Source organism: Anthonomus grandis, chromosome 9, assembly GCF_022605725.1.
Source record: "Anthonomus grandis grandis chromosome 9, icAntGran1.3, whole genome shotgun sequence".
Taxonomy (NCBI): domain Eukaryota; kingdom Metazoa; phylum Arthropoda; class Insecta; order Coleoptera; family Curculionidae; genus Anthonomus; species Anthonomus grandis.
This window is the reverse complement of record NC_065554.1, coordinates 13170265-13314443: the sequence shown is the minus strand read 5'-3', so window position 1 is coordinate 13314443 and position 144179 is coordinate 13170265. Positions and strand designations below refer to the sequence as shown.

General features: G+C 31.5%; 2 protein-coding genes across 3 annotated transcripts; one reads left to right on the top strand and one right to left on the bottom strand.

The window, feature by feature from the left end:
• The first annotated feature begins 7345 nt into the window (after window positions 1-7345).
• On the top strand, window positions 7346-8138 carry LOC126740699 (piggyBac transposable element-derived protein 3-like). The gene is made up of 2 exons (XM_050446825.1): window positions 7346-7656; window positions 7754-8138. Exons 1-2 carry the CDS (start codon window positions 7346-7348, stop codon window positions 8136-8138), a joined length of 696 nt encoding a protein of 231 aa, XP_050302782.1.
• Window positions 8139-49711: 41573 nt separating this feature from the next.
• On the bottom strand, window positions 49712-110017 carry LOC126740230 (growth/differentiation factor 11). 2 transcript variants are annotated; one of them, XM_050446163.1, is made up of 3 exons: window positions 109270-110017; window positions 60041-60417; window positions 49712-52060 (listed from the first exon to the last, which is right to left on the bottom strand). In XM_050446163.1, exons 1-3 carry the CDS (start codon window positions 109739-109741, stop codon window positions 51683-51685), a joined length of 1227 nt encoding a protein of 408 aa, XP_050302120.1. In that variant the 5' UTR covers window positions 109742-110017; the 3' UTR covers window positions 49712-51682. The 2 variants fall into 2 exon arrangements, with proteins under 2 accessions (XP_050302120.1, XP_050302121.1); XM_050446164.1 differs by lacking the exon at window positions 109270-110017 and adding an exon at window positions 75396-75504.
• Between the last annotated feature and the right edge of the window lie 34162 nt (window positions 110018-144179).

Here is a 144179-nt window from a genome sequence, read left to right as displayed (position 1 = left end):
AAAACATGTTGTGGGATATCATGGCAGCTGTCGATAATGCGTTGACGAAGTTCATCCAAACTAGCAGGCCATTATATAGGCCCCCTTCGCCCTATCTATTTATCTGGAAACTCGTCGTCTAGCCATTGCCGAATGGGAAGAACAAAGTGAGGAGGAGCGCCGTCTTACTTGAAATATATTTCAGCCTTATCAAGTATAGGGTTTTCATCATCATCGATTTGGTTTTCAATGGATTCAGTGATAAGCGGATTGACGGTATTTTCCAACATATCCAAATAATTGTCTCCATTTTAATTTCCGTTAATAAATAATGACCCAATCACTTTATTTCCTAGAATGCCTGCCCATAGATTAATTTTTTGAAGCTACTGGGTATGCCCTTCTACAAATGCATAAGATTTTCATTGCTCCAATATCTACAATTATGCTTATTAACAAATCCATTTAGATAAAATGTGAATTCATCGCTGAAGCAGATATTCTTTACATGAATAGTATTATCATTAATCGCTTCAGTCATTTTTTCACAAAACTTAACTTGCCTATCGAAATCATCTTCGGTTAACTCTTGCAATATTTTCATTTTTTTGAATGGATGAAATTTATGAAATTTCGTACCTGTGTGAACAGAGTCTAATGAAATACCAGTGGCAGCAACAATTTTGCGTAATAAAGTATTAGGATTTATTCCAAAATGACCCAAAACTTCAACTTGAGCGGCTTCATCCAAAATTCACCGATGATCACGTTTTTTATTTGCAGCAGATCCAGTTTCAGTAAACTTAGTAACAAGGTCCAAAACATACCTATGCGAGGTTATTTTCTCCAGATGTCTGGCGTTAAACGTGACAGCAGTTTGCCGAGCACATTGATTTTGGGCACCATAAATTAGAATAATTTCCACTCTTTCGGCTAGTGTGTAAACCATTTTGGAAGTAAAATCTTCAATTCAACAAATAAATTTTTACTATTCCAAGACTGTCACAAATGCAACTGACGGCAAAATAAATTCTTTATTTTCCTTAGCAACTATAAATAACTAAGCAGGTATAACAATAAATACAGTTCGCCCAGGAAATCTGTGTTGATGAAAAGAATACGGAAAAAAATTCAGGTTGTTATTTAGTTTTTTCCACGTCTAATCTTCGGAATTGCTGTTTATGTTGGTAGTTTCCGTTTTAAATTATAAACGAATTGTAGATTTGGCAAACCCTAACGGGCAACATTTTGAACACTTATTGAAATAAAAACTGATATTTTCATGTTTTTGTTTTCTATCTGAACAAACTAAGATAAACAAAGACCTTTTGACGTTTTTCGGCGTTAATTCGTAAAGTTTAAAAGAACAAAAGAAGAAATAAACTCATTAAGACTTTCTAACTAATTTTCTAAATCTACCTATTTAATTGGCGGGCAAGAACGACAAAGTAGTTTAAATAAAAATAAATCCCCGGAAAACCAGCAGACACTATTTAATTTGCCCGAAGAGTTAGCCTACTGCAGTCATAAAATGAGATTTTCTTTAAAAATCCCCGATTTAATGCTAGACTCTATAAAGTTTAATGACCGACACGTGGAAAACATTACATGGCATTTTAAGGATACAAGGTCTAACCAATAGAATAAAAAAGTAAGCGTACCTTCCTTGTTAACTTCCTTACTTTGCCAGATTTCGCTGTAAACTTATAAAATTTTACTATTTATTTATTTATAAAAGTGACAATAAAATCAACTTTGGAAACAAGAATCTAGGGCAACCAAGTTATCAAATCATTGAGCAATTTAAGAACAAAACATAAATCAAATCGCATAGGTACATCGTATTTCTAGGGTATTCAGTTTCAATGCATCAAGCATACCAGATCTATAGTAGCTTTCAAAATTAATATTAAGATTGTACCTCATGAAATAAAGAAACTTATTTTAAATATGTTTCAGACAATCAATGTGAATGCAATACTGTGTTGACCAAATGATGGAATATTCCAGATTAGTTTTTATGTGAAATATCTAGTAGCTTAATAGCCTCCCAAGATAGTTGCGGAAAACAAATCCCAGAACATTTGTACTCTTTATGCAAATTTCTCATCAAACCAGATTCCAAAATCCTTGACTATAGGAATGTCAGTATTGATTTTATATTAAGTATTATATTTCTTTGCCCCCTTAAAAAAACTGAGCGAAAGATACTGAGCACATCTATATAGCACTCAAATCAGTTTAAAGCTTTAATGAGTAATTCCAGTACACAATATTCTTGTAAAGTCTTAGATCGTTAAAAATATTAACACTCATCAAATCATTGACGAGTGTTGTCTTCTGTGGAACCCCTCAATGAACCTCAAACTGAGATGAGATACATTTATTTATTTTAACTCTCTCTATTCTTCCTTTAAAAAAAAATCTCAACCCAAGCATGAACTGAACGGTGAAATCCCATGAGCCCCAATTTCTAAAGTAGTAACTTGGTATTTACTCTATCAAAGGCCTTCGAGAAATCAATATACATATATGTAACCTACTTAAATATTATTCTCGAAAGCCTCCAATAAGTCGGTCTTATATAATACAAGATTATATGAAGTTGATCTTCCCTAACAGAAGCTAAACTGGGTTTTACTAATCAGTCCCCTACATTTCCATGATAACTGATCATAAATCATGCTGTCAGATAACTTAAAAATAGCACATTGATTACAGACACCTTGACAATTATTGACGTCATTATGGCTTTTATACTTCAAAATTGGGGCTATGAAACTCTGCCTCCCAGAGCTAGAATATGAGGAAGTTGACAATGACAAATTAAACATCATATGGAAAGGTTTAGTCAAGGTAACTATATAATTTTTTTTAAATAATGTTTGAAATACAATTAGGACCAGGCACGAATTTAGCGGAAAGTTTACTTATTTTGGTAAATATTTGCGAAATAGAAGTTTCCTGAAGTGATATAGAGTTTAATGTTTTAAAATCAAAGCATGGAGAAGAAGATCTGTCATACACACCAGCAAACAATTTAGCAAACAAGTTTTCAATATCTTGCCCAGTTCCACTAGTAATAAAATCTAAATATATACTATTAAGATATGCACTGGTTTTACGAGTAATCCTCAAGTAATTCCAGAATTGTCAAGGATTTTGTAAAAGTGAGTTAGTGACAGCTTGCATTATGTCCGGCATAACATCTATCATATTCTTCTTTACCCAATTTTTCTTGGTTAAAAAATATTTGGTAATTACGAGTAGACCTACAGGACATGTAACACTTGTGTGCTTCTTTTTTACAAATGAAATATGTCAAATTAGGACTAAACCATATGGAAAACTATGATGTTCTGAGATGCTTTTTTGGTACAAAAAAAATGAGATAATCATTAAGTATTGAGTAAAATATTTTGTAGCTTTATCAATATTTACATTGTCAAAACACGTAACCCAATCAACACTAGCTAAATAATTATTCACATCAAAATAGTAAACAGTGTACTTACCCTAAGTGATGGTGTATCAATTCAATAGGCTATGCAGTAGGATGCACACTGCTTGTCAAGATGTTGAATTGAATTGATGAAACAGTAAGCTGCCAAGGCAGTTGTGCATATAGGTCTCCTGATGGACCCGTCATGCCCCACCGGGGGTTACCGGAGCCCAACGGCTTTAGAGAAACCGATAAGGCTCTCTGGTCTGAAGGACTTAAAGTCGCTCGGTACACTGAAAGTGTTACCCAAGTATTTGAACCTGGCGCGCGTGAGTGCTGGGCACTCCCCGACTACATGGTCAACGGTTTCATCCTCCTCACAGCACCATCGGCATTCCGGGTTGTCCGCAATACCGATAGTCTGGAGATGGCTTCTTAAGTGCCAGTGACCGGTTAAAAGACCTGTCACTAGCCGAATTTCGCGTCTTTTTAGGCGTAGTACATTTTTGGTGAGACAGGCAGAGGGCCCACCTACGTTTGCTTTGGCCTGTCTCATACCAGGGGACTCAGTCCATCTTCGGTGGGTCCACTTGTCCAGCAGACCCTTTATTGACGCGACCGCAACGCATTTGGCGATACTAACTATGGGTTCCAGCCCCATCGGCACATTCGCGGATCCTAGTCTGGCAAGAGAGTCCGCTTCCTCATTACCTGCATGGTCTGCGTGGCCAGGTATCCAGACGAGCTGAACCCTGCATCCAACCTGTACCAGTTTTTTCAGGACTTTTATGCACTCTAGTACAAGCTTGGAGCTTACCTTTGCGGCCGTGATAGCCTTAATGGCAGCTCTGCTGTCCGAGCATATTGATTCAACTGTATTGCTGTGTCCGCTGCTTAGGATTTTCTGTTCGCATTTTAATACAGCGAATACTTCGGCCTGGAAAATAGTGGCGTGCTCCCCCAGCTAGTATGCCCTACTGGTATGTGGGATCCCACCAATAAGCCCTGATCCAGCTCTGTTATTCATTCTGGAGCCATCTGTGTACCAGATGGACCCCCTATTTAGCAATGCAGGTCTGTTGGAATGCTGCCACTCCTCTCTGCCTGCAACGTGCGTCACGAATCCCTCGCAGTCCACAGTCACTGGAGCCATGCAGTCACTGCCTATCAAAAGAAGAGGACATTCCTGTATGGCCCCTGACCAAATTTTTGCGTGACCGGTCTCGCCAGCACGTAGCTCGCTGAGGACGTATAGCCTGTACGCAGTCCTCATTGCCTCGAATTGCACAACGAGGTCCAGAGGCGGAAGGCTCAGCAGAGTCTCAAGCGCTCTAGTTGGCGCCGTCCGCATGGAACCCGTTATGCTGAGACATGCAAGACGTTGGACTCTGTCCAGTTGAGCACGCATTTTCGCATTTCTCAATGCAGCTGCACGCCACCTAGAGATATAACAGGGGGCGTGCCAAAGTTACGTCTCCTCGTGAATAGTAGGAGCTCTGCTTTTTTGGGGTTAATCCTGAGACCCCCCGAGAGGCACCATATGTTCACCATACGCAGGGCTCTCATCATTGGCAAAGGATTACCAGATCATCAGCGTAGGCCTGTGTGTATAGGCCAGCATTGTTTAAAAGATTTATCAGGCTGTCGACCACAAGGCACCACAAGGTAGGGGATAATACTCCTCCCTGCGGGCAGCCCCTAGCCGCTAACATTTCGACAATCTCGTTGTTGAGCTGGGCAGATACATGACGTTTCGAGAGCATGGCCTCTATCCAGCTAACCAAACAGGGTTCTGAGCCGCGGCTCTCGTGTGCTTGGCAGATTAATGCAAAAGAGGTGTTGTCAAGATGTTATCTACAGATATTTTTTGAATTTTGGAAAACACAAAATATATCGAATGACATGTGGATTCTTCCGAATGAATATCATTTACTTGTACCATATTGAGATATGAATATGTTTCTGCCAGAGAGCGTCAGAACACACTTTAGGAAACGCAGCATACTTCACCATCCTTAACAGACCATTTAGCTATAGAAAGGTTTTTTATTACATACAATATGTCCGTTAGAATTTGAAAAATATATTGTATTGCTAAATGATTATCTTTAATGACTTTAACAGAAGAAATTGCCATCAAAATTTCAGTTTCCTAAGTATTTTAGAATAAGCTCCTAATAATTATCCTTTTAATTTTAAATAAATCCCTTTAATTTTGTATGCAAAATCGTGATGAAAAAAGTCAAAAAACCAAATTTGTTCAAACACGAAAGGAATATCAACAATTAAAATTTTTGTTTTAAGAAAAGATGGATTATATAATATTTTTGCAAAAAAATCTAAACCACATTCTAAATATGATGCCAATGATTAAAGCCTTAAATATTTTTTACAACAAAAATTATGTTAAAGCTTAAAAAGCATGTGTTACTTTTTTTTATGAGTTTATCACTCATAGAATTATTTAAAATATGCCTAGAAGCACCTACAAGTCAACAAAAGTATACTGGTCTCTAATATGTGCAGACTGAAAAAGTCACTGTGCAAGACATAGGTAATGGAATGGAATGAAAATAAGAATATCCATTGCAAATACAATGTGATTCTTGTATTTAGATCTGGCTTTTCTAACCGTCTAAATATCCTGACTGACAATATATAGGGTGTTTGGCGGAGGGTTAGCCAAACTTGGTGGGCATATAGATAGGCTCAGATAGAAGATATTTTCTTAATAAACTTGTGTTCTAAAAGTTTCGGGTTTTTATCATTGATTTTGTGTTATTTTCAAGATTTTCAAAAAATTAAATTTGCTTTTTGACATCTTTAAATTTTTTCAGCATATTATTTACGTTTTTTTACATTTGTGTTTAGTCTGTAATGTATCCTGAATCTAAAAAAATCAATGTCAAGTACAAATAATACCGAAATAATTCGTTTTGCGCTTAAAAAGTTAATACAAGTAGCGAAAAAAGTTATGAAAGGTAACTTTAACTTGATGCAAAAAAAAAACTAAAATCTATCAAGATCTTCAGGTAGTTTTAAAAACATCTCCAGTTAATACTCTTTTCAATGATATACGATGTGTAATACAAAGCCGACTAACTTGCCACAATTCGTGACTTTAAAGGACAATAAAGTAAAAAAAAATATTTTTTAATTTTATGCATTTATTTTAAAATTACAAATTTTATTAAAACTGCGCTCTCCTGGCTCTAATACATGCCCTACGTCGCCGTCGCATTTCCACTGTCGTAAGACGAAGCCGCATCTCTTTTCTGATAGTTTGAAAAGCGGCATCGATTCTTTGAATGGTCAAATGAGGAGATCGTGGAACATGCTATGGGATTGTTGTTGTGATAACAACAATATGTGCTACATATTGTTTTTGTCATTTTGTCGTGGTGTAACTTTTTAGCTTTCTTACGTACCCAAGTCGTTAATTTAGTATTGTATCGTTTCTGTAGTTGTTATTGTTACTGTTGCGGTTAATTGAGTTTTTATATTGTTTGTGTGACTTTCCTTATTTTCGTATCATTATCGCCACAATGGCTGCATACACTACCGAAGAATACGCCGATATTGTCTTTGCTTATCCTCCTGGGACCTAGCGTCCATTTAAATGGACATAGCAGTTTTATATTTCCAGTTTCGTTAATTTATTATTTTAGCAGCTTAGACCTCGCCAATTAAGTATTAGTAATCTGTGGACCTCGCATCCACTACGTTGGACACTGCCCAGTGCGATTGGGTCGACTTTAATTGTGCATATGTGCTGGGAATCAGTTGTTTGTTTTCGGAATTTTTGGCAATCAAAGAGTGCTTCGGCCAGGGGAAGATGACGAAAAATTGGAGCAAATACTAAAAATCATTGGAAATGATGACTCTGACATTGAAATGTCTGATGATGAAGAAGAAATTTAAACTATGGATAATTTATTAGGGAAAGAAGAAGAAATAATTAATGAAAAACTAGTAAGCAGCAGTAAGGAGGAAGAAGAAGAAGATAGAATTCCTCTTAGTGTCCTAAGAGAAAACTTAAAAATGGTCAAGCAATCTGTGAATCCTTTAAAGCGAAAGTCTTGGAGAAGAGATGATACTTTTGCACCTCCAAATTTTGAAGGCTCCTCTAGTGAATGCAGCGCAGAGCTCCGGTACGATTGGCTTACAAAATCGTATTTAGCCATGTACTTTAAAGATGAGTTATTCCAAAAAGTGTGTGATTGCACAAATGCAAGGTACGTTGAACTTCAAGGAGTGTCTTTTAAATTGACTCCTAATGAGATTAAACATTTTTTTGAAATAGTTTGTTTGTCTAAAATATCTCAAAATCAGAATGTACTGGGCAAAAACCACTAAAGTTTCAGCTATTGCAGATATAATGATTCGAGATAGATTTTTTGCTATAAGAAGTAACCTTAAAATCGTCATTGATGGCAGCATCGCTGAAGAGGTACGCAGGTCTGACAAATTTTGGAAAGTACGTCTTATTATAAAAGCAGTATGGCAGGGTTGTTTGCAGCTACCTAGAGAGAAAGTGGTTGCTGTAGATGAACAGATAATTCCATTTACAGAGACTTGTAAAATGAAGGAGTTCGTTAGAGGAAAGCCAAATCCAGAGGGCTTAAAAAATTTTGTTGTTGCTGCCCCTGATGGTCTTGTCATAGACTTTGAATTATATCAAGGAAAAGATACTTTTCCAGATGATTCTGTAAAATGACTTGGTGTTGGACCTTCTGCTGTTGTTCGTCTTGGAAGGACATTATTTCCTGGAAGTCATGTGTACTGCGATAGATATTTCACGACAATACCACTTCTCGAATATCTTCATCAACAAGAGAAATATTGTACTGGAACCATTATGAAATCTCGTGTACCAGCGGCAGCAAATTTAACTTCGGAACAAATGATGGCCAAGATAGGTAGAGGCAGCTCGGAACAAATTGTAAGACAAGATGGCGAAGTAGTAGTTGTACAATGGTATGATCTGAAATATGTACTTTTGGCATCTACTGCTCTAGGAATTCAACATAGCGATGAGTTTAAAAGGTGGTCTAAGAAAAGATCCCTCCACGCAAAATACAACAATATTTAGATTTTAAAATCGAAATTGCCACTCAACTTTTGACAAATACACCTAACCCACAAAGTGAATCCCGAGAAAACATCCGAGGTGTAGGTACTAGAGGAAATCCTGAGGCAAATATCTTTGTTGATTCACCGTCATCGTCATTAGGCACTGAAAGAAAACGGAAACAACACTTTCCAGAGATTGTCACAGGCTCAAAAATTTCGGTTAGATGTAAAAATGACTCTTGTGCCAAAAAAACCAAGTTTTTTTATAATACATGCAACACATTTTTGTGCATTACTGGCAACAGAAACTGTTTCATGGAATTCCATAGCAAATAAATTTAGGTTTACATTTATTTTCTGCGTTTTCATAGGTTTAGACTGAAATGTTATTGAAAAAAAAAATTATATATTAGGAATTTTTGCTTAGGTTAAGACCCAATGTCCATTTTAATGGACGTCATGTATCTGTCAAAGTAAGAAAAAAATAAAAAAAGTTATTAGTAAACAATGTTTATTTATGCATTTTTTATTATATTTAAAAGCCTCACAACCCTAACTTAACAAAAACATGTCCGGGTCCCAGGAGGGTATGGAAGAGCCAATGGTAATACGCGAGAAGCACAAAGAATTTATGAGGAGCAATTCCCCAATAGGCGTGTGCCCCACCACAACATTTTTGCTTTTCGTCGATTAAGGGAAACAGGCAATCTAAATTTTTAAGAACCGAGGATCAATCAAAGGCAGTATGATGTTGCTGTAGATGAAAACGTAATTCGCGCATTCGATGAGGATCCCACCACTAGTACAAGGAAAATAGCTCCGTTGAAAATAGACACTTTTTAAAAAGCATCTTATGGACAGATGAATCAACATTTACACGCGTGAAGATATTTAGCCAACATAATTTACATTATTGGGATAACAAAAACATAAATCAGCATTTGACCAGAGCCAAGTCTTTTCAAACAAGATTCAGTGTTAATGTTTGGGCAGGTGTGATTGGAAGACACCTCATCGGTCCACACTACTTGCTGAGAAACCTCAACGGGGACAATTACTTACATTTTTTACAAAATGATCTCCCACAATTATTGGCTGATATACCCATATTTAATGAAGACGGGCCAATCGTCTTCCAGAATGACGGGTGTCCTGCACACTATCGGGTCGCCGTTAGAGAATTTCTGAATAATACTTTTCCCAATTCGTTGATCGGAAGAGCAGGTCCCATCGCATGGCCTCCACGGTCCCCTGATTTAACCCCTCTCGATTTTTACGTATGTACGGGACGTGCGAAAGAACTCGTGTACGAGGTGGAAATTGACAATCTAGACCACTTAATTTAAAGGATCAATGCCGCTTTTCAAACCGTCAGAGAAGAGATGCGACTTTGCCTTACGGCAGTAGAAATGCGACGGCGATGTAGGGCATGTATAAGAGCCAGGGGAGCGCAGTTTCAATAAAATTTAAAATAAATACATAAAATTTAAAAAAAAAAATTTATAAATTTATTTTCCTTTAAAGTCATGAACTGTGGCAAGTTAGTCGGCTTTGTGTTACACATCATATATCATTGGAAAGAGTATTAACTGGAGATGTTTTTAAAACTACCTGAACATCTTGATAGATTTTAGTTTTTTTTTTGCGTTAAGTTAAAGTTACCTTTCATAACTTTTTTTGCTACTTGTATTAACTTTCCGAGCTCAAAACGAATTATTTTGGTATAATTTGTACTTGATTTTAATTTTTTTTAGATTCAGGATACAAGATGTCAAAAGGCATAATTTTTTGAAAATCCTGAAAATAACTTAAAATCAATGATATAAAAAAACCCGAGACTTTTAGAACACAAGTTTATTAAGAAAATATCTTCTATCTGAGCCTATCTATATGCCCACCAAGTTTGGCTAACCCTCCGCCAAACACCCTGTACAAAATGGAAGGTTTTAAAAATTTTAACAAGTATTCGTTTATTCTAAAAATTCAAATTATTAACTTTTTATTTTTACTTAAGTTTTCTCTTATACGGTGATTTTTTTTGTGCTGCAATATTTTATAAACGATCTAATACTACGATAAGTCAATGCTCTGAACACGACCAATGAACACTCATATTATTGGGATTCTTTACATTTAAAACTGTGCTATTGCGCAACTGATTCAAAGAGACTAAGACCTGTGAGGGTGCACCATCGTCCTATTCTAATACAGCTTTTTTTATTATAGGTGCCTAAACTAAGCATATATTTAAACTACAAGTTTATAATAATTTAACTTTACTTACATCAGCTAACTAATCTTAACGTCTAAAACTCTGAAATGGTACCATCTTATAATAATTTTCCTTAAATTCTATTACTCGAGTCATTCTGCATAAGCACATCATAAGTACATAAATGATTTTGGTTTACAGAAAATTAAAATATATGCATTTTTTATACATACAGTCAATATTTTATAAGTTTGTTAAAACGTTGATTTATAAACATATTTATTAGACTAAATTAACCTCAATTATAATTTACACATATATTCGGCACTTTTAACAATTAGTTCTAACCGAAATAACGCTCTATGAATATTTTTACAAACATTCTAGAGATAATTACATAAAGTATAATGTCATATTTGTTTAATTTCGTCTGGCTATTAACAGGGTGGTGCACCGACTCACTGCGAGGTTTATTACATAAATCGTCATCACAAACAGAACATTTTAGTTCTTGTTCTTCAGCTTGTCTTTGGGTTATGTTTACCATTAACTCTTTACAGGTAGTTTTTGGGGTGCATCCACTATACTCTACTAGTACGCCGGATTGTCCCCTTGCGGTTGTTAAAAAACATGCGGTCGCATCATATCGAAATCCTAATATCGCTAATACTACATCAAGTACATATTCTATAACTAATCCTAGTAGTCTTCCTTTGCGTGGCTTGAATTGAGTTTTCATTAAATCGGCTGTGCATTTAATTTTTGAAGGAGTTTCTGAACATCTTTCATCACATAGGTAGCATTGATTAGCAGCACTTAGAGGATCTATTAGGCTTATAATATAACAAGCCATAAAAATATAGGAAAAAATCATGTTTTTTTATTTATTTCAGTTAACAGTGTTGACAATTATTTTTTAATGTCAGCTTTATATTTTAGTTCAGGTAGATGCAAGAACAACAATGAATACAGGGTTTAGAGTTATAGTAACATGATCATGTAATAATAGCTATTACTCACGAGGATGAAGTTTGCGATACAAGTCATAGGAGAGTGTTATAATCATAGGAGTGAGTAATGGCTTATTACATGCTAGTAAAATACTATACTGTTTCTTTGAGCTCTATGCTGGATGTTACAAAAGGAAAACAGAGAAGTGCAGACAATCCCAATCACTGAGTTATTAATAAGAGTAATACCAAAGAGTCTGATCAAAAAAACTAAACTGCTCAACCTTAAGGAGAGCAAGTAAAATCTGTATTGTTGTGACGAATTCATAATGAGTTACTTCTTATATTGGGTATTACGTCATTTATAGCAAAAATCAAATACAATCGAATCTATCCATAGAATAGACTAGAATGCTTCCTCAATTCTAGCAAAGGAACTAATTTCAAAATTACGTAAACTAAAAGAAAGTGCATTTATAATGTTAAATGAAGATGAATGCTTAGCTACTTGTTCGGTTGATTTTCATAATACATGGAATCCTTTGCTAAAAAGAGAGGTAGATCAGGTATTCTCAAAATTGATTAATGATTTAAAATATTTGATATTCATATATTTACTATCATTAATTTACATTAAGATCACACCCCGTTAATTTGAAAGAAGAAACCTTTGAAATTTTTGTTATCTTTCAAATTAGTTTGTCAAACTATTAATAAACCGTCAAATCATATAAAAAAAGTATTTAAAGGATTTTCGAATTAGGAAGAAATTTTGATGATACTACATAGCTGAAAATTTACAAGATAAGTATATATTTTATTTTTTATTTAATTCAATTTCACTTCAATTACCTTGATAACAGTAGTAGATTCAACTACCGAAACGTTGGTTCAAATTAGGTATTTTTTAAAAAGAAGGTCTTCTTGTTGTTTTTATCGTTTTTTAATTTTAATATTTATAACAAAGTTAGGTAGGATATTGAAAAGAAGAAACGAGCTCAGAGATTAATAGATTGAACCTCAGCTCCTAGGTATATAAAAAATCTATTATACCTCAAGTAAATAAAATTATTGTATTTAAAACTTATTGAACTTAAATTAACTTTAGTATATCGAACGGCATCATTACAGATTTGAGTTAATATTTCTTTTAAATACGTGAATAAGTCTATTTTCTTCTTCTTTTCAATTTTTGAGCGTGTGAGATAAAAATTTCTAAATCGATTTTTGCTATAAGTGACGTAATACTCAATATAATATAATAAGTAACTTCTGAAGGAAAGCATCTTTAAGCTGATACAGAAGTCGACGCTATTCTCCATATCTCGAATCATGAGAAACTTCATTGGAAAGGCAGATAACGTCAACTAGTTTAAGAAACATATGATGTAATTTTAGTCGAGGTGTATTACTTGTTAATAAAGGGAAGAAACAAAGTCCGATAACATGGAAAGGACTTCATCAAAGCTTTATTCTTCTAATATCTGACATATCTGGGATAGATAAATGATCCCCCCCTTCCCTAAGAGAGAGTGTGAACTGCCATTATTAAGGATATCAAGCTCCACGTATAAGAATAAACCGGCTGCCACGTCCTGAAAAGAGCTTGGTAGTACCGGGAGAAATATGCAGCCGTGAATGTAAGATAGTGGTGGATACAGGATCCAGTCGTAGCATCATGAAGCCGAGTATCGTATCTCACTGTAGAATTTCACCAACACGAAATTTAATCTTTGAGTCAGCGAATGGAAAAAGGATCTAGATTATTGGACTACATGAAGTTAAAGTCACCATTGGCTTAACAACATTCCAACAGCAAGCATAAGTAGCAGATATTATGGATGACATTATATTAGGATGAGTTGATGTTATGAATGCTCAGCAGTTTAATATGGATCTTTATGCACCATCTATATATGAAGATATTGGAAATACTCAAGTCGTTAGGTTATTTTATGATATTACCCTACCAGCTAACTCAGCTGATGGTGGTTAATGCCACGACTGAAGAAAAAGACAGAGCAATTTGCTGGCAGCGAAAAGATCCTGGCTGAGCACGGTGCAGTTTATTTAAGAACCTATCCTAGCTCCTGATATTAATCTTCGGTCCTCGCTAGTATTTGTCGAACCTAATCTGCCCTCCCTAAATCGGGAAATTACACTTTGAGGGTCAATAAGCCGATTAGCCACATCAATATGTCGCGCACCTCCAACAAATAACCCAATTGCTTGATTTGCTTCCTTTACCATTAAATGACATCTATTTATATTGTTCATGACAGAAATATCGCAAACTGTTTTAGCAACACACAAATATAACTAGTTCTTACAAAAATAAAATCTGTACTGAGTGCTTTCAGTATTTATTTCATTGATTTTGATGCTTCTTTAATTATTAAGAAACAAGCAGTTTTAGTTATTAGCTTATTAGTATGTTCCAATATAATAATTTTCTTTTTTTAATTTTAGTTTTAATGTATGCAATAAATTTGACAACACTTAATATTTCCGCAACAGATTTCAAAACTTAGATATATACAGGGTGTTACTTAAAGGTATGTCATAATTTAAAAGGGACATTCCTGGACCGATTTTAGATCGAAAAGTTCATATAAACATGGGTCCTAAAATGCTTAGTTTTTAAGATACAGAGTGTTAAAGTTTTATTTTTTTTCGTTTTTAATAAATTTTTATGGATGATAATATGGCATAAAAACACATTTTTTAGATGTTCACCTACTTTTTTTTAGCAACCAGTGGCGTAGCTATGATGAATTTTTAATACAATTTTACAAAAAAAATACTAGGACTTAATATCATAAAATACTATCATTTTAGGACCCATGTTTATATGAACTTTTTGACTTAAAATCGGTCCAGAAATGTCCCTTTTAAATTATGACATACCTTTAAGTAACACCCTGTATATGCAGGGCGTCCCATTAGTGCGATAACGGACAATAGCTCCTTATACAGTGATACCAAAAAAAAAAATTTTTTATACAAAGTTACTTTACTGTCTAAGGTGCATAACATAAAAATATTTTTGGATATACAGGGTGATTCACAAATGTGATATGATACACAACTTTTTTAATTTAAATAGAACACCCTATATTTTATTGCATTTTTGGATTGCTTTAAAAATTCTGCATACCTTTTATTAAGCACCGTCTATACCAAAACTTACCCGTTTGTGAGATATTTATCATTTTATCAAAAAATCGACGTTTGCACGTCTCTACAAAAACAAAAATAATTCACTCATTTGGGATCCTACAAGCCAAATCTTTTATAGATTGTTAGTGCATACTTACACTTACTTTATGGTCCTATGAGAATTTGATAATATTCTACAGGGTGTTCGCAATACTCTATCCAAAACCAAAAAATGTAAACAACCATATCTTATTTTTTTCAAATGGAATGACACATATTTTTTTATCTTAAAATGTTTACAATGTGATAAGCTTTCTTTTTTGTTAAGCATGTCTTATACCTATCTCTAATAGTTATCGAGTTTTTTACACTTTTTCCTAATTTCGCCCTTAAAATCCACAATAGTCGCGTTTTAATTTAAAAGAAGTTTGCTTAGTTGGCCATGGAAATAACAATAGTACGTACTAATAAATAATAATAGTACGTAGTAAAATCAAGCAATTACTTTGACAGAAGATTTAGTGTTGTCAGTTTATCACTAAAGCGAAACATTTTTGCATTAAAAATGAATTTTTCGAAAGAGGATATGGTGAAAATGATTTACTGTTTGAGTGTAAGTGAGAAAAATTGTTTACTGGCAAGCAGAGTTGATGCACAGAGATATCCGGATGCGGAATGACATCCAAATCGATTGGCATTTGAAAGACTAAAGGAGAGATTTGAAAGAACTGGTAATTTCAATTATGAAATGTCACAAAGACAAAAAACAGGGGCAAATCCACAAAATGAAATGCTTGTTATACAAGCCCTAGTAGAACATCCGCATGTCTCTTGTAGGCAAATTGAAAGGCAGTTGGACATTAAAACATCGCCGAAACTTTTGCCGCTGGGCTTTGAATCAAATCCAACTGCAACAGGACTTTTTTGACTTTGTGTCGTTCACTGATGAAGCGACATTCCATAAAAATGAATTTGTAAACCGACACAACTTCCATTATTACAACGATGTAAATCCAAGGCATGTGATACCACTGGATCATCAACATAGATGGTCACTTAATGTATGTGCTGGTATCATTGGGACAAAGCTTCTTAGACCATATTTCTTTGATGTGGCAGTGAACGGTCAGAACTTTCTACATTTTTTGCAAAATGAATTCGAAGAAGAGCTGGATGATTTACCGTTACAAACAGTAAGACGAATGTGGCTACAATTAGATGGAGCGCCTCTTCATTTTAGCCGTGTTGTGAGGGCCCATCTAAATGACCATTTTCGCAATAAATGGATTGGCAGGAGAGGACCAGTTGCTTGGCCGGCCAGATCTCCTGACCTCACAAAACTCGATTTTTTCTTGTGGGGGTTTGTGAAAAATCGGGTTTATCAAAGGCCTGTTACCACCAAAAACGACATGAGGCAAAGAATTCGGAATGTTTTTCAAGAAGTAACTAGAGAAATGTTACAGAAAGTAAGCAGTTCTTTTGTTAAACGAATTCGTTTGTGTGATCAACACCAGGTTAGACATGTAGAACATTATTTATAGTTTAATGTACATACCTTTTTGGTTTAGTCATTTGTTGTTATTGTTCACAATTTTAATTTTTTTTATTTAAGGAATATTTTTTTGTTGATTTTTCTATTAGTTTTTAGATTTTATTATTTGGTAAATTTTAAACAAAATTTCTTTTCTGTACATTTTGGTATTATTAAATTTGTTGTAATTTAATAAAATGCCAAATTTAAAAATGCTTTTCAATCAGTTCCGTTTACTATTTTTAAAGTTTAAGGTTTAATAAATTGTTTTTTTTAACGTCTTTAAACATTTAGCAAAATCTTTATCAGCATAATCTGTAGGTACCTACATAAAAACATGTGATTCTGTTAACAGTGGATTTTTGAATTATCTAACTGTGCTTGCCAATAAACAGTTAAGTTACCTCAATTGCATCCAAACAGTTGAAACAGTAAATCATTTTCACCATATCCTCTTTCGAAAAATTCATTTTTATTGCAAAAATGTTTCGCTTTAGTGATAACTGACAACAATAAATCTTCTGTCAAAGTAATTGCTTGATTTTTGTGCAATTGTTATTTCCATGGCCAACTAAGCAAACTTCTTTTAAATTAAAACGCGACTATTGTGGATTTTAAGGGCGAAATTAGGAAAAATGTGTAAAAAACTCGATAACTATTATATTTTAGTAAATATTTTAAGATAAAAAAATATGCGTCATTCCATTTGAAAAAAATAAGATATGGTTGTTTACATTTTTTGGTTTTGGATAGAGTATTGCGAACACCCTGTAGAATATTATCAAATTCTCATAAGACCATAAAGTAAGTGTAAGCATGCACTAACAACCTACAAAAGATTTGGCTTGTAGGATCCCAAATGAGTGAATTATTTTTGTTTTTGTGGAGACGTGCAAACGTCGATTTTTTGATAAAATATTAAATATCTCACAAACAGGTAAGTTTTGGTATAGACGATGCTTAATAAAAGGTATGCAGAATTTTTAAAGCAATCCAAAAATGCAATTAAATATAGGGTGTTCCATTTAAATTAAAAAAGTTGTGTATCATATCACATTTATGAATCACCCTGTATATCCAAAACTATTTTTATGTTATGCACCTTAGACAATATAGTAACTTTGTATAAAAAAAATTGTTTTTTGTATCACTGTATAAGGAGCTATCGTCCGTTATCGCACTAATGGGACACCCTGTGTATAGGATATTTTATTAAAAAAAGAATATTGGTATTGACCTCTATTCTACCGCAAACCCTGTAAAAAGGGCTTTTATTTAAAACATTGTTCGTACTTATTTAGCTGTTACACATTCTATAATTTCGTTGCGTTAGTGATTGAAGAAGGTATGAAGTTACATCGAGAATATTTTATACTACCATGAATATACTAATTCCAATATAAATACAAAAAAATCTAAAAATAAAAAGCTTTATAATTTGATTTAAAAAATCACCATATTTAAAAACAAAAATTCAAATTAAATAATTTTTTTAGATCAGCGATTTACCAATTAACAAATTTGACACAGATTTTTTTTATGTTCCTACAGATATTTTCGATGTATAATACAATATAGAATGTTTGTACATTTGGTAGTATATTAATATATATGGTTTTAAGTTCATAGAATATATTTTTATAATAGAGTAGTGTAATAAGATAAAATATTTTAGAGAAATATATAAACTAATCATATAGAAATTTGGAATTTTTTTTAAAAGAAGTAAAATTTTGTTATATAAAAAAGTGCATTAGTAAAGCATCTATAATAAAATAAAATTATTTTACTTCTTAAATAAAATAAATTTATAATAAAAATTACTCCAACGGTGACATCTATTAATAAACAGGCAAAGTTCATGAGGTGAATCGAATCTAAAAGCTCGGAGCTTGTTCGATATTAATTTGTCGATTTCTATAATGTTTAAAGCTTTTTAATGTAGTATGGGTTGCCTATGAATAAAACCTATTTAATTTTGAATATATCATTTGGTATTAGTTAGATTCTTTACATTATGTTTCTGTATATCTATCAAAAATTGGAAAAAATGTGAGATGTTTTTTTGTATTAAGCCTATGAAGCGTAAAAAAGCTTATATAAAAATCTAGAACATAAAATCAGTATTATTTGTTTTTTGTTAATATCAAAGCTGAAAGCAGTATGTTATTATAAAATGTTGTTTATAAAAACATAATAAAAATATTTTTTAAGTAGTAGTTTTACTACATGAAAATACTTTTAGTAAAAAATATATTTTTTGTATTTTAGTTTAATAAATTTCTAAAAAAAAACCACAATACAATATTATTATTATATTTTTAAAAAATCGATACATTTTAGACAAGTAAACAAATTATGAACTAATATAATTTTGGTATAGGGTCTTGGTAACAAATATAGTGTACCTAGGTAACAAACTAAATAGGTACAAACAAATTAGTTTAAGCAATTACGAAAAACTTTATTGACAAACACCAAATTGAAACTAGACTAATTTCACAATTGAGGAGCAACTTTTCAAATCGCATGTTGTCCAAAAAATACTTTTTTGGGTATTGACGAAAAACGATTTTCTTTTAAACCCTGCTATATATTTTTACAACATGGAGTTGTTTTGATAGAAATTTACATAAAAATCCATTAAGTTATCTCAGTTAAATCAATATTTATTAGAAAATCTGGAAAAATCTTAATGCGTGTTGATTCGTAACAATGTATAAAATTCGTTTTGTTTCGTTCAAAATTAGACATAATGCTGTTTGTTCCAATTTATTCGTTTTACAAAAAACTGGTGTTGGTAGTGAAATTATTCGACTTTAAGGATAAAATGTCAACTAAGTACCAGGAATACCTATGTCTTTTTTTGTTTTTGTTTAATTTCTTCGAAAAATGCAAACTTACAAAATAATACTAATGTTAATAACATACAAAGTCCACTAGAAAAAAAAATCAAATTTGTTCCTGGTTAGGGTCTTCTTCGAGGCAGTCGCACATGGGATTTTCTTCACCTACATCATCTGCAGGATCTGGAATTTCAGCTTCTGGTTCCGTCATGGTGTTTAAGACATTATCAAAAAACAAGAGCGAAGAAAGTGGGACTTTAAATTCACAGTCTTGTCCAAATCTTGCACAAAGCAGCTTTCGCACATCAGTTTCTTTTCTTCTTTGATGTTATTTACCAGTGGTATGTTACAGCTATCCTGCATATCCCTTATCAAAGTTTGGCCTCGTTTTGTTATGGCCATTGGGTGCTTCGAATCGTCGTCAAACATATAGGTGGGCTCAAGTTTTATCTTAATATCAACGTAGCTGTTTTTTATAATTTTTTGTAAAAATAATCTTTTCATGTCACTAATTCCATCAATTTTTTTCAGTATTTCTCTGAGATCTTCTTAGTTTTTAAGAAACCAGTCTTGGCCTGAAACCCTGACAATTCCGTATTGTTGGTAATATTTGATATAAGCTATGGGGCTCAACACCTCTGCAGTTTTTCGTAGATGTTTCTCAACTCGACCGAATACCCTGTCAGCAGGTAAATAAGAATGACCGCGAACTGGGAAATATATTACTATCTGTTTTATGTTTCTTGGGAACTTTTTATGTAGCCAGTATGTTAAGGCATGGATGACGTGTTGGATTTTGTTTTGGCCTGCGCAGCCGTCCGCAAAAAGCCTAATTTGCGTTACCGAATCTTCAATATGTACTTTTTCTAAAAAGTCTATCAAAGCTGAAGAAATTTCTTAAGCACCTCTTGCAGCTTGTGTCTCGTTCCAGACATAAAAATATGGGTCTTTAGTTGCAACATCAGTCACACAAAAAGAGTAAAATGAAATTTGTCTGGATTAGAAAGCCTCACCAATACTGACTTTGGGAATTGCTTGCACTTGTTGCAAGTCAAACACGTACGTTATGCTCGCTTCTGGGATTTGCTTCATCAAAGTATGGAAAGCTTAAGCTCTCTTTTTGTGAATTACGATGTTTGAAATTAAACCTTCTTTGATAACACCATTTTCACAAGACTGAATTTCACTTTAAGGTCTAGCGCAATAGCTACAGGTATCGGAAGCGGGAGAGCCAAACCCTAGATTAAACTTTATCTCAAAAATTTTTGCAAAAAACATTTTTTTTTTACTTTCAACTTGTCTTCAACGGTAGTATTATAAAGGTGAAAAAGTCGATTTATGTTCAAAGATGAATGCAAGTAAAGTCGACGGCTTTTATTTCGTGCATAATGACTTTCGCAACCTCGCAAATTTGAAATAAACTCGTATACTTGCTTTCTTTTTGCAGAAAATTTCCGAAGTTTATGATCTCCTCTTCGTTTCTCTACAATCCCGCTTCCAGATAAAATTCCGTCAGCAATTGTGTTTAGTCTTCGCTGACCGACCCCAAACAACTTAGCAAAAACTTGGAGCATACAGGTAGTCTTTGTTTTTCTGTAGATATCAAGAAATATTTAACTGCAACGCGATGTGGCTTATTTTTTCTCACCTCACCACGAACTCGGCTGCGTTTTGGTTGAGCAGCATCTATTGAAAAGGACAGTCTTTTAGCCCTTTTTATCTTGCTCTTTTCTGAAAAACTTTTCTCTTTGCTTTTGCTAGGATGCTTCTTGAAATACTGAGACAGTTAAATTTTCCTTCTCTGTGGAGGCAGGGTGGTTGGAAATTAAGCAACAAAGGGTCAGGGTCTTGATATCTATAAAAAATAAGTGTAGGTGTGAATATTTTTTATTGTAACAAACGAGCAATACTTACCTCTTCTCATAATCCATTTCCCTTTTTGTCTTTTGTCGTTGCCTTTTCCTTGACCCTTTATTATAGTTGCCCACAATAACATTGTTATTGAGGTTTTTTATTATAACGCACTTTAGCACCTACACTTTCTAGTTCGTAAATATTTTATTTAAAGAATGTAACTGGACAATATACACCTGTTTCACTGCAGAAACTTACTGAATTGCAGGTTATAACAAACAAAACTAGCACAACACTAGCTTTATATATCAGCTTTTTTGTTCGAGACAGCGCCTTCTAGTGGCAAAATAACATAATGTGTTTTAATTCGACTACATCTGTGGACAAAATGCATTTTAATGTGAACCCTATACTTTGCACGTCGATTACACAGTGACATAATGCCGTTTGAAACGTTTCATTTTTACAGGATTGTAGAATACAATCATTAATTTGCACATCCGCTTCAAGCTCAATTTTGTCCAATTTGGACAAAATGCGTTTTGAAAAGTTGCTCCTCAATTCAAGAAAACATTGACCCAGCAAAAATATTTTTAAATCGGTTTTAATTTTCTTGTATCTAATTTCTAATTTCAGTACTTAATTTATATAATTTTTTCGGTGGCAGGAGGCGCAACAAAAAAAACAAATTGTCTCTTAAATAAAATTATATTTTGAGTTAAACAGGCCACCAGCATATCCTTTGCACCAGCATAATTTTGGAAAATGTATTTATAATGCTATCTGTACAATAATTATTTAAATTGGTCTAAAGGTCGCAAACTCGAGCCCTGTGGAACTCCACATAAAATATTTAGCTTTTCAGAACTATTACCTTTATATGATATATTTTGAGTTCTTTGAGATAGATAAGATGTAAGAAATTCCAGAGCAGGTAAATCAAAGCCATAAAATTTAACTTTAGAAATTAGTAACTGATAATCGTGTCGAATGCTTTTGAGTAGTCGAGCAAAATATGAACAACGATAGAAGTATAAAAAACTTACCCTTGTTAGCCAACAAATGTTTTCATGCAAACCTGATCATGTGTATCGTGTTTCTATCAATTCTAGTTGTAATAGCTCTAACTTGTTTTCTTCTATAAATAGAAAAGTTGTAAATTATTGTATCTTAAATTTAAGCTTTTATTCAAATATTGTTAGATTATTTAACTTACAGGATAAGTTCCAACTAAATTGCTTCTTTAAAAATAATTTAGTAATTTAAGGAGCAAGCGGTTACTGAAAAGCTTAATTCAAAAATCTTAGCACTAATAAATCTTTAGAAAAAAAAATTAAACGCGTCAATTTATTTATATATTTAAAAACGCCAATACTCATGGGGGCGTTTTATTTTATATTTTCAATTTAAAATTTCAATTTTCTGTTTGTTTTTTTTTGTTTTTATCATATAAAACATACATATTAATCATAAAAAACATACAAAAAATAATATAAGAGATCACAATACAGAAAACATAAAATATAAATACTCTTTTACTACAAATACTCTTAAAAAGTTAGCCATATTATTATTAAATTTAGAGTTATTATGGAATTTATTATTATTTTTTATAATATTATGCGTCATTTTTAATTTTATATAATGTTTTAATGTTACTACCACTATTCTGAATTCAAGGGAATAAAATTTAAAATAAAATAATTCCTTATTGATTATTTTATTTAAAAAAAATATTTAATAGGTCCTCTAACTTCTAAGCATTACGTTCCAAATCTAGACGTAAAAGCATATATTAAAGATAAAACAATTTGCAATTTTTCCTGATCCACCTCCGTTAATCGTCTAGACTTCAATATTTGATTTTACACAAGGCCGTCGCGTCGCAAAGTTCAGATGCAGCGGTGGTACTGACCTATCATTACACAAAAAAATATTATGAAGTAATTTTTTGTTATTTATTAAAGACATTTACAGGATTTACATTAAACATTTAATTTGTCAAAAGTGACTTTACTTTTAGGTTTATACATTTTTCTATGTCTTGATCCTAATTTATAGAAATGCTTATTAATATGGGCCAAAAGGTGCTGAAATCTCGATAAGTCTGGTCATAACAATTAAATTATTTGCTTAATGGTCGATAAACTAGGGTAATGAACTAATCATTTATTTAATTTGTCGGATTGGCTTGTTAAAATGTGCATGTGGAATGCAGTAACATTGACTTCAATTAAAGCTTAAATTGTTAAAAAAAGTATTTTTGTAATAACGTTAGATATTTACAATACCTAAAAAGAAAAATTTGGAATTTATTTAGAAAATATAATATAGGCGCACAACTGATGAATCTGATTATTAAAAAATACACGTATACAAAGCTAACTAATAAAATTCTTTTAGCAATAATGCCAAGTTATAAAGGAGTCAGGAGGAATGCACGAAATTTCAGGTGGGTATTATACACCTAAAAATAATTTAAAAAACCCATATACTCTTATGCGATTATCATTTATCTTCAAAATATAGTGTAATAAGAAATAAACTATTTTTTTTACACTAACATGGTTTTAATTATAGCACTGGTTAAACAAATGTTTAAAAATACCGCCATTAACTTCTAAACACTTTCTACTTTATCTGAGAAGTGCCCTTGTTGCTTTCCTAAGTAATTCGTGTCTTTCTTTGACAAACACTACCTTTATCATATTAATTATTTTGATATAAGATGTTTTCAATGTTTGTTTGTTATAGATATACAGTGCTTTTCTTTGAAGTCCCCCCCCCCATTTATTTTTTGAACGGGTCAAAAAAAATTTTTGAAACTTGGCATAAGTAAATTGGCCTATAGATACTATTTTTCACTGTAAACTAGGTAGTTGTAAATTCCAAGATGGCGGCTGGGCGACATCTTGAGAAAAAATTTTAAATAGAAAGGGGGGTCGTGTGGTACCTCATTTTAAAGGTCTCAATGACCTGTCTAAAAGTAACAGCCAAAAAAATACACTGTTGCGATTTTATTAACGTTTTTAATAGAATACAATGAAATACTAAATTACAATTAGCAAATAAACAATTTATCAAAAGAAAAACAATATTTAATTTAAAAGATGCTGGAAATGATTTCCTTGTACCTCTTGACACATAAATAACCTATCTGAAAATTCACGTCGAACATTTTCAAATACATCTGCCTCAATATTTTGACAAATGTTAGTGATTCTTTGTCGTAGCTCAAAATTTGAGGCAGGTTCTGTTTCGTATACCTTTTGCTTTAGGTATCCCCACAAAAAAAAGTCTAGCGGCGTTAAATCTGGTGACCGAGCTGGCTATTCAATAGGACCCCGACGACCTATCCAACGACCAAAATAATTATCATTTAAATAATTTCTCACATTCCTGGCAAAATACGGAGGAGCACCATCTTGTTGAAATGTAATTTCCATGTCAAATTCATGTACATTAGCCTCAACAATTTCTGTTATGAGAGGATCGATAGCATTTTCCAGCATATTTAAGTACAATTCACCTGTTAAATTTTCTTCTAAAAACAGCGGCCCTACGATATGATTCCCTAATATTCCTGCCCATACATTGATTTTTTGCGGATACTGAGATCGGGTTTCACGAAAAATGTGTGGATTGGTATCACTCCAATATCGACAATTTTGTCTGTGGACATCACTATTTAAAAAAAAAGTACATTCGTCGCTAAAACAAATGTTGCGCACGTACGTAGGTTGCCTTTCTACTCTCTCTGCCACAATTTCACAGAATTGCACTCTTCGGTCAAGATCATCTTCAGTCAGTTGATGAACCATTTGGATCTTTTATGGGTGAAACTTATTTTTTTTTTAAACTCTCCATGCCGTCGAAGTTGAAACTTCACAGATATCAGCAACAGTTGAAGTAGAATGTTGGGGATTTTCTATTATTTCGCCAATTATTTGGACTTGCTTTTCTTCTGAAATAGACATATGGCCTGGGCGTTTTTTATCCTGGATAGTACCAGTAGTTGTAAATTTATTTACAAGTTCCCTTAAATATTTACGGCAAATAGGACGATTAGGAAAACGTTCGTTGAAAACCCTTTCAGTCTCATGAAAATTACGCGTTGCTCCATAAATAAAAATTGCTTCTACTTTTTCCTCCAATGGACGAGAATTAACCATTTTGAAAAAAACAATAAATTCAAACTGCCAAACACACTAAACAATATCTAACAATGACCGATACAAGAGTAATTTACCGGTTAAGGAAAAATATCTTAAAATTTTTTTTCGAGTTTTTTTAATAGCTATTTGGTTTTTGGAATGTCTAAATAATGTTCAATAACCTTTAACGTGAAATGTGACATACGAGGGCGGTTCAGTAAGTCTTTAGAAACCAAAAAGTTAATCTTTAAATCCAAAATTCAAAAATTATAAATTATTTGTATATTATTATTAAAAACGTTAATAAAATCGCAACAGTGTATTTTTTTGGCTGTTACTTTTAGACAGGTCAAAACGGAGTCCACCGAGTCCATGTAATAAATAATTAAAGTATTCAATAAAACCTTTTAAATGAGGTAACACAAGATTTCTATTTAATGCATTTATTCAAGATGGCGCTTATGTGTTATTTTGACATTTAGAACTGTTGTTTTTATGTCAAAATAAAATATTGACGCATTTATTTTCGTACACTGATTTTTACCTATTCAAAAATTATAAAAATGTAAAACGTTAAAATAAAAAAAAATACTTTTTTATTAGGCCGCCATTTTGAAACGAGTTAAGATATGGGTCTAATATTTCAGGGTTATAAAGTACTCATTGAGACCTTTAAAATGAGGTACCACACGACCCCCCTTTCTATTTAAAATTTTTTCTCAAGATGTCGCCCAGCCGCCATCTTGGAATTTACAAATAGTATCTATAGACCAATTTACTTATGCCAAGTTTCAAAAATTTTTTTTGACCCGTTCAAAAAATAAATGGGGGGGGGACTTCAAAGAAAAGCATGGTATAGCTTTGTTCTTTCAATGTTTTCAAATTTCTTTTTTCAAGTAAGAAAGTTGGGATGAAATTGTTATAGATACTAAAGAAGTTTGTAGATTCTGCTACTCTTAAAGAATAGAATGTGAATCTTTTTAACTATAGATGATTATCAAAGTAAACATAACAAATAACTTAATACAAAAATTAAATATTCTTTTTTTTCTAAATAAACTTTTGGAATTTTTACTAGTAATTTTCTGTTTACTTCATAATTTAAAAGCTGAATGCGTAAAAGCCTTTAAAAGCATAAAAACTCAGTGACTTGTTGCCATGACGAATCTCAGTAAGAAATTACATATTTAATCAAAAATGAAAAAAATGAAAGAAATATTTTGAAACTATTTCTGTGCTATCATTTCTCCTAAGATTGTAATGGATATAAGGCTTTTGTATTAAAGAAATTTAGGAGCATTAATGTTTATGCAGTATTATGAAAAATATTTATTGTACCACTCATCAAAAATATGCAGATAATTAATTCATAGTCCTTTTAACATTAAAATTTTAAATTCAGGAATATACTAGCATAAGCTAAGTATTACAAGGGGTATGTCAGCGATCAAACGTATCAGATGAATGCTAATATACTGTACCTGTCTTTCTAATTACCCCTTGTTTACAAGGATATTTATTACTGCCATAATTATTTAACGTTTCCCTAGTTTGTGTGACCGAAAAGATGCCCTCAAAGTGCATTTCGTGCAAAAAGTACAGGGTTACACCCCTGGTTGTTTGACGGAAATGAATCATACATTACTTCTTCTATGGTGAATTTTTGCATCATACTGTTTTGCACGAGAGTTGCAGAGTTTTATACGATTTTAAGAAGAAAACAAAATCTTTTAACCAAAGCTTTTCTTTGCAAATGATCGTGTTTATTATTTTATTTAAATTATAATAAAAGGATGGGTTAGTCGGGAATTCCGTTAGTTAGAAAGCAGAAAAAATAAGGTACTTGTCGATACGTTGTTCTGATTACTACTGACCTCTTTAGGAAATATAAGCAGAAAACCAAATGAAAAAAATACTTAAGGGTTTACTTACCAGCGTGAACCACTGATTTTTGTGATCAGCTTTAATGCCTTCGGCTTTAAAGGAATCAGACAGCATCTACACTAAGGAACGATAAGCTACAAATACGATTCGGCCTTACGAGTTCCCAAGTTCTATATAGACTTTTAATAGGCCGTTAATATATATATTTTTTTAAATACACTGGCACAAAAGGGCAAATTCTATGGTAATCGAGTATCACGAGTAGCGCCAAAGCTACGAATGCTATGAAGATGTATGTAGATATTTTTCTTAAAGTTCCTCAAGTTGTAATGTTCAGAAAAGATGTGCTTTGGGAGACTTGCACTATTCTATAAAAAGAAGTTAAAGCAATGTTCTAGGTGTTTGCAGATGCACTCGATATTCATTTGCATTCAGATGCGATGAGACGAATCTGAGCCTTGTAATACATTAAAAGTTGTTAGGGTGTATACAGCCTTTTCATTTTAAAGAGAGCTTTAAGTTTTTGAGAAGCCGTTTTAGCTATTCAGACATAATAAGGCTTGTAGCATTGTTTGTACATGCACTACCCTAAGTCATCCCTGAGGCAAACCATCATCAAATTAAAATCTCTGGGAGCTATGTCCATCAACGAAAACCTAGATGGATCGAGATGATCGGTATATTTTCGAGAAAGCTTACAAGGCAAGCAATGAGAGTTGGTGGCAAACTATAAAAATGCAATTTGTTTAAGAGGTGTACATGCCAAACCCTACCGAATACATTTGAAATATCCAGAGCTATTGCACGAAATTCAACATATTTCTTAATAGCCCCGGTCCAAATATGTGTAACTTTAGGCCAACAGATCACCAGTTGACCTGTGTTTTCGAAAACCATACTGGTGGCACAGTTTTTTAATACTATTGTCGGCATTTTATCAGGGTCGGTAGCCTTGTTGTGGCTTAAGCTTTTGAAAACTTTCTAAAAATCTCTGTGACAGAAGACGGCATCGAAGAAGCGTTTTTTGATAAAATCGGTGAAGTTTTGCCTTGTGTGTCTACGGTAGAGTTTGATGCGAATATATATGGCCAATAAGTCTGCCTTTTCCAGTTTGGTCATTGTAATAGAGCCCTGTTTCCTAGTCAATGAAGGAATTTTTGACCAGAGGTATCTTGACGAACTGCTTTTGCTTCAGACCAAAAGGATGTTAATTAATTCGGGAAATTGAGAAGTTTGCTTTTAACTCTCTTATTATATTTTTATTTGCAGGTATTGATCGTCTGCTTAAATGCATTTTTCAAGATAACAAAGTTGACATGATTTGCAGGGCTTAAGTCTATAATTTTCATTGTTGACTGCCTTAGTGCAACTTTTGTCGAAGAACGGTTTGCTCTCTGAAGAGCTTTTCAAGGTGTTACATACCTGCCAAAATCACCTTAAATCTTGCTCGCATATGCTGAAATATCATTGGTCCTGAAACAGACATCATTCCAAGCAAACGAAGAGATGAGCTGTTTAAATATCTCCATACGCGGCATGAGTGGATCCTGTTCTATTTCTAGTTAACATATTATTGTAATTATTAATTTGTGATCTGATGTTCTTTAAAATACATGTACGGTTATATTATATAAGTCAGGATCCATCGCGAGAAACAGATCTAGGGAGCTTTTATACTTCATTATTACTGATCTAGTTCCTAATATGGTTAAAGAAAAAATAGAAAAGGTGACCTTTCTGCCATCTGTAATACATTTCTATTGACAAAGAAGAGGAGATACCCTCAACTAGTCATTTAGTCCAACCAATTAACGAGGACGACGACGTCGTTAAGGGCAGATCAAATATATCAGATACATCACAGGACAATGCCCAAGTAACAACTTGCAGTCACCTAAGTTGAGATTACTCTTATTTTCAGTAGTTACAACGTTGTTTTCAGTGCAAAATTTAGTTGGTTTTGCAACGACGTTTATTTTCGACCAAACTTCGACGTACTGCACCTGTATCGCAACTGTTGTAAAACTCTGCCATTTTTACAACGTATTTTTTTCCTATAGATATTTGCAGTACTAATTTACACTTGAAACAACGACGTGCAGACGTGTACAATTTTTCGAATCAAAAACCCAGTAAGAATAACGTTACCTCATCGTTAGTGAATGGGTATTACATTGCCTGATCGTCTGTGTTAAGAATTTTAGAAAGAAAATGAAAAACAAAGGTAGAGAGAATAAGAAGAAAAATTATTTAATTCAACATAACCTACTTAATCTATATTTTTTTTATATATAATGTAATGTTAAAATTACATTCTAGTTTATATTTTTCTAAGAGCTTATGAATTTTTTTGTAAAAGTTAAAGTTTTTGTTTATTAAAGCATGCAAAAGTTGCTGCATACACGCAACAAACTGCAAACAATAATTGAAATTATTGCTTGCAGTTTGAAAATTAAAATTTTAGGTTAGGTCCATCTGTTCTTCCTCTTGGTTCAGGCGAACCAGGGACAACGACAGCGGGTTTCTTATGTAACCAATAAAAAAAATTACTTATTTTTTTTTCGAAATCCGCTATAAATTCAGGGCGCGCGTGTTATTTAAGGCTAAAATAACTTCTTTTCACAGTAAACTATGTTTCGTTTATAAACTAAGTGCTAGTAAATATTTTAAAACGGGTATTTTACCCATATAAATCACTATAATAAATTACATACAAAACGAATATTAATAAGAACTGTTCAAAAGATGGATTAAAAATGGTATATTTTTGGACTAGCTGCCTACTGGAGTTATCTATTAGTATACTGTTAAACAAGGAATTAATTTTTCTGTCGTTATGGCGTCCATCCGCCCAAAAATCAGTACCTCTAAAAACGTTGCAAAAGCGTTCAGAAAGTTAACAAGTTGTCACTGCGTAACGTTGAGACAACCAAAAAAATCTGTTTCAAATTGGTGTAAAACGAAGTCATCTCTACGGTTAAGACAACGTTGCGTTGCAATTTGCAACGTTGTCGCGTCGAAAAATTGCTAATTGGGTGGTAAAATACGTTCCTTATAGTCTTATCTGTCTTCATAGTCGTGGTTGCAAGCGTGTTTTTTTCTAGACAGAATTACCTCCGATCTTTTCTGAAAGTACACAGAACTCTGAATCTTTCCGTGTTAAAACTAACCTAGCCTAGCCTGAAAGTGTACAAAATTCTGAGTCTTTCCAAGCTTAGACCTATCTGGCCCAGCCCGAAAGTAAACAGAATTCTGGGCAGTTGGGAAGCTTCTTAGATAAATTGCACTCATGCGTATTTTCGCACCGCTTTTTAAAAAGTGTATGAGAGTTATTATTTTGACTAGCTATCAAAAGTTTACCATAGATAGACCCACGAAATGCTCTAGCCCAAATGGTTTAAGTGCGGCGGCACTTTATGTTAGGCAATCGGAAGCCCAATCAGTTATGCTATAAATCACTTAAATTTTACCCTGCTGATGCAAGCTTTCACAAAAGCCATGTTGCACTATAATATAGTTGTGTTGTATAACCGTGATTAAAAGAGTGCCATGTAAGAGCAGAGACAATGGGTACTGCAATAAATAGTTTTAAAGTATACCTAATGTATAGCCTGTGGGTATGGCGGTTTTTTCTGATGCAGATTTTCGGACATTTGCTACAACCAACAGAAATTGATCCCAATAAGGCAGAAAGTTAAGAGAAACCTATTCGAAGAAATAGGAACAGTAATATTGTACAGTCCATTAAGGAAATGACCTCCGAGCCTCAACCAGAGTCATTCACTAGAGAGGGAACGCTTGAGCCTCAGCCAAGGCTATTTACTAGAGAGGATATACCCGAGCCTCAACCAGAGTCGGTTACTACAGAGAAGACACCTGAAACTCATCCAGGATCATCCAACGACAGTAACACTACTTTTATGTTTGAGTGCCCTAGCAATTTTACCAGTGCCTAATAAGTAAGTCAATCCAAAAAAACGTTAGAGTGTAAAAACTGCTGTTAAACGTCTTCACCCAATAAACTGCAGCTGGAATTGTCTCAAGAAAAAAACAGGCTATTGAGGCGAAATCGGTGAACAAAAAAAAATAGGCGATAATAAGACCAAACCGCAGAAAAATAATAAATTTAAAAAAAAATAAAAAGATAAAGTCGTATTTAGAAGGCAAAGATAGTGACTAGCTGTTCTAGTTGGCATAAATGGGCTTAGAGTTAATGCACAGACGTAGAAGATGAAGATAATTAATTTTCTTTAATGAAAATTTACTTCCCCATTTTGGCCTCTATGACGGACAAAACGACATATTTTGCGATATTTTATGTTTTTTTTTTGTAAATTAAAAAAAAAATTCCGTTCTTGAACTTTAAGTACTGTTAATAAAGAGTTACCATTATAACAATGATGTATGCTTTATTTTAAGATTTTAAAAGTTACAGATTTAGTGGTAATTCCCATTCATACCTTAAGTACCCTATTTTGCCCACATTGGCAAGAACTAGATAAATGCAATATCTTATAGACCGTTTTTTCATTTAAATTACTGCTGCTTAATTGTTCTGCTTCTAGGGTTATAACATATATTTCCAATTGACGATCATTAGGCATAGTATCTAATGCTTGAATTTTGTTAAGTTGGAGGTCTCTGAAGTGTAAAAAAATATCTCGATAAGGAATTTTTTGCAGATTTATGTTCTGACATTTTTGACTCGAATTTGGCCAAAGAGCGACAATAGCAGGCTATCTCAAAAAAAGAGAAGTGTACAGGTTGTACTCCAATAGTGTCTTCGACCCCCTATGACAATTATAAACAATCTAAAGATATAGGATTATTTATTTATAATATGTTTTATACATGTATTCAGAATATTTAGCCGGATAAGCCATGTGAATCCGTGAATGATGCAATGGAAAATCATCATCAGATTCCCGCGTGAGTTACTGTATTAGCAAATATCTCGGCTCAAAATATTGCTGAAAACGGCTTCCAATAACGACTACCAATGAACTTCCCATTATATCGGTAGATTTTTTATAGAATTAATAGGCTTCCGGCTAAACCGGAAGTGGCAGTACGGGGCCTAGTGTAAATTTGTTCCTTACCTCGCAGAATTCCCTGCATATAAAATGCTATATACACTTTATGCATCATGTTCTAAATATTTTGCTGTAACATTTAGTTAGGTATTTTAGATTTTATGTATAAAATAACGTTTGCGAGCTTATACATAACCACTAGTAAATGTTTGCTATACAAGCTTTTAATATAAACTGAAACCGGATTTTACTAATTTTATTAGAATAAATTAAAAAATTAGTGAAAAAAACATACCCTGTATACTCATACCTGTATATAAATAAATATTATTTAAAATGAAATTTCATAACATGACAAGTTAATCAGTACTATAACTATATAATGTCAGAGCCGCAATTAGTCTAAGTGTAAAAACTGAATGGTGAAACATTATTTTATATCATGGCAAAGAGAATAGTGCGTTTTGTGGGGACTTGTATCGCCCTCTCACTCACTCCGAGAGGGGAGTGGAGGCTGTCAATTGTCAGGATGTATTCGATCCATTATGGCGGGTTAGGTTGCACCTGAGTCGTGACAGAGACTGGTTGTAAAAGTCGTTGACCACGTGTCTAAGCTATGTAGCTGTTTTCTTGTACGATTGGTACAATAAAGTATTGATAACCGTTAACAAGTGTATTATTTTGGTGTTTAAGAGTATAGGATCTCTCGTCTGGTGACTACAAAACCTACAGTGGTGACCCCGACGTTCATATAGTAACGGTTGTGCGTGTGCTGTAAGTTAGCAGTGAACTAGTACGCTATTTGCTAATTTTACCCTGGAACGGTGATGTGATCGCTCAGTAGTGTTGTTAATGAATTTTATTGAAAAATTGTGCCGTCTTCAGTATCCTTACTGCCAATTTTTCCCATCTGCCATCGTGTGCGTCCGGCTTTGTGATTGTTCGTATCGCTAGGCAGAATTCTGGCACGCAGTTGCTGCCGGTTGAAATTGTGCTGTGTGCAGCCGGCTTTTTCAGTTCGACTGTTGGCCGCACTTGTTGGTAGCGTTTGTACGGTTGCTGTTTGCCGGTTGCCGGATGTTTGGCTGGTTGCTGTACTTTGGGGCGCGACGTTTCGCCACTTGACTCTCGCATCTCGCCGTCTGACAGCAGGATCAGCTGATTTCAAACTTCAAACTTGTGATTGAGGGATCAGCTGATTTGATACTTCAGTGCAGTGCGTAAAGGTACAAAAGTTTAAATTTATTTAGTTTTTTATTATGGGTGTGTGATAATCATCCCTTTTGATTAATTATCGTCACTGTTTTTACTGTATTAAATATTGTGTTGGAAAACTATTTTTAATTTAAAATTAGATCATACTTTTTATTTTATTCATTTATTTCACATATATTATTCATTTTGTTCCATTATGTCGTCTGAAGAGCTACAAGTGCAATTAGATCAAACTAATGCTCAACTACGTGATGTCAGGGACGCCCTGGCTAACGTTATTGCCGGTAATGGCCGTAATGAAGGCCGCATCGACGCTGTTTCGCCTAAAATTCCCAAAATTATAACTTCTGATATTCAGTGCTGGCTTTTTCAGGTCGATGCCGCTTTCCGCCGTGCCAATATAACTGTAGATTCTACAAAATTCGATTATTTAGTTATGGCTATTGACGATGAGGAAGCCTTCAAATGTATCAGCTCAATAATTAAATCGAGTCCGCTTCCGGGTGATGCGTTTGAACAAGCAAAAGCCAAGCTTGTTTCACGTTTTTCCTTATCTAAGGAGGACAGCTTAAAAAAGTTATTAAAGGGTCGTGTCGATGTTAATTGCAAACCTTCTATAGTATTGAGTCAACTTCGTGATTTAAATGAAAGTAACCTCTCGGATCAAGTTCTTAAAACAATCTTTCTCGAGTGTCTTTCGCAACAACAGCGCGACATTCTAACGATTGTATCAGACAAGGACCTTGAAACTTTAGCCACTATCGCCGACAAAATTTCGTGTCAACCGGGTTCGAACGCTGAATTTCCCCAAGCTTTCGGGGTGTTTAAAAAACCCGTACCATCATTGCCAGTAGACCGCTCTGAATTTCAAAAGCTCGAGGCAAAATTTGACACCATGATGGAATCATTTAAGCAAATGCAAATGGAATTTAAACGCTTACGCAGTCGCGGTCGGTCACGGTCTGGGTCCAATCAGGGTCGCAGGAGTAATTCTGCGAAATCCGAGTTATGTTATGCGCATCAGAAATACCCGAATAACGCTCTTTCGTGCAAAGAGTGGTGTAAAATGTTCGCGGAATTTTCAGCTAAGCCAAAAAACTAAGTTCTACACCTTCCTGTTTGGAGGCGGCAGGTAAAGGTGTGATTGGACCTTCTCGACGTCTTCATATCCGTGACAGGACCACAGGTCAAATTTATCTTGTCGATACCGGTGCGGACATTTCGCTAGTGCCAGTCGATCCTAGGTTTCGCGACAGACCGGCTCGGCTAAAACTTTATGCCGCTAATAATAGCTTCATAAATACTTATGGTGAGGCGCTTCGTACTCTGAATTTGGGGCTGCGGCGCGATATATCCTGGAACTTTTGTATCGCGGAGGTTCCATATGCCATTATTGGCGCCGATTTACTTTTTCAGTATAATTTGGCGGTTGATCTACGCAGGAAATGTTTACTGGACACTTCAACTGAGCTATGCTCTAAAGGAATTGTCAAAGAGGCTCCTGTACACTCCATACATTGTGTGCTGATAGATAGTGAGTGCAAAAAAATTCTTTCAGAATTCCCAGAAATTACAGGCAGCTCCTGCAATATTCCTCCAAAAATTCCTAGAGTTTTCCATCATATAGTTACCTCAGGACCTCCCTTGTCAGCTCGGGCTCGTCGGCTACCGCCTGATAAGCTAAAGTATGCAAAAATGGAGTTCCAGCATTGGATAAACACTGGTAGGTGTAGACCCTCTTCTAGCTCTTGGGCAAGTCCCATTCATATGGTCAAAAAGGGTGACACCGAGTGACGGGTGTGTGGTGACTATAGACCGTTAAATGCTGTCACCAAACCGGATAAATATCCCATTCCCCATTTATATGACTGCTCCAGTGAATTACATGGTAAAAAAATCTTCAGCAAGCTTGATCTTATTCGTGCTTATCAGCAGATTCCAGTTCATCCTGAGGACATCGAAAAGACTGCTGTAATAACTCCCTTCGGTTTGTTCGAATTCATGTTCATGACTTTCGGCTTGCGTAATGCTAGCCAGACCTTTCAGAGATATCTCAACCAAGCCTTGAGCAATCTTGATTTTACCTTTGCTTATCAGGACGATATTTTGGTATTCTCCAAAACCATTGAAGACCATCACACTCATTTACGAGCAGTCTTCGAAAGACTTAGAGAATTTGGTCTTCGCTTAAATCCCGCCAAATGTGTTCTTGCCGTTAATGAAATTGATTTTCTGGGTTATCGCATTAACCATCGTGGTATATCTCCTATTCCTACTAAGGTTGAAGCCATTTTAAGTTTCCCCAAGCCTTCTACGGTCTCTCAGCTTCGCCGCTTCTTAGGCATGGTAAATTTTTACCATCGCAATATTCCTACCGCGGCCTCCTCTCAAGCTCCTTTAAATGCATATTTCAAGGACTCGCGTAAAAATGATCAAAGTCCTATCATCTGGACGGATCAGTCTGAACGAGCTTTTGAAAAAGTTAAACAGGAGCTGGCTAGTGCGGTCTTACTAGTCCATCCCCGCGCTGGTGCGGAACTCCGTGTGGTATCCGACGCCTCTGACATTGCGATTGGTGCGTCCCTCGAACAACTGTCTGAACCGATTGATGGAACGAAGCAGTCCTGGGAGCCTTTGGCATTCTATTCTCAGAAATTGTCCCCTCGGCAGACTCGATACAGTCCTTACGATAGAGAATTGCTAGCCATTTACGAGGCAATTAAATACTTTGAGCATTATCTTGAAGGTCAGGAGTTCAAGGTTGTGACCGACCATAAGCCCTTGATCTACGCTTTTCTTCAGCGTCCAGACAAAGCTTCTCCCCGGCAATCTCGCCAACTTTCATACATTTCCCAATTTACTACGTGCATTGAATACATTAAAGGTTCAGATAATGTGGTGGCTGACTGTTTGTCACGTATTGAGTCTCCCTCTCTACCCATAGACATCTCTCTAAAACAAATTTCTGATTTGCAGAGCAAAGATGAAGAACTGGCAGAGCTTATTAAGACACCCCATAAAGACTTCTGTTTTAAAACCTTCGACTTTGGTCCTGACAAGACATCTTTATATTGTGATGTCTCTGGCGACTCCATTCGCCCCTTTATCCCTTTGCCATTACGGCGCGTGATCTTTGATCGTATACATAACGCTGCCCATTGTGGAACCAAATCAACTGACAGGCAAATTCGCATGAAGTACATTTGGCCCGGTCTGCACCGTGATGTTGCACTATGGTGCAAAACCTGCTTAGATTGCCAGCATGCCAAGGTTTCTAGGCATGTCAAATTTATTCCTGAACATTTTGTAACCCCTGATGGTCGTTTCGACCACGTACATATCGATCTGGTGGGCCCCTTGCCTCCAAGCAACGGCTTCCATTATATTTTGACAATGATTGATCGGTTCTCCCGTTGGGTAGAGGCCATTCCAATCCCGGATAAATCTGCCCAAACTGTTTCGCGGGCCTTTTATGATACATGGGTCTCTCGTTATGGGTCTCCCAAAGTTATTACCTCTGACCAGGGTCTTGAGTTTGAAGCCACCTTATTTAAAGCCTTACTTAGCCTTATTGGCACTCAACACATCCATACGACTGCTTACCACCCCGCGGCAAACGGAATGATCGAGCGTTGGCATCGTTGCCTTAAAGCCGCTTTGAAGTGTCACAATGACAAGAATTGGACGCGGACCTTATCCACGGTTCTTTTAGGGTTGCGCTCTCATGTTCGTGCTGACACCGAGGCATCGCCTGCCGAATTCTTGTTTGGCACGACACTTCGCATGCCTGGCGAATTCTTTCTTGAAGGGGATTTTACTCCTGATCCTCGCACATTCATTGAGGAGTTTCGTGAGTTTATGCGACTCGTCAGGCCTGTTCCAGTCACACATAACCACAAGAGGCGCGCGTTTGTTTTTAAAAATTTATATGAATGCTCCCATATTTTCTTACGCAATGTTGTTGCGAAGGCACTCGAACGAACTTATTCCGGACCTTACAAGGTTGTTAAAAGACTGTCCGATAGGGTGTTTGATATCAATATCAACGGGAAAACGAAAAGCGTCTCGGTTGAGCTACTTAAGCCGGCATATCTCATGTCTGAAGACTTGTTAGCTGATACACTTGATAGCGACCCTCCTTTAACCACCCCTTCGAGTCTAGCTGGAACCCAGGACTCGAATGGTGCTGGCAATTCGCCAGTCACCTCATCCAGTTTGGCTGGAACCCACGACTTGGACGGTCCTGGCGATTTGCCAGTACCAATGGTTGAAAAGGTTTTAAAAACTTACGCTCGTAAAAAGCAAGTGAGATTTTCAAATATATAATTTTATTAATCTTTGCATATTATAGTGTTTGTAACTTTGTGTTATTCTAATGTAGCTAATGCATAATTTTATTAATCTTTCCATATTATATAATGTTTGTGACTTTGTTGAATTGTAACGTTCACACTAGGAGGGGAGTGTGTGGGGACTTGTATCGCCCTCTCACTCACTCCGAGAGTGGAGTGGAGGCTGTCAATTGTCAGGATGTATTCGATCCATTATGGCGGGTTAGGTTGCACCTGAGTCGTGACAGAGACTGGTTGTAAAAGTCGTTGACTTCCACGTGTCTAAGCTATGTAGCTGTTTTCTTGTACGATTGGTACAATAAAGTATCGATAACCGTTAACAAGTGTATTATTTTGGTGTTTAAGAGTATAGGATCTCTCGTCTGGTGACTACAAAACCTACAGTTTCAATACTAGTGCTGCTCTCTATGAACTGTTGAGAAAATCAACAGATTCAGTCGCCCGTATTGTTAATTGGCATAGGGAACTAAGTGCGCTTGAACCCTTTTGCCACTCGAGCATCAGTCATTTAGTAGATTACGCGCGAAGTGGAAGAGGTTAAGTTTTGCAAGTTTTTACAGTTTTTAAGTTGTTTTGAATTTTTTTTTTAATCAAAATGGTAACTTCTGATGAAGACCAAAATGGTAAGTTCTCAAATTGCTATATAATTTGTCAAAATATGTTTTTCTTGACGTTATTTTTTTTTTTTATTTTAGATCCGTTTAATGATAATTCCGATGTTGATATAGACTAAGTCCCAAATCAAAATAGTTCACAGTCTTCTTCAGATTCAGAGCTTAGCATAGCAGAAAGAGAACCTCAAGATGGATGTACTTGACATCCAAGAAACGAACACAAAAAATATCACAGTGGCCAAAGGTACGTTGGACGGCGGGGTGAAGTTCATGAAGCAAATTCAATTAAACCGTACAATCACATTTGTAGATACAAATGTAATGAACATTTTAACTACGAAGTGCGCATGTCTATTTTTTCAGATTTCTGGGATCACAGAAAGAAATGGTTGGGACTTGCAAACTTCATTCATTGTTTCATATATTTCTAAGCATATTCCTAAACGACCCAATCGACTTGCAGTTTTTCAAAAAAACGTCAGCACAATCATAACATTGAAAAATTATTGCGTTTGTAATCAGTTTTTTTTTGTGTACGTCGGATATTTCTCAGAAGAGGTTCTATAACGCTGTCAGTAAACATAAAAAAACAGAAATCGCCCATAGAGATCAAAGAGGTCGTCATACTCCTGGAAATAAACTAAGCGAGGACACTATCAATTTAGTGAAAGAGCATATAAATTCCTTTCCTAACTTTATTAGCCATTATACAAGAAAGGATAACCCAAACCGTAAATATCTATCTTCAGAATTAAATATTTCAAAAATGTATAGTTTGTATAAAGACCTTTGTTCACAACGACAAACAGATCCTGTAAAAATCAGCAAATACCGTGATATTTTTAACACTGAGTTCAACCTTAGTTTTTACAGGCCCTACATCGACACTTGCTCAACCTGTGATATTTTAAAAATCAAAATGGATGCCCTAGATCCAGGTTCTGAAGAAAAGAGAGCCTTACTCCGCGACCACGAGATTCATTAGGGATTTATTCAAGGAAAAAGTCTTCTGTTAAATCCTTGAAGAACCACTATACATTAGCTAAAGACTTCCCCCAAACTCATCGTGCCATATGTTTTGACCTGCAAAAAACTCTACCCACTCCATTTGTTACATGCAGCAAAGTATACTATTTACGTCAACTTTGGACATACCTTGGAATACATGATATAGTTACTAGTACTGGCAACATGTATATGTGGCATGAGGGAATGGCAGCGAAAGGGTCTCAGGAGGTTTTATCATGTCTAATCAAATATATTGAATGTCTGCCACCAACTATTACCTATATAGACGCTTTCAGTGACAACTGCGGCGGACAAAATAAAAATAAAAATATAGTGAAATTCTGGATCTATATTGTGCAACATACCCACATCAAAAGCGTAGATCATCAATTTCTTGTCTCGGGCTATTCGTTCATGGAGTGCGACCGGGATTTTGCGCTTATAGAAAAATCAAAAAGGAAGCTTACAAACATATTTACTCCTGATGATTGGATCCATTTTGTGGGAGCCGTTAGTCGCAAATTTATTGTGGTTAAAATGCAGCCTCAAGACTTTAAGTCAATATCTTCAATGGATAGCTACATAAAACCAATCATTGTAGGCCTTAGTAAGATGCAATGGTTGCATTTTGAAAAAGCCGAACCTTAAAAGATGTTTTATAAAGAAATCTACAACCAAGAAATCGCATTTAATAAAATGGTCCTAAAACAAAAAAATACTACTGGACGCCCAAGGAATCAGCCAACCACTGTGGCATTGCCAAATTTGCATGTTATCCCACCAAAAATCAAACTGGCCAAGTATCAGAATCTCTTTCAGCTGCTACCTTTTGTTCCGATCGTTCATCATAAATTTTACAAGGATCTGTTATATGAAGGAAAAACCTCAAGGCTTCAACAACAACAAATTAATGTCACCCAAGAAGAGGATATAGACACTTACAGAAATTTTGAATCCGATGATGAATAATATGTTTTTCTTTATATTGAGTTCATGTTAATTTCTCTATTAGAATAAAGATTTCTTTATTTTGGTAAATTGTTATGTATTTTATTTTTAAGGCAAAGGGGTTTAAGTGACTGGCCTACGAGTTTTAACTCTCAAAAAAGCCTTATATAAACCAAAAAATGATGTCCAGAATTTATGAAATGCATTTTAAAACAATAAAATTACAATATTTAATAAAAACAGAAATATAAAATATTACCGAATATTTTTTAATGACCTAAAACTTTAAATCAAACATTCTCAAAACTTTTAATTTGTTACTTGGACCCCTTGGCTTCTGACCCCCTCAATTATAGTATAATATTATAGGAAAAATGATTTTGTTTTGTGCATAAATATATAGTGCGGTTAATTTATAGCCCCGGATATAGAAAATAGCTTTTGCAAAAACTCTTTTATTTCCCCAACCCAACCCAACCAAACCCTTACACAAAACTATAACGTTACGCATCTAACGTTGCATTTTCCAGAAATTAGGGCCTCGCTAAATGGGGCTGTAATAGTATATTTACATGTGCTTTTGTCGGTTTTGAGTTTCTTGAGATAATTGTTTCTTTACCTTCGTGCTCGTATAGACCTAATTTTTTAAACTAATAAAATTGATTCAAAATAATCTGTAATATTTTCTCCATTATGTCTAAGCTTTTAGCGTATTCTCTACGTCTAAAAACTATTACCATATAACCTTGGACGGCCCAGCGCTTTTCTGCCTATATTAGTTATTAAGACGTATTGTAGGCTTACTTTTAAATATTTCTGGCTAGTCCAGACGGCGCCATACCGTCATCATCATTTTGTAGTTACTGAAAAAAAATAATAGACATATGCTATAAAAAGTCTCACTGGGATTTTAAGGATTGGGAAGCAGCTAATATAAAAATCGTATCATGAAAGAAAAATTAAGAGAGATATAAAGGATACTAGCTTATGTATAAACTAAAATTACCGTTCGATCTTTATTCTTTAAGTAACGTTTAATAAAAATGAAAATGATAGTGTACCATCGTACCGAAAAAAAAACTGGGACATTAAAATTTAGGTAGAGAATTGTCTCCTAGTGAACGAATATTATAGTAAATCGCATTCCTTGGAAATGGTATGCATATTTACGCATTATGAATTTTTGGAGTCTTAATAATTACATATTTAAATAATAATATAGATACAAAACATTTTATAAATAAACCAAAACTAACTAATATATTTTTTGATAATATGGAATAAAAAATTATTAGTCGTGGCATACTTAAAATTAAGTTTCTGGTATATTCTTCGGTTATTTGGTCCAATACGTCATCTATCTTTAGGCGTAATTCATTCTGATTTCTAGGCCTAAAGTTCTCTTTATACATATATTTTGCCATTTTACCCCAAACGTTTCCAATTGGGTTGATATGAGAGCTTTTCGAGGGCCATGGTAAAAATTGAATTCGTCTTTTGTCTAGATAGTTTTGAACTATACGGGCTGTATGTATAGAAGCATTATGATGTTAGAAGATAAAATCTTGTCCATAGACTGCACCAACCGATGGCATCATAACATTGTTCAGGATATTGCAATATCCTAAGACAATAAGCCTTCCCTGCACTATTTGACAAACGCCTGGTCCTCAAAAACTAATCCAGGCCCAAACACTTATACTAAAACGTCCACTTTGATTAGTCTTATGTGTATATCTTTTATCACATCTGGTATTAGAAGACCTGTAAATGCGGAACGTAAAGGTTTTTTCATTTGAAAATATTACCGTTTTCCATAGGTTAGTTTGGTGTGCATTTTGATGGGCAAATTCTTCAAAATCTTCTCTGTTTGTTTGCTTCAGTCAAAAATATTTTATTTGTTGCACAGTAACTTTTAATTTCCGAATTTCTTATCCTACTACGAGCTGTATTAGCAGAACCAGGAAAATGCGTGTCTTCTTTCGCCTTTATTGCTGTTTCAAATGGATTATTTCTTAGAAAGCCAACTAACTCTCTATCTTAAATGTCGTTTGAAATTTTTGATCGACCAGAACCTTTCTTACAATACCTCCATATTCTGTAATTTTTGCCTTAGCTAAGGAAACGGTATTTTTACTAATGCCCAACTCTTCTGCGATTCTTCTTATAGAAACTCCATCCAGATAATGCAGGCATTTTGTAAGAACGATTTTGTTGACGCGGCTGTCACAAAATTAAATTAACTTTGACTACATCAAAATATATTATTCTAATAGACCAAGAGATTTAGGAGATTTTGCTGTCCCAATTTTTTTTGGGCACTATAATAGTACATTAAGCTGTAATAGTAATAATTACAAGGTACATATTTACGAACTTTCATTATAAATAAAGTGCTACTACCTCCATCAATATTGAGCTTTAAGCGGTATCCTATAGGATGTAGATTACGTCACTACGAAATTTGAAAGCAAATTTGATCAGATAGCGACCGAACAGTACAGCGACAACTTTCACATGAAGTACGCCCTGTTCTTCGTGGAAAATGTTTTATCGCGAGCAGAATTGGAACAGCTCAAAATAGAGATACATGGTGAATAACAGTCTATAAATAAATAGATATAAAAAAAATAGATAATATAACTTAGATATCGAAACTTCATGTAAAATACAGCATCCACACTAAGGAATCATAAGCTACCTGTGATACAACCTTAACCCGCGTCGATATAGTTTCAAAAAGATAGCACGGAGAGTTAAATAGCGAACGAATAGGTTTATCGGGATACTCCATAAGGCGGCAGCAGAACAAGTAAGGATGGTATATACGTGCCGACACGTATTTCTGCTTTTTGGGTTCTTCAGGGCAGGACAACCAGAGAACCAAAGGAAAAAGTAAAGGAAATAAAACATAAGGAATCACGAACAGGATCAAACAAAAAGGAACTTTTGATAAATTTTAATGTTGGACAAGACTCCCTACAGCCAATGAAAATTAACAGGGAAATATTTCAAGGAGACTCGTTAAGTCTAATTGAACTCTTTACTGTACTTGATAACACGCCTCTTGAGCATAGGTTAGACAAATGCAGCGTGATAGGAATGCCATATGTCATTTATACATGGATGATATTAAATGATAATAACAAAAAAGGCAGCGGATACCTTTGCTGGATACCACTTAGACATTAACTGACTCTATAGGCATGTTATTCGGCTTAGAGGAATGTTTATATCATATGACAGGAAAAATTGAGCCAATCAATGAACAAGTTAACAAATTTATTGTTCTGCCTTTAAAACAGATATTCAAATATCTTGGAATAGAATTACACAGAGATATAAATCATACAAACATAACAACGCAGTTCAAACAGAAATACATTGACAAAATTAATAGCAAATCAGATACTAAAAATCTTATATTAGCAAATAATACCTGAGCTATGCTGGCACTCTCAAAAATACAATTATTGACATTTGTCGAATATGCAACTCGGTGAAACCATAACGCATATAACTGCATCGTATCCAAGCCTTTCAGGAGAATTTTCTTTAGGAAGACATAACAGCGTAGCTCTTATATTACATCAAGAATGACACATAACATCAAACTTTTAGCAATACTCATGCAAAATTATAAATATAACCCATGCTTAGAGAAGAGGCTCTTTAGAATATTAGACCACAAGAGATAGAAGACGAGGCGATAATAAACACAACCCAGCAACAATCTCAAAATGAACTTACTGAATAGAGGATGTTCAGTAAGTTCCACGTCCAGAAACTAATGAAACAATGATAGCCATAATGGTATGCTGATCGAGAAGCTTAATGCCTCCTTTAAGAGGGCAATAATACAATTCAAATAGATTGATCCCACACTACGCTTCCAGATACCTAAACAAAAGAACTCTAAGAAACTCGCTACTATAATGAGCATATACAAAAATCTTTTCTGATTACTTACCAGATGACAACGTCATACTGCAGTATGTGCAGTAGCTGTAGCTGCTATTAGATGTAATCTATGAGATCAGGATAGTTCCGAAACGGAATGGAAGCAATAAGAAGAAGAAATAAGGCCAAGGAGGACAGCTAACAGTTTTTAAAAGTGAGGAAAATATCAGAAAATTACATCGGCAAGTAAACAACATCCTTTAGAGAAATCGAATAATACACTCTAATTATAACCCACATAACGAAAGCACTGAACACTTAAACAAAAACTGGAATACTCTTAAAAAAAAAGTTGACAGCTCTATCAAAGAGACTTCGCCGATATTGACTAAACTAATGACTAAACTATTGACTAAACTAGTGACAAAACTAAACTAAAATATTGCCTAACCTCAGAAAGACAAGCATTACACTGTTAACTATAAATGAAAAATAATTCTACCGCAACCTGCAACAAAACTTTGGCATGAACAACAATATTTGGTTATCTGAGGACAAAACCTAAGACTTGTGGTAGATATCTGGTCAATTTTAGTACAAACGCTTAAGATGTACCCACCCGCTTGTCACTCACCATATTAACAGAATTTTTCAAGGCACTACTTTAGTTCCAAGATTCCTTACAGGTTTAACATACTTCTTTTCAAAAGATACACAAAACCCAGCTAAATATAAGCCTATAACTTACCTACCGACTATATGCAAAATACTTACATAATATATAGCTAATAAGATCTACCAATATTATGAAAATAATAATATAATTGCCATTAAGCAAAAAGGCTGCGTGAGAAATTCCCAAGGATGTAAAGAGCAACTATTAATCGATTCTATTATTACTGAATCAGTAATCCATAAGCAGCCAAATATATACACTGTAAATATAGATTACAGGAAAGGATTTGACTCAGTACCCCATACATGGTTACTAATTTATAAAGTACATCCTACCATTATCCATTTACTAAGAAATCTTATAATCAATTGAAGGAAAGTCTTACACACACCGTAGGTATATTGCAGATATCATTAATCGATATAAAAAAGGATATTTTCTAAGGAGAGCGTTTAAGCCCGCTTTGGTTCTGTTTGGCTTTTATCTTTTGGCTAATCCTTTACCACTATGCTGAACCATAGTCAAATCAGTTTCTCTTTAAAGATAATTCGAGAAGTACACTGAACTGTTTAACTTTATTTTTTAAACCTTATAGGTTCAGTTTGCTCTTCAACATTTAACAAAAACCTAAATACTGTCGATTTACCCTATTTTTTCTAGAGAGAATTTAAAATTAAATTTTTTATCATTAAGTTTATCCTCGTTTAAAGCCACCAAGATTTTGAGCTGCTCGGCAGCCTGCTATAAGGAATTCTCGATGTTATTTAAACCCTTGTTATTCACACGTATCGAAATTGGTCAGTTTTCTGGATTTTTGTTGGGTATTGAGAACTTCCTTTAAGGCTTTTTCTACCCCTTTTTTCAGTGTCTTAAATTCTTTTAATTCTTCAGCCTTCAGATGATAAAGTGGAGCTCTTTCGTAAGTAGCAAGTCCGTCAAGTACACAATAACAACATCCCGATACATCACATTCAGTACAATAAAATTCCACCTGCATATCTGGATGAGTGTCACAGCTTTCCAATATTAAAGAGAATTTTTGTTTCTGCGTCCGTTTTGGCACAGGCTCATGGCTCATAAATTTGTTGGTGCTTTTGTGCATCACTGTACAGCAATCTTTATAACAAAGACCTTTGCAACTTGGACAATACACTATCGACTTTTTTACTTGAAGTCCTTTAAATTCAGTTCTAATCATCCACATACAATCTTTCTTGTTGTTTATTTTTAACTGTCCTCCGGATAAAAAGTTGAGTACTTTTAGATCTGGGGAGCGAGGTGGTCGTTGTTATCGTTTTGCTTTTGTTGTGGTCGTGTCGCTGTTTGAGGTAATAGGTCAGAGGCACAAAGGGTACTTGTATTTTAAAAAAGATTTATAAGTTTGGTTTTTGGTTTGAAATATAATGAGACCTGCCGTGAAACTTTTTAAGAACGTCTAGAATTTATAGGTTTAAAGTATTGTTGTACGTATGTAAGAATTAAAAAATTTCTTCAGAGTAAGTGAATTTAATAAATATAATGATGACGGGTTAGATGTAAGAGTGCTCTTTATCTACCAAAGTTTACCTTTACTAAAAAAAAACGATTTTATGAAAAAATAAACTCATTTAATCAACTACCTATAAGCTTTGTGATCTACGATATCAACGAATTTAGAAACATGTTCAAAGTCACTCCTGTCTAATCAGCATCTGTACTTTGTTTGTTCTGTTTGTACTTATGTAGTTATGATAGTTTCTGAGTTATATATATGTGTAAATAAATTTTTCAAAAGTATATTTTCCTGTATTAAATAAGTTGATAAAGATTATTACTTACTTATGATGTATCAGTTTTTTCCCAACTTATCTTATTCAATTGTATATGTAGTAACAAATAACCAAATAACATAGTTGCTGTAACAGCTGTTGGCTATCTATTGGTCGTAAAACATACTTTGCAGCTGATGATTGTCCAATTTGCCATTATGTAAAGGCGCCCCATTGTGTTGGTTCAAAATTGTGCAAGAGGTTATAGTAACGACATGTTTTATTACTAGAAGAATTCAAAACCGTCTTTACTTACCATTTAAGTTGTCTTCATAAAATTCTGAGGCCCCGACGTATTTCTTATAGCAAAATAAACATTAAATTACCAGGACCCTTGAACATTTTGTTCTCTAAATGCATGCACATTCATGGCGTTTCAATATTGGAAATTTCGTCGATTAAAAATTTAATTTTTTGTAAACTTTATTTTATCTGTTTAAATATTATTATCCATAAAAAACATTTAATGCTATTTGCATTCTGACCGATTTCTATTTCTGCACTTTTGCTGGTAAGAATTCAAAATTCTTGAAATTTTGTATAATTTTCTTGACAGTAGTTTGTGCTGGATTTCTGTTTTCTGGAAATCGGCTCGCAAATGTATTACATGTCCTTAAATTAACTTTAAGACATTCTCCGTAAATAATAAATAAATGTAAATAAACTTCTTACCCTGTACAGTATAATTCCTTTTAACCGGCTTCGCATTAACCGGTCGACGGATTAACCGGCCTGTTTACAACAGCCGAACGCAACGCAATATTTTCCAAGAAATTCACCGGCGAGGCGATTCGGCTGGGATTTCCCCGTTATTACGAGGAGATCCCTGTGAACTGAACTATAAACGATGTTGGATAGGATTATTTTGTCGTTTTGATCAGTTTGGTTTGTTCTTGCTGTGGGTACGTACAAAACATAACTATTTCCTTAACAATGAGTGCAAAGCACAAAAGAATTGTGGTTTCGATGGATACACGTTTAAAAGTGTAAAGCGGATTGATAATGGTGAATCTGTGGCGAAAATCTGTGCAGAATTTAATGTTGGAAAAAGCACTGTAAATGACTAGCGAAGAGATAGGCATTCGATTGAGGAGTTTTGTTCAAAAATGGAATCTGATAAGAATCTGGGCAGCCGTTGTACGAGAAAAAAACCGATTTGCGAGGTCGTCGATAAAGCTTTGTGGATCTGGTTTCTTCAGGAACGTCGAAGAGGTACACCGATTGGCGGCCCAATTTTGAAAGAAAAAGCTCTGGCTATCCACCAGAAGATTAATAATGGAGGCGAATTTGTGGCAAGTGATGGTTGGCTTAATCGAGCGAAAAAGCGACATGGAATTCATTTCGCACATGTAAGTGGAGAAAAACTGTCTGCTGAGATACTTCAGGTGCGACAGAATTAAAGACTAAGTTTGGTGAAATGGTTAAAACAGAGGAATTATCTCCAGAACAAGTTTATAGTATGGACGAGTCCGGGCTAAACATTAAAATGTTACCAGAAAAAACTTTTCTAGGCAGTCATGAACAGTCTGCCTGTGGCTTTAAAAAGAACAAAGAACGTATTACAGTGGCTGTTTGCTCGAATGCAGCGGGAACTCATAAAATTCCTCTTTTCGTTATTGGCAAGTCTGCTAAACCATGGGCATTCAAAAACTTGAATCCATCATCCCTTCCAGTCTATTATAAGTCACAAATATCAGCGTGGATGAATTCAGACCTGTTTAAAGAGTGGTTTAATTTAGAGTTTGTTCCAAGAGTTAAAAAACATTTAAAAAGTGTTAACTTGCCTATCAAAGCAGTTCTAGTGTTAGATAATGCTCCAACCCATCCTCATGACTGCGATGTAGATGACATAAAATTAGTTTATCTTTCTCCTAATGTGACAAGCTTAGTGCAACAAATAGACCAAGGAGTGATCGAAAGCTTAAAAAGACGATATAGGCGTGTTTCTGAAATTCTGCAACACTCGGAGAGTGAAGACAAAGGTCTTTTAGAAGTCATCAAAAAGATCAATATCAAGGACGTTATTTATATGTTGGCTACGTTTATTAAACGTAGTTCAACGTTTATTAAATCTTGGAGAAAACTTTGGCCAGATGTTGAGAATCTAGTTGCGATCTCGAATATTGCAGGAACTGAACAAGAAGAAGAAAACAAATCCACTCTACAAGACCTTCAAAAGTTAACGGGTAATGAAGCATTGCAACCAGAAGATGTGGAAAATTGGATGATATGTTGTGACGATCACCTTGAAAATGAATTTTTGAATGATGAAGAAATTTTAGATTTAGCAACCAAAGAACCAGAGGAATATGATGAGAGTAGTGACATTGAAGAGGAAAAAACGATTTCTCATGAAGAAGCCAAAAATGTAATGGAACTTGCATTAAAATACATTGAGCAGCAACATGAGTCAACAGCATTAGATGTTTTGGTGATTAGAAAATGGAGGGATATCGCATTCAGAAATTCACTAAAGGTTAAAAAACAGAAGAAAATCACAGACTTTTTCAAAAAACAATTACATATTAAACTTACATACATATGTATATTTGTTGATGTAGCACCTTCATGTATGTAAATATGAAATATATAACTATATATAGAATATTTCTCCATTATTTTATATTTATTATGTTCATATATATGTGTAATACTCTCTTCAATACATATACATATGTACATAACATAGATAATGAACATAATATAATATGTATTATGTACACATATATAAGTACACTTCGGATTAACCGGCCAGGTATACAGTCACGAGGTGACCGGTTAAGAGGAATTCTACTGTATATACTTTATAAATATTTACTTATATGGTGATTAATTCTTTAATGATTGATTTTTCAGTAAATATATTTTATTACCTCTAAGGGTGAATAAATAGTCTTTTAAATTTTTATACTTTATTTAGCAAAAAAATCTGTCATTATACACTGTAATAATAGAATGTACAAGAATTACTAAGCGAAAAAAACACAGGCTTTCTACACCAGGCAAAATTCAAAATTTGCATGAGAACAAAAAAAATTGCTAAAAACTAAATATTAGTTACTAAAAATTCCGAAGTTTGCCCTCTGCTACAAAAATAAACAAATTAAACCTAAAATTTACAAAAAAAAATGGTAATATCCTAGTTTTAGAGATCTATTTATGAACTATACATACGAATACAGGGAGAGCCAAAGGTAAAGATCAAGAAATTATTTTTTAATAATTACCTATAGCAAACCTCTATAAGAGAAAGACACAATTTTTACAGTCTTATTTACTATACAATTTACAATAATTACATCTCATGATATTGTATTTCTTTTAAATCTTTAGTATAAATTTTGAATTTTTTTTATCACATTCCCGCTCCCCCTTAAAAATAATATCTAAGGCAGCATATCACAAAATTTTTGTAAACAATTTTTTGTCGGTTACTTTAAGCTACTTTTGTACGTATTTCTTTGACAAAAATTAGAGTTTAAAAAGATTTTACAAATTTATCAAAAAATATAATGTTCCCCTTTCCTTTTCCATCTCGTTTTCACCACAAAGAAAATTGGTGCGAACTAATTTTTTTCATCGTTTTTCTTATTTATCTTAGTACAAAAATAAATAATAAATATTATTTAATAGAATAATATGCCTTTAAACAAGGTTTACCATGTCGTATAATTATGTTATAGAGTTTTTTAAAAGAAATATACAAATCTGATTTTCTAAGGTATTTTTTAGATAAAATCTGCTCATTTATAGGCCCTTATGTCTAAATATATCACATTTTTACAAAGTACCTAATTATTATCTAAAACTTAAGATTACAATAAAAAATTAAGTAAAAAAGGGTATACCTGTTTTTTGAATACTTTTTCGCGGTCCTACGAGCCAAACACACTCCCTTCCCTCTCTTTCTTCTGATGCTTCAAAATACATTCTTAGTTTCATGATTTTTTTTACAATATTACATACACTTCAGAAATTCCAGGTTATGTTTTAGGATTCAAGAAACAATTTATAGGTGAAGAATTCCAAAGAGTATAAAAATGGCACATAGATTAACGGAAAACATAAATATACAATAAAATAAATAATGCCAATAATGAATAACTTATAAAATCAAATGGCCCACAAATATCACACCAGTTCAAGCTCACTCACTCATTAGCCTAATACATTTAGGCTTCTGTCCAAATATAAATAGATGGGGCTAAATGTGTAACATCATAATTAAAAAAATTGCAATTTTATTGTTTTTAGAAAACTTATCAGATTTACAGTATTATTTAAAGGGAACTATGCTTCTGATAGTGTGAGGATATTGTTCCATACCACTGGATTAAACATGCCTATGTAGCATCTGCTTTGCGATTTTGTTTTGATAAGTTTAGTGCGATGTTGCCAAGCTATCTAACATTTTCAAAGTTTCGATTACTTTTTATGTTATTAATCTATATGTATTTATAATTTTTTAGTTTTTATGGCTTAAATCTTGATTTTAGTGACTTGCTTAATATGAATTTAATATACCATGTATATGATTAGGCCTGTTTAAGGCCGTTACAAGGTGTTTGCAATTAAAATAATTCATTAAGGCAACATTTACTTTTACACAGAAATACATGAATATTAAGTTAATAATAAAGCTATTTTAACTGTGCTATTCAGCTAAAATAATAAAATTTCTACCATAAATATCATGCAATGAGAGGAAAACTCCTAAGATGGAAACAAATTTTCACAATAAGTTTCGAATTTAACTTCTGACCTAAAAAGCATTTAGATTTTCTAGTATTTCATATTCATTAAGCACAACCATTAAAGAATTGGTGCTTTTAAGCATTATATTCTCTTAGATCCACCAGAAATATTTTATAGTATGCTTATCATTTTTATGATACTCAAAGACTTAGGCCACCACAATAGTTCTATTTTTGTACGATATCATCTTTGGCCCCATCTATTAATACTACAGCCGCCAAATTCTAAAACTTAGCGACTAAAAAAAACAATTTCATAAAAATTCTTGCCTACAGCTGGTGTCATTCTATTATGAACACCCACATCTATCAACTACCATTCCAGGTAAACTACCAACTACCACATTCATTGCCGCATCAAAATATAACATTGATATAGAAGACATTTTTCTAGGGGCACAACAAGGCGCCGCCGTATTGGGCTGTGACATTTTCAGTAAGTGGGTGTGGGGGTACTTTTGTAAAGTCACGTATGGACATTCTCCCGAGCACATGTGCGCGTCATACCGCTTGGGGGCTATGATGAAATCCAGTCCGATTTCAACAAAATCCACGATAAAACTGTATCTGCAACATAGAGGTTCGTTGGCTTTCTCATCACAGTTTAGGCCGGAGTTTCTTCGTTTTCGTTTTTTTGGTTCTGTTACTGAGGTTTCGACGAAAGGTGCCTGGAAGGAAAAGAAAATTGTTAAATACTTTTATACAGAAAGTTAATTTATTATTATTAACTGTGAAGATTTGTTAATAGTAAAAATAATATTTAGTTAGACTGACGTGTTATATGTATAAGGTGTCCTATATAGATATTTTAATGTTATGATCGACAAGATAACTACATGATTTTAAATAGAATTGAGCTTTTTTGCCCCAAAAAAATATCAAATAAAATAATAGTTGTATACAGGTAGACCTGTTGGTTTGCTTAGATCTTGTCACAATTTTCAAATAGGTTTTAAAAGTCCTATAAAATCTTTTAACTATTCCATCAGGCTGCGCGGATCTTATTGATTCCTAGCAACTGGTATACTTGTTAGAATACTTGTGACTTAAAATTCTCTTCTTGGTCTGAATGTATCTTCTTAGAGACACCAAATTGGTTTATCCAGTTCTTGAACAACACTTTAGCCACTGTAGTCTGACCACTCCTTGGTTTGGAATGGGATAAACCTTGAGGCACTACTGCTATACACAAGTAGTCTATAGCATTATGTCAATACAAGGGCTTCTGGATAAAGCATCGACTTTTTGGTGATATTCGCCTTTCCTCTGTTCTATTGCAAAGTGATCCTCTTGTAATTGTCGAAGCGACCTTGCTATTTATCCTTCGGGGTTTTTCAACCAAAAGAGCTATTTCAAAGAAGCGTGGTCAGTCTTAAGGATGAATCATTAACCATACAAATATTTATGGATATAATAGCTTTTACTGCTGCCAATAGCTCTCGTCTGGTCACACAATAGTTTCTTTCTGGCTTTGATAACGTTTTACTGAAAACTAGCTTTCCAATTTCATATTTTTGTAAAAGAACGGCTGCAATTCCAACATTGCTTGCATCTGGATCCAAAATTTCTCCAGGAATCGAATACGCTAAAATTAGAGATTTGCACAGTGCTGTTTTTAGCCCTTGAACTGCTTTTTTACAGTCTGCTGACCAAATAAATATTATTTTGTCCTCCGTGATTTATGTAGATTTTGCAAGTTTTGCGAAATTTCTCACAAATCTTCTGCAGTATATACAAAGGCCCAGAAAGATTCTTAACTAGTGTTTGTCAGTGGGTTGTGGTCAATTTTTGAATACTGCTACTTTGTCTGCATTAGTCTTGACATCATTTTCTCATATTACATGAACATATTACATCGAACTTCTTTTTGAAATAAGCAAAAATTTTATGACTTAGTTTACTCTTAAATACCTCTTAAATATTTATTAAATGATCTTCAAGTGTTTTTCATAATATAATGACGTTATCCAGATAAACCAACCTTTATTCCCAAGTCACTCTATAAGTCTTTCAAAGATGGCTGGCACATTACAGAGTCTAAAGGGCAGGATTGTAAGCTATCTAAGTCTTATTTCAGTTGAGAATATGGTATTTTTTGATCTTATAAAAGCCTTTTGACCTTCCAGTATTCACTCTTTAGATCGAGCGTTAAAAATCACTATGAATCTGATAGCGAGTCGACGGTGTCGTTAATTCTTGGTAGGAAATAACTATTTTTCTTGGTAATATATAGTCGCGGATAATGTACACAAGATCTGGTAGATCCGTCCTTTTTCTTTAGTAGTACTGAAGATGTTAAAGAACTTACTCCTTAAAATCACCTGGTAGTATTTCGGTTAAAAATTAAAATATATTGGCTAAGCGCTTTCGTTTTTACAAATAAACCATCATCAGAGTAGCCTTGTCAAAAGGTATACAGGGTGTCATTGAAATGGTGTAAAAAAATTCGGGGGGTGATAGTACTCCTAAAAATTTAAAAAAAAGTTCCTATAACTATAGGGCGGAAAATGCATATTAAGGGAGTTAGGGGCACTGAAAGGGTAAATTTAAAAAACGGTTTTTTGAAATTTTAGGCTTAAAAAACGAGATAAAAATTCGAAAAAAAATCTTCTCAAAAAAAAATTGAAGGCAAAAAGTTTTACTCGCGGTGTAAACTAGGCTAATGAATCAAATAAGTATGCATTTAATAAGGAATTTTGGTAATTGGTTTATTTCGTTTTTTTAAAGCAATACGATGTTTTAAAAATCATGAAATTTAGATTTTTCAATTAATTATTTAATAACTACTTGTTTACTTTTGAAACCCCATAACTTTCATAAGTTTATGTTGTTTAACCAGTTAGCAGCCCATCAGAGCAAACTTTTTGCCTTCAATTTTCTCGAAAACCATCGTTCTGGGCGATGTGCAACAAGAGTACCTTTTTTGTAGGAAAAAGTATGTAGTTTTTAAAAAATGAACCCACGTTGCGAAGAAAATAACCTAAAAAAAGTTATTCGCGAATTAACCCCCTACCCTTGCAAAAACTACCCTTTCCGATTTTCCAAATTATTTTTCAGTATCACCATTTGATTTTGGGTCAAAATTTATGGCAGAGGATTTTTTTTCGAAATTTTATCTCGTTTTTTAAGCCTACAATTTCAAAAAACCGTTTTTTAAATTTACCCTTTCAGTGCCCCTAACTCCCTTAATATGCATTTTCCGCCCTATAGTTATAGGAACTTTTTTTAAAATTTTTAGGAGTACTATCACCCCCCGAATTTTTTTACACCATTTCAATGACACCCTGTAGAAAGCAAAGCGAAAACGGACGGGAGATTCACAATATTAACTTGGAAATAGATACAATTACAATAAAATGTTTTGACTCCGAAATAATCCCAGTTGGTTTTATTTTGTCTTCATAACATCCTGGTTTTCAAGCTATTGCTCCCTGTTTCCTCATTTTCTGAAGCATTGAAGAAACTTCACCTGGTTTAGCTATCGGAATCTTTTGAGGTGCTTGTTTACAAATTAGAACATCTACGTCGTAATTTACTACTCTGGTCCAAGTCAAATTGGAAAATGATTTTAAGTTCTTCTTGAATGAATTCTATTAATATTTTTCATAACTCTGCATTTTCTAATGTGCTCTCCTTGTTTCAGGTTTTGATCATATCTTTTCAAACTTCCAATTCGAACCAATACAGTAGATATCTTCTGCGTAGATAATGTATTTGCTAAAAAAAATCCTTGACCTTATACTTTACAGCTTTCCATTGGCTCAATAATAACCCCTTCTTTCTCTTTTACTTCAGTTGTGGCATTAACTGCCATTTCCGAATTTGTTGGAGTTTTACTCCAGGAATATTCTTGTATATCAGGAACACACTTTTTATTGATACCGTCAAAAACTTAAACCTGACTCGCTTTAACTGTCGTTTATTTATTTCAAAGATAAGCAAGAAAACTAATTAAATTGTTACAAAACACAGACCTTTTAAAGACCCATGGAACTATTTAGAAACACTTTTTCAATTTTATTTATTTTATTTTATTTTTTTTTAATTCTAAACAACTTTTTTTGAACAATTTCCTATACCATTCTTGTTTTTGCCTATGGAGACCAATAATTTCAGCAGAATACAAACAATCAAAACAAGCAAGTATGCAAATTCCAAATGCAAAACTTAAATTGGGGCCTCAAACATGATGATTTACTAATAACTAGATACTATATGTAACAAATTATAAATAAATCGTAAGTAAAAACCTTAAATAAACATAACTAATCTTAAAATTCGAACAAAACAATACAAAAATTATGAAAATATTTAACGTATTTACATTTTCATAACAATATTTTATAAATTAATAAGGTAATTTTGCCGATTCTGTACTTTTTACATTAAGGGATTATTTGTAATTCTTTTCTATAATAATTATTGATTAATTTAAATATATGTAGATCTTTTTCATTCAATTGATTAAAAAGAAGAGCTATTTATATGGTCAACAAAGACTTCCTTTTGGATATTTCGACCACCAATTGCCACTCTTCTTATGAAAAGCTTTTAAAAAAAGACACAAATAAATGAGTTAGGTTGGAGATAGAAAGAGAGAGAGTTACCGTTCGAGCAAGAGAGAGCCGTGCGCGCGCACATTTTCTCTTTCGCTTCCTCTTATAGTCAGTGTATGAATTAAGGAATTTTTACATCAGTCGGGTAGTCTCAAGCGCACTAATTTTATTTAGTTTACACACTAATCCCTAAGGTATATCGAAAACCTACCTATACGAACCAAAATCATTACGCACTTATATCCTATTATCAGTTGGAGCAGAAAAGAAGTGACGAAAATAGGAAGTAGTAGAACTAACAGAACATTAGCAGAACAAGCAGGCAAAATGTGTACCCTTCAAGCCCTAAACAATATTTAAAATGACCTTTTAGTCAGTAACGTCAGTTATCTAAACGACCGTTTAGAAGAGTTGAGTAATCAAACAATGATTCGAAAAGCAAATATACAAGAAGAGGATGCGATTACCCTTATGGAAGGCCGGCTTAAGCTGATTTACTTGATAGGTACGGTGTTAAGAATAAGACGCGACTATGTGCATATAGGAATATTAAGGATCGCAAAGAGCGGAAAGACCAGGTCATGGTGCTAGACCTTATGAAAAGTCCTTTTCATGTCTTAAAGTAGATAGAGGTGTTCATTTTTTTATTACAGCCATCAAAAATGCTACCAAACTACTTCGTTGAAAATATCTTTTTAGCTTCAATCTCAGAGCCAATTCTGTCCAGAAGAATCTTTTTAGTAATTTTGCCGATGGCGTCTTAAAGGGAAATGGAGCGATAAGAGCTGGGCAGTGATAAACTTTTTTCAGAGTTAGAAAAGGGTATAACTATAGCCCTTCTCCACTCAGTGGGATAGTGTTGCAGTCTAAATATTAAACTCATGATATACCCTAGTTATGCAAATTATATTCGGAGTAGAGACTTGAGAGGGCAATAGAGAGTGCCATCAGGACCTGGTGCTTTTTTATTGAGTAATCAGCAAAGAAACTTGCGTAGTTCACCATTAGGAGAGTATGTGTGGGCTTAGAATTTTCTATTTACCAAAAGTAGCGTCTGTGTTGGTAATTTGTTTTTGTTCGTCGTTTGTGTTAGTGATCCCACTAGTGTCCTACACGTGTTTCAGTGAATAGCAATTGTTTGGGTTATCGTGTTAAATAGGTCAGTTATTCTCTGCCTATTTGTAGTATTGCCAAATCTTCTTTACTCAATTTTTTATCTTAATAATGTCCAGAATTTCGTCTAGCAGATTTTCTAGTTTTGGTCTTTCTGAAACTTTCTAAGCAAGTTTGATACACTGTATAAATCAAGCACCTTGTATATAGTTTCGCTTCCCTTTATTAATTGAAACCCAAGCTATAATAGTTGCTACAAATGGTTTTCCATATGCTTGCTTTGGTAGCATATTCCAACAGAACACGTTCTAGTTAACTTATTGTATGTATAGTGACAATGCACTAGTACGAGTATAATAGCTAAATTTACAATATATTATAATTTAGCCTTACTCCAGTCTGTTATGTTTGTATATTTGCGGTGATATTTATCGCTCTAGCTAAGCAATTTTGTGGACACATATATTGCGGTACTTATATATTCGTCAAGTTGTTAAGATGTTGCCTAAGAGTTTAATAGTTATCATAGTTGAAGTTTTTGTAGCCGCAAATTATGCATTGGGCATTTAGTGACCTACGACTAACATTGCAGTCAGTGATGGCTGATAGGTGGTCTGAGTTAAGTTCATTAATGGTAACGGGGTCTGTAATTTCTTTGTTTATAAGTAAATCAATGAAAGTAGGTAGTGTTTAAAGGATGTGCTTAGGCACAACAGTTGGTTCTTAAAAACAAAAAATTCATAGAGAACAATCCGTTGTTCGTTTTTTCCTCTTTTGCTTGGCCTTGCACTGAGCCTATGAAATTAACACAAAATCGATAAAATCCAAAAACTACCCAGTCAAAAAATAAAATGTCCTAAAACATAGAAAACGGAGTCAAACACTTTACGCCATAGTGAGGTATCTAGGCGACCTAATCTTATAAAGGACAATTGACTAATATTAAAGTATATACATATACGAATAATAAGAATAACTCATAACTCTACCATTACAACCAGACCTGGCGCCTTTTCTAAATCCCACTTTTTTGACACTCTTAAGATTACCATGTCTAGTTATCTTTCAAAAAACAGTTATATAACAATTTCCGTCCCTGCAAATAGATAGCCGGTTTGGAATTAAGTTTGAGAAAAGTACGAGTGTGCTCATTAATATTTTGGATTGTATAATTACAATAAGAAATGTTCCAAAAATAAGACACATTTCTCTTAATACTTGGATGTATCGTAAAATTGTAAACTAGTTACCATGTTATAACAATCACCTGCATTTTTAGCGCTTTTATCTACCTGTTCATTACCATAAATGTCCTTTAGTTCAGAAAAATTTGATTTCAATGCTATTGTCTTGAAGAATGAGTCTTCTTCATTCTTTGAAGAAATAGCCAAATTGGAAAAATCCTACATAGGCACATATAACAATTATCTTTAAATTCATGCATCGAATATTATATTCATTGAAAGCACGGGTACCATCAAGGGAAATACAAGTATTAGGATTAAGAAACACTAGCAAAAATAGAAACTCTAAGGACATTGAAACAAAAAAAAATCCATAAACATAAGAATAATTTCAATATGAAAGAAGAAAATATGTAGCTTATTCCTATATGGATCCTCTTTCATAATAAGACAATGATTGCGCCACAGCACCTAACTCCTTTCAATAAAATTAGAGTCCACTGCGTTGATGTAATACCCTCCCATCACCTTAATATATGGTGTGATAAAATGTCTATCTATATTCTTCTAAAAGGATGCAAAAGTTTTACAAAACTTACATTTACAATACTATACATTTGAAGCGCCTTAATGCTGTTGAAAATGGTATAGAAAAATATTTCGATCGCATTCTTGCTCGTTTGAAATACCACTCTATATAGAGACTTAAACAATAATTTTGAAAACGCTACCAAATTAAATGCAAACACACATATGACCAACTGAAAACGAACATACTGATCGATTAGCGCTAACTAACTGAAAACCCCACTTACAACCTTTGAGTAAGTCGTGACCTGCTTGAGATAAATAGGATACGGCTCTAAGAATAGGAGTAAATAACGTGATACTGATTTATTCGATATTAGTACCACTTAATATGATATTAATAATTTGGTCATCACTTTTAATCCTAAAGAACTTTTTCGTAGAAGACTGATCGTAAAGATTTGACTATTTTCGTATTAACGAATAAGCTTGAAATTCGCCATTAACACCATTAAATTAAAGAATGCTCAGATATAAAAATTTTGCCAGATAAACTAGCCCACGCGCCAATATCAACAAATAAAAAAAATTAAATTACCTAATTACAATCATTCTAAAACTGCGTACGTGAGCAGTTGGTCACGTTAGTTAAACTTATATTCAAATGACGTGATTCTACTGATTTTTACAAACCAATTAATAAGCCGAGGCGCCATCAATTAATTTTTTTATTATTAATTTCGAAAATTAGGTACGTTTTTTTAGTAATAGAAATAAAAATAACAGAGTTATTATGTTAAATTTAGCAAGAATTAAAATAAATATGATTTTAAAATTAACGACAGTTTACATTAATAATTAATACTAAAAATAATCATATAATTAATAAGAAAATATCATATGTTTTATCATCTATTAAAAAGGTTAACATGGGACTAGCTTATCAAATAATTTGAATTGTAAAGTGTTTATCCTGCATATAATGGACTTAAGAAAATTAGGTTATCAGTAAAATCCACGCAATCTTATATATAAAGGATCTTTAAGATAAAGAATTATCAGTTTTATTTATCAAGTTTCCGTCACTAAGGCAAAACCGAGTTTTTATTACATCCCAGACATGTCAGTAATATATTGAAATATAATTTAAAATGAATCCTTCAAATGTTTACTGAATATAACTTAAAACTATTTAAGATAAATTAATGTAAAGGTTAATAGAGTTTTTTTTTAGAGAGTAATTCCAATATTTCTATAATAAAATTACCTTAGATTTTTCTGCACTAACATCCGTAACCGCCACTTTCTTTCCATTTACCGTAGCATTAATAACAAATCCATAATTATCTTTCGGGTTCTTAAACCATTCTCCAACAGTTTCCGTAAAATCAGTCTGGATCCACTTCCCTCTACTTCCTGGCTGAGGCTCTTTCCAACTATGCAATTTAACCATCACCGGTGGTTCTGAATGATCACCGATTTTGTAGACTTTGTAAATTTCTATGATGACGTCGTTTTGAGGCCTGGAAACACCTCGAATGAAAAAATTTAATGTAGCGTTGGCCACATGAAATTTTGTGATGCTTTCCGTGAACGGAAAGTGAAGAATGTCGTTCACTCTCCAACTGTGCCGTAGTCTTGGATCTGAAATAAAAATATGAAATGTGAAAAGTATTGTAAATTGTTTTTCTTTTTAATAAATATAATAGAATGGGGTAAACCATTTGTAAACTCTATACTAGAAAATTATTAACATAATGAAGTTATCAATCTCAATCTAATAGAGAGCTGCAATTCTCTGAATAGTTTTTTAGAATTTCTAAGCACAAATAAATATAAAATTATCAAATAAGAAGATAAATAAATTAAAATTAATACAGGTAAGTCAGCCAATTATAGAAAATACAAAAACAAATAAGTCTTGATAAAGTTCATAAAAAAATAACAAAAAAAAAACAAAGAGAAAAAAAAAACCAAAAGCATTTTAACAAGTATACTTAATACATCTTAACCCTAACCTAAACTATATAATATAATAATTTAATTATATATATATAATAAGTTAACAATAGAAGATAGTAATAGATCAATTAACCTTGCTAAATATTGCTTTCAAAAAATTATAGAAAATATCATAATGTGTACAATAAGTATTACACAAATAACAGATATAATTTATTGGCGCTCTAGTTAGCATATTAATTCTAGGACGTTGAAAATAAAAAGTTAAGGAACATTTTGCGTTTAACCTAGGAATTAGGTACCTAATTTGACTTAGTAACTCGGTACAATCAATTTTATTATTTAAGGGTTTGTATAAAAAGGTAATTCCTAATCAATGCCTTCTGGTTTGCAAGGATACCATTGCAAACCTATCCAATAAAAAATTATTATCTAGTCCTCCAGCAGGATAAACAACATCCTCATTAAAAGCTAAATATTTCAAAAATTTGCATTGCAAAGACGTAAGCTTCATATTATCGACCCGGTAAATTGGGTGTTAAATGAGACAACCATACTCTAATTTGGATCTAACAAAACTACAGAATTTTTAGTGTGTTAGGGTTTTGAAAATTCTTGCTATTGCAAATATTAAATCCTAAAGATTTAGAGGCAGATGAAACGACATTATTTAGATAAGTCTTGAAGCCAAAGTTATGATCAAAAGATATTCCTAAGTCTCTCACTAAATCTTGATAAAATATTATTATTCATTGCGTAATCAAATATTATTTGATTCTGTTTTTAAGAATAGGTTTAAATGCAGCATTTAGACTTATTTAAGTACAACTTGTTTGTTTTACACCATATATTAATTTTATTGATTTGATCTTGCAAATCAGTACAGTCGTGAATAGTAATAATATTTAGAAAAAGTTTAAGGTCGTCCGCAAACTTGAGTTTCGGGCATTTAATAAGTTTAGTAAGGTCACCAATAAATGCCAGAAAAAAGGGAACCTTAATTAGATCCCTATGGGACACCCGAGGAAACCTCATAACTATAAGAACGGAAACCCTTAATTTCGAGGAATTGATGGGGGCTAGTTAAATAAGATTGTACAAGAGCAACCAACTTATCCGAATGTCCCAAAGCATTAATTTTTAAAAGAAAAGTTTATGGTCTAATTACTCAAATGCCTTCTGCAGGTCCATATAGGCTTCATCAACCTGGCCAAACTGATCCAGCGTAGTACAGATACTCTGATAAAAATAAGTCAAGTTTGTATCACAAGACTTTCTCTGCATAAATTTATGCTGACCTGATGATATAAGGCTTTTAGTTTGTGAGTAGATTTGATGGAAAATGCACGATTTAGAAAGCTTAGAAAATTTGTACAAAATCAAAATAGGACTTTAATTACGCAGCTTCGTTAGATCGTCCTTTTTCAGTACGATTCTGGCGGTTTTTCAACAACTTGGAAAAAAACCAGTATTAATAGATTTGTTAAACATAAAAAGAAGTTGTTTTCAAAAAACATGTATGCAATTCTTTACAACAAACCTTAGAATGGAGTCAATACCTGCACTTAATTTGTTTTTTGCAGCTAAAAAAATATCAGACTTTACCAACACATTTAATTTAATACAAATTTTTTTCTGAGAAACAGGATCAATATTGATTAGGTTTCTAGGTTTTGCATAAACACTTTAAAAATGTTGAAAATGCCTCAACAATAGCTTTAGATGATGAAAATTCTCTATCCCCTTCTTTTAAAGTACAGATATTCGGGATTTACCTTTTTCATTCGTACGAGTATAAATGATTAAAACTGTGAGCTGTCACTATGGATATTATTTTCGATGTTTTGGATAAATCCTTAATATGCAGCGTTTATTTTATTATTAGGTATTGTTCTATAGGCTTTAAAATTATTGTAGTCATAATTTGAGCCATACTTTTTACATCTTTTAAAAGCTGCTTCCTTTTTTCTAATTAATGCAGTAATATCCGATGTATCATTCAGGATACCTATTTTTTCCTGTCAATTTTAAATAAAACTGTGCTCAGAAAAATACTGTTTAAAATATCGTAAAGGATATCGCAAGCTTAATCAACTGATAGTGCATCGTACATTGATGAAAAGTTTGAAGAATGGAAAGTCTAATAATCTACCATTTGAATTAGGTATTGTATTGTATTGGGTTAAGCTTAAAATATCAATAAAATCAACAAGAGCAGCACTTCTGGAGTTCCGCACATCCTGATCGTTCGCGAAAAAAGGAGCGTTAAAGTCTCTTATGTTGACAACTTTTCTGTAAAACTAGAGATTCTAAAAATTGTTCATAATAATCATTATATACAGAGGGCGATAAATAAATGACTATAACAGCTACATTAGCACCCAACTACGAGTATATCAATTAAAAAGTATTATTGAGAAATATCAGAAAAATTAAGAGGTACAGACTGGCCCCTATTTTTGGTTTAACTGCACGGAATAAATTTTTATCAAACCGAAAAACCAAATAAGAGTCAGAAAAAAGCTTAGAAATGGACACATCATTATCTGTTTAGGGGCCTTATCAAAAGAAATCGATATGTTCTTAAGGCTGTTATTACTTTCTATTTTTTTGTATTCCTAATTATGTTATAAACATCAGATTCTTTTGAAAAGGTAACTTGGTAATTGGCCTGGGGCGTTAAATATTTGAGAAATAGGCACCTAATCTATAGGACATATAAATTTTAATATATGACTAACTACAGCCTCCTCTCTACTAATTCTTTGATCCCTATCTAAGTCTACGGGTTGTTCACTTACAATAAACCGAACAATATTTTTTAGTAAAGCAGACTCTTACATTTTCTACGTTTCAAACACCCTTAACCACCATAGTGCTATACCTAGAACGTCTTTACCGTAGTGCGGTCTCAACGACCGTGTCGATTTAAACAATCATAAATATAAAATATGAAATGAGAACAGAATAAGTACAGGATAATGAGAATTAGTGTACCCTAAATTAAAACTAAGACTAATAATTTGGTAAAAATATCTTAATTTTACATTTACAACTGACAAAAAGCAAAATAAATCCCGTATTTGACGCAACTGAAACATATATTTCAAAAATTAACATTTTTACCAACAAACACTTTTCATTTTACAAAAATGCAGTTGAATTTTAAAAGAATGATAACAGCAACATTAAAAAACAAAAAAAAATTAATCCTTATCCATAAGAAATAGAAAATTGCAAGGTACAAATTAGTCAAAGTTTAAATTTACATATTTTGCAATCAAAGTCAATTTCGTCCTCACGATCATTTTCTGGTAGACGTAAAATTCGCTTGATTGTGCCTCGAAGATCTGCTTTTTCTTGTCTTACTTATTTTTGAATGATTGGTGAATAACATGTGGATTGACGCCACTAATGTCAAGCAGCCGAAAAAAAAAACGCCTTGGGCCATCTTTGAGTGCGACGACCAGTTGAATGCTTAGCGCATTTTTCATTAAGTGAGTCGACGCCTGATTTTGTTGAATTGTAAAAAACTATCATCTCAGGCTTACCAGTAGACTCGTCAAGTTGTTGCGAATGGTGCATGGAAGATATCAGAAGCACCGCACCGCCTTGTTTTTTTTGGGACATGTGAAACCAACGTAACGTTTTTTGTAAAACCATATAACGCTGAACCAACTTCTCTATTTTTGTGTGACAAAAAAGATGGAGGGATCTCTCTCTTTTTTTTTAAAGAATTCCGACGTATGTCAGTCTCTTTTGCCGTAGATATTCTGCCAACCGCCAGAGATGAGAACCAGTTGGTTAGTGATAGTGATGGTACAGAAAACTTTTGTTCTTCTTGTGAAAGACCTATAGCATCAGAATTCTTGCCACAGTATAGGTAGCCATTGTAAAAGTAGTGATTTCTAGCATCTGCTAAGCACATCATTTTTAAACCATACTTGCACGGCTTGTTATGCATGTAAATTTTGTATTTGCATCTCCCTCTAAATGATATAAGCATTTCGTCAATGGTCATATTGGCACTAGGAGAGTAAACTCGTTGACAGTTCGGTAAAAAAATGTTGAAAACTTCAGATATTGGTGCTAATGGATCTTTTTTACGTCTCTCGATTCTGTCGGCTGGATTATCAAAGCGCAAACCTACTAATAAAGTTGCAAATCTATTTTTGCTCATAATATTTCACGTCCTGTCCCATCTGTAGTAAATATTCTCTCTAGTTTTTCATGGTTTGATTTGAAAGCTGCTGAATAAGATAATAATTCAATGAAAGCCTTTAACTCTATTATATCTATTTCTTGCAACTCAGACCTTTCAGAATTTTTATATCTTGCTCTCATGCTTTCTAGTTTATTGTTTGTCCATTGAAGTCTTATTTGTAAAACATCGTCCGTAAACAAGAGATTCCAGCAAGTTACGGCATCAGCTTCATTTCCTAATGCAACAAATGGTCGCAATCCTGGTATTTGCATTATAATGTTGTGTTTCTCAGTTCTAGACCGAGAAACAAAGCTTTGGGACGACCACTTGTAGGGGTTTTTTCCGTAAAAAGACACTCCCTGGTTTTTATCAGGATTATCGTAGCATGGCAGCTCACCAATATCTTTCGCTTCAATTTCTGAATCTGTATCATGTTCACTTTCTTCGCAATAATTTTCGTCTACACTGTCTTCGTCACTAAAGTTGATACATCATCCTCCTCCTCGTACCAATTTAAAAGGGTCGACTCAAAATCTGGGTTTCCAAAACGTGTTCTGGATGTTGATGGAATATTACTCATATTTACCTGTAACTGAAATCAAAACTAGTGATAAAATCTCAATAAACAATCCAAAAAACATAAAAAGTCCGAAATATAAATACTTACGTAATCACCGCAGTCCGGTCACAGAGACCGCTGTGTAACTTTATATGCAATTTTTCTTACAAAAAAAAACACCTGTCACCACGAACTTTCGTCGACAAACTGAACACGCGGCGGCTTGAAGATACTTAGACTATTAACTTATTAAGTCGGGATAAGATATATGGGATCGAAAATGCGTTGCGGTCAGGGAGACCTCACTACGGTGGTTAAGGGAATTCAAATTTTTTCAGTAAATCCAGGTTTAAAAAAGTTTTTCACCAGAATATTTATGTACCAGGAAATTGACGAAGACAAAAATATTTGCCTGATCACCTTTCTTTTTAAAAGAATAATCAATTTCCAGACATCATTAACGTTTGGACATTTATTCAACTGTATATAAACTCTTTAAAATATATATACCATTTTAGCGTCCAATCCTTAAGAAATAAAGTGAATGAACTTATTGCAGTGGAACTCATTGAATTTCTTGTAGGATTGTTTTCTCACTGTACTATTTTAATATTGGTATATGACCTAATTTTGACAGTGTATGTGTACAAGTTTGAAATGTCCAGACTTCGCAAGAAAATTTCAATATCATAAATATAAAGCATGGACCAATGACAAAGTAAATTTTGCTTTTTTTATCTACTATATGCACTAAATGAATATTGTAATTTGCAATAGTGTATAATAGTTTATGAATTGCTTGAAAATGTTGCACATTTTAATAGTTTCTAAAGTACTTTAGCTTTATAATTTGCTTAAAAATAAATATGTAATTTTATGACGATTTAAGCAATAAAGAAGAATAAAATACAATAGAAATAGAAACTCAGTTTAATAAAAACAAAAGCATACAGAAATAATTTAGCAGCTATCGTCTTTAGCTCAATTTAGAGCATCATTAAAACTTAAACACTTTTCAAGCTTATTTAATATAAATAACTGTTAAAAAAAAATCTTTTACTCGTTATTTAGCATGAAAAATGCATATACATATTCTTGCTGTTAAATTTAGGATACTGTGGCTTTATATTTTATTCTACTATATTAGTCTTTGAAGTAGACGAATGAGGTGTTCCTAATATGATTTGAGCATTTCCAATATTATAATGATGCTTCACATAAGAGTGTTCTGCAAAGTAAAAAAATTGAAATACATCATGAGAACATTAGATTATAATTCTCTCTAGTGTGCCTTACACGTTTTTAAGAAAAATGAAATGCTATACGAATATCAAATGAAATAGAGATGGCGTTCTTTAAGATTTGCAAGTAGTGGTTTATTAATAACTCATCATCTCTAAAGCCTAATTCTCAAATATTTCTGTATAATCTATTCTTACTTGTTCACGCTGTTATATTTCTGAGTAACGTTAAAATAAGGAATTTTACTTGTCGCACTAAATTTAAATTATCTACAGTAAAAAGACCTATAGAATGTATTAATTTTTTAATAATTTCCTTTGGCCTAAAGTAACTTAATACATTGTCTTATATAATATATGTCTCTATAAAATGTAGCAATATAATCCCATTGTAGTATTTCTTAGTAATAAACCATACATGTTTCTTTTTTTGTTTGCAAATTCATATAGCTGTATCATAAAGCCAATAAATAAAAACAATCATTAGTAAATTTTACTTTCTTTTATCATCTGCTCTATTTATTAAATATATCCGATAACTTTCTCAGTTACAAATAAATAATAATTTTTTTTGCATTTCAAGATAATAAAAAAAATTAAAATGGGCTCATTAAATTATGTTAATCTCATAATGCCGCACTTAGTTGTACACAAAGAGTGAAGATAATAGGTGCAAAGATAATCAAGAGCCTTTAGACGTGAATTTCAATTAAGCCTTTAGCGTGACAAATCCTTAATTATATAAATAAAGTGGTTTTAATGGTACGGCGATAAACAAGCATTTAAAAAGACTTGACTTGATTTTGACCACCCACACCACTGGTGGATTTATACGTATCATATTATAGTTAATGGCGCTGAGGGCGAAAAGAGAAGAGAGCTATATAATATGTTTCGCGTGCTGTAAACTAGCAGGTCTAACTATATTATTTGCCGCGTCCATTATACATAATTGAAATGTTTAGTAGTTCTGAGAAAGCCGTACGTACGCACCAATAATGGACGTTTATGGACGATATATTTTGCATTTTTAGTGAGCCTACCCAAGGTGAAAAAAATGCATTTTGCTTCATTTTACCCAGGGTGGTCTTTGATTCGTAATAGGATGGTATAATATTTCATTAAAGACACTTTTATTATGTCTGTTGGTTAATTTTTTTATCCTGTTGTGGCGTCGATTTATGGATGCAAAACAAACTTAAAAGGTATTTACATACACAAAGCACAAGGTTTTAAATTGCTAATTTTATTTAAAGTCTCAAAAATTCTTTTTTCATATTTTGAATGATATTCTATAAAATTCCCACTTTCAACCCTCGTTGACAAGGGGTAATAAAATTACATAAGTGACACGCAACCATTAAGTTGCGAAACAACAAGCGAAAGTTTTATCAGATGTGTAAATTTCACTACGGAAGCCTGAGTACTTATCGCCATTTCCGGATCTTATCGCACAGTTGGCATCTCTTGTTTTGTGCCTTTTGCTATCTTATGTGACGGTACACCCGTTGCACCCTGAATATTAATTATAATAATGGGGTAATTTTCTTTGTAGAATTGACGAGTATTTGTGATCCATGTGTTGAATTTCGGAGTTTATTGAATTTTTCTTACATTCTCGAGTAATAGACTTGATCGAAGATAATGAAAACAGAGACAAATAAAAACAGTTAAAAAGTTAGCTAATTAAAGTTGATCTGTTAGACTTTGACGAATATGCAGATAACTTTTTTTTGACTTTTATACCTTTTATTGCATTCTATGCTGTCTTTAGTTTTAAATCTGAAAAATATAAAAAGTCGTCATATTTTGAAAATTTTCCTAGTAAGTCATTATGGCCAATAAACATAAAACATACTTCCCTTGCCATCTTTTCAATCAAAGTAACCCATACTGTTTCCAAAGAGGTCGAGGCGAGACTACACCATTTGGCTGAGAAGATCCTTTAGAGCAGAAATAACAGTTAAGGAAGAAACCCAGGATTGAAATGTTATACAAATTTGTTACAAATTTGATGGTTTCAAAATACCCTATACAAATTAATTGAAGCACGTTTGCAACTATCTTCTACGTAAGAGCTATTTTAGAAATTATAAGGTACAAAGTAAAAGGGACCCCAAAGAAGAAACATTAAAGGCTCCTTAAGCCTAGAAGGCTAGTTTTAAGCTAAGACAGGAGCGAAGAGATATACTGCACGAATAACGCAGAATAAAATCAGTTTACCAAGAGACAGAGTTCAGATAAAGAGAAATGAGGGTATGAATAAAATGAATAGGAGGTGGATCTCTTAGGTCCTAGACGAACGGGCATACTAAGAATCTAAGGTAAATTAGGCAAAGACCAATAAAAGCATATAATCCAAAGATCTTTTATTGAAACCTTCCTATCATATAGCTCAGCATGATTGCGATTTTGGCCCCGAGGAGTTTTAGATCCGGTTGGTGTCACTGTGAACTCAACCACAACTGTGTGCAATTGTAACGCTTAAAAAACCGCTTACAGCTATCTTATAGGTGACTGCAAAGGATATGCTAGACTTAAGTTAAATGATTTACTAATAATAATCCACGTCGAATGTTCGTACTAAATATATAATAATTTGTCTATAAAGTGATGAAGAAGGAGAGTAGGCAAACTATAAATATTTCCTATTAAATACAAAAATACAAAATAGTTTAAAAACATTCATTTGAAAGTTGAAATATTTAAGTTTTTATAACAGATTAAAATTATGTTTTACTAATAGCGAGGTAATACGAAAAAGTTAAACAATTATTTCTAATGTATCAGACTAAAACCAATAATTTAATTATGTATTATTAAAAACTTCGATTCTATGGAGCAATGTCTTACATCCACTATTACCCATAGGTTTTTTTATTGCTCAAGCTGTAAAAACCAGTATTTCTGGACAATACATGCGGCAAATTATTACATTCTGGAAAATGTATAATTTCCAAATCCACCAACGCCATCGCCAGTTTTTACCCTTTTTATACGTGCAATATGTTAATTGGCTTGGTGCCCTTGACTCGATTATTCATTCAGTAATTTGTAAAACTTCTTTGTTACCAAGGAAAATGGGATGTTACAAGGTTAAACGTTAGCGGATAAATATACTATTATAAATTTCTACATGATATACATGTAGTATTCTATATATTTTACCATATTAGTGAACAGAAATGTAAATTTAGCAATATTTACATGACATGGCTGGCTTAATATTTTATTAATTTTTTTATTAGAAAAAAATTAGATTATATATGAATAGCTAACTGCAGAAAGGGGACATCTCCAATTTCTTAGGAAATTCATATATTTAGATTTCATTACCTTAAATACATCGTTTACTGCATAAACGGGACATACAACATTGTCACACCGTTTACTCGATAGCATTATAATACTCGCTAACCGCAGAAAGGGGAGATGTCCTGGAGAAGTAACCTTTCTGCGGTAAACTATTGACTTCGGTTCATTTCGTGCAGTTTCGTACACCAATACAAAAGACCAGATAATATAATCACTAAAATGCAATAGAGATTCGGGGACCTATTTTAATGTTCCGCTCTGATTTATTTTGGTTTTTGCTGGCTGAGTAATAAAAAACGCAGTCGTTTAGTTCTGTTTAGCATTTCATAGAAACAAGGAAACAACACGTTCATATTTCATTTACAATTTCATTTTATTTAAGTTGAATAGAAAAAATGAGTTCGAGTTCAGAATCTGAAGATATCCCAAAAAAACGAAAAAAAGGTGTTGTGAACACTGAGAAATATAAAAGAAATTATATTAAAAGGGCAAAACTGCAAGGCGTCCACCATGTAAATTATTCTGGAAAATGCATTCCTGCCAAAGAGGTTGCGGGTGATTTATGGTAAGTCTGGGGTTTTTTTAAATCATCGTTAGGCAAACTAGTTTATCCTTTTAGTTGTTACAAGAAATGTTTAAGTGAACTGACTGAAGAAGAAAAGTATGCTTCATTTATTTTGTAATTTGCAAACAAAAGACTTCTTACAAATTTTTTTGGTCCTATTTTAAAGAAAATTATAACTTAAAATTTGGTAGACTAGCAAAAGACACTTGCAGTACCTGCGAGGAACTTAATGCTAAAATAAAGAGTTACTGTCTTAACGATAATGCAAAAAGAGTAGCAGTTGCTGAGCTTATGGTCCACAAAAGACGAAGCAAGAAGTTTTATACTGCTCTAGATTCGGTAAAAAAGCGCGCTACTGAAGATGAGCAGACCTTGCAGGTATTTGCATTGATTTCATGGCGAATGTATCGCTACCACAACTTCCGGTTCAAGATCTGTACTACTTTCGATAGCTCACTGTTTGTACTTTTGGGATACATAATTTAGGATCTAATAATTTTTGCTTGTTATGTCTACCATGAAGGGGAGGCGGGCAAAGGTGCAAATGACGTATGCTCTTTTCTCGAGCATTACTTAGATCAGCAAAGCTTGCAAAAGTATAAAACTCTTCACATTTTCTGTAACAACTGTAGTGGCCAGAATAAAAATAATACCGTGATTCGCTTTCTAATGAGTTTAGTTGAATTCAAGAGATTTAATGAGATTGAAATGTACTTCCCAATGAGAGGCCATTCATTTATGCCTTGCGACCATGACTTTGGCCTAATTAAACGATAGCTTAATAAAATAGAACGATTTTACACCATCCAGGATTATGTTGAAAAAATTTTCAAGGCTTGCAAAAATCCAGCAAAATTTTCAACTGTTCAGGTGTCTAACGATTTCAAACGTTGGTGACCACAATTTTATAAAAGAACCTGTCTGAGTAATGAATCTTATGGAAAGAGTGTACCACGATCTCAAAAGAAATCGTTTTCTATCGCATCGTTCCAACATTTGAGTATTTCAACAACCACTCAGATAGTTAGCCGTGAGTTTATAAACTACCCTGTAAGTTATACTTACCGGCTTAGAAATGCTGAAAAAGAATAAACTCAATGTTCTAAAAAAGCATACCTTGAAAAGAGACCAATTAACAAAAAAAATTACTGATATATTAAATAAAATCAAATTTATTCCTGAGGGTTATATGGAATTTTGGAGGATCATCTCGACTTGGCCGACAAGTGAGAAAGAATGCGATGTAGAATGAGTATGTACTATTTGAATAAAGCAAATGTCAAAATTATAGAATTTTGTTTTATTTTACTGCAAAAAGGAGACATGTCCATATGTCAATATTGACAACTTCATGGGAAATTTAAAAACACCAAAAGAGACGAAGGTGATATATAAAATATACCAAAGTTTAGGTAGTTTTTTCCTCTTCCTGTACAATTTTAAAATTGTGAGATATCCCCTTTCTGCAGTTAGTCATTCATATATAGAAGAGTTATATAGTTAGCCATATTTAGCCTACTAAAAATCAGCTTTTCATATTTTAATTTTATGCTAAACAATTAAAAAGCTGTCTGCCTTAATTAGGTAAGAAAATTCTTAACAAAAAATAACCCCGTTAAATGAAATTTTTGCAAAAGCATAGTACTATTACACAACCTTGCGTACCGCCAAAGCCGCTCTCAAGGCGCTACATCTTAAAAGCAAGTACTTTACACTTTATGGTAATTGGTTTCCGAGAGCTTTTTTAAAATTTATTTATTTTAACTTATTTAGGCCAAATTGAAAAAAAAAAATTAAACAGAAATGTAGGTCAAACGAAGAAAGTAATTTTGTTGCGTGTATGCTTTGCTCCTTTTAAGTCAAGTATATGTATTACAGTTTTTGGTGATGGTCCCTATTAAAAAATAAGTAAAAAAAATATAATAGTTTTTATGATTTTTATTATTTGTTACTAATCAAGGTATTAAAGGTCTTACTTAAATGTTGTACGACAAGAATGGTTAACAAATTACTATTACAAGTTTGGAAAATATCGTTGATAACTTACAATGCAGCAGCAGTAGTGACAACAACGAGAAAGAGGTAGAAATATATGAGAAGTATACTATTACTGTTTATAAATGACAATAACTAACTGCTCGGCTACCACCTTTACCAACTTGTTTGGCTTAGACACAATTTAGAAATATAAATCACTTAGGCCACTTTTTAGTTTTTAGGAAAGTTTTCAATTAAAGAGCACTGGTCTAAAAAAGTATTAAGTGTTCGCTGAGATGAGACTCAATGGAAGAAAGTGTTTTCAATACGTAATTATAATGAACAAAATTAAATATAAATTTATATGAGTTTTCTATAATTTCTCTCTTTATTAAATAAAAAAATATTGAAATTATAATCGTTATTTATGATTTAAATGCTTGTACTATACTGATTTTCTTAATTTGAAGACCAAATTGCCAACCTACCTACTTTTTAATATTGGCTTTTGCTTGAATCAAATATCGGACTTATGTGAAAATTATTAAACATGTTACATGAAGAAAATTTTCAAACTCAATATTATGTTATCCATAGAATTATCTAGGTTAAGAAACCGTGCAGATTTAATAAGACTTGGCAACTTGTTTTAAAAATTAAGAGGTTTCATAAAGAAATTCATTAGTATTTCTGATAAATTTTATTCATATTATTTATAACATTTTTTCTAGGCCTAGAATATACGTGGAGATGTAATTTCCTAGAACAGATCCTAATAGATATACTTTGGAATAGTATTCTTTTATGTATAAATAGATTTTTAGAAACAACATTTATTTTAACTCTTGTCGATAAATCAAAAAAAAAACTGTTGGGCGCCAAATTGCCTATTCAATTTTTTTTTTCTAATAAAAAAACAATATTAGTAAACTATTATTTATTTATATAAATGTTATCAATGTTCTGTCAATATTTTAAGAAAATGTATTTTATTAAATAGAGCAAAAATGTTAAAAGAGGCAATATAATTGAGGAGCGATCAACAAAACCCGCTAAATCCCCTTTAAAATACCGTGTAACCATAATAATAATTAGGTTTTTATTTTACTTTAAGAAGATTTTTTGAAAAATTTTTTACTTAAGAAGATGTATGTACATATCTAAAAAAAATTCGTTGCATATATAAGTAAATATAATATTATTTAGCTTAAAAAAATGCGAATAACATTCACACCTACATTGAAATAATCACATTTGCATTATAAAATTAACTAAATATATTTAACTCAAAAAAATCAAGTTTAATTAGCACTAATTCTTATGTTAATTAATAAGCGCCAAAGTATTGTCTACCAGGTCTATAATATCAAATCTTTGACGTACACTATAATTAATTTTGATAAGTTCCCGGATCCTCTATTGGAACGTTTTTTTAAATATAGAATTTTAAAAATGGATTTATCTGGTTTTGCTTAATCGCTCATCAATTTAGTCAAAAGAAAAATTAGGATATCAAAAAAAAATTATTTAGAAGAGGACACATTATTTTTATAATCAGATATTATTTACAGAAGTAATTATTAACCTAAATCCCTAATACAGGTTCCTCAGAAATTTGTTTAACACTTACCCCATTTTCTTATTCTTTACCAACTCTAGTAAAAATATTTCTATAGATTTTATTTTAAAATTTATTAATTATTAAACCTTTAAACCTTACATTATTAAACCTTTAAAATAAATAAATAAAAATACCATTTAAACATTTGTTTTTTACGTCTATTATACAGGATGTAAAAATTTGTAAGAATGTGTTACAGATAGCCGGTTCCTTAAAAGCAAAATTATCCAGATTAGTCTTTAATAGGTTCATTTTACTGATCATTATATACTAAAATTTTAAGAAATTTTACAAAGTATTTTAAAAGTAATGTTCAGGTGCGTCTTTTAGTTTTAACTTTGACAAGAGAGGAATATTGGCGCCCAACGATTGGGTAATTTTTTTACGCCATTGAAGTTTACTTTGTTATAACTATGTAGAAAGGGGCCTAAGGAAAAAAAAATTATTATACCTTTTATTTTCTTGCAAGCTATTTAAGTCCGGGGGGTTCCCCAATTATTCTGGAACCTTTAAAGTAATGCAAAACTAATAAATCTTTACTTTTACATTGGAAAAAATTAGATGTAAAAATGATGGATCTTTCGATAGAAAGTTCTATGTGCATTCAAATAATGCCATCTACATATGATGAGAACTTCGCAAGGAAGTGTCCAATTGACCCACAGGACATTGATGCCAAAATAACAAAATAAAAAAAGCAACGGTCGTTACTTATATAATTGCAAATAAAGGATTTGAACCCGGGTACCGGATGTGCTTGAATTTAGGCACCATCGTTGCGGTCCCACAGTGTTGCATTTGAAAATAGTGCAATTTATAGGTCATTTGCACCACCGTGGTTGACCTTTGGAGAACGCAAATAACTCAAATTTATTGCCTTTTTAAGTAGACACGTTGATTTGACGAGAAGAATGAGCGGGAACCGGTCAATTGCGCTTAGGTTTAGTATAATATAGGTCCACCGGTGTTATTCTCTCAACGATGTGTTAGAATTAAATCAAAGGCATTAATTTAAACTTTTAATATTTTATTATTTTACTTTGTACAAAGACCCATGCAAAAACAATCTCTCGAAAGCCCATCGTTCATGTGGGACCTCCCATTGTGTTTATTTAATTCGAATTGTACGGCGAATAACGAATCTATTAAACTTTAAGATGACTTTACTGCATGCTTACCACACACACGCACTCCGTTCAGTTCGCCATACATATTTATACACTCACATTATTGACTGACAAAAAGAAGGACACAAATTCTAAATCTTTACTTGTAGGTTTGTACAAGAATAAGCGCGTTATGAATGTCCTAACACTTGCGGATAATTTATATTAACTCGAGATAGACAGCATCGGACTAACGATTATTTTTGTAGAGCGCTGTATTGACATGTATGAAATCCGAATTTGTTTTTTTTATAAACTGGATTAGTTGTTTTTTAAAACAAGGCTTTTATAATATTTTTTGCTTTACTTACTTTTCATACTACTGACTATTTTTACTGAACTTATTGAATTTGGCCATTAGGCTACCAGCTCACATAAATATATATAATTTTTTTTAGTACAAACTTATAATATAATGGATGAGCGCGTTAAAGATGTATAGTAGCGTACTCTCAGTTGGCAAGCCTTAACCGTTTTGGGTAATGTATCTTATGAAAAAAATTATTCCAAGGAGTGTTAACCAACAAGTGTAAACTGTTTACACGCTGATAAATAGTTGGAGATACTCCTAAACCGAAACGTTGTGCTAAATTTAAAATAAAGACAATGGAATTTCGAAAATTAAATTTTACTACTTAGCAGGATAACTTCCAAAAATAAACTAGTCTGTAGATATTGAATATCTTATCAGCTGTTGCAGGGCTTATATTTCAAATACTCCACTTAAGGCCTCTTTGACAACCTTAGTGGGGAAACCACCACAAACTTAGAGTGTAGCACTTGAAAGTCGTTTAAAGTTTCCAAAGTATTCCTTAAGTCTCTGGCTCAGTTGAAACAAAATGCACTTTGAAAAATTGACACCAAAATATCTTTGCATACTTTTATGTAATGATAATGGTAATACAAAATTTAATTTAATTTTAGGTGGCAACTGAGGATGAATTGTTTGGTAATCTTAAATATACTATATTATTAATTATAAATATAGCTTTTGCGTTAAAAGGTTATATTTACCAATTACCTAAAAATAACAAAGTCAAAAGTTAGTTTGGCACTACTTAGACTTAAATTAATTTAAGCTAAATATATCTAAAAAAGGAAATTCTACGTATATTTTTTGGTTGCTTTTTGCCTTAATAAGAATGCAGTTAAATTTTTTATTAAAATATTTAATGACTTTCAGCACCTTATATAAAAATCTATGTTGGTTATATTTCTTTTTTTATATATCTACTGATGGCGATTATGGCCATCATATATGCATTTTAATAAATAATCCAACTACATTTTATTTCACATTATTTCTAGCAGCAAGTATTCATTTGCAAAATATAGACTTTTTCTTTAGCAGAAAGAATAAATATAATATTTACTAATTAAATAGTTATAAACAACGTATAGTCGAAAAATGTCACAAAATTTGTATCAGTGAATCAGTTTAATAATAAAACCTAAAAAAACTAAGGAAACACTCACTGTTTTAAAAAGAATGCAACAATATAAAATAATTTTATTTAACGTACTCTAAAACAATCTTTTAAAACTTGAATTGATTTGATTTACTTCATGTAAGAATAACCGAAAACTTCACCATTCTTCTAAAGAAATTTTATTTATATTTTATTACTACATTAATCTAAAACAAAATGGTATGGTAGTTAATTAGATATAGTAATGTTAGTAGTAGGTAAGGTCATAGTAATTTAAGTACGTATACTTTTAAATGCCATTTTGCCATTTTGAAAAGAAAACTACTGTCGAATACTGTACTACTGAACAATATTACATTAAAAAAATGACATTTATATTAGCATTTATACAGCAATATCTAAATTATTTAAAAATTATTCCTATGATGAATTATCAAATATCATTTAGATCCTATTAAACAAACATTTAATTATTTAATACTAATCAATATTATTAAAAAAAAACAAATTAACAAAAAAACAAAAATACAGTAAAAATTAAAATTTCATAAAATTCGCCCCTGGCGTTTTTTCCTTCACACTCCATTACTTCGCTTTAACTTAACGAATTTCACTGAAAAGAATAAAACAGCTGTGCTTGAGCTAATTTTGACAGGATACAGAAACACATGACGGTGTTCGAACCTTTTGAGTAATACAGTTATATAAAAAACCGAAAAAAAAATACTTTTGGGATTTAAAAGAGTCACTTAAGAGGGATGGTTCCCACGATAAAATTCCGTTTAAAATTTAATGATAACTCTTACATTCCATAAGTTTTCGATTCATTGAGAATTTTTTATAAAAGCGATAATAAATTCAATGTCAAGTGCCTATGAAATACTTAATATGGTACGTATTATCCTTCTAGGGTCAAAAAAAAATTATAAACCGAATTAATGATAGTCTTGTGAAGGTTTAAGTATATCCTTGAGCTTTAATGTTTCTTCCAGATTGACTTAATAATATATGAATAAGAACTTACGACATTGTTGCAAATAAGAGGCTCGAAGAAGCAATACTATCAGAGTAACTAAGTATATTAACTCAAAATAAGGTTGTTAAATACCTCAAATTACAGTCATGTAAATCTATAGTTTCTTAACTTGTTTGGGTAGATTTACATCTTACACAGGTATAGGTAAACTTGAAGATAAAGAAAATGTAAGTTTTTAGACCTACGTTATGGTGATGGTAAGTTTGAAATTTTCTATAATGTCATCAGAGACAGTTTCTTTTTTTTTGTACGATTTTGGCAATAAAATTTATTCTTTTATTTTATAGCATGCATTTCTTATTTTAAAGAAAATTTCAGACTGAGTATAAATAACCAGAGAAGAGAAATGCTACTATTTAAATAGAGAACATTTTTAATGTCTGAATACATTTTTCAAGAAACCAAAAGAAAATGTGAAAGGGAAAAGTGAACATGGAAACAGTGAAGGTAAAACTAAAAATAAAACAGATTTAATACTAGCGAACACCAAAATCTGCACAAATATTTCAGTACTAAATCTGTTCGACTCATACTGGGACCACAAGTAAATAAAAAGATTTCTTTGCTTCAAATTTAAAATCGAAAAAAAAACTCATACAAATAGGCAGATTTCCTACTGGCAACCAACTTAAATAAAAAAAATAAAATAATAAAAAGTATTGAAAAGTAAACTAGGACTAAATGATAACCTAGATAAATTAAATAACAACGAACTCAACTACAAAAGCACCAATAATATATGTACCGCAGTTAAGATTCAAAAAGGATCTAAAAATACATGCAGATATACGGAAACTTATGGGGGAAAGAAGAAGAACTCCAAGTGGGGTACCAGAATATTGCCACCGAAGATATCGAAAATGTAATAGCGGACAATGCAACTATGCCTATTTTAAGGCCGAAGGTCGAAGTCAAAAAGGCAAAACTTCAAACTAGTGGCAAAATCCAGAAATAATTTTGCTGTTTAACAAATTTTCATCAACCAGCTACAATATAAAAACATTAATAGAAAAAACAACAGAATACAACGTACCTCTCCATCTGGCGTTTATAAACCTGTGATAGCGATAGACGTTAGTAAAATGTTTGATTCAATAGAGACGTAGGCATTTATCTTTCAGATTCTCGTTATACAAGCTTATAAATATACACAAAAATACCAGTATACATTTCAAACTCCACAAGTATAGTATAATCAAAGGAGTTCGTCAAGGTAATACCATATCCCCAAAATGAATGACCTTAGCGCTAGAAAATGCCATTCAATTACTACAATAAAGAATTAAAGGGATAAATATCAACGGGTCCTTTTTGAACCTTCTCTGATTTGCCAACGACATTATCCCGATCAGCAGCAATATGCAAGAACTAAGTAGTATGATGAAAGAACTTAGTCATGCGTCGAAGAATGTCGGATTTAAAAATGAACATTTCCAAAACTAAAAGCATCTGTATCAATGTAAATATATATAGATGACAAGAAACTAGAAAATGTAGAGGAGTATATTTTTATCTAAAGCATACAGTTAAATATAGGCAAGGAGAATCAAATAACGGCATATGGTCTAAAAAAGTGGTCATGAATATAGTAAAACGTATTGCCGAATTGAAGCGACAATGGGTATGGGGTGGACATGTGGATCAGTAGAATAAATCGAAATAAACCTTTAATTAAATTTGACACACCTGGGACCAAGACAGCATGGGAAACTTATAACGAAGATGGCTTAATGATATTAAGCGATGAATAGGAAACACGTGCTTTAACGTAGCACAGGACAGGATAGCGTGAATAAACATGAGGGAAGCCTACATCCAGGAGGAGACAATAGAAATTATCTGAGAAAGAAGCAGAGGAAGACAAAGAAGAAGAAGTAGTAGGTCCTTTAAGATTTAAGATAAGAATCACTATTTCATAATATCTCTTCTATCTTTTAGCTCCATTATATCATATTTATTATGCAGATGACTTAAAATTAGTATATAAATGTTTTTTTTATCATTTTGTCTTCAACAATAATTCTGCTTATATACGTTTTCAATTTTAAAAGCCATGTCTGAAAAAATTAAGTGTTTATAACAAAACAGCTTTCTTTTACAAAAAAAAAAGAAAGTTGAAATTATACACGTATTTTTTATAATATGTTCCTGAATTGGCATGGCTATACTGAGATCGGAAAGATCAACAGCCTAGTTAATCTGAGTGCACGCCAAAAGGTTTCGCATTTGTCAAGGATGCACTATTTTGTGCGATAAGTATTGTTTCCTAAGTATTTTCTATAATTCCACTTTTTATGTTGAAGCTCTTTTTATGTACCTTTCCATGAGATGTTTTTTTTTAGTTGTGACCTCTTTATTAGATATAATAGTCCAATAGTCGGCATTAATATGTTGGTATTTATTGGTATAAAATTTATAGTCGATAGTTTCTTATAGATTACTTTGGCTTAAACTGCCTAAATACTTTCCTCTCTCTCTTTCCATTAAGTATACACCTTATAGAATCAGAATACACCCCCGAATAGCCTTCTGTCTACAACCTGATTTACAAAGGTTTGCAGTTACAGTTGCACATGGATTTGCTATCTCTTCCAATTACGTAATTTTCTTTTATATTCCTTTAGAAATGGGGCTGTAGTGGATATCTGCAAAGGCGAGAAGTTTGTGTCTATGGACGCCATCACCTTATAAGTTGAATGGTTTAAAAATTTTAGGTTATTAAGTATCCAATTTTTCACATTTCTGAGTGTATACATCTTTTAGAAAAAAACGATAAGGTTTTAACTTTGCAATTATATTAGATTTCCAGATGCGTTGGAATGATATAATCAATTCTTTATTAATTATGGATGCACTAGTTTATCAAAGCTTTTAGGATCTATCTCATTCCAGTTCACAATCCCAAATGGCATATTATCATTATTAGTAACCATGTGTTAATTGTTGTTTCAAAGCCGATTTTTTAGCCGTTTGACTGGTCCACGTCAAATTTTAATTATTTGTTATAACTTTAGATATTCAACCCAAAGGTTCAATTAGTCGACCCATTTTTTAATACTGAAATTCATAAAGTTTATAGCAAAAATACTATTTCTGTGTGTCTGTATGGATTTGAAAAAACCTTTGATAAAGTGTATATGAGAGGTCTAATCATTTTTGATTGTGGCTGGTCGTAAACGTCGATTTACTAAAAATTAAAAAAAATCTCAAACCGTCTTAAGTTATATACTAAATTATAGATTTCAAGAGCAAATTTGGTCAAATACTTAGGAACTGATGGACATCACCGCACCTTCAATTTAAGTCAATCAAATAAAAAATCTCTATTATGCTCTGATTAAATCTTAACTGAAGCTTGGTTGGTTCAGGTAGTCTACAAGTAATTCAAAACTCGATACTTAAAAATCATTTCTATTAAACGCAAAACATGATGGTGGTGCTAGCCAAAAATTATACTGGCCATAGGTCAATCACCTACTTAATACCAAATTTTACTTCATCTATTATTGCATGTCCAAACTATTAAAAAATATTGTCTATAAAAAAAAATTAGCTATTATGTCGGGCACCTAATATACATGCTATATAATAAGAAGTAGAATAAATAGCATACTGAGCGGTTGAATCTTATATTAAAAAATAACGTTTTTTTTTCTGAATTTAAAAGAGTGAGTATTTGCCTTATATATGACTTGGTGTTTAGGAAACTTTTAAATAAAAAATATAGGCCATATTTAAATTAAATAAATTATTTGGAGTCGAAAAATTTAGTTTTTAAATAATTTTTTCTGTTTTCTCTTAAGTTTTGTTATATTTCTTTTACTATTGCTACTGCAAATTGATATTAGTGGTAGTTTTTAATTTATAATCCTTAATTCTCAAAAAAAAAATATATAATTTTAAACGGTGTCTATCGGCAATTATTTTTGATTGGGTATAAGCCTCACTTACATATTGCATTATATAAAGGTGCTATTTAAATTATAGCCACAGTTCTTAATCATTTGAGGTAGCAAGAAAAACGTATGAATATAGTAAATAATAAAACTTGAATGAATAATTTACATGATGAAGATCTAAAATATGTAATAATGTTATTTTAGGCTTATGAATTCTCTAGCATGTCTGCAATTGAGATTCTATCAGATCAAAAATGCTGATAGAAACGCGATCATTGCATTTTAATAAAAAAGGAATTTAGAGGCTATATATAAGTTACGTTATACGTTAAGAGGACGAGGTCAACAAAAAGTGACATCTGACGTGACTTTGTATTTTAAATTGTATGAATCTTATATGCTCAATATGCATAATGAAAAGAAATGGCTGAAAGTTCATGGACCCAGGATGATTAAGTTTATTTCTTTTAATAATTATACTAAAACTCTTGCTGCATCATTCGTATGGTTTATACAAAAAGAAGATATAGTATTGTATTTTGGAATAGAAGTGGAGGCATGTCCAGGATCATGATTTAACAGAAAGCTCTTATTCGCAGAATATAGAATATGGGCCAGATAAAATCATTTAACCTTGTGTTTTGAATGTGTAATATCTTCACGGTTGTTGGGACTTATATTATTATACTATAGTCTTGGGACATATAGGAGTGTATGTTTTTCGTTAATTAAATAGGGTTCTTTTTTGTAATACAACCAGTTACCAGCTTTACAATACAATGTATGAATAGTGCATACTGCTTAATGTTTAAATTAACATATCTGATTTTAATAATCTATGTATATATGCTTTTTATTTAAAAGCTTTTTACTTATTTTTATTAGTAGTTCAGATTTTTATTTATTTTTTCCTTTTTTTTAGTTTAGGAGTTCTTTAGTTAGTTTTTTGTATGCTCATTTGGTACTTTAAAATTTTTTTATTTTTTATTTTGTACTATGACATGTTCTACGTAACTATTCTGTATAAACAAAACAAATAAGAAATTTAATTCTTGTTTAGTAAAATGGTCATGTGGTAAAAAAAACATGTTATAATCTAAGTACTATTTTAATTAAGTATCTGTAAATTTAAAAGTACATTTTGTATGACGTAATTTGTATATGAAACTTTAAGGCCGAATTATACATTAAATAATTGTATATAAATAAATCAAAAATTAATTAACGATTTGATGTAAACCCACTCAAATGCGGCTTGTCCATGAACCTGGTTGTTCAATAAAATAAAATTATCAACGCGAAATAAACGTCCCTTTTATTGTTTGTTGTTTTCCGAAATTCATGGCGAATAGGGGCCACTTGCATCTCTCGAGAGTCAGTTATTGCCGCCTCCGGCTAAAATACCGAGGTCACCATTGTCCCAGTGTGCGGTATGAATGAGCTTTTAATGAATCTTTTTTACTTTTTTTACTATAAATCATCACCAGTACCTAAACAATAAACAATTTATTTATGTGAATTTGTTAGATAACTGTACTTTTTATGGTTACAAGTTCTAGGATAACAAAGTTGGTATTGCTAAAGTTATACATATTCCATTTTAACATACTTTAACATGTTCTATGGTATGCGTTGTGAACGATGATTATCAAACATTAAATTACTGCATAATAAAGGGCAAAATATGGCAAATTCTGATCAATGTAGAGTTAAGCTAATTAAGGTTACTACGTTAAATACTACATCTTTCTATACGGGCTATGTTTGATATTTTTTATAATAGGCGGATCAAAAATTCAAATGGGTTTATCTTCAGGAATAAGACAATCGTTCTTGCTAATAGAATATTAATTTATTTATAAGAAAAGTTAAATGCATTAATAAATTTAACTTTTACAATAAATGCTTAATAAACATAATATTTAAAAATAAATAATAAGTTTAATTCTTCTTAATAATAATTCTTCTTTCAATTAATTTTTAATTGTTAATATTTGTTGATAAAAAATCCTTTTAAGGTATTTATTTTTCTTTCAGATACCAGCATGGACATAATTATCTTGAAACGTTCTTCCAATTTCAACCACCGCGTTTTAAGAGATAATGGAGTAACGTGATCATCATTTTCTTTTGTTATAACTGAATTTAAGCAATTTTAAAGCTTTTGAAAACTGGACTTCTTGGGAGATTGCGGACCAGAAGAGAATATTACTGCATGTGCTTGAAGACAGCATTAAAGAATCACTTAATCTTAATTTAATATTAGTCGATAAGATGTCTTTATACATGCACAAAATCTTTAATTTAAAACACGCTTTCCGTAATATATTAGATAATATGATTTTTAAATTAAAGTTCACTATCTAGAAGTTTACCCAAATTTTTTTTCGCCAATAGATCAAGTATTTTCATTTATACCTATACTAAATTTATAATTATGTCTTTCGGGTAATTCGAATATACCAATATATCATCCGGTATAGGTAATTTTGATTTAGTTCCAATAAGTACTAACTGGTGAGAGCGGGACATCTGAATAACACTTTCTAGGTCTGTATTTATTTACTTTAATAACATTATTGAAAAGAAATTATAGATTTGGACATCATCTGCATATTGATGTGACTTACAAATACCTAAAAATTTTCAAAAATTAGTGTTATACAAAAAAACCCATGATACTGCCTTGCAGTACTCTTTGGTTAACCGATAAATAATCTAAAAATGCGAAGTTCAGACAACTCAATCTTCTGTTAATCAAGTAATTATGCAGTATTTAGTGAGAAGAAGAGAATGGACTAAAGCATCAAACGCTTTGTTATAGTCCAGAAGCACCGTTGCAGTTACATTCTTGGAGTCTAAATGTCAAAAAGTATCATCACATAAGTCACAAAATAGGCAATATGGTCGAAAATGAAATAGCTCCGTTGGCGTATTAATTTTTGGAGTGCAGATTAAATCTGCTTTTTTCCATTCGGATGGGAGCCTAGATAATAATAAAGCTTTGTGTAAAATATGAGCAATATAAGAAGTAAGTAAGTAAATTATTTTAATACCAATACCGTTGGCATCCGTGGAGGTTAACTTTATATTAGATATTGTTTTTTCAACATTATCTTCACTTATTGCTTGAAATTAAAATAAATTTGCAATATTAGGAACAAATTGGTATATAAATTTAATATAAGTCATTATTAAATGAATTTCTTACTCTTGGAATACAATTTTGGAATAATTTATAACATATCAGATAACGACTTTAAAAAATTGTTACAAGGAAGAGGCAAGATAAGAAAAAATGAGAATACAACTAATTGCCTGTAAAAACAGGCAAATGCCACTTTCATTTTTATGAGTATTATATGTTCACCACATTATGTGAATTAACAAAGAACATTATTTACTTGTGTTGTTTAGTTATTTAGCAGCTTAAATAAGAATACTTGCGAAAAATAGCTTTGCCTGGTTAAGAGTGATTACAGAGCAAAAACTTTCAGCAAATTCTGAAAATCACAGGGTGTTAGAAGTTGTAAACTTATTTGCGAAGCTTGTTGCCTAACCACAATATGTAGTCTTTAATTAAGCTCGCGGACTATTTTAGACCCCTGTCAAAACATGACAATGGTACGCTTGCAGCGGACTATTGTTTTTTCGGTTTTTGTGAAAAGGCAGAGCGTTTATCTGCCTGTTTCGTTGCAACTATGAGTGTCCAAACAACCTTGGCACAAAATTAATGCCTTTACCGGTATCTAAGTAGGTTAATCTTTTAAAAGGTAATTGGAGATGGACCTTCACTTTTGTAACCAATAAATTACTCAAAGATAAAAGAACTCTTTTAATACATCCGGCTGTCTATCGCATGACCAGGAGATCCTTATAGCATCACACACTGGGGTAGATCAACACCATCAGTTTTGAAAAACAAGAGCTTCTAAAATGTTTGTTAGACTGTTTCAAGTTCTTTAATGGATGTATTAAGGTCTAGGCCAGAAGCATAGTGTTTCACATGCATTATGTTTTGTTTTATATTTTATGTTTATGTTTTTAGTGTCACTATTTTTTGAAACTCGCGACTAAGTCTGGTAATGAAACTGGGAGTTTTAATTATTGTTAGCTACTATTATTATTATCTATACTATAACATTTACAAAGCTATACCCTTGTGCTTTATGAATGTTAATTTGGAATTAAAAATTTCCCTGGTTACGGGAGTCGGATCTAAAAAATTGTATTAGCTTTTTATGTGAAAGAAATACTTGACATTTATTGATGTTCATTTTCAGATTGTTTATACTGCATCGCGTTATAAGAGTATCTATATCTACTTCAAGAGTAAGAGAGTGGTCGGAAGAGTTAATGCGGAGAAGAAGTTTGAGGTCATCAGCATACAATAATACCATTGAACTAAGTTTCCCACACACGTTATTAATAAATATGTCGTTATGTCGAACAATGATGGATTAAGGATCGATTCCTCTAAAACACCTGACGTTGAAAGATCTAGTTGTATAAAAAAACATCATTTACGTATACAAATTGAGATCGTCCTGAAAACCAAATGACTCGAGTCCTAACAAAATATCATAATCCAATTTATCACAGGCTTTAGATAGGTCAATATATTATATTGAGTCTAGTAAAGCATGAATTCAGGACCAGGTTTGCAGTAAGAGAACGGTTGTTGAGACAGACAATATCACTTAAGCTAATAAGCGCACGAATCTAGTACCTCAGGATAAAAGGAAAATAACAAAACTATTCATTAATATCAGTGCATGCGCCGACAGAAGAAAGACAGAAAAAAGAAATGAAATTGATAAAGACTTCTTTTACCATCAGCTAGAGGTTACGATTAGGACTTCAATTTTAATACAGTCAATTTGTCATGGAAAACGGCTACTTAAAAAAAATATCCGATTCTCCGATCCGATTTTTTGAGGTTCAATAGTGATTCATGAGAGAAGCTCAAATTACAAAAGTTGAGAGTCCCCTTCGCCCCGTTTTTTAAGAAACTCAAAAAAAATTGGATTCGTTTTTCTGACTAAATCGTAGGTCGGGCAGAAAAATTATTCAGACATAAAATGAAGAGAATCTTATTCTCTACAATTCTCATCTCATCTTATAGCTGTAGAACAAAAATTGAAAAAGCTAGAGGGCGCCAAAGTCACGAAAAATTTCTTTTTTCCATTTTGCACTGTGAAATAATTTTTCTTTACCATCGCAAGAATTGAAAAAATGTAGGGGGCAAAAAAAACCTCTATAATTCTCGTTTTTGAGATATAAAGTACTATAATATGTGTTATAATATGTTCCCATTTGTGTATGTAACAGCAGAAGCTATTTTACGTCGCCTAAAGTTTGCGCATCGTAAGACTGAAGTAATTCTAAAAAGGTATTTCTACTCCCCTTCTTTGACACTATTTTTGGACAACTCAAAAATATTTTGGCTTGCATTTTCTGCAAAGACTGTGAGTTGTTATTGGAATCGCCCATGTGAAACAACATGGAACTGAATTTGTTAGCATTAATGTAAAACAGTACTCCATAAATTTAAAAAAATATATAAAAAGACGGCGCTGTACGTTCGGAAAATTGACTTTTTGGTAATTGAAACGTTTTTTACTTGCACAAGGCGAACAATTCAGTTGAAGAAAAAAGAAAAGTATGTGAGTGATAAATCTGTATGAGGATTATATTTAAATAAGGCATTTAAATTGATGGAATAGTAAGTGATAGCAGGTGATGTTGATCGATATCAGTATTATTACTTTATTCGGCAACATGGGAAACATGTGAAAATATAAAAACGATACAAAAATATGGTAAATTTTTTTTGGTCTGCCTCTTTTTTTGATTTACTTTGTTGGTGGTTCATGAACTTCATCTACTTCCAAAGAGCAGTTGGTAAACGTATCTGAAGTTGACGTTTCTGCTTCCTCCAGTACAGAAGAGTTCTCTGTGAGGTTGGGGTATTGTGGCAATTTGAAAATTTGCGAAAGGTAGATCCTCAACGTCATTCTCCTCCAAATTAACCGGGGAAATGTTGCGAGAGAGTAAGCGGAGAATGGTCACGTGGGGAATGGGAAAGAGGAAGGGAATAGCGCGCCGGCAGCCAGCTGCGTCCCCTTTAGACTCGCGGCACGGTACATGATATTATAACCGCTGTATCTCAGCAACGGCTAATCTTACAAAAAATGCATACATAAATTGTAGAGATTTTTTTGCCCTCTAAATATTTTTTATTTTTGCATAAAACAAAAATTATTTCACAGTGCAAAATGGGAGAAAGGAATTTTTGCTGACTTTGGGCCCTCTAGCTTTTCCAATTTTCGTTCTACAGCTTTGAGCCTATAAGATGAATGGTAGAGAATAAGATTCTCTTCTTTTTATAAATAATTAATTTTTCTGTCCGACCTACGGTTTAGCCAGAAAAACGAATCCAAATTTTTTTGAGTTTCCCAAAAAACTCAAAGGGGAGGGGACTCTCAACTTTTAGAATTTAAGCGCTATTGATCCTCCAAAAATCAGAGAATTGGATATTTTTTTAAAATGTTACAGAGAGAATCTGCACTCAAAGCACATATCGGAAACTAGAGCCCCCACGTTATTTCAAATGCCAATACCAACGGTTGGCAGAATGCGCCTAAGAATCAAGAGTATAAAAATAGAAGAAAAGCAACCTACAAATACAACAAGATAGGAAGTAAAAACACTTGGAAACGCTGAAATAGACATAAAAACAGTGTAAGGCAGCCTCAAGTTAACTATAGCAGCGGTCACGAAGAAAAAACTAAAAAAGAAAAGCAGGATAAAGAAGAAAGAATGATATGATGCGGAATGCGAATAAATCCAAAACGCAAAAAATATAGCCAAGAGAATAATAACTCCGACATAAAGAAATTGAACACATATAGTAAGAAGTCAAGGAAACTCCTAAAGAACAAGAAAAGAGCGGACCAGAATAAAGTACTACAGCAACTAAAGAAAGATGCCAAAAGCAACAATAGTAGGAAATTCTTTCAAGAAATAGTGCAAATGAAGAAATGGTACATATTCATAACAAGCAGTATCCTAAAAAGCGATGGGGACCAACTAATAACAGACACGGCGAAAATACTTAAAACAAGTAAATAATATTTCAGCAATCTTCTTTATACAGAAAACGGCATATAACTACAGAGACTATAACGTATCAGATGACGGAAATAGACATAAAGGAGCCAAGCTTCCAAGAAATAATAGGCTATCAACAACCTCAAAAGTAAGAAAACTTCTAGATGCGGACTCTTTTATATTTATTCTATGGACCAGTAGAATAAAGTATGAAGTAATACAACGCCACAAAGAACTACATAAATTACTACTAGAAATATAGAAATGGGAAGCCTTGCCAAAGGAATGAAAAGAGGGTACTATTATGCCCTTCGATAGAAAGAGAGACTGCATGAAATGCATTAACTACAGGGAAATATCGATACTGAACACAACATATAAAATATTTTTATTTTCTAAATTTGGTTAAAGTGTTTTTAACAAAAATTTAAATAAATATATACGCCTTAAGATTAATGATGTATATCATGAAAGGGGATTCAGTCACCAGTTATTGCTTTAAAGATTTTCTGCGGCATTACTTTATCAGCATAATTTGTATTTTTAACGTTTACACTGTATGCAATTTTTTAAATTATATCAATAAGATTAAATATTACTCGGTATCCTTATACGAATAGCTGCAAATATCTTCTTATTATTTAATCTTATTGTTATATAAAATCTTGCATATTAGCCATGAAATCTTTAATTAAATTTTAATCTCGTAAATCCAATCAATGAAATATTTAAGAAATGCAAAAGATATATACGCATATTAAAAAATATTCCTTATTTAATATTTTTTAACATATAATTTAACTGAATAAACTATACGCGATATCTAAGTCTTTATTCCTATAAGGAAGTGTTTTTTTAATTACTTTTGAGCTCGCTTTTCTTATGTCCTATCTGTTTTTATAACAACGATAATATAAATACCTAAAAAAAGATTGCCACTAACAAAATTAAAATATATTACACATTATTTAAAAATACGTAGGAAATTAAATTAAGTAGTATTAAAAAATTTGAAAGCCTAATGATTAATATAAAAAAATACAAACAAATTTTAAATGTATTCTATTTCAAATTAAATTCAGTCTAAAATTCAAATTTATTATCGTTTCATAACAGATTTAATAATAAAAACTTCAAAATAATTGTTTACTAATAAAAAAATGGTTCGTTTACGAATTATAAACATGACTTCAAGAACATCTCAAATGTACTTTTTACAAATTTAGCATAATTTTTGTTTGAACGTAGAAACTCAGATATAAGAAAAGTAAATGTATACGTTCTTTTTGACCGATTAAATTGACAGTAAAAATGAATTTCACTCTTAAACAATGTATTAATAGCAAGCATATTGTCTACCGAATCACCTTGCAACCATCAAAATGTTTACACTTCTCACACTAATTATTTATTGTTTATCTTCGACGATGGTATATAATATACTTCAAACGATCGTACATGTTGATGCGAAATATCCTGGTCATTGGTGACCTTGACGTCGGCCTGTCCTGACCCAAACACTGACCTTTCCTGCTTGAGAGTGAAAAGAGATCGTCAATTGACAATAATTGTTATTGTTTGTATTGCAATGCAGGAGAATAGCACCTCGGTTTGTTAATATGGGGACAATAAATAAAAGCATTAGTAGAAATGTTGTAGTAGGTTGTAGGTTAGTGGAATATTAAGCTTTTTAGATCAGTATTATGAGCTATTTTACAGTGTGGTAAAGATTGCAGTTTTTTTTAACAAACAATTAAAATACAAATATATATTTTTTAATAGAATGAAAATAAAATTCACACAAAAAGCGAGTTGTGCTTAAGTTTTGGAAATTTATTTAATATTTCTTATCTAATGAGATTTCTTTTTAAGCCTTTTTTTTAGCCATTTTGGATCAAGTGTTAAATTAAAATTATTATTATAAAACTTGTATTGTAGTTTTTTAAATCAATATACTAAATTTTTCTTTTTAATTTTGTGTCAGAATTTAAGGCTGTATTAGATACGCTATTGGTTTTTAATAATATATAAAAAAAACTTATATGAGCTTTTTAATTGCTCATATAAGTAAAGATTGATTGTCATATAAGTGAACATGATTTTCCTATTTTTTTTAACATATTTTTAGGTAGGCTTTGCTAACAAAATAATGCTTTAACATTTTGACATGCCTAAATACCTAATGAGTCATTAATTGCACATATTAGTTAAATATCTACTTACAAATTAATAGAACATACTACGAACTATTTATAAACAAAAAAAATTAATCTACCATGACATAATCATTATTTTAATTATCTATACAAAGAAAAATAAATAGAATTTAAAAATAACTCAGACAACGAGTAAATCAAAAAATTTTAATTTAATTAAAAGCAGATGTTTAAACAGATTCCCGTTATTTTCCAAACATAAAAAAGATCTTTATACGGTAGAATGTAAAACAGCACGCAACATGTCAGGCGTAATGCTATTGACTGCATTGGTTACACATTCTTGTAATTGCTGTTCAGTCAAAGAAAGAAGTCCAGAGGCGTTAAGCCTGGGGATCGTGCTGGCCAAAGCACTGCACTGGAGGTTCCAATCCACTTTCCATCAGGAAATCTCCGCGTAAGATACTCGCGAACCTGTCTTGAATAATGTGCAGGAGCACCATCTTATTGAAACCAACAACTATTCAATTATGCCAGAGGTAAGTTATCCAAGCAGTCTTCCAAATTATTTTTCAACAATTAAAGGTATCGTTATCCAGTTAATGAATTATGGTAAATAATAATAATAATAGAAAGTTTATATTTCCTCATAAGATATTACATATGCTCACTCATAGATATAAATAAGTTTACAATATAAATACAAAGAAAAAAAAATCCATCAGTGTGTATTAATTCAGCATGTAACTGTAAAGAGAAAATAAAGGTCATGTTTCAGCTACCCTCAGAAGAAGGAGCTGTTAGGACCTTGAATATTACACTTATAATTAAAAAAAAAGTCGCGAACCGCATTATAAACTGTACGAAGAGCATGCATCTCTACATTCATAACTAACCGGAAAGAAAAGAAATCTAAATTATCCTAGCTTACTTATTATTTACTAATAGGAGGCAGGAAAGGAGGAATGAGGGGGATAGGTATATTGACTATATTTCTGTTGTAGACTATAGTAGAGAAAAATATACATATAAAAATTTATATTTCCAAACGCGCGCCAGATCCAAACACAGAATCCCGACACAAAAGAGAACAGAACCAGGGCGACTGATTTACCAAAGATGTCAGTATTAACAAGAAATAACATAAATTACTTCAATCCTTTAAATATTATTTTGTTTAGATGAAAGAAGCTTTTTTATTGATTTTTTAAAAGCCGATGTAGATTTAGGAAAATTCCAAATTTTGTATTTATTAATTTTGGACACAGTATTGTAAGAAAATGACTTTTTAAAAATTGATTTCTTATGTAAAGGTATAGACAAAAGGTCATGTCTGTAAATATTTATATTGTGAACGTCAGTACGATATCTGAGCTTATTATAGAGATATGGTGGTGCTTTAAATTTCATTATTTTATAAAGAAAACATATGGAGTGCAACTCTCGGCGGTTTAACATATTAGGCCATTTAAGATCAACTAATTTATGTGATACCCTTTCCCTACATCTAATTCCATAAATAAACCTTATGCACGAGTTCTGTAATTTTTGAATTCTTACAGAGTTAGCGCAGTCTAAAAATGGTCCATATACTGTATCTGCATAATTAAAATGGGATAGATTTAATGAGTCGCATAATTTTTTTTTGTTCCTCTTGACAAATAAGATCTATGCTTGTAAAGTTTTTTTAGCATTGAAAATCCTTTCTTAAGACAACTTGTAATGTGGTCTGTGAACTTTAGCTTGACGTCTATCATTAGGCCTAGAGTTTTAGTTGAGACATGAAAAGGGATAAGTTCTCCATTAAGAATTAGTTGGAAATGATCCAAAACCGCCCTTCTACTAGTATCATCACAAAATAACATTGCCACGCTCTTCGCTGGATTCAATTTAAGAGAATGATCTATCGAGACTCTATTTACTAGAGCAAGGTCAGCATTCAAACAAAAATTAGTTCTTTCAATATTACTAGCATTAAATGACAAATATAATTGTGTGTCGTCGGCGCACCTCTACGCCGACGACACAGAATCGCAATTTATCCATAAAAGCCGACGTAAAAATGCTATACAACAAAGGACCCAGAATGCTACCCTGTGGGATGCTAGACCTTACTATTGCCACCCTAGACTTATCTTCTCCAAATAAAACTCGTTGTATTCTATCACTTAAAAAAGATAAAACTAATTTAGTAGCTGCAGTATTAAAACCGAAATAATGTAAAATATTAATCAAAAGTTCGTGATTTAGCATATTAAATGCTTTAGAGTAATCAAGCAGTATTAAAATCATTGCATCACCCTTGTCCAAACTGGCGACAACCTCATCAGTGACGTCAGTAAGAGCGGTAACACAGCTAAATCCCTTTCAAAATCTCGACTGTTTTTGTAATATAATATTCTTATCAGTAACATAGACGGTAATTTGTTTTTCCATTACTTTTCCCAAGATTTTTGAAAGGGCTGGTAAAATTGAAATTGATCTAAGTTCGCCATAATTTAAGGGATTATTTTTTTTAGGAACTGGCAGAATAAAAGCAGACTTCCAAGATTTTGGAATATATGAGTTTAACAAACAACTATTTATAATATGGGTAATAAATGGTATTATAAATGGACAAAAAAGAAATATTAATGTTGTGTTTAAATTATCAGGCCCAAACGCCATAGATTTGAGTTTAATAATTAAATTTCATACTAAATTTTCATCCACTGGTGTAAAAGAAAATAATGGTGGAAACTTCTAATTAGATTTATAGAAATTAAAGGTTTCGTTTGTCGGAGGAGTAATATTAGAAGTTAAATAACTGAACCAGTCGTTAAGTTCATCGGCTTTTTTTAAATGTTCGGGAATTTGTCTAGATTTGCAATTTATTATATTCAACTTATAAAGCTCCTTCCATTCGTCTCGAGTAGTGCAGTTTTGAAATTTGTTATTTAAATAAGCCTTTTTTTCATTACGTACGGCGGTGGTGGTAAAATTTCTTATCTGCTTATAATAGTTCCAATATTCCAAATTTCTTGTTTTTCGAAAGCGCATTAAAGCCCGATTTCTGCGTTGCTTCATTATTTTTATATTATCAGTAATCCAAGGACAGTATAAGTATAAGTAAATATCTATTTTTACAAGTTTTAACAGTAAGAGGTGCGTGAATATCTAGTATATTAAGCAAATGATTAGTAAGGATAGACACTTTTTCATCAATATCCTCAGTATCATAAATTTGATGCCAGGGTGCACCTTCTAGATCAATTTGAAAATTATCAAAGTTAATTCGTGTCAAAGGTCTGTAAGACAAATTGAATGGTCTGATTGAATCTGAGTCTAAGAACAGAATGGTCCTGGTATTTTGATGCCAAAAATTCCACACCACATATTAAAGCTAAAGCGCTCTTCGTCTAACTAAAGCATTTTCAGAAGTTCTGGATATAAACCCGTTTCAAAACATAAATTTATTATAGAAGCTAAAGCCTCAAAAATACAATTTCCGATCTCTATAATAATAAAAATTGGCGAATTGCCATTTTTAAATAGTTTAATATATACAAAGTGTTATTTTAATATTGCGACAAAAAAAACTCAGCGACGTATTCCTTGGACAAAATCAAGCAAAAAAGATTCTATGAATATGTGTCCTAAACGTCTTAGATTTTACACTACAGAGTGCTAAAGGTAAAAAAAGAACTTACTTTTTTTGATAAATTTGATATCCTTATATATATTTTTCTTAGAATTGGTAAAATTTAAATTTTTATAGTCGCCATTGGCGTTCATGCAAGCTTCGAACTGAATATTTTTTTAGAGAAAAGGATACGCAGGTAATTTTTCAACCGATGCACGGCTTTCGTATAAAAAACTAAAAACCATTATCATGAAGTAAGTATAATACTTTTATAATCCAATTTTCAGCATTTTTTAAAAGTTTTTCCGGTAAAACTTTCAAATATATGTATACGTATATCAAATTTATCGAAAAAAGTAAGTTTTTTTCTTTCAACTTTACCATCTTGTAATGTAAAATCTAAGACTTTAAGGATATATATTCACAGGAGCTTTTTTGCTTGATTTCATCTAAAGAATACGCCCCTGAATTTTGCCGCAATATTATACGCACCCTGTATATACATATATTAATATATAAATGTTACTTTATTTTTATATATGTTAATTTTTTTTAATATAATAGGAGTTGATTGATCTTTAGCACCATTAGCATTCTGCTTTATTTTTTTTAACTAAATTGTATTGTTACTAGTTACATTTGACTCCTTCGTATTTTTCTCGTTTTTTTAATTAAAATTGCAGCATTGGACTATAAAAAAATGCTTTTATTGGTTAGGTTAGCATTTGGATCTTTATTATTTTTATAATATTAATATATCCTATAATTATCCAAATGCATTTATGTATGCTTCAATATTTTCTATTCAAACCACTTAGAATTCTGTTCACATTCCCACACTAGTTAGATTACCGTTATCATTTGCCATATTTTCATTCCATATAATGAATCTTGCATTTAATACCAAACATTCTGATAAACCTTACTTATTTTGGGAATTTACTTTCACTCTTACTTTTTACTATTCAAGCCTCTCCAGCATACCAAAAATCTTATTTTTAAATTATATTGGCTCTTGCCTCATAACTAAATATGTTTACGTTTAGCTGACAATTTTTTTTCAAAATGAAACTTTTAAACAGTTGTAAAAAATACCTAATAGTTTACCATTTGATGGACCCACAATCATTTAATGAATATATAAGCAAAGATTAACAAAAAAACCTAGATTCCACGTGTGTGGTGTTCTCACTGTAGCAACGAGAGAAAAACTGAGCAGAAATCTCAATAATAATACCTATCGTAACAAGATTGGCCTAAATCTTTCCGGACGTGACACGCCCATATGCACTTAGCACACTGCATTAAAAAATTGCAAACATACATTATGTAGGCTTTATTTAGTCGTATTCCTTATAAGGGAAGTACAAGTCTTTTGCTTTATGTGGTACATACGTAAAACTGCCACCATATGAGTAAATAGTTAGGCGATTAAGAAACAAATTACTGATATGAAATACTAGATAATTTTGAGAATTGTGTGTTTAAGTTTACAACACTGGATGGTCGTTTATTCTATATAGTATACATATTAAGGAAGCTTTAAGTAAACTAATACAAAAAACTTAATATGGAAACATAATTTAGTAACAAAGAACACCCAAGGTTATCAAGATATAATCCAAAGCGTTATGCTAAATATAGTTTTAATATTAAATAATAGTACCTGAGAAAAAAATCACATTACGAAAATGTTAAACTCTTGATATATAATCATTAAGGTCAATTCGGTAATTATTTTAATCTCTTAAATTAAATAATTAAATATTAATAGATTTTTTTAACTAAATTAATTTTAATTTACACTTGGTAACAAATGATTTTTGTTTTTTATAAAATGAATTTAATTGGAAATGTAATAATTTAAAAGTTTGAACAAAAATATTATTTTTTGTAATATCGAACATGATCAAAGTAAATTGTAATAATATATATCCAAAATGAATTAAATGGAAGATGTGAAACAATAATTTTAATAAAATTATATTAAAAATATCAGTTAATATATATCATCTTATTTATTTTCTTAATGAAATAGTAATCTTAAATTATTTTCAAATCAAAGTTAATTAAATAAACGTTGATTAATTTGTGAAAAATTATTTAGTAAAAAGGTAAAAAAATCATTGCAGGTCAATGTGTTGTTTTAAATAAAGTAATTTGTATTAGATTGATTAACTAGATGTATAAACCTCATTACATACGTTTACAACACAGTTATTTCTCGGTAAGTTTAAAATATAAAATTATTTTATGACATGTTTGTATTAAATATCCAAAATGATCTCGTATTTACAAAAAAAATATATTTACAAAAACTTGTAAAAAAATTGCAAAGTTTAAAAGAATTTAAAAAGTGGGAAGTATAAATGCATTCCGTTATTTTGAACTGAATATAGTATCTTAGATTAGATCATATAATTAGAAGTTTAAATTTCCATTTTTTTAAATAGGCCTTATTAGCTTTTTGGAGTAACTTTTAATAAAAATCCACATTAATTTCTAAATAAATCAAAATCTTAAAAATTCCAAATGCCTCAAAAAAAAACTGTTATTTTTCAAAAAGATAATATCCTTATTTATATTGAATTTTAAAAATCCCAATATTTGAACCAATTTATCATGAAGGATGTTTTATTAAGAACGCAAGATTTGTATTACCCGCCATGTTTCACAATCATAATGTCTGATTGTCAAAAGTCATTATGAAAATGATGATAGTTTAATTGCCACTATTCGTAAAGTGCGTCCAATATTGGGTCAAAATAATGTTGGACGACAGGCACTCTTCAACGAATTCTCACTAAAGATTTACAGCTGCATGCCCTTAGAATGCAAAACTATCATATTTAGGACTTAGAAAATCCACGAATGATTCAACAGAAAGCAATATATCGACAACGTATTACTATATGATGTGCATTATGGTCTGGAGAAATAATTGGATCGTTTTTCTTCAAAAACGACGAAGGTGCTGCAGAAAAAGTGAATGACGAATGTTATCGTGTTATGATAAGAATACAGTTTTTTGTGCCCCGTTTGGAAGCTATTGATGTCATGTAGTTTCAGCAGGACTTTGAATAAAATATTTACGATCTTACACGAGTTTGCCTCTGGTCGTGTCATTTCCAGATTTGGTGACCGGAATTAGTCTCCACGCGATTTAACGCCTTAAGACTTCTGGATGCGGAGTTATCTGAGGTCACAGGTTTATGCCAATAAGCCTGCAGCTATCCAGGCATTGAAAGCTGAAATTAGGCACTATATCAATGAAATACCACCACATGGATACAATAAAGTTATTGAAAATTTCGTCAAAAGGGTACGCGTATGCCTGAAATGCCGTGGCGGTGATTTCTTATATATTTTGTTTCATACGTAACTCCCAATAAATAGAATAGCAATAAAATATTAATAGCAATAAAAAAATAATAAATAAAATTATTAATCCGACATGTTTTGGACATATAACATGTCCATCATCAAGGATAACAAATTATGGAGTTTCGTCAATACATTTTATAGATATAGTGCCTACGACAAGGTTAAAAGGTTAAAACGAATTAATTTTCCCATTTTCATGTATCTAAATTCGTTTTAACCTTTTGACCTTGTCGAAGGCACTATATCTATAAGATGTTTTGACGAAACCCCTTGTATGTTAATTTGTTATCTTTGATGATGGACATGTTATATGTGCAAAACATGTCGGATTAATATTTCTTAAATACATTTAGAGGAGGATGACCGAAGTATTTTTAGTTACCCATTGTCATATATTCAGTTTTTTATGTTATTTTAAAAACTAATTGTTTGAGCTGAAACTTTTAATATCTTAAATCCATTTTTGAAATTCATTAAAATTTTGTATCATTTTTCTATACAAACCTTTTCAAGAAAAAAAACAAATAATAAATTAATTTATTTAACTCGTAACAAAAATCTAATATTAACTACGCCTCTGGGTGAATCCTGAAATAAAAGCATTACAATCAGACGCACTGCTAGACACCTATCATTGATGAATTGATTTGGCCTAGACTTTCGCGCGGCTTACTAATAGGTACTCCGCCGCCGGGCATTTTTCTATTGTTATCATCTATTTATAGCATTTGTTCCCTTTTTAAATTACGCTATTTTAATATTTATGTAATTTTAAATTAATTAGTTTCACTAAAAGCTATTTTAGATTGTTTGTCTATAACTTGGGAAGAAGATAAAGTAAGGGTGGCACCTTCCGACACATGCAACCACAAAAACCAAAGAGAAAGATATAGCAAAATACATAAAGAAGCACACTCGACTAGGAGCGAGCAACCGATAAGTTTATTCAGCTCTAATAAGGCTTTGGAGGAGAATGCAAAGCACACAAATGTATTTATTTATTCGCTATTTGGTTACTTTACAAGATATTGGATTAAGAGAACAGGAGTCAGAAAGCAAGGAAACTTCGAACTATCAGCTTATTATCACATTTGCAACAAAAATAATAACCAACAGGTTGACCAACAAGATGGACCCATACCAACCAGTCAAATAAGTAGGATTTCCGTGAAGGGTTAGTAATATCGACCACCTACAGATACTTCGTACTATTATTGAAAAAGCCACAGAATATAATATAGCACTCTATTTAGTCTTTGTCCACTACCAGAAGACTTTTGGCAACGCAAGGATTGATTCTAGATACTCGCACCTTATCAAACTTATTTGAAATCATGCTTTTGTTTATGTTGAAATAGATAATAAATAGATAATGATTTAAAAACAGATAAGACTTCAATGAAAAGAGGAATAAAGCAGGGAGACACCATCTCATCAAAACTTTTTACCCTTGCCTTCGATGATATTTTCAAAAAACTTGACTGGCAAGAACAAGAACTTGCTCAAGAACAAGAACTTGATCGATCATCGCTACAAATTGGACTTAAAATGAACTTAAATAAAACAAAGATTATGTATATAGAAGACATCCAGGTAACTATTACCGACCAAGTTCTAAAAGTTGTCTCAGAATGTATTTATTTGGGTCACCAAATTCAGTTTGGCAAACAAAATCAATATTTTGAAATCAGGAGAAAAACAGGCCTTTCTAGGGCTGCTTTTGGCAATCTAGGACTTATCGTTAAATCTCGTAAATTTTATATAAATTAAAAAAAAAGGTGTTTGATTCCTTTGTAGTTGATGTAGGTGCTCACATATCGACCCAAAACAATGGCCATTGAACGCAGAAGGCTATAATCGAATCGCTTCAAGGGATAAAGTTCGCAACGAGAAAATTCATCGAAAAACTAAAGTGATAAAAGTTCTAAGGCTTGTGGAGCCAATGAAATGGAGATGGGTTGGTTATATCAAGGCAGGATGACCAAAGATGGGCACATAGAATAATCATTTGGCACCCAAGAGAGACCAAATGGAGCATCAGTAGATCCTGGAGACGATGGCGAGATGATATAGAGAATATTGAGGGAAAGAATTGGATTTGGGCTGCTAGACATAGAAGAAGGTGGAAGAGGCCCATGTATATCTGGGAGCGGTTATACATGGGCTAGAAAGTAGAACACGAGAGAATTATTAAAGATTTGATTCTACACTAATTAGACCTAAATATCTCAAATCATAGCAGCATAATAATATTAAATATAATTATACAAATAAAATATCAAACCCAAACGTAAACAAACTAAGTTCACAAATTTATGATAGCTAACATTTCTTAATAAATTTTCTGCTCAATTTCAATAATTTGACTGCACACTTTTTTACACTGCTTTTTCAACGTTTTCCTAAAAATTCACAATATTTTTAAAAAAATATTTATTAAAGAGGTCGATTTTTTTCCAAAAATTTCACAAAATACCCATATCTCAAAAATTAGTACAGTTTTGAAATTTTTTACACGTATTCCTTAGATAATTTTATTAAGTGCCTATTTTAGCAGTACTATACAGTTTAAAAAAAAACATTTTTTGGAGAGATCGATTCTATTTTCCGAAATTTCATTAATTATTCATAAACCAAGAACCAGTGAAAATTTTTTTTTCATATTTTCATACGTATTCCTGATATAATTTAACTATATACCTGTTTTAGCGTGTCTCAAAAAATTAACAAAATCCTGAAAACTTTTATGTAAATTCCTGAAACAATTTGACAAGATTAATTTTTATAAAAAAATTTTACCAAAATGCCCATAAATCAAAAACCAGTGAAAATAATATTCCAAAATTTTCTGTACATATTCTTAAAATAATTTAACTAAACACCTATTTTGGGGTCATTTTAAAAATTTCCTATAATAATACTATTTTTTTACTTTTACGTATAGCTAAGGAAGTACTAATATGCTGTAGTATAAATCAGCTTTTTTTATCCATGGGTTGTAAATCTCGATACAATGTGTTAAATTTTCTACATCTTTCTTTTTTTTTAAATAAGTTTATTATAAAACATAATGGTAATACTATAACTTAAAATGTCACTGCCATTCATTAAACCATTGTGACATTTTCATAGCTAACTAAGTTATTTACAGCATAACAGCATAAGTGTTACATTAAATTAAAGGTATTTTAACTGTCTATTAGAAAATAAAATAAAATATAGGTTGTTTCTTTAAAAAAAAATGACTTCTTGTCATTTTAGTAAATAGAAAATTTTAATTTCATTTTCGACGATTCTGTATAATGCTGACTAAATCAGGCTAAGGGAAGTTAATGAAGATGGTCTTTTAAAGTAATACTTAAAATTTGAGCTTTTTAAGAGTTTAAATAGCTGAGAAATAAACAAATAGTTATCCTTTGGTTTTTCACAAAATACACGCAAAATTAATTTTTTTATCAAAAACCACTAGAGAATAAAAAACAAAATATTTAAAAATATGTAGGGTATTCCATTTAAAAAATCAAAGGTGTTTCCATTTTTCTATATAAGTGCTGAAAATATTTTAGACCGATAGCTGATACGAACTTTTCAAAAAAATGCTACGTTCCGTTTTCCATATACGGGTAACGTACCACCGATCATCAATCACCCTGTATATTAAATTTAAAACAAATCAGCAGCAAACAAAATCGCCAAGCTGGACTATATGAATTCATATAACATCGGCTAGGTATATAAAACTCCACTTTGCATAATATCTTTTTTTTAATGATAGTTGAACTCAGCATCATTTATTAAAAGTAGTACCTTCTGGTAAAAACCAGCTAGATATAATAGAAACCATTATTTTGGGTTACCACTTACACCCTACTTACTTAATTTATTTAGAAGTATTGATTGATCAACCAATTCAAAGGCATGGACTTTAATTAAAAAATAATTCTTCTTTAGACTTTCTGTAAGATTCTGAATGGCATTGAAAATTCATTTAATGATAGCATTTTGAGTGCTTTATTATGAAATGCAAATGAAATGTAAATTACAAATTTGGCAATATTTTATAACCTTAAATAAAATTATTTAATAGTTCGTAAAATCTTGTTTGTGATCCTTTTCTGGTTTTTTCTTATTATTTTCAAGCTAATCAGCAGAAACAGGTGTCGGTAAGTATCACCTTTACTTTATCTGCTCTCCAAGTAACGGAGTATTGCGGAAAACGTTACTCGTGTACTATTAAAAACAATATTACATAATTTTTATTTTAGATTTTATGTTTAGTAACATCAATTTGTTACAGGTTTAATCTCCAACAGATATATTAACTGATTTTTTTTTTGCCAAGATAAATTAAATTTCAACCATAGTTTCATTAAATAATTATTTAAAAATCATATGTAAATATATATACTATACAGATATGACACACCGTTAAGATGGTCCCTCCTAACATACCCGATCTGAAACGGAAGGAAAACCATTATTGGATGAGAAAAGTAAATAATAATATGGGATATTGTTTCTTAGTTTTGCTGATTGAATAACATTAAGAACTTCCATTGATTTTTTGTTGATTTTACCTTGCAGGTCAATTTGGCCTATTTTAGATTTTAATGAATACTGAGCACATATTAATTATTTGTTTACTTTGTTCAAGTCATAAGGATCAATAGTGATAAGAATGTTAATGTCAATCTGTTCTGTCAGTTTTTTTTAAATCATTGTTGCTAAACCATGGCCTCAAGTTATAAGTTGCTCCATAGTTGTAGATTACTTAAACCAATGTTGGTATCAGATAGTACCCACTAGCTAAATCCAGCATGTTAACACCTACGTACTTGACAGATAAGTGCATTCTTTAAAATCTGGGGAAAACTGACAATCCTATTTTTAATAGATTCTTTCTTTATCTGGTTCTAGATTGTGACAGATAGTTTCGCTTAATGCGGATGTGAAAAGGTAGACCCTATCTTAGCCTAATTTTTTTTTAGTAGTTACTAGTATGTGCTAGAATGGCTTAATTGCTGATTTATTAAGTAGGCCTAAGAGTTTATAGGACTCCTTGTTTTTTTTGTGTTAAATAAACCCCAGAAAAGACCACATTCCATCTTCGACCCTCCTATACCTTCTGCTTATCCTGTGCTTCTGCTTTTGCTGCACTTTTTATTGTTACTGCTTCCACCTCACTTGCTATTCCACGCGTTACCACATCAAGTCGCTTGGATCATCACCTCCGGAACCTGCATTCCTTCCAATCGGCTACACCTAATACCGATTGCCTTTCACTACCTGCTAGACATTCTGGAGGCCTCCTAACTGGTTGATCTGCTGCTGCCCTTTTGGCCCAAACATATAGCTGCCAACAACGGAGCCCCATTCAGACCAGGTGGGCCCTGCTGCCAGTCGGAGAGACTTAGAATTTCAGGTACCCTCTTTTTGGCTTGGTTTCTTCAGGTACTGATTTATCGGCTCGCCGTGATTTATAGATTTTTTTTTTGGAATTAATATGTAGCAATGGTCACAGATTTTAAATTTAATTTAGCAAAATTGTTTATATAGCCACCATCATTGATTTGATTTGAAATTGGGAACTGAGTATATACGTATATGCGAGGTATTATTAGATGTACAATTCAATAAGTATTAAGTGCTAAATTTTACTTTATTTTCTTTCATAATCTTGAATTTCATAATTATAAATTAAGTATTAGAGTATTACTATATATTTTTTTAAATTGAGGTTATTGATTAAATTAGTTGTCAATTATGACACTGATTTATCTTTCAATACTAAAGCTGGGGTAACCGATAAAAGCTGCGTTTTCTTTGCGTGCCCTAATAAAGGCTAATAATAATAACCCTGGAATCCACATTTAGGCATTGTGCGAGAAACAGTGCAATAAATTTTTTATTTGTATCACGAGATATTTAATTTTTTTTGATGCAAGTTATTAATGTGTTTAATTCTTTTTAAAAACTAATTTATTCTAGATTTATATAGCTGTATTATAAAATTTAATTTCAGAATGTTTTGTTACTATTAATGAACAAGTATTATATTAGGATTTATAAAATAATTTTAAAGCATTGCTATTCACCTTATAAATATTAAAACATATAGTTCTAGAAAACGAAATTAAAATAGGCAGACTTGAAAATTGCATCTAGAAAAATCGTCTTCACATGATATTCTAGACTTTTTGAAAATTAAAACAAAATAAAAATATTTTAAGAAATAACTTTGGATTCTGTATAACAATAAGAAAAAAATGGTTGTTTAAAAATATTATCTTTATAGCTACATATCTAAAAGTATATATATCGAGTGTTCAACTTTTTAACTTTAGACATCAATTTTTTAATATTTTAGTTTTTAAATTAAAAATTATGATATTTGCAATTATTTTTTTTTAATCACAATTAATTTTTATATTATGATGTTTTATAAATAATGCGAAAAGTGATGTTAAGAAAAAACTAATAATATATATTATTATCAACTGCAAATCACATAAAAATGTAACAGTCATTATAATAACAAGAAAACAATTAAATTAAAATAATCTATTCAACACATTAATATACCAATTATTATAAACTAAGGTTTTCATATATTTCTAAAGAAAATAGTCGACTGGGCTAAAATCGTGAGATCTTGCTAGCCAAACATGAAATATTTTTCGTGGTGTATTTATATGAATAAGCCTAATTTATTCGAAGTACTATCCTGGTAAATCAACTTCATTATTTTGTGAATCGTTTAGCAAAATAATTTGCAAACATTTTATTACCTAACTCGTTATATATTATTCTTGCCTAAACATTAACAAAAAATATATCTAAACTCGTCGGTCTGATGGCTTTTGGATTTTTCCGCTCTCGTAGGTGACTATATCTCGTTTTTTTTTTTTATAATGAAGTTGATATTTAATTTTAAGAAATTATAACTTATTTAGTTAGTTTAAAAATAAGCGTGCACTATTTGTGTATCTTGAAAAAAAGTAAAAATAATATGAATTAAATAATTTATATCAAATCATAATCAGAACTTTTTTTATTAAGTAGGGTTTAAAAAGGGAAATTTTACAAAATTATCATGTCAATGAATTTAACCTATAAGAGGAAAAAAATTTTGAAGATTCTATTCAGGAAGAAAAAGCTTGCTTGCTTAATATATCTTATATCTTTGTACTAATAAGAAAATATTAATACCAATACAGAAATAATTTATTTAAACTTAGTTTCAATCACCCCCGTGATTAACGGCACGTTTTCATTCACTTATGTATATTTATATACATTATTTTGTTACCTTAATCAATCTTGATCTTGAACTTTCGTGCAATATTTTTTTATTTTAATGTGTTTTGAACTTGTAAATGTTGATAGTATTAAAATATTTTATTTGTACAAGGTTATTGGTATATTAAACGCGTGTATGAATAATTGGATATACTTTAGTACTGCTTATGAGACAGTTATACAAAGTTCATAGAAATATATTTTTATATAATTTATTTAATTATGATATAAATTGAAAAAGTTAAAAAGCTAACATAAAAAATCTGTGAAGCTGTGCTTAAAACCTCTTATGACGAAATAATTTATATGCATTAAAATAATATTTCTGCTAGAATTTCGATATTTTAAATGCAACATATGTGCATTTTTTTTGCTAATTTTGTTCTATATTTATCTATCGTTAATAAATTTCGAGTTACTTATTTTCTATTATTTATTCAAAACATACGTCTCATCAATTAGGTCTTTTTTAATAATTTATCTGCATTCGTAAAAACAATTTCTTGATGACGCACCTCAAGGTCATCTGTATTGGATTAGTTTTGAGACATTTTTAAAATAAAGGTCGCTTTAGAATTTGTGAAAGTAGATATACAAGAATGGAAAAAGATAACGCTTCAAATGAAGTTTTGATAAAGTTGTTTATTATTCGCGGATAACGTAGACCTTTATAGGTTGATGTAAAAATCCTTATAATGCATAACCCGTTTAAAAAAAAATTTCTTCTGTTTGATTTGAAATATATAGATTGTTCTTAGGTTCGGGTAAAAATTAATTTTTTATTAAGATGCCTAGTATTAACAAAATGCAAATTCGGAACGCAACATTTACTAAATTGTTGTAAAGCTGCATATTAATTCAAATTAAATTTTATTTATTCAAATATAATATTTCCAAAATTTTAGAAAATTTTTAGAAGTAGGAAACTTTGAAATTCCAACTTATTTTTAGGTATTTCTAAATTTTTTCTACATGTTGGAATAATACATTTTTAGTACATTCTAAAGTATTATTTCTGCTAATTAATCTAGATTCAAAAGTGAGTCAATAAAAATTTAGATTTCTTACAAACAGTTAAATTTTAAATGATAAATTTCGTTAAAAAACTTTTTGGGCATTTCTCATGCGACTATTTTAAATAAAATTGATAACATATAAAATTAACTGTTTAAATCTACGTAACATTTGTACGTCAGCGTTTTCAAATATTTAAGAAGATTTTTTTTTTATTTAAATTACTTATAACATCCTTGTTTAGTTTTTGCACACATTCGCAAATATTCGTAAAAATTCTAGAGGCATTTTATTTATTAGCGGCTACTTGAATAACAATGGGAATATTAAAACATAATCACTTAATTTGGTTTAATTATTATATTACTTAATTGGCTTTAAATAATTAAAGATCAGAAGATTTTGCTATATGTTTCATTAGATCTCTTTCAGTAATTCAATCATTTTAAAAAGGACATGCGAAAATGTTTGATAAGAATATATTGAATAGCAAAAATGAATAAACAAAAAGTTTAATAGAAGTAATTTTTTAGGTTTCTATGTTACAGTTAAGATTTAGCACCTAATATTATACCAATTTGTTTTATTTATTACTTTAAATGCCTTACGTTGTAAAATAGGAATTTTTAAATGCTGTAGGTAGTATTTATAATAATTCTTTACTAATTTGTTAAAGCGCTTTACTAACAAAAGAATATATGAATATATAAGCTGACATGTTTATACAGTATAAAGTTGCAAAAAAATATATGAAATTTTAATCGTTTCATACAATATTTAAATTCTCATATCATCGGGCTGTGAATAACGATAAAACGACAAAAAATTAAAAATTAAATTTATATTAAAATAAACAACAAATATTAAGAATATTTTGACTTTACCAAAAGATTTTAAATGTTTAAACCAGTTATTGGTTTGTGTGTTTTTCGTTTATGGTTTCATTATATCTTAAAATATTCGATAATCTATTCTACTCACTGATGCAAAGTGTGAATTCTCAAATAAAATGCGTAATTTTTTAGGAATTTAAACCGGTAAACGTATAAGATGTTCGGAAAAGTGTTGTCAATTGAGTTTAGTAAAGTACGGATATGACATTATTAGAATAAAAACCTTTCTTTGACCCAATAATAGAGCAAAATAAATTTTTAATTTCTTAATTATATTTTTAAAAGCTTCAATTGCATAATTAATAGGAGAGTCATATTTAACCCTTTTTCCTATGCCGTTCTAGTTTACCATATTAATATTTTATTAAATAAATCTTCCTATAAGATTTAATTTGCTCCACTGTCTACGAAATCGATTTAGTTTATTAAACGGATAATATTCATATTGTCAGCGATTAATTATACAGAGTGACCCGTCGAAAACAATCCAGCAAGATTTAAGATTTTGAATATGAAAATGTTAAAAAAGCCTCGGATCCGTATATATCTTTTATATCTTTAGAAAGGGCTTGAAATTTTCTTATACCAAAATTATTTTAAAACACTGTTCTGGTAGATGGATTGGGAGAAGGGGTGCTATTAATTGGCCCGCGAGATCACCCGATTGTCGCCCCTTGTTTTCATTTTCTGGGGACAATAAAAATCGAAAATGTATGCCACCCAAACTAAATCTTTAGTAGATTTACGGAACCACATTACTAATGAATGATATATAATTCAACTCTTTTGCACTTAAATATTTTTTTTTTATTTAGAGCAAGTCTTTAACATAATTGTATTTTTTAAGGAAAAAATGTTTAAATTCAAAAAATTTTTTACAAATACTTCATATTAAGAAGTGATTTCTAACAGAAATTATAAAACAATTATGACAATTTTAATTAAGTGTCTTGTAATAGCCTATATAATATGCATATTTATATTACTCTAAACTTAAAAAATTATGATTATGAAATAGGTCGAATATTAGGTACGTCAAAAATACGAATTTAGATCTATTAGATAAGAGGATTGGATTTGATTTTGAAAATGGATATATTGAGATTTTAAATTATAAATCATGCAGATGCAAATTTAATGTTATTTTAATAATCCTCCATAAATCAAGCACACTCTCAGCCTATGGTAAAAATCTGGTTTGCCTATCTTTGATTATGGCAACAACTATACTAATAATTATTATTAATTTTTTAAAAGCAAACTAGAAAACTAAATTAAAATAAACAAGTTAAATATTATTAGAAGCTTACGTACGATTCAAGGTATTTCAAAAATATTTATAATAAAAAATTGTCAGAAAGTATACTGACTTCTAAAATTATTTTTTTTAATAAATCCGAGAAACTATTTTGTCAAAAAGTTTTTCTTATACTTTTTTTGTGTTAGATTTTTATTGTTTTATTATAATACAACTCAAAAACTATATTACGTATAAAATTTAATATAAATTTAAAAAATAATGTAACTTCATAATTATTTCTCAAAATTCAAATTCTTTATACACAGACGTTTTTTAAGTTTTTTGGTAAATATTATTAATATTCATAAAAATTGGTTATGTCGAAATTATTGAAATACAATGAAGACAATTTTATTTCAATTATTTTGAATTTTTATTTAATATTTTAGCTCTTTATTTATTTAGTTTGAATACAAAAATACTTAAAAAAGGCATGTTTTTATGAAAGAAAGAAAAGAAAGAAAATGCTCCATTTATCTTTTAAAAATTGGAAAAAACACCCGTTTTCTGCAATGTTTATCTTTATATATCTTTTTTGACTGAGATAGGGTGCGACAATGTTATTATACTGCACAATATTATAGTCGGTTGAATGCTATATTAGAATCTGCTTTTGTTTAAACATGTATCTATACTGGAAGTCAATAAATGTCACAAGTAAAAAAGCGCACAACCGAAAAAAAAAATTTAAAATTTAAGCCAATTTAAAATATACAATAACGAAAAAAAAATCTACTTACAACTTTCAGCCCATGTAAGGACTTTTTGTGTTCTCACATGAAAGTCGTCATCCTCCTCCGTATAACTAACCCCAGTCTTGTAAGGCTCATCGCTCTGTAAAGGCTCCTCTGGAAATTGATCTAATAAATATGACGGTACCCGAGGAAATACCTTTCCGGTAATATTAGGGGGATGGCTAAGCCTCAACCGATTTAAAATTTCCTGTTTTATAATAGCGAGATTCCGTAATTTCATTTCTTCTCTTCTTTTACATAAGCCACAACTAGTTGGTGGTGAGGCAGCTAAAGAGCTATAGTCTTCCGAAATGGGGTCGTCCAAGTTAAATCCGGACTTTTTGATTTGGTTGTAAGATTTTGCCGATTCTATCGTGAAGGGTAGAAAAGCGAATATAAGGAAGAATTTCACTAGTTTTTTTAGGTCATAAGTCCTTTTGGTAATATTGAAGTGAGAGCTTACTGGTGAATAAACCATATTGGGGGGGTTCTTGTTATAATTGTCCTAAGCTATTATACTCGACACTATTATTCAAGCAACATTTTCACTAAAATATATAGTTTATCACAACTTTTCACAATGTACACAATCAGCCTTAGTTTCACCTAAATACTTGCGGGTATTTTTTAAAAAAATTTAAAAATGATCGGGAGCGAAAATATTTCGAAAATAAAGCGCGCCAGTTAAGTTGTCGCTCTCGTCTTATATGTGTGTGTGTGTATGTGTGTGTATGGTTATCACGATTGAGTGTGTAGTATTAGCGGAGCATACTGAAAAATACACGCTAAAGTGTCCCTATATATGTGTGTAAAGTGCTCGCACGCGATTGGTTAGGTTGTATCGCGGCGATCTAGAAGCGGGCAAGGAGCTTTTTGAGCTTTTTTTTTGATAATCAGCGGATTTTCGCAGGTGTAGGTGGGCGCCCTCGACGGATTCCGGAATTTCGTTTCCTATTTTATTAAATGCAAGTTTAAGGGAATATACACGTAAATTATAGAGACATTTTAGGGGACTCCTTTGAAGATTGTACATTAAAAAATTTAGTTTAAATTATAAAAAATTAAGGTTTAGATTAAGTTTATAAAATAAACCAGTTTTGAAAAAAAATGTATTCAAAGATATTAATAAAATGATGTGTTTGTATGTTGGGTTCTAAGTATTAAAAAAATATCAAACATTTTACAAAACATTTACATTTTTGAAAATGTAAAAAGCTATTAATATTTACCTATTATAAAAATTTTATAAAAAATTTGCTTTACAAATTACTATACTTTAGGTATGTTTTAGAGATCTTAACAGTAATAAAAAAAAATCAAAAAAGCATATTGATTAAAAAAATTGTTGAAATAAAGAAATATGAATATTTCAAAAGTGTTAAACTATAAAAATAAATCAATATAAAAGGTATTATAACAATTTTAAAGAGGAGAGTTAGTACGAAAAGTTAAAGGGTAAAAAGATAGGTTTATCATGATACTTTGTAAGATGGAAAGCAGAAGAAGTAAAGGTGGTACCTGCCGATACGTGATTCGACATTTTGGCTTCTTTAGGGCAAGGCAACCAAAAAGACAAAAAAAAGCAAGAAAAACACGTCAGAAATATAAGGAAAAAGAACGAACAATCAATTTGTGATATCAGCGCCGAAATACAAAATACAGCACCCATAAAATACTAACCAATACTAACCCATAAAAAACATTTGTGCGATTGACACAGTAAATTGACATAATTCCAGATATTGGTTAGATGAAAATCCGCACTGGATGTGTGAAACACATATCTTGAAAAGGTAAATGTTTGGCAGGTATTTTGGTAATAGAATATTAGGTCCATTTTTTATTGAAGATAATTTAAATGCCACCCAATAATTGGATTTGCTGAGAAATCAGATGCTAATACTAATTTTTACCAAATACGGTTTCAGCAAGATGGCGCCCCTCATCACTTCGGAGTTAATATTAGATTGGCAGAAGAGATGAAATTGAATAGCCGGTAAGAAGCCCCGATGTTACACCCCTAAACTACTAACCTACCTAAGTTTATCCAACAAAGCTGAAAAAAATATAGCGAGCTATAATTAACGCAGAATATGAACTAATAACTATCGATATGTCAAAAAACGTAGCAAATGCTTTTTACTACAATTTGGTGCATTGTCAAACCATTTTCAACATTTAATTACATAGGTTTAATGTTTAAATACTTTTCTTGTATCGTTTCTTTTATTATAGATTAGTATTTACATGTTTCATTTATAATACATTTAACATAAAATTTTTGAAACAATTGTATCTTTTAATCTGTTGAAATTAGGTATAGTATATGCATGTATACTAAATCATATCAAGTAAAACAATTAAACTTGTTTTTTTTTTTGCAAAAAAAAATTACCACATTTATTTCTGATTTTATTAACTGGAAATTTAAGGGAATATAATAACTTTAATAGATTAAAAAAAAACTTATTGCTACTAGAACCTCTAGTTGAAAATATTGTCATTTTTATCAAGTCTTTTTAATTTTTTTGACTACAAAAAAAACAGATTATGTTATTTTACTTGACATGTTATATAATAACTGTTGTTGTTGGTAGTATCCGTTCAAAAAAACAAAACCAAGTTAAAACTAAACGTAAGCTTCCAAAGTCCATTCAATACTATTATGTCAGCAGTTCAACCCTATAGAGGGAACGCTATTTCACTTTATTTTTCCAAATAAATAGAGGCATGTTGTGATATAATTTTTAAAAGGTGAAAAGGAAAAAATTTTAAAACAATTCCTTGGTAGATAATTTGGAAGAAAGGTGCTATCGAATAGCTCGAAAGATCATCCGATCTGTCGCACCTTGATTTCCTTTTGCGCATATATTAAGGATTGAAAATATATACCACCCAGCCTGAATCCTTAGATGATTTACATGAACAAAATGACTAATGAATGCCATATATTAACTTAATATTTTTTAGTTTTAAATTTAAGACTCCAACAGATTTTTCCAAAAGACTTTTTAAGTTTTTCGACAACAAAAAGATTTTTTTAAATGTTTAATTTTTAACATTAAACCTAACTTTAAGCTTATAAAATCAATTCAAAATTGCTGAAAAATATCTAGAATTTGTTTTAAAGGAAAAGATTTGTTAGCCTTCATAACTAAGGTTTGAAATTCTTATATTTTCTATTATAATTTATTTTTTGAGTTTACTATGGTTGAAGTTTATTAGGTATGAGGTTAATTATAAAGTTTTTTTATTAGTGGTAGTATCTCTAGGTGAAAATTTAGTAATTTTTAAGAGTTTACATTGTTTTTTATCATCGTGGAATTGCTTGATTTTCATTTTATTTGATTAAAATAGAAATTAAGAAAAAAAAGGTTAAACTGTACTAAAAATTTTAAATTTGAGTTTACAATCCAATTGATCCAAAATCCCTTAAAAAGAAATTGAGTGACAACGTATTAATCGCTACTTACCTTGGGATAATTAAAAGATTAAAAGATTAAAAGATTGGACTACATTGTAAGGGAGAGCAAATAAGACATTACTTCAACGCTTGGTTACTTTAAAGTTTTTTAATACTCTAAATCCAAGTTTTATCGCATGAACATGAGAATTCTTTTGTTATATGGCATACTAAAAATATGCAAAGGAAACATCCCCCTTCGACCTCTAGCACATTTTGTTGACATACCAGAGCATAACCTAAGTAATGGTGTTTTTAGAAAAATCCTTCAACTTAAAAATCTCTGATCAAAAGCTTGCTAACAGTCTTGGGACTATTAAAATCGCCGTGGTTCTGCGATGTTGGCAAATTCCTTTACATTGCGTTGGTAGTAAATACACAATCCCAAGAAATTGAATGGCACATGCTTGTCTTTGGGAGCTGGACAATACGAAATATAAAAAAAAATACTTTTTCCATTAAATACTTATGCACTAAAAGTGGATTATCATTATCATATTATGTCCTATTTAAATAAAAGAGAAATTTTGAAAATCTCATAGGTTTATATATTACAAAAAATTATTGACATTAAGAACATAAACTGAAACCATTATATTATCCATACCTTTTATTATTTAATTTAATTCAAGTTCAGTATAATAGATTTTTTTGTATACCAAGAAGGTAAGGTTTATTTCTCGACCACTGACCTCATTTTGTAATTTCAATATTCTTATTAACTTTATTTTAATTTTACGTATAATAATTTCGGAATGTCCGGTATTTTCTTATAAATTATGAACGATTTTTGCACAAAACAGGGGACCTTTATACAGTGCATTCATTTCAAAACAATCCACCCTTAATAACTTTCTTAAAAAAAAAAAAAACACGTCAAATTAGATATACAGGGGGACGTTTAATTATGCATTTACTGAAGTTCTGTCAATTACCTCCTCACCTCCAGCTAACCTCACTTTAATATGTCAAATGGGAACCCCCATCGTGTGATACATCATAGTAAGGAGCGTAAAATTCTCTATTCAACGGTACCAAAAAAAATTAAATCGGTAAATGTGTAAGCAAATAGTTAGCAAAAATGTCTAGAAATAATGAATATTTTATTTACGCCAAACTTTGGTATGTCAAATGGCTACCCCATGATATGATACATTATTTTAAAGGACATTGATTATGCTATCAATGGTTGTAAAAAAAAATAAAATTGATTGACCAAGAAGCAATTAAAGTGTAAATCGGTAGGGTAGAAAAACAAATTTAATTAGTTTAACAAATTTATTTTATTAAATGTTCAAAATGCGCGCCGTTATTAGCAAGGCAATAAAAAGGCCTATTTTCAAACTCCTTACGAACATTGGCAAGGGTCTGTCCGCTAATTTCTCTGCGTTCTTGAAATATTCTATTTTTAAATAATTTTCAATACTCTCAGGTGGGGTTTTATAAACTTTGCTTTTTAAGTAGCCCCAAAGAAAAAAGTCTAGTGAAGTTAAGTCCGGAGACCGCGCAGGCTATTCGATTGCACCACGTCTGCCAATCCACTTTTCTCAAAAATTTTCATCAAGCCGACTCTCACTCTCGAACTACCAAAGTGTAGTGCGCGGGAGCTCCATCCTGAAAATGTATATTATTTCAATTCAATATTATAGCACCATGTTGATCTACTTGATTTTCCATAGATTGGATGATGGAAGGGTATATTACATTTTCTAAAAGGTTTAAATAAATTTCGCCAGGCAAATTTTCTTCCAAAAAAAATGGCCCGATTATTTCATTCCCATAAATTCCTGCCCATAAACATTAATTTTTTGGGGATATTGGGTATGGCCTTCCCGAAAAACATGCGGATTATCCCAGTATGTACAGTTATGTCTGTTCACCAGGCCATTTAAGAAAAAGGTCGATTCGTCACTGAAGCAAATGTTCTTCAATAAATGGGGATCGTCGTAAATTCGATGGCACATCATTTCACAAAATTGAATTCTCCTATCCAAATCATCTTCTCCGAGTTCATGAAGAATATGAATTTTATAAGGAAGGAACTTTTTTTTTTTTTTAACTTTATGTACGAAACCAGTGGAAATATTTGTTAGTTTTGCGGCCTTTGGTATAGACAAAGTTGGATCCATAGCAAATTGTCCTAGTACTTCAACTTGGCATGCTTCATCGACAACTCTATTTTCATATTTTTTCTTACTGCAAATCTTATATCAAATGTACTGTTTGTTACCACACATTTTCAACTATTTGCTTACACATTTACCGATTTCATTTTTTTTGGGACCGTTGAATAGAGAATTTTACGCTGCTTACTATGATGTATCACACGATTCCCATTTGACATATTAAAGTGAGGTTAGCTGGAGGTGAGGAGATGATTGACATAACTTCAGTAAATGCATAATTAAACGTCCCCCTGTATATCTAATTTGACGTGTTTTTTTTTTTTTTTTTTTTTTTTTTAAGAAAGTATTAAGGGTGGATCGTTTTGAAATGAAAGCATTGTATAGTAAGTATTATGCATACTAATTATCTTACCCAAAACTTTATATATAGTAGTTTGAAGAATATTTTGAGAACAAGAAATATAAAAAACTAAAATAACAAAAAAATTAAGAATTAAATTTATTATTAATTTAAATAGATATTTCACATAATTATAATAAAATCAAGTAGTTTTTAGTGAATTTTTTATCTCGTTATTCCATATATTTTCGCTCTCTAAATACTAGCAAGAACATTTTGGCGCCCAACTGCCTCTTAAAGTTTTAATAATTTAATGTAAAGGTTTAAACAACCAAACCATTAGTTAATTTAAAATACAATAAGATACATTTAAGAAATGTATATAATGACAATACATTTAATACTACCCAAATATCTTTTCTGCAAAGGCTTAATTGAATTTAGTCAGCCTATTGATACTAAAATCTGTTACAATCTATGCTAATTTAAGAGTAATGCGATAAAATTTTAGGGTATTATGTTACTATTTACTATGTAAATAATTTTATATAGTTTCTATTTATTTATTTACTTTTTTTGCATTTATTATTTATAAGTATTTATTTAAGTATTTTTAATACGAAAATCTAAAATTATTATTGTGAGTGAACTATCATTTTTGATCTAATGTATCTGCTAAATAAATAATACAGTCTTAAGTCCATCATAAAAATACCACAGTTTAAGCATGAAATAATATTATAAAAGGAATTTTGATTGAAATCGTCGAATATTTGCAAAATATAAAAAGGAAACTATAAATTGATTTAACGAGAGTAAAAAAATATTTTCTTGAATGAAAAAATCTTAACATTGCAGTTGGAAAATAGTGACTAAATGTAGATTTCGACTAAGTGTTTATATGAATGATGAATTTCCTTGCAAATGTTTGACACTTAAATACAGTTTCATCTTTCATCTTTTGAACTGTATATTACAAGGAATAGTTTATTGGCCATTGTTATATAAAAAATCATTATTATTTTATTTTATGTTAAAATTTAATTAAATGGATTTGGGAACAATTTTTTATGTTAATAAAAATAATAAATTAATGAACTAATGAAATAATCCATAAACTAAAAGGCTCATATCAATGCAATCATACATTTCGATAAAATTGCAAGTTTATATATTAAATCAGATAACAACAGTGGCTATTAATAATAATTAAAATAATTGATTAAAAGTAGAAAAATGTAATAAAAGTATTACAAAAAGTAGTAATTATTGCCTCTATTCAATAATATTTTATTGAATACCTTGGATTAGATGTGAAGTTTATTGAATTTTTACACGACAAGGATAAGACTTGCAAGAGGGATTAAAACTAAAAAGTAAAGTGTAATCTAAAGTTACCATATTTTGGAGCATTAAGGGACGTACAAGTACTTCTCGAACGCTTTAAAATTAATACATAGTAGTTGCGAATATAAAAGTAGTTGTCAAACCATAATCAACTAATTAAGATATGTCAGTAAATGCTCCCAGTAAAAAAGCCACTACATAAACACTAATTTAGTAGTATCTATCAAACAAATCTAATAAGTTTATACTATCAACTGGTAGCAAGAATTTAAACGGCAAGAGACAAAGGATTGCTCTAACACGAGTCCTAAATAAAGAAAACATAGAGTTTTTGAATTTCATTCAAATATTTTGATGCTACCATACAGAGATACCAAATCATGGTCAAACCATAATCAACTAATTAAGATATGTCAGTAAATGCTCCCAGTAAAAAAGCCACTACATAATCACTAATTTAGTAGTGTCTATCAAACAAATCTAATAAGTTTATACTATCAACTGGTAGCAAGAATTTAAACGGCAAGAGACAAAGGATTGCTCTAACACGAGTCCTAAATAAAGAAAACATAGAGTTTTTGAATTTCATTCAAATCTTTTGATGCTACCATACAGAGATACCAAATCATGGTCAAACCATAATCAACTAATTAAGATATGTCAGTAAATGCTCCCAGTAAAAAAGCCACTACATAAACACTAATTTAGTAGTGTCTATCAAACAAATCTAATAAGTTTATACTATCAACTGGTAGCAAGAATTTAAACGGCAAGAGACAAAGGATTGCTCTAACACGAGTCCTAAATAAAGAAAACATAGAGTTTTTGAATTTCATTCAAATCTTTTGATGCTACCATACAGAGATACCCACTTATACAGATGGATAAACAACAAAAAGGCAAGTATGAGCAATAATACGGTAAATATATTCATTTAATAATCTCTAGAAAAACTATAATCCCAATAGTTTCATCTTTCAAACCTTTACCATCTGTTGAGAAGTTTAATTTCTTAATCTCATTCATAATTTGAATCTAATCTGAAATGATTACACTGAATTAAAAAGAATTAAATTCTGCTTATATCCAGTACAAAATTGGTAGAAAGAACATAGGATAAGAATTTCTATGTTTTTCCTACTGGTTAGTGGAATTCTGGTACACCTTAAATAACGATTAAATAATCCGAAAGTGGAACAACCAGGACGCAATTAAAACTATTCAAAATTCAAAGGGTTATTCTTTATAATAATGGATATTAAAACTACTTTTACCACTGTTATTCAATTCTTATCACAAATTTCTTGATTTTATAATTAAAAAGTTGCCTATAATAATCGCTTCCAGGTTGCAAACTAATGATTACTGGTATGACATCTAAGAGGTCATAACAAATAATTTTGATCTAAGTCATAACTTATTAGAATATTAACCAAAAAATTACCCAACATATGTGAATACTCGAATCTAACACCAAGACCATATAACAGCAAACATCCCTAACATAAGACATCCCTTTTCATTAGATCAAAGGTGTTAAGAAATAGTGCTAAAATGCGTGCATTGCATATTGAAAAAAAACTTTCACAGTATGGGTATATATCACAAAAAACTATTGTGTAGAATTATACCATCAGAGTTTAGTGAAATTACTTTGTTGTATATCGCCCTTGTACGTCAAAGAGGATGCTTTTCTCAACAGAGTTCCAACGACAAACAATAGCTACACTATTATTCAAAAGGTTAATGAGATCACGCATTAACGTTCTGCAGAAATACAATGTTAAAGAAGCTACTATTTGATAAAAAATGTATTTTAAAATCATTTCTTGTCGCCACTCTCATTAAAAAAAATAAATAAGATTTTCTATTATTAACATTTATTTTTTTTATTGACAAAAACGAATTACACTTAAACATCCACAACTTTTTTGTACGTTTAAAGAAATTCTCTAGATTAAAAAAAATGTATATTTCAAACTGACTCATGTTAATCATAATAAATATATTATATGCACACGTATATGCTGCAAGGCCTTCCGGCGATTTGCGAAAATAGATAGGATTTTATAAGAGATATTCTTAAAAATTACCAAAGAGAGAGTAAATTACCAAATAATGTAGTTCCCCAAATTATTAATTCTATTCGGCTATTTTTGACATTGTGATTGAATAAGTATTTAGTTAAACCAGTGACAGCTTAAAATTTAACATTTATATTCAGCTTAATATTTTCTCAAACACTTTTGTTAAAACAATTAGGGTACGTAAAGGAACAAAAAATACAAATTCTAGAAGAAAATAATAACAACATTTTTCCACTTTAAACGTAAATTCGTTAAGGTGTAATTAGTAAACTAAACAATGTATTCAGTATAATTTTATAAATGCTGCTATAGTGAGAATGTATTTTAATTGTGCATGCAATATAGTCAATATGTACAGACAACATCTTGATCTTGAAACACAGTTACAAGCTTTTGGTATAATATAAAGTCGTATGAACATCTGCGACATTACAGAAGCTGTAAATTCTACCAATAGCACTATAGGAAGATTCTTCCAGAGATTTAAAGAGATTGGTGATGTGAGATGAAGACATACTTAGATATAGTACAACAAGACGGTTTTTAACGAATATCGCGTTATTAACTTTCCAGCGCTACAGAATTTGATAAATATTTTATACTTATGAATAACAATGCACCTCTGCCTATTGCAAGAACCCCTAGAAATATTTGATACCCTGTTCCAGTCAAAGGAAAAGTAGCCGAACTTATGCAAGAGTCATAGCTACAAATTAAGTAAAGCGATATTGAAAATTTAGTTGGGAGCATACCAAACACATATCGAGCGGCTAGTATAAATAAAAGTGGTCACATATTCTAATAAAAAGGGCGTTTTCTCTTCTATTAACCTTTCTTTAAATTTTGATGTTTCGAATGTATTAATTTGATTTTTTAATTGTCACACATTATTAATCCTCCTATATACTACGATAAATTTTTGTGTTTTTGATAAATTAATATTTATTGGGGTTTTTAAACTAAGTTCAAACCTGTTTAATTGCAATATTTTTCAAATTTTCATTTCATCGTCTTTTAATATTTATTTAATTTTTTTCCTATTTTACTTCGACTATTTTAATGGGTGTATATTTAAAAAAATGAAGATCTTTAAAGTAAAGTAAGTCATCCTTATGGTATCTACTGTACTTAGTACTTTACACTTTACTTCCTAATATTTTTTATTCTGCAGTTAATACCATCTGAACTTGACCTACACTGACCTAATCACAATCCAATCCAATTTAATCAGCCTCTATCGGTTTTATCTTTCATATATCGTATGGTTATTACTTTATTTTGAAATTAGTTATTTTATGTTCAGTTACAATGTTATTTTAAATAGGGTTATTGTTTCAGCCTCAAAGAAATTTCTTTTAAATTTAAATATTGGAAACAACCAATTTTTATTTAGTTATTTTGATGGTGGGTGTTTTCCTACTACTTATGTAGTTCACAGGTAAAGAAACAAACAGAAGAGAAACTTATCACAAAATCTTTTATATCACAGATATTACAGTATTATTTTAAAGCCATATTAAAGGAATTGTAACGTTTCAATGATAATAATCTCGTCAGAAAATTTCATGTGTACTTACACTCTATTGAGATTATATTTTTTTTTTTTTTTTTTAAATTCATGTCAATTTTGTTATATACAGGATGTTCGAAAAATGGACGGAGATATTTCAATTGGCGATTCCTTGTAAAAAATATGAGAAAAAGATTTCTATAAATATGGGTCCGGAAATGCACAGTTTTCAAGATACAGAGTGATAATTTTTTTTTAATATTATTTTGTTATTAATATTAAAAAAATACTTACTCGATTCTTTTAAAATTTGGCAGTATTACTTGTTGTATTAAGAGGCTAATTTAGCCTTAATTAGATTTAAATTATAAGGTCCAGTGGCGTTCCGGGGGACATCTTAGCAAATATTATTGGCAAAAAGTGTACACCACTGATTTTTTTTAACTTTAATATTTGTTGTTTAATTAGGCATTTAGAAATACAACTTTTTAGCCTCTTGTATTTTTTTCGTATCTAACTTCGTTTTCAACAAAAAAAATACCGTTTTATTGTATGCCACTGGACATAATTGGTTTATTAATTTTTGGTAAAAAAGTCACCGGTGCCTTGGAAAACAAATAATTATTTCTACATGGAGGTTTGACATTGACAAGTATCAGTTCTCCTAGAAAAATAATTAATATTAATAAACAATTAATATTTTTTAAAAAATGTATTACCCTGTATCTTGAAAATTGTGCATTTTGACCCATGTTTATAGAAACTTTTTCTCATATTTTTTTACAAGAAATCACCCATTGAAATATATCCGTCTATTTTTCGAACACCCTATATAGTATGTACTGGCAGTTTCATAAAAAAAGTATGATATAACCCCTAAAAGGGTAAATAGAATAATCGACAAGTGTATTTAAAATCCTTGAAATCTGTTTTTATAAGCTATGGGATATAATCAAGGCGCTGATGCCATTAGAAGAGAACTTACAAATTTTATTTATTTTCTAGTTCCTAAGGTTCCACTCAGATACCTCTATAAATCTTTTTGTGTAAATCTATGTTCTCTATAATTTATGGACGGAAATAAAGGATGTTTTTAATGAATATTTCAATTATTTCTACCAATTAATCCAAACAACATACAGTACCTAAATGACAACTTTCTATTAAAAATATTTTATAATTAAGAGTTTTTTAAAATATTTTCAGTTAATTATGTAAACCTTTAATTAAACGTCATTTATTTATGTTTTAGAATAGAGCTTTTTTGACACACATCCACATTAAATTAATAATCAAATACATATTATTATAGAATAAAATTATTTCGCTATAATATGATGTTGATAAAGAATATTCTCAAGTATTTGAAAGCAAAACTTGAGGCAATACTGTTAATGCACATAACGAAAAATTTTTCACATAACATTTAGATCGTCAGCAACCAATTCCTCAAAGTTGTTAATATATCTTTGTATTATGTTTGAACCTAGTGTTATGATCATGATAGCCACACTGTACCGCATATTCAATAAAATTTTCGCTGGTATAAAATATACATCATAATATATAAAGATGGTAATATTATTAAGACCTTAAGGTTAATAAAGAGCCTATTTATATTAGCAGTGTAACCCAGCACAAGCATTGCTCTTTAGAGCAAAGATTCTTTTCGCTTGAGGATCCCCAGGCAAGAATTGCATATTCAGTATATTGACAACAACTTATCTCTTATCCACAGGCATTAAACGTAAGGTTTTTAACAAGTTGATTTATATATTCTTCATATATTAATGCCCTATCCATATATACCATATTATTTTAATTGAGCGAGCACTTAGTTCGTCTCCGTTATATTCAGTATCTATTCCCTATGATTGAATGTGGTGTCATATCGTGGTTTGTGCATATATATCGCATGCAAATGAGCGAAGGCAAAATGATTGAATTGAATTGTCGAAACAGTGGGCTGCCAAGGCAGTTATGCATATAGGTCTCCTACTGGACCCGTCATGCCCCACCAGGGGTTACCAGAGCCCAACGGCCTCAGAGAAACCGAAACGTATCATCCATTTTTTCTCTAAGAGACCAAACGAAAACAAAACAAAGGTAAAAACACAAAGTCACGGTCTCATCAAATCCATATATTTTTTTAAATTGTTAAAATAACAGTTGTAATGTGATCTGTGTAGGTCTAGGACTGATGATGCTCCGATAGAAAGCGAAATTTCTAGGAGCGAAACACGTGTAGCATTTAAAAAATTATATGGATTTGATGAGACCGTGACTTTGTGTTTTTACCTTTGTTTTGCTTAGAGAAACCGATAATGCTCTCTGGTCTGAAGGACTTAAAGTCACTCGGTACACTGAAAGTGTTACCCAAGTATTTGAACCTGGCGCGCGTGAGTGCTGGGCATTTCCCGACTACATGGTCAACGGTTTCATCCTCCTCACAGCACCATCGGCATTCCGGGTTGTCCGCAATACCAATAGTATGGAGATGGCTTCTTAAGTGCCAGTGACCGGTTAAAAGACCTGTCACTAGCCGAATTTCGCGTCTTTTTAGGTGTAGTAGATTTTTGGTGAGACAGGCAGAGGGCCCACCTATGTGCGCTATGTCCATCTTCGGTGTGTCCACTTGTCCAGCAGACCCTTCATTGACGCGACCGCAACGCATTTGGCGATACCAACTATGGGTTCCGGCCCCATCGGCACATTCGCGGATCCCAGTCTGGCAAAAGAGTCCGCTTCCTCATTACCTGCATGGCCTGTGTGGCCAGGTATACAGACGAGCTGGACCCTGCAGCCAACCTGCACCAGTTTTTTCAGGACTTTTATGCACTCCAGTACAAGCCTGGAGCTTACCTTTGCGGCCGTGATAGCCTTAATGGCAGCTCTGCTGTCCGAGCATATTGATACGACTGTATTGCGGTGTCCGCAGCTTAGAATTTTCTGTCCGCATTTTAATACAGCGAATACTTCGGCCTGGAAGACAGTGGCGTGCTTCCCCAGCGAGTATGCCCTACTGGTATGTGGGATCCCACCACAAAGCCCTGATCCAGCTCTGTTATTCATTCTGGAGCCATCTGTGTACCAGATGGTCCCCCTATTTAGCAATGCAGGTCTGTTGGAATGCTGCCACTCCTCTCTACCTGCAATGTGCATCACGAATCCCTCGCAGTCCACAGTCACTGGAGCCATGCAGTCACTGCCCATCAGCAGGAGAGGACATTCCTGTATAGCCCGTGACCAAGGCAAAATGATACGTAGTCCGTGTTACTACCGATGTCGTTATTTTTAGAAACAAGAAATATTCTTAAGATTAATTATTATTATATTGTATCACAATAATAAAATTAAAAAAATATTATTCAATTATGTTACCTACAACAGAAATTTCAACATTTAAAGTGGCAAATAATGTAATGAATGCTTTCGAAATATTTGTTAAAGTATGAGCTATGTTTGATAAGAACTCATCAAATCAAACATCAGGAAAAAGCTATTTACTCGTCCACCTGTTTGTACAAGTTGTTTGTACCTATCTGGGCCAAGAAACTCTTCTACTATTATGAACCTTTTTTACAAAATATACACTTATTTCAACAGCCCTACGGTGTGAAGCTGCCATCTAAAGGACACAAGTTCTAAAATCTAATATATTACTAACACTTATATATCTTGTAGTTTTAAATATTTGATGAGTGTAACAAAATCTATTTAAAAAATCAATGAAATCTTGCTTTCTAGTAATCCATTCCTTGCTTCCAACAAATAGAGGCTCAGATAAAGCAATTTACCTCAATCAAATATTTGTAGAGGTTATTTATATCGATCTGGGTTAATGAACGATGCAAGGTATCCACTCTTCTACTGTCATGAACTTTTTTTAACAACCCTACAGTCTGAGGCTGCCATCCGAAAGACAGAAGTACTATAATCTAATATATTACTAACACTTTTATTTTTAAATATTTGCGAAGCGTGACGATATTTATTCAAGAGATCAAAGAAATATTGCTTCTTAGTACTGTTTAGATCAAAATAAATAACAAAATATTCAACAGTTACAACTTAGTAAAATCTCTAAAGAATCATTAGGAAGAGCAAGGGTGCGATATACCAATAACACTAGAGTAGTTCAGGCATTTCTAAATTGTTTGTTCATATCATTTTACTACCTTTTCCATATTTCTCTTTTGAAATATTAACACGTATCTGAATCAATTCTTTTTATTCTCATCCATTAAAAGAAATTTTAATGAAAAATGTTCTAAATAAACTGACAAGTATAAGAAACGAAAGTAATATTAAATCATTGTCAAGAAAAGCAAGTTAGATATTAACTAAACATTGGCGCCCAACGTGATATGTGATGTTTTATACCATATTTGAGCCATAATCTATAAATTTAATTAGGAGTAATGGAGAGTACATATGCTTTATTTGTATATAATTTAACCAAAAAGTATAGTATTAAAAGCCATATAATTTAGTCAGATTTAATAATAATAATAAAATTTGAGGCTGATATAGGAACCAATAGTGAAATAAAATATGATAATTATATTTTTACTTTTTAATTATTTTCAGACAAAATGTGTTATGAATTGTAATAAAATGAGGTTAATTAGTATTTGTTAAGCTAATTTAGGTAAAAATGCACAATTTATACTTAAACAGGTGATACAGGCCTTATACTAGATTTTATTTTAATTAATTCAATTCAAAATAAATGTCTAGTCGGAGCAAAACAACTTTTATCTTTAAAATGCACTGATAAATGTAGATACACCAGAATTGTATTCAGCCATTATCAATAAAAACATTTTTATATTTTAGGCAAAAGTCCTTCTTTATAATAAAATATGTAAGTTTTCGAACAAGTATACATATATGGAAGTTTCTATAGTTGCTATAACTTAATTGCTTTTTCGCGCAAGAAAATGATAATTTTTTCGTGTATTTAGTTGTTTTTTTTTAACCACAAGTAACAACTTGTGAACGAACTTTACGAAAAATTATCTTAATTAATACTTAATTATAATATTAATACTTAATATCTTAATTATACAAATAACTTACAGCTACGAGAAAAAAACATACCTACTATGTCCACGAGAAACATTCAGTGCGAAAAAAGGAGCAAAACTGGAAAGAATACGGAACAAATCTGTTTGCAGCGAGAGAATTCAAGGGAGGAAGATGGAATGGCGGATTATTTAGGTATTCTTAAATCAGAAGTGTAGTATGTAATTAAAAGAGCAAAAAACAACAAAGCTGTAGACCTTGACAACATTCTAATAGAAATTGCGGAAAGCATTAAACGATAAAAACTTGACCAGTCTTACAGAATACCTAAATAAAATATATGAAACTAAGAATATTCTAAGAGAGTGGCTTAAGTTAGTCTTTATTACGTTATCTAAAAAAAACAAGCCAAGATCATGGGATGAATATAATATGCTTAGCCTTACAAATCCTTTTAAAAACTATCCAACATATACATACATATACCGCAAATGTGAAAAACAACTGGATGGGATGCAGCTTGGTTTCAGAAAAAGATTACGAACTAGAGAGGCTCTGTTCGCCCTAAAAGTAATGATATGAAGAGAGTACAATAAAAATGTATTTGAATGTATCATCGACTTTTAGAAGATTTTGATAAAGTGCAACATGACAAACGTATCGAGAACCTAGTAAAAGAGTATTAATTTAGAATAGAAAGAAATTATACTGTAACCAAACAGCAGTAGAGCAGGTTAAAGATATGGAGACGGACTAAATCAAAGTACAAAAAGACGTACGACGAGGCTGCGTCTGGTCCCCTTAACTGTTTAACTTAAACTTCTAGTTTGTGTTTGGGAGGACGCTGGAGGAAAAAAGAAAAGGGGTAAATATTAGAAAAACACTAATTTTTAATCTTAGATCCGCGGACGATACTGCAATAATGATGGAGAGTGTAGAAGAGCTACACACCGTACTAGAGAAAGTTAACCGAGCATGAAAAGAAGCAGCCTAATATAAAGCCTAATATCCACCCTATTATCACACTAAATAGAAAACACGTAAAGCGGATCCAAAAATGCAAATATCTAGAAACACGCACTAATGATCTACTAGATCCAAAAGAAGATATCAAGATTAGGATAAAAATTGCCATTAAAAATGCCAAAGACATTTATTGCTTACTCTTGAATATTTACAAATAGAAGTTTGTGCCTGCGAATTAGACTAAGGTTCATGGAGTTTCATGTGTGGTGGTGTTACTACATGAGGTGGAAGTCTGAACTTTAAAAGCCCAAACTGTCAAAAAGCTAGAATCGTTCGAGATATAAATATATAGGCATGCTAAGGATATCCTGGACACATCGAATAACGAATGAAGAAATACTAAGATGCATTGGACATACAAAAACTGCTAAGGATTATTAAGATCAATAAAACATATATGGGTCATTATTCTGCACAACAACAAAATATGCATTGCTACAAGACATAATGCAAGAAAAAAATGAGGAGAAGAAAGTAAAAATCCTGATTTCGTTATATAAGAGAGTGGATGTTGAAGAGCTGTTTCATGGATTCCATGTAGGATGATTCCATAAGAAATGCATTTAGAAATGTAGTCGTCAACCTTCAATGAGAAGATGGCATGATAAAAATATATAAGCTTTTTATTAGCAGGATACCAGAATTTTAATGCCAAATGCATTAACAAATTGCCGTTGTGACATTATATTTTTGTTCTTTAAATTTTTGCTTTCCTTTTATTCACAAATGTTAAATAAAGCAATTTTACCTTAGCTTAAGATCTATGTTTTTTATTATTATTTACTGCTCATACCCGATTTAGTTTTCCTTTCCGTGAATTTATTTGTTGGTTGATTATACCAATATTATTGTTCTTGTTACAGTGCTGTTTGTAAAATAATTGAATGCCAAAAATACATTGTTTGACCCGAATTTAACAGTCTTATATTACTCATCATAGCATTCTATTTCAGAACTAAAAATATGAATTTTTTTGACGTTATGTGTCAAGAAATTATATGTAGACTATGCTTATTTTTAGAGTATAATTTTCTTGAAAAATTTGTAAAAAACTATCGAGTATCTTACTTAAAATTAGAAGATGATGGCAATTTCTCGTTAAACCGACAGCGACAAAAAGCAAGTGCCAAATATAAATACCACTTTAGGACAGCAAATATTAGATGTTATTTTTATTTTAATTATTAATATTAACTTAAGGGAACAATTTTAATAAAAAAATGAATTCAGGTATATAGCGAAAAAGTTAATAAACCATATATACATAATTTATGTAGCGATTATGAAGGTATGAATGGCATTATATTTTCTATACGAGTCGACACTGCTAAATCACCTGTTCAAAGAAAAGTAAATCTGGGGATTTTGGCGGTGTGAAGGTCAGGGATAACCAAGTGCAAAAGTCTCAGAAATACTAAATGTTTGTTCATTCTGTTTACATTGGCACTCGACTGTTTCATTGATGTTTTTGTTTAATAATAGGTGAATACCTACTCCTACTGTTCGATTAAATCATATTTAAAAGTAATTAATAAAAAAATCAGAACTAAATATAGTAATTTTTTTATATTAATCTTTATAATTTAACTTGAACAAATTTTAAATTATTGTTAGAATGTATTAATTGAAAATATACTTTATGAATATAGAAAGGCATATGTCAAGAGAAACCTATTTTTAACAATAAACGCAATAAACTAGTGAAGCGAATCTACATACATCCAAGAGAATAAAAAAATATCTTTGCCCCTATTCTTCCGATCGATATATATTCCGCATATTTATAAAGATAAACTATACGGTGTCCCAGTTTAGTGAATAATATTTACGACGAACCCGTACAATAATAAACAGAAATCAAAATAAAAATAAGAAAAAATCTACTCCAGATTAGGTAATAATCGCGTATCGCCGCCAAGATTCAGTATTTTAAAAGCATTCTGCAAATCTGTTCTAAAAATAAACTGAAATAAATCCTGATATATGATCTAGGTCTATTTTTATCTGGTTTATTTATGAGCATAATTTAAAGCTACAGGATGATTATAGCGCAAGTAATTACCGCTAAGTGGTGTCAGTTTGTGCGTTTGTGGCATGCAAATGAACGAAGGCGAAACGATACACAGTCCGTGTTACTACTGATGATGCAAATTTTTAGAAAAAAAAAGGGAAATTTTAAGGTTAATTATAACAATTTTTTATCATAATCATATAACAAACTGAAAAAATATTAATAAAAGATGACCCCATAACTGAAGTTAAGGTAATAACTAAATGGAATAAATACTTTTTTTTAAGTTAATAATAATAATGTGTAGACATAATTGACCGGTTTTGGAAAGAACAACTAGAAATATCTGCTTATATGCTTAAATTGCAATATACGTGTGGGGTCAAAAGAAAAGATATGAAGAGACCACAAACTCGCCTCTGGATCTTGTGGTGGAGTCGACCAGTTCGAAGCGAGGAGGACTGCGTACACGCTATAATATATCCTTAGTAAACTACGGGTCGGTGAGACTGGTCATGCTTGCAAGATTTAATCACAGACCGTACAGCAATGCAACAATAGAATATAAACATTTCTTGACCAATATAACAGCGAGAAAAGTGGTTGGACTTTCATATGCCAATTAGTAAACTGGGCCCATCTGGTATACAGCAGGTTTCTAAGTAAATGTCAGAGCTGTTGCAGAATTTTGTAGTAGGGCTCCATATACCAGCAGGGCTACTTGCTGGGAACCACGCGAAGTCTTTTTTGTGTTAAAATGCGGACAGAAAATGTTTAATTGTGTCAACAATCCCAACACAGTAGTAGCAATCTGCTAAGATGACAGTGCTGCTAGTAAGGATACTATGATTAAGAAGGTAACCTCCAAGTTGGTACTGGAGTGTATCAAGGTCCTAGGGAAACTGATGCAAAAGAGGTGCTAGGTTCAGCTTATCTGGTTATCTGGCTACTCAATAAATTATTACATACAAGGAAGCGGAGTCATTTGCTAGATTGGGATATGATTAATATGATAGAATATTAATATGCGTGCCTGTGGCTTCAATAAAGAGCGTGCTCATGAAAAAGACCCTTTGTAGATATAAGTTTTCTGCCAGTCTCACTAAAAAAATATTGTGACTAAAGATTCAAAGTATAGCTAGTGACAGGTTTTTTAACCAGACACATTGCACTTAAGATAGATTTTGCGTGATATTGAAAGGAGGCAGAAATTGCAGACTAGAGTGCCTCATTGGCTTTTCCAAGCCTATTGACCACTGGTAACCTTCAGTGGGGCAAGACGGGTTATCAGAAAACCTACAGACCTATCGGCACAGTAGCCCCTTTGGCTACCTTCTGTTCACAATTCAATTTCTACTCCCCAAACCCCCTTAATAACTCAAGAAGTTATAAACACCATTTAAAATATAATCAATTGGAAAGTACTAGTAATAAAACCCTGCAAATATCGTTCTATTATCTGATCACCATAGTTATTATAATATAATATATTTACCCTCTGTATTGCCTAGGGGATATAAGAAAACTGTGACCGCATCAATATAATTGCAGAAAAACGGAAAAGTGGAATTTAACTCATTATTGATCCGTAATAGTGGAATTTATGGAATATATTGATTATAAAAAAGTGTTTTAATTAATATCTCACGATTGACTACTTTAAATATTACAAATTTATAAAATAAGTAATGCATTAATTAACTTTTTAGTATAATCAACTATTATATTTTTAGTATAGGTCAACTTTAAATACTACTATATAGTACTACAATATCCGAAAGTATAGCCGACCATACTTACGAAAATTGAAGATAACCAACTAACTACTATATAGAATTAACCATGCATAATATTAATGGATAAGCTGAAGCCAATGCTAGAAATTATTCATTTAAGAATTATAGTATTTTAGGATGATTTTTAAATGAAAAATAAAAACAGAATTGACTCAATGCAAGGTGTAGGATTCTACAAATACTTAAGTGTAAAATAAGCCAAACGAATGATGCATTGATTCAAATTAAGAGAGAATTAATCACTGAATTAAAAAAATTAAAATATTTGCTAAAAATCGGAGTCGGGTTGAAAAAATTGAAAATTATTGTCATAGTTTGTAAAAAAAACATCTATACAGACTGGAATTTCCTCACTATCATAAATGGCTACCCAAAGAGTTATTCAGAGAAATGTCGCTTTGAAGATTAATAATTTGATATATAAAGTATAAAAATAAAAAATAGAGATATGATATATTGATGAATCTAAATATAAACTAGGCTATATAAAAATTTCAGATATGAAACCATATAATAAAAATTTGAAAATCGCTTATTTAGGTGACCTTTTAAGGGCATATATTTGACGCTTCAGCGGACATAATTCAATTAAACACTTTACCATTTTTGCTGCTTTAAGTATAGAATTTCTTTTAGTGATTGTATGATTTTTAGAAAATTCTTGTTTACTTGCTCTTTCATATGTTTTATTGTAAATGATTTCCCATATAATACGTTGCAAAGTAGAAAATATTATTAAAATTATTTTACAAAATTTCGAGGTTTTTTCGGAATTGAAGAGGTGCTTATGAAAATTATCAACTTGAGAAAATAGATTTACTTATTTTTTAGATTTATTTATTTTTATGATAAATATTGATAGAAATTAAAAATAATGATTTTTCTCCATTCCATATTAATCTTGCATAATTTTTTTTACTAACTCAATTACTGCAAAAAGATACTTTTTTAGAAGATTTAAGACTTCGTTCCTACAAGGCCAACTTTTCGGCACTTATTGATTCCATTTTCAAGGCTATCAACTTATATTTATGCATAATCATTTAAAGTTTCCTACAGATACAAAACATAGATTTTTATCGAGATACTTACATAGATATGAGCAGTACTTTAAAAGAGCGACAGAAAATATCATAATTTAATTACCTCTTTAATGACATTATGAAATAGAGTTATTTAAGTAATCTTCCAATGTTTCAGAAATGCTTGCTTTGAAATTGATACGTCCATAACTTTTTAAAAAGCATATTGTTAACCACTTTAATGCGTGAATTTTGCTTAACTTAGTTATAAGATTAAATTACGAACTTTACTTTTGTAACTTTTAAATGTGCATATTTGTGCATGTATATATAAAAATAATAAAATTATACGTATTGATATATTGGTTTATTCTATATCGACTAAAATATCTGGTATTGTGGGAGTGATGACAACTATTAAATAGCTCTTTTAGGTATGGTGATTTATGTTTTGATTATGCGATAAATGAAAATTATTAAAAGATTTTATGTGACTTCTGTATGAGAATATTTTGGAGTTATGCTGTTTTTGGATAGAATAGGGGGTAATATAATTATAATGTGTATGAAGTAATAAGCTAAAACTGTTTCCAAAAAGCATTCCTAAATTCTTAGTTTCATCAACTACTAAGTGTATTGGTACTTATTCCAGATTGCGGGTTAAATTTTTAAAAGACCACATGATTTATTAGCATTTTATTTCAGATTATGATTATTTAGAAATGTTACTTAGATCATTAATTACTTGTTTTCGGAAAATAGATAAGAAATAGTGAAAATTAATGTACTCTGAAAACTAGAGAATTCAGGATTTTTTTCCTTTATTTTTATTGATGATTTCATAAAACACGTTGTTATATAATAAGCTTACATTAATTTAATTGTCCTACATAAAGACCTTTTTTAAACATTTGAAATTCTAAGAATAAAAGCAAATTAATTTCGGAACTGCAACTGGTAACCTCACCCTGTATGTTCTTGAAGAAACTATTATCGCAGCACGGCGACAGCTTTTTCAGTTCACACAATCGCAAACAAGCGTGGTAATTGTCTTGCACGAGTTTATATCATGCAGCTATTGGGTTTCTTCGGATGTTTCACTTTGTCGGAGCCCCCTTTTTTAGATTAACGCACCCACTATTCTAGAAATAATTATTGTAATCGAGAAAATGTTTATAGCATAAGTTTTTGTTTTATTTTTGATACATTTTTGTAAGTAGCATAAACTGCCTTAAAACATGTCATGATCTTTAGGTTTTGCATTTTTTTTTCTATTAGTCGTTTTTTTTCTTTAAGTACTTAACCAGTAACTGGTGAACGAATTTACCAAAGAATATTTTGGAGCCTTTTATAGAAAAATTGATGCGAGTAGAATAAGAGTGCATTTTGAGAAAAATGAATAAAGTCTATTATAGTTTAAAAACTTAGCAAAAAAGGTAGAAAATTATTTTATGTTGGTCTATTTCTAACATTGGTGGTAATTTCTTGCATTTAGTTTATTTTTTTTTAATTTACAATATTTTTTTTTATTTGAAAAATACCTCCATTTAGCTTCTTGTACTTTTAAAGGACCTTCGTTCAGCAGATAAAATACATTTTCGAACCTTAAATTTAATGTGCCTGTTGTTTTGCAAGAACATATATAAAACGGCATCATCGAATCCAGTGTTGGTTTGTGCTAAAAAGAAAATGTATGTGTCTCTTTTGAATGAAACAAATACTGAATTTCCCTCCTTCGAATTACCAATATTTTTTTAGGATCGTTAATAATCTGATTTAATTGAGCGAAACTAATAAAAGTTTTCCCTTTTCATCTCATGGACAGTAAACTTTTTATAGGATTCTTGAATCACGGTCTTCATATATTCTGGGCTAAAAATTTGCGGCATTGTGCGTTTAACTTTCTCAATGATGCCAAAATCCTGGTCACACTCCATAAACGTATGTCCTAGAAAATTTATGATGAATTTCTTGAGTTTTAGTAGATTTTACTAGGAACATAAATAACTTCGCTATATTTTCATTTTTATTTTGTCCACCACAGGAGTCGCTATAAGCTATTATTCTAGTGATATTTTGCGGTAGAACTTCAGTAATAAATTGAATTAAACATAACCCTATTTCTTTTGATCCTCTGGATGCTACTATCTCATTCCAAACATCCACATGCGATTTGCCAGTTACCAGATTATGTACACAGAAGTTATAAGTCCAGAGTTGCCTAATGTGAAATACTTTAGAGGTCGTAATAAGTGGGGTGGGTAGAGCTTGCCGAATATACACCACACACACATACATACCACATAATATATGTCAGTACAGTCTTTATTATCTAGAACATCTGACTTTTTAATGGCCAATGTTTTTTCAGCTTTTTTATTATGAAGTTTCTGTTGTATTGTTACATCTCCGATCTTAATTTTATCTTTCAAATGTTTAATAATATTTGCATGGCTATCATACTTAATGCACGTGTCGGAATTAGGGCGGTGATATCTAGGATTAAATTTCCTATTAAATATAAATCTGAAATAAGACTCTTACACAGGAGTAGCATTGTTTTCCTTGTACAAACTGATTTTTTTTAAGCTTAGCTCTGATGCCAGATACCTGGTGTTTAAATTTGATTTTCTACAATAGGGGGATGTGTACTTCGGAAGCATTTGGATGTGTTTCATAACTAATTTTCGACTTGCACGTTCTATTGTTCTGCCGGATCCGCTACCTCTCTTGTCTTTGGTCCATATACGATTAATATCTGTTTTTGCACAAACCATGGTAAATCTTCTGTTGCTTATGTCAAGTGTTTTGAGAAAAAAACATCTTACACACTCGCTTATTTCGAAGATATATTTCTGTACTAAACAGTTTGTTAGTAGGCGTTGTTTCGCTTTTTTTCAACGTCTATTTTCCTTATGCTCGAAGAAATAAAATAATTTTGTAAATCATAGTCGGCCAACGCATAAAACTTTTGAAATATTTATTTTCTTTCATCTTCTCAAATACTTGTGCTACACTTGTATCTGCAAGAATGTTCATAAGACATAACACTACACTGGGAATGTAGTTTGTTTTTAACGCCAATGTCCGATTTTCCTGAATTTCTCCGCATTTTCATAACTTTGATATTCCAGACATTTTCATTGCGCTTCCTTTTTCTTGTAGCAACATCACTAGATTCAGCCACATCAGAGTCAAAAAGCACGCCATTTTTATCACAAAATTTAAAAAAAATCATTTATAACGCTTCTTTTACAGATTAAATTACAAGAAATATGAGCAAAAATTAAATTTTTTAAGCAGAAAATATATGTACTTGTTACTTGAGTGTATCGTTCTATAGGTACACTAACATCATCATTGAAAGGATCACTTTTAGCTATGTAATCGCTGTCTTCATTGGTGACATATGGATAGGAAAGTTCGTCTTAAAAATGGAATCAAAGCACTTTATTTATTCTCGTCTTTAATAAAAATAAACTAAAAAAGCTGCGGGCTTGCGAAAATGCAGCTATTTTAAAGTTTTACCAGTTTTGAAAATAAGCCAACCTAAAAGTTTATTTACCTTGTGAAATTTCACTTTCCATGCTTTTCTTAAATAATTTAGAAAGACAGCAGTTAATCCTTATGTACTTCAATGCTGACTGTACATAAAATTCGACAATGGCAGGTAGAAACCAAAAAAAAAACTTACCAAGATAGAAACCAAAATAAAAAATACGAAAAAAGTTGTTGTTTTATAACATTTCTTTATTTAGCAAAATCTGCTACATAAAAATAAAATACATATTATGGCATTTAATATAATATTAAAAAGCAATAAACTAAAATTAAAAACCAAAAAATAAAGATAATATTACAATAATAGTGCTGGTATGAGGTACGATTATTGTTGGCAAATAAACATGTTTAAGATTATGCATTCACATATGAGTGGGAATATATAAAAAGGTAAGAAAATCAAACATATAGAATGTAAAAATAAAATCATACAAAAAAAATCTTAAGCTAAACGTAAGTAAATAATAAAACCTGAGTTGAAATAAAATTTTAAAATATAAAATGAGTTAAAATTTAATAAAATCAGAACACAAACACACAATAAAATAAAGGTAAAATAAATAATAAATAAAAGTTAAAATGACATAAGATAATTTAAGCCTGTAAAATAAAACGTATAATGATATAACACAGTATATAAAATTCATAACACAGAATAAAGATAAAAAAGACAAATACTAAATCTCTAGAACAAATTTTCTCAATAGCCTTTTAAACACGTTAAAACTATCACAGGATTTAAGACTAGCCGGCAACCTATTGAATTCTATTAAGCTCCTATATAACATTGACTTAACTTTCGACGTCCTTTGTTTAAACACAAATTTGTTATTTAACCTGAGTGAGTAAAGTTAGAATAAAATGGGTACAAGTACACTTGCATCCCTTATATTTTAAACAAAGTTCCACTTTCAGATACATACTATTTCTACTCACTAATAGATAGCGTTTGAGAGTTTGATCACTTGTATTTCTTTTGTACCAAACAAATATGAACTTATTTAGTAGTAATCTAAGTACTTATTTTAGATTTGTTTTAAATTGTACTTATACCCCTTTTATTATAGACGCCTCAATTAATAGTGATCCGAAAAAACTAATAAGTCGAACGAATTCCAATCACCTATTGGAAAGGTAAATATATGTTAGAGGCTGTATATATATATAGAACTGATAGGCTAAATATATATATAGAACTGATAACAAACAATACTTTAAACGTATATGGAAAATGGCGCATAGATTTTTTTTAAATTTGGATACGATGCTCACAGGCCTTGATCTATCAATCTACAAAATTTTAACCTTGCAATGTTGCCCTTATATCAAAAAGTAGCAGCGAATTCGATTTCTTAAATAAAATCCTCCGTTTTCGAAAGAAAATAACATGAGATCTTTTTTTATTAAAACGCAGGTGAAATAAATGCACATTTCTGGGCAACTTACGGTCCAAAAAACCTATTATTTCAATTACCACATTTAATAAAAATACCTTTATGCGGTACACCTTCATTGTATTTAAATTTAAAAAAATTATTTTAAGCACAACAATTTTGTTTAATAAAAAAAAAACGGCAGTATGGATTCTAAAAGCAAGGGCAGGCAATGAAGAGGAAAGTACGTGCGTTTAAACTTGAAACATGCCCTCATATTTTTTTGAAGATTTTGTGGATAAGGAATAATTTAATAAGTAATTTTTGATTCTGCAGGAACCTGATGAAGAATCTAAAGACTGTAAAAGTGCCAAAAATTTATTAAATTCAGCGATTCTTCTTCGAATATTTGGATGAATAGTAATTAGTTAGACTATTTGTAGAACTACTCTGAAAACATTTTGCCTAGGTTATAGTATATGGTTTATAATGCTTTTCTACTTCTTTTATGAGAAAAAGGAGAGGATATTAGGATTTTAATTTCGAAACTTTTAAAGAGTCGCCGAGCAAGATTGTGTATTAATCGAATAAATGGGTACAATTTTAAACAATTTTTGAAAAAACGTTAAGTATTTAACTTAATAAAGATTTGGTTAAAGTGATTCTAAATAAGGTGAAGTAACTCTCTTTATATGCAACTTTTATATAGGTAATTTTTGATAAATTTACTTATTATTATGAGTTCTACAAGGTATTAAAATAAATGAGTTCAATTTAAAAATGCCCTGTATATATCGCTTCAAGAAGCATATGTCATTATAAGAATAATGCATAAATTTAATTGTTTGTTTTTTCTAGTATAAATTAACACTCCTCTTTATCAAATTAACACCCTAGCAGGTAAAAATGTCTATTCTTAGCACCCTTTCATGTTTTTTATAAGTTAAAAAAACCATTTAGGGTCTGACATGAGAAAACTTTTTTTTGATGGATGTGCATTTCCGGGTGTGATGTATTCATTTTTTACATCAACTTAAAACTTTTTATTTACCTTTCTACAGTGTGAATTATTTAAATTATAGTTTTTATGCTATCATTAAAATAAATGGTATTTCGTACTTTAACTTCAAACAACTTTCAATCTAAAGTATCATTAGCCCTTAATGGCAGTTAAGGGCTAGTTAAAAGTGCAATATTATTAGTTATTTTATTTTTTTATATATAAATAGATTAATTAATCAATCAATCAATCAATCAATGCTTTATTGTCCAGAAATTGTTAAGATTTGTAGACAAAGCTGTAAAACAAAAAAGACACAAAAATACGAACAAAACACAGTCCGAGAAAATAAGGCCTTATTTGCGTGGAACATTTTTACCTTTAGATTTAGTTATGGAAAACTTTGTTAACACTGCCTTAGGGTCTGAGAAACCTGAGCTTAAGACAGTACAATTGACGAAATCTGGCTCAAAGGAAGATACGAAATAATCTATTGTACTAGAGCTGGTTTTAGTTATTCTGGTAGGTGATTTAATGTGCATGATTAAGCCAAAAGAGTCGAAAATGGACTGGAGAGATTCTTGAGCAGCACACACACTGGAAAAATCAATGTTTAGGTCGCCACATAAAATGAGTTTGCTTTTTAACGGCAGAGACTCAAGCAAGCTTAGTAATTTTTGGAAAAAACATTTACGTCAGCATCAGGTGTTCTGTAAATACAAACAACGTAAACATCAAAATTATTATTGTAGACAATGGAAAATTCAAATATTTTTTCAGAAACTAAATTATCGAACTTGGTTACCATTGAAAAGTTGTTGCTAGTAGATAATATCACAGTACCTCCATGAGTTAGATTTGTTCTATCAAATCTAGCAACTGTAGTGTAATTATCCGCCATCACAGGCTCACCAACATGCAACCAATGTTCAGTTATGGCAACGACTTCTGGAAAATGAAGCTCTTCTAGTAAAAGAAATAAATCATTAGTTTTATGTCTTAAGGACTGAATATTTAGAGAGAAAATACTAAGCTTGCCATTATCCAGTATTTCAGAGGATGCTTGATCGTCTGTTCGCGTCAAGTAATTTAAAAAATTTTATTCCTGGCGGGAGATCCACCAGAATAATAATTGCTATGACTCTCTCTGATTTTTTGAAGGTGTAGCAGCTTTTCTGATGAGAACAAGGACCTGAAGGCTGACAGATCTGCTTCAACTTCAGTTGGACTAATACCATAGGCATCATGGTACCAAAAGTAGAGCCTCTGCAAAGAGTCCACGTCACCAGGAAGTCCCTCTGATGCAAGTGCCAATCGGATGCTGGTGTTGGTATGTCCTTTAAAACACTAGTTTAGGTTTAGAAATGTCTATTCATGTAAAATGCAAAAAAATTATCAGTTCTGAATATTAACTAATTGATCCTCTACACTGGACAATATATTGAATCAATCAAACATATTTTATTGCTAAGTCGACTACAATATTATAGAAGCTACAAATATTTCTTCAAATTGGCAATTCTTACATCAATGATCTTTTCTTGCTATGTACAGATGACACAACTTTTTACAGATGACCAGGAAGTTTTTCTTGTCGCATGAATATTCAGTTTTAAATACAGTTTAATATTTTCAGGTAAAAACTGAGTTTAAAAATTAAGTATAATAAATATAATAAATATTGTTTACTTACATAATTTTCGGCTGATACTTTATATAGACAACATATTATTAAGTAAACAAACCGACTTTTCTTTTTAAGTTCTTGTAAACCCAATTCTTAATTGGTTTGGTTGTTGTGGTTTGGGTAACTAATTATATAAATTAAAAACTAAATATATTTATAAAATACTTGTAAAGGTTTATGTGATAATGTTTCATTTTAAAAAGATAATAACTATTGTTAAAAAAAAACATTTTAAATTTTAAGGTTTATATTATTTATTAATTGATTCACCCTATAGATTAGCACGTGTGTTAAGTTGCCCTCGGAAAAAAAAGCGATTAAAAACCATATGGGTTGAAAAGCCTGAGATCTAACCCACGATGACATGGGAAAGAAAAAAGTACCTGAGGCTGCTCGGTTTTTGACAGAATGTAATTTATTGAATTAATTACTTCGGGTATAAAGAGAGATCACACCCTTCTATATTTTTTAACTGATTTACAAAAGGGGTTTTCAGTGGATTAGATTAGAATATAAAATTGAATTTTTTTGGAAGCTGACAAATTACGCATTACGATTTAAGCATGATAAATTAATATAATTTATAAGGTTTTACTAAAATTAATATATTATTTTTATGAAAATGTTTTAACATTGGTATGGATGCTAATACTGATTCTCTAGATTTTTAGTTTTAAAAGTATAAAGCGTTTACTGAAGGAATACGAAAATATCAATAAAAACATAAAAGGATATAGTTATAAAAAACTAAGCTGAAGTTAGTATATTAAAAATTACACTCTTTTCATTTCAATACTTACTAGGGCAATTATTTTCTTCAAATTTTAATTTTATTCGATTCACATCTTCAAAACTCTGCAAACAACTCCGGCCTCGCCTTGTAAGACCAAATAGTATTTTCATTATAATGAAGTAGTATTTCATAAGTAGTAACTCATATACACGTTGGTAGATTGTGCATTTTCCTAGGTATCTATAGCAACTGAAGTACACCAGAAAGATGTTTTTCGGTAAGTCATGTGGGCTGAAACGAAAACTCATTCCTTAGAACGAGTAAGTAACTTAATAACGTAGAATTTTTGAACCATAAAGTGCGATTTATGCCTGCATTCTTGCTTAGCTAAAATTTATTTATTTCTGTCCATAGTACGAGTCTAGTATGTACTATACTATACTAGTATGAGTACGTAAAATTTCAAACTCAAACTAAAACTCAATTTATTTTGTCAATATACAGCTATGGCACCCAATGATTTTCTTTTTTTTTATAATTAAGTAGGACATAAACACAATTTTTTTTTTGTTAGCTTTGTTTACTTATATGTCAGGTGTTTTGTATATGTTATGGTCTGATGATGCTCTAGTCGAGCGAAACATGTAACCTTTATAATTTTATTAAATGTATTTGTGATGCTGTGGATTTCGTGTTTTTACCTTTTATAAAAGTGTATGACCAGCATCTTTGGGATAATAGATGAATTTTTCGACATAAACACAATGACGTCCAAACGTTTAATGTATAATTCTCTGGTGAAAATTCGTTTTTCATTGTGGTGGAACTGTAATTTTTTTCCAGTGACAGTGTTATTTTATCTTATAAACTATTTTCCACAAATTTTTTTTTAATTGACTGATATTGCTCATATTTTTTTCCAGATTTTGCCACTTGAACCTACAATTGTGATTGATATAGTCTGTATTTTTCGGAATATTTTTATTTTGGGTTTTACTTTGAACTCAGAGTTAGTTGTAAGGTGTTCCTAATTAGAAATTTATTAAGCAACCCTACTTGGGAATATTATATATTCCCAAAATTTGATTTTTTGGTGTCCTGAGATTTATGGTATATTTTTACATCAATGGAACGTTTTTAAAAGTAAACTCAGCTAGAAATTCAGTTAGTTTTTGTATTCTTTACCATAGTGCATATCCTATAAGTCAAGACTCACCTTTTTTTTGCCCGTAGGTTGGACATTGTTTTCGTACAACACGACGTTTCGGTCGGTAAGTATCTCCGACCGTTATCAAGTGTAAACTAAGCAATTCCTTATTCTGCAGGCTTATATATGATTGATGGGATCAATGAGGTATGAATTTTGATGATGCGTGAAGAGAGCGTCTGTTAGAAGAGGTCTCCATATGTTGGGAACATCCACACTGGGTTGGCTGAAGATGCCGTGGTTTTGCGTTATGTAAGCAGCTTCCAGAAATTTACTTTTTCGCCAGTGTGATTCCTTTCTTAGGATTTTTGTTTCAGACCAGTGAATGTTATGGCCGTTTGTCCAAGCATGTTCACCAATGGTCTTGCTACTTCTCCAGTGGTCGTCCATTTGCGATGTTCCTTGGTCCTAACTGCCAAAGGTCTTTTGGTTTCGCCAACATATGAGTCCCCACACTCACAAGGGATCTGGTAGATGCATTTTTTGTGTCTGCTGTAGATTCTGGCTTTGTTTTGGAAACAGAACTTCTTAATGTATTGCCAGATCTAAAGGCGGTTTTTAGATTAAACTTCTTAGCAATTCGTCGGATTTTCTCGGATGTACCTTTTATATAGGGGATTGCGAGAAGCCCAGTTGATTCATCCTCTTGCTTGGTTCTGGTTTCCTTCGCCATCGACCTCTGGATAAGTTTTTTTGGGATAGCCATTCTGCTGCAGATCTTTAGTGAGAAGTGCTACTTTTGCCTTAGAGTCTGAGTCGTTATTGCAGATGGTTAGATCAGGCATTGCTGAACATTCTTGGACGGCCATAACATTCACTTTTGATCCCATCAATCATATATAACCCAGCAGAATAGAAAATTGCTTTAGTTTACACTTGATAACGGTCGGAGATACTTACTGACCAAAACGTCGTGTTGTACGGGAACAAAGACAATGTCAGTCCGACTATCTCTTTCTACATTACCATTGTCTACCACTTTCAAAAACAACAGGTAATAAACTTTCCCATTTCTTTTTTTTTAACCTTGAATAAAGCATTTAATCTTTTCTGCCTTTCTTCTTATTTTTTTTTTTCCTTCTTTTTGTTTTTGGTTTTCTCCTAGATTCGTTTTTCTGGTTTTGAATTTATCCTGGACACCGATTTACACTTTAAGTAAACATTTTGCCTTTTGGAATGTTATAATACCTGGTATACCTTGCTTGACTGGTGGTTCAGTTAAATCCTTATGGTCTTTTGGATTCTCACTATTATGTTAGCTGTTTTCCCTGATTGTGGCAAGCAGGCTGATTCGGAACATCTTACCCCAATAGTGACTGAAACCACCTATGAGATGCGAAACCTATCGGTTTCTACAACCGATGATCGCTTAACACTAGCTTAGTACCCTAGCTTTAATTCAATAGTAAAAGAACACCTGTTATTTTACCTATTCCTTTTTTTATCTACCTATAATCTATTTTGTTTTAAGTTTAATATTCTTAACTACACTTAAATCTCTCCTAAATTAATTACTTAGTAATATTTTGAAGAAGGTCCTAGGACTTTTGACTAAAAATTCGAAGGCGCTTATATTATTTCAAACCTTCTAGTTAATTTTTGTTTAGTTATAGTTTAGTTATATATATATAACAAATGACAGTAAGTAAACATTCAATTAAAAAAACACAATAGTCAGAAAATTCTCTTGGTTAAAGAATTTATATATATATTTTACATTTAGAAACAATATATTTGAGTCATCAGTAAGAAGAACGAAATTGTAAATTAACAAGGCTAATTTTATTCATAAAATGCCCAGCGGCGTATGCAATTTTATACAATCATGACTGTAGAACACCCAACGAAACCTCCGCTACTGGTTACTTCTGTATTAGTCAATACTTTTAGACACCATATAAGTGGCACGTGGTGTCTATGTCCAATCGAATTTCTCCATAACAACCAGCATAGCAACCAATTAGGTGCGATTAGACTACATCGACACACCCTTTTCGCGTATAGTTGCCAGTTTAACCAATGCGAATAAGATATTTGGAATAATTTTAATTTTTTTAATTTTAAACTAAATCTAGTAGTACAAAAATTTAATACAAAATAATAATTACTTTAACAACCATCGGGAAAGTCAAAATTAAATATAATAATAACTGCCTGGCACTTTCGGCCGTAGGCCATCATTAAGGCTATGACTCTGCCGAAAAGACAAATCTACTACAACGAAAAGAAAGAAAAATCGTAGACCATCGTTACATAAATGGCTTTTATGTAAAATTTATGCACCAGCCAAGACGAAGTTCAACTACCAAGTATTAAGATGTGATTCTCATCTTAATACTCGTCCCCAAATATAGCGCACAGCTGAATTTTTGAAAATAACTTCCCATCTAGGTCGAATCCTGTTTTAAAGTAATTTTTACTATAGAGTTTTGACCTGTTTTGTTGAATGTCACTTCAATATGTTCCTCCCCAAATCAAAATACAATATTTAGAGATAAATTCAACTGAAGGCTTGTAAATTTAAATCTCTTTTAGTATATGAAATATATAAATAAAAGGTAAAATTTTTTAGTAGTGTATTGTACATGGAGATCCCATTTTATGTGGTATTCAATGTTTCATAAAATTAATTTCCATTAGAACACTTTTCCTATACTTATACCCTATATAAGGGAAGTCTGGCTTATTAACTTCTTTCTCATACGTACCATAACAGATATATCGGATAAAAGAAGTCTTACTGAGTCTAAATGGCATTCGATCTATGAACATATTCCCTGAGATAACCACAGATACCACATCATATATAGATTAAGAAACCAACACTCCTACCCAATTAGCAATTTTTCAATGCGACAACGTTGCAACGCAACGTTGCATTGTTACGTTGTCTTAACCGTAGAGACAACCCCGTTTTACATCAATTTGAAAGAGATTTTTTTGGTTGTCTCAACGTTACGCATAACTACCGGTTAACTTTTCTTATTAATATTTGTTTTGCATGTAGTTTAATAGAGTGAATTATACGGGTAAAATACCTGTTTTGATTTACAAGCACTTAATTTATAAACGGAACATAGTTTACTGTGAAAAGATGTTATTTTAGTCCTAAATAACCTGCGCGCCCTGAATTTATAGCGGATTTTGGAAAAAAAAATAAGTAATTTTTTTTATTGGTTACATAAGAAATCCACTGTCGTTGTCCCTGGTTGGTCTGAAGCAAGAGGAAGAACGAATGGACCTGACCTAAAATTTTAATATTTCAATAAGTGTTTGCAGTTTGTTGCGCGTATGCAACACGTTTTTTTACAAATTTGTAATGAGCAAAAACTTTAACTTTTAGAAAAAAATTCATAAGCTCTTCAAAAAGTATAAACCCAGAATGTAATGTTAACATTACATTCTGAGTTCTCATTGCTGCTGCTGCTGCTGCTGCTGCTATATAAATCCAAAAAAATAAAACTTTTTAAAATTTACCATTATTTTTAAACTGGTCAGTCTCTTGTGTAAAGAAAGGCTATAAAGTAGGATATAAAAACCACGAAGCAAACCATTTACAAAAAGTAAACCCAATATTTAAAACTTTAAATATGTTAAAT

What these genes read in the sequence shown, in the direction of transcription:
- LOC126740699 (XM_050446825.1), top strand. Translation starts at nt 7,346, where the DNA reads ATGGATAATTTATTAGGGAAAGAAGAAGAAATAATTAATGAAAAACTA. An exon ending in TGTGATTGCACAAATGCAAG is followed by an intron (nt 7,657 to 7,753) that starts GTACGTTGAACT and finishes TCTCAAAATCAG; the next exon opens with AATGTACTGGGCAAAAACCA.
- LOC126740230 (XM_050446163.1), bottom strand. Translation starts at nt 109,741, where the DNA reads ATGGTTTATTCACCAGTAAGCTCTCACTTCAATATTACCAAAAGGACT. An exon ending in CCTTACATGGGCTGAAAGTT is followed by an intron (nt 60,418 to 109,269) that starts GTAAGTAGATTT and finishes TTTTTATTTCAG; the next exon opens with ATCCAAGACTACGGCACAGT. An exon ending in TTAGTGCAGAAAAATCTAAG is followed by an intron (nt 52,061 to 60,040) that starts GTAATTTTATTA and finishes TTTTCCTTCCAG; the next exon opens with GCACCTTTCGTCGAAACCTC.